This window comes from Pelophylax lessonae (assembly GCF_965119305.1).
Source record: "Pelophylax lessonae genome assembly, chromosome: 1".
Lineage (NCBI taxonomy): Eukaryota > Metazoa > Chordata > Amphibia > Anura > Ranidae > Pelophylax > Pelophylax lessonae.
This window is the reverse complement of record NC_138768.1, coordinates 319,667,249-319,811,427: the sequence shown is the minus strand read 5'-3', so window position 1 is coordinate 319,811,427 and position 144,179 is coordinate 319,667,249. Positions and strand designations below refer to the sequence as shown.

Genomic DNA, 144,179 nt, shown 5'->3' with positions numbered 1-144,179 from the left:
GCGAATCCTGTCTCGAAGAGTCCCTATCTTTTCCTCTGGAAGAGAGATAGTCGCCTTCTCTGTGTCGAACAGAGCGCCCAAGTAGATCAGGGACTGAGTTGGAATCAGGTGACTCTTCTCCTTGTTGAGTAACCAACCAAACTTCTGGAGAGTGGACACGACCTGCTCCAGAACTTAGTGGGCTCACGGTCCCCCGAGGAGACGTTCTTTGTCGTCTTCCTGGAAGACTGTCTGGATCTCCAGTTCCGGTTGAACTCCCGACCAGGTCTATAAGAACGAGCTTCCCTGGCCCGGTCAGGCACAAATTTTCTGGTAGGCTGTCCTTTCTTGACGTTGAACTGGCGCCGATCCTGGGGAAGAAACCCAGACTTACCGCCTGTAGCCCGGGTTATGGCCTCGTCAAGTTTATTCCCGAAAAGGGAGGACCCCTCAAAGGGAATACGGCACCAAACTTGCTTTGATGCCGGATCCGCAACCCAAGGGCGGAGCCAAAGAGCTCTCTTAGCTGTGACCGAGGACAGCATAACTCTTGCCAATAGACGGATCAAGTCTATGGAAGCCTCCCCAAGGAACGACGCGCCCAGCCTAAGCTCCTGGATTGGAGCGCTTCTGGCCACCTCCTCCGAAACCGATCTGACCGATTCGTCTACCACATCAGCCCAAGACTCCATGGCTTTGGATAGAGCAGCCAAAGCCAGGACTGGTTTACAGGCCATACCTGCTGTAAGGTAGATTCTCTTCAAATCAGAGTCCATCCTTCGGTCCAACGGGTCTTTAAATGAGACCGTATCCTCTAAGGGAAGGGTCACGTGCTTGACCAGTCTCATGACTGCTGCGTCAACTAGGGGAGGAGACTCAAGATGTTTCACATCATCCTCTTTGAAGGGGTAAAGTTTAGCCATCTTGGATACTAAGGAATTCTTTCGTTCCACCTTTTTCCACTCCTCCAAGATGATTTCACCCAACTCTCCCAGGAAGGGAAAATTAACACGCTCCTTATTGAGCTGTTTAAAGTACTTCTTCTGCTTGGGAGGGGGAACAGCTGACTCTTCCCAATTTAAGGTCTCTCTGACCGCTTTAACCAGGGAAGGCACCAAGGTATATTCAAAACCCAAGCAGGGATCTTCATCTTCAGAGTCGCTACCCGACAAGAGCATCGACTGATGGCTTGTGTGGGCCGACTCGAAATCTTCCTGTACCTGTAGTGCTACAGGGGAAGGGCTTGGGGAAGCCGTTGCAGTGTCTTGAGAACGACTGACACCCAACTCTGCTAAAGAGTCCTTTACCACTCTCTTGACCAAAGCCTCAATGCGTTGATCGGAAGTATACCTTTCTCCCGCAGCCTGGGAGAAACATCTGTCACAGAAAAGCTTCCTCTCCGGGACACTAGCGCCACAGCCCCTGCAACCTGCTTTGTCAGGTCTCTGTGCGTGGCTGGCTGAAGTGGACGCTTTACGATGATGTGAGCCCGAACGGGACTTTCCAGTAGAGTGCCGGTGGCGAGAGCTTGATCGCCTTTCACTTCTTTGAGAAGAGTGCCTAGTCTCTGAACGAGGAGGGCTGTGAACAAGAGAAAAAAACAGAAAACACAGACAGGAAGCTAGGAACACTTGAGTTCCTACCCCCACCCCCTATAACCCACAACCCCACCAAGAAGCCCCAAATACCTGTTAGGGGCGGGCTGACCACCGGAGGGCAAAGTAGCTTCCATTCTGATGCTGACCTACAAGAATGAGCCGGACAGCATGTCAGAAAAAACCAGCAAAGCGGGGGGGGGGGGGGTTGCTCCCAAACTGGGGCCAGTACTCACCAGGAACCAAGGTTAGCAGGCAGAGCGGCAGCGCACAGCAAAATGACCACAAAAACGAACGATTTTCGTATGTGTAACACCCAGTATCAGCAGTGTGTACAAACACAACACTGCTGACAGCTCTGGGGTTTAAATATGGCGCCTGGTGACGTCATCAGCGATCGCCACCGACGCCAGCTTACTGCGCATGCGCCGTGCTTACACTGCGCATGCGCGAGAACCAAGCCTCGTTCCCGAGGCGCCGCACATGCGCAGTAGCGCGCACCGGAGGCCGGTCAGGAAGTGAATCGCTGACCGGCCCCGGACCACTAGCCACCAGGGAAGGCAGGAGAAAAACCAGGTAAGACATAAAGGCACGAGCAAGCAATAATATAAACAAAATAGCTGCCATGGAGGACTTTGTACTCACGGACCGCAGATCCCCAGGGATGGATGCACACACCGGACTTATCTCATTCTTAGGGTACCGGCCACCCGCAGCAGCTGGGCTTTTTGGCCAAGGCTGCATACATCTTCGCCCCTACTCCATACCCCGCAGCAGCTGGGGCTTATTGGAGAGCTCCATACCCGACTGGTAGAGCCATCCATCACCCGGAATCCATCTTCAGGTAGGATATCAGGTAATCCTTTGGAGGACAAAAAAAGAACACGTGTGCTGAACAGGAGCAAAGATTTATGGGAGTGAGGTCCTATGGGTAGGTTTGGAGGCGGGGCCAAACCCGATACGTATGCTGCCATGGAGTCTGTCAGGAAATTTATTTTTCTTCATACATTTGAGCCAAAATTTATACTGCTACATATCTGTTGTAAAAATAACCCAAATTAGTGTATATTATTTAGTCTGTGTGAAAGTTATTGAGTCTAGAAGCTATGGTACCAATTCCTGAAAATTGATCACACCTGATGTACTGACTGCCTATCTCCTTTCTTGAGGCCCTGAAATGTCAGGACAGTACAAATACCCCCTAAATGACCCCTTTTTGTAAAGTAGACAGTCCAAGGTATTTAGTAAGAGGCATGGTGAGTTTTTTGAAGTTGGAGTTTTTTTCCCCACAATTCTTGGGAAAATGAAGACAATTTTTTTCTTTTTTTTCCCCCACAAAGTTGTCAATTTATCAGCTATTTCTAACACATAGCATGTACACAGCAAAAATGACACCCCAAAATACATTCTGCTACTCTTCCTGAGTATGGTGATACCACATTTGTGAGACTTTTACACAGCGTGGCCAAAAAAAAGAGACTTAACATCCTAGTAGCACCTTCAGGCGTTCTAGGAGCATAAATACACATAACTTTCTGACTACCTATTACACTTTTGAAGGCCCTAGAACACCAAGACAATGGAAATGCCCACAAAATTACCCTATTTTGGAAAACAAACACCCTATTGTGAGTCTTTTGAGTATGTAATTTTTTTCCACAAATTTTTTAAAAATGTGGGAAAAAAACGAAAACCTTTTTTTTTTTTTACACAAAGTTGTCAATTTATAGGATATTTCTAACACATAGCATGTACATATCAAAAATGACACCCCCAAATACATTCTGCTACTCCTCCTGAGTATGGCAACACCACATGTGTGAGACTTTTACACAGCCTGGCCACATAAAGAGACTCAACATCCAAGTAGCACCTTCACGCGTTCTAGGAACATAATTTTCTGACTACCTATCACACTTTTGAAGGCCCTAGAGCACTAAGACAATGGAAATGCCCACAGAATGACCCCATTTTGGAAAGCAAACCCTCCAACGTATATTGTATGAGGCATTATGGGCTTTTGAACATGTCATTTTTTTTTCCCAAATGTGGGAAAAAAATTAAAACCTTTTTTTTTTTTTTTTTTACACAAATTTATAAATTTATAGGATATTTCTAACACATATCATGAAAATAGCAAAAATTACACCCCAAAATACATTCTGCTACTCCTCCTTAGTATAGCGATGCCACATGTATGAGACTTTTACACAGCCTGGCCACATAAAGAGACTCAACATCCAAATAGCACCTTCAGGCATTCTAGGGGCATAAATTACACACATCATTTTCTGACTACCTATCACACTTTTGAGGGCCCTAGAGCACCAAGACAATGGAAACGCCCACAAAATAACCCAATTTTGGAAAGCAAACACTCCAACATATATTCTTTGAGGCATTATGGGTCTTTTGAACATGTCATTTTTTCCACAAGTTTTTGGAAAATGTGGGAAAGAAATGAAAACCTATTTTTTTTTTTTACACAAAGTTGTCAATTTGTAGGATATTCCTTTACACATAGCATGTACACAGCAAAATGACACCCCAAAATACATTCTGCCACTCCTCCTGAGTATGGCAATACCACATGTGTGAGACTTTTTCCCAGCCTAGCCACATAGAGGGGCCCAACATCCAAGGAGCACCATCATGTGTTCTAGGGACATAATTCACACACATAAATTCCTGACAACCTATCACATTGTTGAAGGCCCATAACACATAGCATAATACATACCAAAATACATTCTGCTGAGCAAAGGGTAAACAAAAGATTACCTGTGGTTTTAGCAGTGCAGTGGTCCAGGCAGCAGGCAGGAACGTAGACTGCGACAGTGAAAGGGTCGTCCAGGCAGCAGGCAGGAATACTGTCCATAGTCAGTACAGGCAGAGATATTGACAGCACAGCAAAAGCATTGGTCCAGGTAGCAGGCAGGGATATGGTCAGCAGCAGCAAAAGGATTTTCCATGCAGCAGGCAGGAATACTGTCCATAATTAGTACAGGCAGCAGGCAGAGATATGGTCAGTGCAGCCCAAGTATTGGTCCAGGCAACAGGCACATGTTCCATAAAAAGTCTTGGGTCAGTGCAGGCAGAGATATTATCAGCACAGCCAAAGTATTGGTCCAGGCAGCAGTCAGGACCATCAAATTTAGGGCCTCGGTCGGGAAAGAATGGGGACAGGGGTAGAGGCTCCTCCCACACAAATCACTTGGAAGTCTCTGGACTCCAGACCCTGTTTCGGGATTGAAAATCCCAGAGAAAACCAAAAACTGGTTTTCTTAACTCAGAACACTATTCTGAAGCCCCTCACAAAAGTGAGACCCCTGTGTTACTTTGAATCCCACTACTACAGTAGCATAGCGAAAGATCAGTCTAAGTGGCAGGCAAAAAACATGATCGTAACTGGCCGAGGTCAGTGCAGGTAAAAGGCAGAAATAGACAGTAGGCTAAGGCATAATCGATAAACAGTCCAGGGTCAGTTCACGTGAAAGGCAGAAAGGTGGCGGATAAACAATGCAGATGGCAGGCAGAGGCATAGTCGATATGCAGGCCAGGGGCGATTCACATGGAAGGCAGTGATATGGTTGGTTGAGGCAGCAGGAAAATATTCAGCACAGAATTTGAAAAAGGGGAAATGGCAGTCTGATTGAAATATGGGCTAATAGTTTAGGGCAGTGTGATAGAGTCTGAAGCAATCTCCGATGCATAGGCCAGGTTGGGAGGGAAATTGGGCACAATAAAAACTGGTGTCTTTCTTAATCCCTCTTTTGTTACACATCCAACACTTTTTTTTAGAGTCTTCTTCCGGTTTCTGATGGGATATGGTAAGGGAAATGGCGCTCATGAAGTCTGCTGACACAATCAGAACAAATGCTTTCTGGGGGGGGATCTTTGCTGGTAAATCAGGGCAGTGGCAATACCTTCGATAAACTGGAGGAAGGTGTTTGGTGTTTCTGTAGATTTTTGATAGGTGACATATGCATTGTAAATGGCCAAATGGAAAAAGTAAATTGCAACCTTTTTATACCAAAGGAGGGACTTTCGTGTTGGGAGATAGGGCTGCAGCATTTGATCATTTAAACCCCCCCCCCCATTAACTTATTGTACTCGTGGATACAGCCAGCCTTTCTAATGGGACCGTGTCTTCTTTGAAGTTCCACTGAGGTGTCATCGTGGATGGGGGACATGATGTAAACGTCTTTCCTATCCCTCCACTTCACAGCCAACACTTGTTCCTAAGGCTTGCGGATTCCCCATTTTGTAATTTTGTGGTGACTAGATGCTGCATGAAGCCCTTCCTGTTTTTTCTTGCTGTACTGCAGGCCAAGGTTTTCTTCAGGTACAGGTGGCGGAAAAGGGGCAAACTTGTATAATAATTGTCCATATAAATATGGTACCCCTTTTGCAACAGTGGGAATGCTCCGTCCCAGACAATTTTTCCACTTATTCCCATGTACATTGGGCACTCAGGGGGCTGGAGCTGGGAGTCTCTGCCTTCGTACACACGAAAGGCGTACACATACCCAGTGGTGCTTTCACAGAGCTTGTTTAGTTTTAAGCCGTACCTAGCCCTCTTGCTGGGAATGTACTGCTCAAATCCCAGCCAGCCTGTGAAATGGACCAGTGATTTGTTCACAGAGATGTTCTGGTCAGGGACATAGACTTCGGGAAGCCTCTTAGAAAAGAAATCAATTAGGGGCGAATTTTATAGTTTGTCAAAATTGGCATGATCTCAGGGAGGGCACTGCGAGTTTTCACTGAAATGCAGGAAGCGCATTATAATGTCATAGCGGGACCTGGACATGACTGATGAATAAATTGGCATGTGGTGAATGGGTTTGGTGGATCAATAGGAATGCAACTCATTTTTTTTTGTAAGCCCCATTTTGATTGTAAGGCCAAAAAACAAATTAAGCTCTTCAAATGTTAGGCGTCTCCATTCGAAAGGACGGGCATGATATGAGTTGGGGTTGTTCTCTATGAATTGTTGGGCAAAAATATTTTTTTGGTCCACGATGCCTTGAAGGAACTCGTTAGGGAAAAATAAATTAAAAAAATAAATTAAAGAAAAATTTTTGGCGTTGACCTGCAAACCTGGCTGTGCTGTGAACGGGGGGATTGTAGCTGACCCTGAGCTAGAAGGCAGCCACAATGAGCTTGCTAAGGCATCCGGAAGCTGCGTTTGGGCTCTAATTTGGGGCTGGTGTGAAATTCCAGTGCTTGTACTGGGCCTTTCCTCCTGGGGTCTAGCGCCGTTGGCATTTGCCGATTGGCTATTTGGATGTATGGCGCTGCTGGTGTCTGCCTGGTTTTCAGAGCGTCTTCTTTTAGGACGGACTGCTTCCTCCTCCGATTCGGTCCCTGATGTAAAGCCTTTAAAGGGCTCGGATTCTGAACCGGATTCGGAACTGGAATCGGACAGTGAGAGCTCCCTGCTGCTTTCATCTGTCAGGGTTAGAGATTGATATGCCTCTTCTGCAGTGAAAACTTTTTTGGACTTGGACATGGTGGCTGTATGAAGGGTGACAGGTACTCGGGTACTGATGAGCAGGCGGCAAGTACTTGGGTACTTTGATAGGTAGGCAGCAGGTACTCTGATGAGCAGGTGGAAGGTACTCGGATACTTTAATAGGCAGGCGGCAGGTACTCTGATGAGCAGGTGAAAGGTACTCGGGTACTTTGATAGGCAGGCGGCAGGTACTCTGGTGAGCAGGTGGAAGGTACTCGGGTACTCTAATAGGCAGGTGGCAGATACTCGGGTACTCTGATAGGCAGGTGGCAGGTACTCGGGTACTCTGATGGGCAGGTGACTGGTACTCGGGTACTCTGATGGGTAGGTGACAGGTACTCGGGTACTCTGATGGGCAGGTGACAGGTACTCGGGTACTCTGATGGGCAGGTGACAGGTACTCGAGTACTCTGATAGGCAGGTGACAGGTACTCGGGTGCGCTGATGGGCAGGTGACAGGTACTCGGGTACTCTGATGGGCAGGTGACAGGTACTTGAGTACTCTGGTAGGCAGGTGACAGGTACTCGGGTGCGCTGATGGGCAGGTGATAGGTACTCAGATGGGCAGGTGACAGGTACTTTGATGGGCTCACAGGTACTAGGATCAGCTGGTGACAGGTTCTCTTTATTTAATGGGGCAATCAGGGCACAGTAGAATTCACAGTAAAGGAGTAATTCACTGTTTCCAGATCTCCTCCTCACACTGGATCGGTGTGTGAGGAGGAGAACCTGGTAACAGTGAATTACCCCCATCTTTGTTGACATTTGTGACCGGCGGCCAGGGGCGCGCATTGCAGTGAGAATGAGTGGCTCGCACTGTAATTGGACACAGCCGATCACGTGGTAAAAAGCCAATTTCATTAGCTCTTTATTAGCTCTTTACATTGATCGGGGATGGGCTCTGTCCGAGGGACCAGCCTCATCCCTGATCGCCCCGGGGGCACGCAATAGCGGCGATAACGGGGGGGGGGGGAGGGGCGTCATATGACGGCCGCCCGGATCGACAGAATGTTCCTGCCGGCGTCATTTGGCTATGGGCCGGTAAGGAACTGGTTAAACATCATAAACAGATTGTAAACGTTAAAAACTTTACCAATCAGTTAACAGCTTTCCTTTTTAACCACTTGCCGACTGCCTAACGACGATTTACGTCGGCAATCAGCCCCTCACAGGCAAAGCGACGTAGGTCTACGTCGCTAGCCTGTGAGGCTCTAGGGAGCGAGCGCGCGCCGCCGGAGGCGCGCTCCCGCTCGCTCACGGACCCCCCCCCGCGCGTGTGCCCGGCGGGCACTCGCAATTGTCCGTTACAGCGGGAGAAAGGCAGGCGGCTAATGTAAACACAGTCGCCTGTCATTCTCCCCTGTGTAAGAATGGAGATCATACGGTTCTGCTATGTAGAGCCGCATCCAATCACAGTAAGAAACACGCCCCTAGGGACACACTTAACCCCTCCCTCTAAAAAAAAAGTTAACCCCTTCACTGCCAGTGTCATTTTTACAGTAACAGTGTATATGTATAGCACTGATTACTGTAGTAATGTCACTGGTTCCCCTAAAAGTGTCAAAAATGTCAGTCAAGGGTCCGATCTGTCCGCCGCAATGTCGCAGTCCCGCAAAAAAAATCGCAGATCGCCGCCATTACTCGTTAAAAAAAAACAACAAAAATGACAAAAATCTTTCCCTTAGTTAGTAAACGCAATAACTTTTGCGCAAAACAATCAAAACACTTTTTGCAATTTTTTTTACCAAACATATGTAGCAGAAAACAAATTGGCCTAAAATGTTAAAAAATTTTGATTTTTACATTTTTTGGGGGGAATTTCATATAAAAAAATGTGAAAAATATTGTTATTTTTGCAAAATTGACGCTCTTTTTTTGTTTATAGCGCATGATCAAAAAATCGCACAGGTGATCAAATACCACCAAAAGAAAGCTCTGTTTGTGGGAAAACGAATGTAATCCGTTTAGGTATAGCGTTGCATGACCGCGCAATTGTCCGATAAAGTCACGCAGTGCCAAATCGCAAAATAGGCTCTGGTCAGGAAGGGGGTAAAGTCTTCCGGGGCTTAAGTGGTTAAAGATGAAAATTCAAAGCACAAGCCTATTGGTTACTTACCGTGTCACATATTCCATAGCCTATGTACCGACCCACAAATGACACAAATAATTTCTGCAACACAAGTTTCAGTCCTACAGATGCACACCAACTTAAGGACAAAGGATTAGTCAGCTTTTTTTTTTTTTATTAAAATCTTCTGTTACATAGATTTTTCTCTACACAGAATATAAACATGTTCGAGCCTGCCTTAACCACTAACTACTAGTATGTTACAGCCTCTTAATTTCCAGACTATTTTATAGCTTTTAGTTCTGTGATAGTTTGCTTGACAAATACTCAGTCATACTAAACTGTACCCAAATTAATTTTATATTTGAGACAGATGGAGCCCTTTTTTACTTCAATAAATAAAGGATATATAAAGGAAAAAAAGACAAACCCGTTCCCTTACTTTCCATTATAAATATATCAAATAAATAAACTTTCCTCAAAAAACATAGGTTGAAATATATTCTGCTACATTTCTTTGATAAACAAAACACACCTATGTGTATATTATTTATTCTGTATGAAAGTTAGTCTACAAACCATATATTTGAAATTTGAAAATGACTACTCTTTGGAAAGTAGACCCCCTAAGGTACTGTATGTATTAAGGGGCATTGTGAGTATTTTAAAGATCTAATTTTTTTGCAACAGGTTTTAATGGGTAAATAAATGTATTTTTTTCACAAAGTTGTAATTTTAACAAGTTTACTTTCCACACACAGAATGGTTATACTTAAAATTACACCCCAAACACATTTTGCTACTCTTCCAGATACCATATGTGAGACATATTCATTGCCTAGCCACATATAGGGGCAAATCCAAGGAGTACCTTCAGGCTTTCAAAGGGCATAAATAATGCATGTGATTTCTTGATAGACCCTGAAGTGACAGGACAATAATAGTAACACTAATACTAACTAATCATGGCTGTTATTTACACTTGTGATTGCTGTGATTGGTCACAGCAGTCACATGGTACAGAGTCACTCTATTGGCTCTGTGCCTTTTGCTTGTGTACAGTTTCTATTACCATGGATCTAGTACTGGCACTGTTAGTATTTAGGCACTGGTGTTTGATGACCCACTTCTATCTAGGAGAAAGATATGTGATAAGCACTCTATTATACTGTATGTTTGTCACAATAGAAATTTTATTTATATGTATCTTTGCTTTTATTGGATTTAAAGGATGATGCTAACAGGACATCTGCTGTGTGTTCTTATTGGATAATAAATAAGATTTTTTTAATGAATGTAAACAACAGTCAGTGATTTTCCTTTTTTTTTTTTTTCAGGGGGTGTACCATTATTATAGTCCCAATTTTTGGTAAAGTCATTTCTAGGGTGCTGGTTGTAATAAGATAATGGTACGGGCTATAATCGGTCACTGGTATTGGCTGGCATTGGTGCCAGTTGTAATCAGGCACTAGTGCCAGCAGAGCCGCTGATAGGCGGGGGCCACCAGGCCTGGGCACACAGGGGGGCCCCAACAGGGAATCTGTGTGGTCGGGCAGGGGGACAATTACAAACAGAAGCCCTGTACGGCTCTCTGCAGCAGCTAAAAGCCATTTTCTCCCCCTCCTGTCAGCTTTCTGCTGCTGCTGCAGGGAGAGACACAGACACAGGGCATCATTCCTGTAATTGCTTCTCTAACACCGATCCCCCTCCCTGTTCTACCTGCTTCCCTCCCCCCTCCCTTTGTGCCCCCTTTTCACTGTGACCCCCCGTGCGCGGCAGGCTTCCCTGTCCTGTAATAATAAAAAAAAAGTACAAAAAATAATCATCAAACATTGTAATAAATAATTTTAAAAAATTGTAAAATAAAATAATTGTAAAAATTATTAACATTTAAAAAAAAAATTATACATTTTTTTCTTTAAATGTAAAAAAACAATTAAAAATGGGCTAATTCACACAGTTTCTCTATTATGTTTGTGTCCGCTAATAATGATTTTAGTGTATTTTTAGTGAAAATATTGTCTTGATAAATTTCAGGTGGGGGGTCCTGCCAGGTAGGCTGTATGGGGCCCCGTGATTTCTAACAGCAGCCCTGAGTAACAGCTGTAAACAGGCACTCTTACTGGTTAAATGCAACCATTGTTTACACTTGTAATCTCTATGATTAGTCACAGCAATCACATGGTACAGAGCCAGTCACATTGGCTCTGTATATTTTGCTTGCTGTCTGCACTGTGCAAGCACAGAGAAGAAAGCACAGCTAGCAATTGTTTAGACAATAAAACTGGTGTGATTGGTGTAAAAGTAAAAATAAACCCTTTGATTGATGTCAGTGGGTGCAAAGAAAATCTCCTTGTTGTCAGTTGGGGTCACTATAAACCTCTGTTGTTGATCTCAGCAGACATAAAAATAAATCCTGTTAGTGGACATAAAAATATATGTCATTGCTGGCTGCGGGTGCAGCAACCCCCTCCCTTTATTGATGTTAGTAGGTACAACAGAACCTCCCATAGTAGTGTAAGTGGGTGTCCAAAGCAGGGTTTCTCAACTAGGGCTACTCTAGAGGTTGCTATGGGTTCCTTGAGCAATTTCTACCTCTCAGATAAGTTCCCACTGACACCACTGAACTTTTTACACCCCTGATCTTTTTAGCTATCTGTAAGGGGGTAATTCTTCTCATTGATCACAAGTGTAAGGAGCATTCTTCCCACTGACCATCACACTAATCTATCATGAGTTGTAGATATGGTCATTTTTTTTCCGTGAGACCAGAAATATATTTCAAGGGTTTCTCTGTGTTTCTCTGTGATGAAAAGGTTGGCCCACAACCTTCTATCATTGGTGTTAGAGGGACCCCCATCTCCAAAAAAACCCCACTACTGGTGTCTATGCATGCAGCAAAAGTCCTCACCACTGGAGCCAGTGGGTGCCCCCCCCCCATCATGGGTGTAAGACATTTTACATACCTGAACACTTGAACCCTCCTTTGCTCTCCCAGCGCAGAGTGTTCCAGAACCTGGCACTTTTTTTTACAGATGATTGCAGGCAGTTGTGGACATTTAACCCAGCTGAAACCTTTTATATCTCTCTCATCCCACACTTTAAGTGCAGGGCTGTCAGGTCACCTCTGGCCAGGTGACAACTGCACCCTGTTGGAGGCAGGGGCGCAGCGCAAGGTAGTGAACCCCTAATAGCAGACTGCTGCGGATGAACCGGAACGTGAGCCCAAGATTCCCCAGGGCACGGAGTCTAAGACCCAGCAGGTGTTCACTAGACCCTCTAGTGGTGAGGATGGACTTGGCTGCAGCTGGGCCCAGGTCGCGGCCCCTGGGGTCCCCCAGGTCACGCTCCATAGGGAGAGAAGGGAAGCAGCCACTCAGGACACACAGAATGGGGATGGGTAAGCCAAGGTCGGGGTAACAGGCAGACAAGGGTAGTCAAGGGACAGGCCAAAGGTCAGGGTAACAGGCAAACAGGAATAGTCAGAGACAAGCCAAAGTCGGTACACAGAAGAGTAGTTCAAGCGCACGGCAAACAGGAAACAGGAAACTAACACTGTTGAACAGCAAAGCAGACCTGCAGTGCACTGGTTAATATAGACTTCCTGTGATGACCTGGGTGGGGCAGGAACAGGAAGGAGAGGTGATAAAAAGGAACCAGAAGTGCAGTCTGACCTCTAATACAGACATGATGGGACAGGTAAGCTTTGCCAAACTATTGCAAGTCCATGACAAGGGCACTGGCAGAGCACTAGTTAATAGCCCTTTTTAAACTCTTTATTACAAGTGAGGCAGTGAATCTTTTCATGGTTTAGAGACACAATACACAGTGTCATAGTCAGGGTTTAGGCTCAGAGACCAGTAGCTATAGCAATAGAGAGGCTCCCACTGACCAGCAGGATAGATATACAAGCAGGTCACCCTGGAGGATGACAGGGACTCACCCAAGTTGTGGAATCTAAGCACTAACCAGTGTTCACCAGAGCTCCTGGTGTTGAAGATGGGTTAAGCTGCATGAGTATCAGGTCACAGCCCTTAGGATTGCCTCCCCAGAAGGTGAGCAAGCCAGGGCCCAGTAGCAGATATAGCAGGTACGGACCTAGCAGAAATGTAGTCAGTAAACAAGCAAAGGTTGTTAACAAGTGGTTGCAGGTTGGGATCAAGCAGAAGCGTTGTCGAGGAACAAGCCAAAGGTCATTAATGAGCAGTAACCAAGTTATGGACTTCAGTGGTAGTGATAAGAGCAAGATATTGGCTGGAGAGCGCACAATAATCTGGCAAACAAGAAGTGCAAAGGAACGGCTAAAAGAGGAAGTTCATGAGAGGAGAAAAGGGTTCAAAGTTCAAGGGTAAAAAGGTTCAAGGCATGATAATTCAAGGAATTGTTCTTCAAGCTGCCCAGCATCCCAAGTGGCTCAGCAAGAAGCAATATTTCCATACAGAGCAGAGGTCACAGGTTCAGACCTGGGTTCTGGCACAGTCTGTTAATTCTGCTCTTAACGTGGTTGTAAAGGCAGAAAGTTGTGTGTGCGTTTTCTGCATTAGGGTGAAAAACCTTCTGTGTTCAGTTCCCCTGCGGCTCTCTCTGCTTTCTCTCTTCTCACTGGCTTGGGGGCAGCAATGGGAGCCATTCGCTCCTGTCAATCACAGCCTGTGAGCAGGGAGCAGGGGTGGGGCTGAACCATTCTGTGTGTGTCTATGGACGAAGGCAGCGTGGCCTGGGGTCAAGCCCGCCACCGGCTTGCTATGGAGGCATTTAGAGGGATGGAGGAGCCAGGAGTGCCGGTGGGGGACCTGAGAAGAGAAGGCTCGGGACTGCTCTATGCAAAACCATTGCACAGAGCAGATAAGAATTACATATTCATTTTTTTGGTTTTTTTTTTAAAATCCCTTTACAATCACTTTCAACTGTCACCAGTTAAATATATGTTCTGGAAAGGAACCCTAGGATAGGAGCTAAAATCAAGCTGAAATCCAGGCAGATATTAAAACAAAAAATTCATACCTCCAAATTGGAATTTAAAGGTATCAAATCAGAACATGTACAGTATTTAGATGGACATAAAAAACGTAATTTTTTTTATTGTATCGTTTTATGTACTGTAAATTAAAATCAGAGAAATCTCAAAAATACTAATTAACATTTCTTGTAGAAAAGAAAAATGATATACAAACCATTGTTATTTGCTCAATTCTGTATAGAATGTTGTTTACCATTTGCGCTTTGCTCTGCCTGTTTCATAGGAACTCAGCCTGAGAGTCATCAAGGCACAATCCGGTCATAAAAGCACAAAATGTTCAAGATAATAGGGTTTGGAAGGCATGAAACTTTTATAGTTTAAACCTGGTGTCTATTGAATTTGAGTTGACTGAAGCTTGGAGTAAACTTGTCTTCATAGCTGGTAGTTTTATTGCCCATGGCATAAGCCATAAAAGCTTGATTAAAACAGATTCCATGATCACAATATGGTTATGTAATTTAATTGGAAGCAGTAGGAACAGCGATGCAGTACATCACAACATTCTTAAAACAAAGTAGAATAGCCCAACAAAAGGTATTTGCACATCATTTCCAACCCAAATCTCAAAAACATATTTATTTTTCCCATTTTAGAATTTTGGGCTAACCAATGCAAACCTTTTCTTTTTGCTTTGACCAACTGTGCATCTAGCTCAGAAAGTCAGCCACTGTGTGGGTATAATTATTTTTTTATCTGAACATCTGTAGAATTAAAAAATTGGTCATTCACAAATGTGTAAAAAAAATAAAAAAGAGAGCGACTGCAAAATCCTTCTAGTTTGCTGCATGTCTTTATCTCATTCATACAGACTTGGAAGAGATATGGCAAGAAACACTAAGATATCATTCAGTCATCAAATGTAATGTATCAGCATCTTCTGAATAATTTCACAAGCCTCTTGAGGAATTTGATGGACAACAAAGCAATAGTGCTTAGGCTTGCTTGGTTTGTTTAGGCGTATTTCACTTGTTACCTTGGTGATAGGACCGCTGTTACATTTCAGACTAGCAAAACTCATTTAGGAGATTAAGCTCTACTCCATATTTTAGTAAGTAAATGTTTAACATTACAATGGAAATCTAATAGTTTGCATTTTTATCAAGCAAGCAGCTTAGTTGTACCAATGGCAAAGTAAATATTCCAAACTACGTGCTTTAGCTTGGCCTTATGTATTATCTCAACATTATTCTCTGGGAAGGGAAACTAGCGTGTATATTTAATGGGTACACAAGATGAATTCTTGTTGTACAATAAGGCTGGGTTCACACTTGATTCGCATGTGGCTCACAGCAGGGGTCCGGTGCATCCCTGTACTCCTATTTCAGGGACGAATCAGGCCCTAATTCTTGCCTTAATTCAGACCTGAAAAGGAGCCAAAGACACACAGGACCCCTGTGCAATCTGCTCCGCAGCCGCCCCGGAGATGTGTGAACCGGCTCCATTGAGAGCCAGTCACAGTCTCCTGTCATGCGAATTGGATGCGGGGAAACCCACATCCAATTCGCATAAGTGTGAACCAAGACTTACCATAAAGAAAACCCAGGACAGTTACCATTGATAGCATACTGTATATTTAAAAGATGAAGGTAACAGACCTGGCATCTTCATCTTTGTTTTTCTGAGTCACTCACCTGGAACAAGAATGGAACCAGCTGGACTGGTGAACTGGATAAGCACTTGCATGCACGCATAGCCATTTTTACAGGTGATCCGAACTGGTGTAATATTTTCAGATTTTTTTTTTTCTTCACTTTAACCAGTTTATGACTGACCGCCGCAGATGTACTGCGGCAGGCAGCCGCTCCCAGGCAAAGGCTCAGGAGGCTAGGGGGCGAGCGTGTCAGTGGGGAAGCCGATGCAGCGGGCAGGTGGCTCCAATTGCCGCCTGAGACCTGCGATTGTTCCCCGCTGAGAGAGAAGGACGGGCAGCTGTTATAAACACAGCTGACCGTTCTTCTCCCTGGAACGATCATAGAGCCCATGTGATCCTTCTATATAGGATCACATGTCTCTATGGTAATTTCAGAAGCCACGCCCCCCCCCCAGTTAGAATCACTCCCCTAGGCTCACATTTAACCCCTTCCCTGCCAATGTCATTATTACAGTAACAGTGCATATTTATAGTACTGATTACTGCAGTAATGTCACTGGTCCCCCCAAAAGTGTCAACAATGTCAGTTAGGGGTCCAATCTGTCCGCTGCAATGTCGCAGTCCCGCAAAACATCGCAGATTGCCGCCATTACAAGTTAAAAAAAAAAAACAATAAAAATGACATAAATCTTCCCCTTAGTTAAAATATGTATGTTCAAGTTTCTGCAAATAAAATCCTCAAAGAAATACATCCCTTAACCTGAGCCTGTGTTTTCGGTGCTCATAGAACTGTGTCTGTGGCAAACAGCCTTCGTACCAGCAAGGGAGACCTGAGCATAATCTCAGCGGCCTCTTTGGGGATGAGCGCTAAATAAACAATATAGGTGTCTGTGCAGTGCATCTGTGATGTACTAATCTTGGCTGCAATGCTTAGCGGCTTCAATTTTTTTAAATAACTTTTTTTTTTTATTACATTTTTGCAAAAAGGGGACTGGATCCTGCAATATAATGGATAACTATGGCCTCCTATAATTACATAAATAACCATAAGAAGCTATACATAAAACCAATGTTTTTAAAATAATTACCACATGTTTAAAATTATTTATATCCAGCTGATCTCTGTTACATATACAGTATATTTTAAAAGCACTGAAAAGAGAATTAATTTCCTTTTAATTTAAAATGCTTACTAGGGCTTATACATTTGCAAGGTTTCCTTCAGAGGGTTTATTGTTTTTGAAATCTACCCAGGTATGTTTACAGGGATAGAGATGAATGATAAATGTTCATTCACACTATAAAGCATGCCTTCACATGCTTTAGGTACCTCACTGTGCATTTTTTAAATAATTGTATTGCAGGTCAATGAATCGACAAAGTATCTGGGCTTTTTTTATTTTAGCACAGTGCATTGGTGCGGAAAAGTCATATTAAAAATGAATGGCCCTAAGTGGTATTTGTCAAACACATCACAAGATGGCTGTATCAAATTCCACTGATGTAATGTCAGGACTGCCCTGCTTATAGATAGCCATGGCAGTCAACAGATTCCAACAAGTTCCAACAGAAGCCAAGATTTTGCAATTTGTTTAGTGTCCAATGATTACTTCACAGATACAGTAGTTATAGGGGTGTCCCAAACACCAACCCCCCCACCCCCCTTCTTCACACCAGGATTGCCTCATTGCTGACAGACCCTACATAATGTTCATGCTTGAGTCACTACACTCTACAACAATAGGCAGAATAAAAAGGGCCTCTGTACTTGGATTCCAGGGATATTAGTCACTAACTGTATCAAATCATTTGAGGTAAAGCGTAACTGTACATATATAAATACAAAAAATGTGTGCAGCGCTAAAACAATACCAACAATATAAGATAAACACTATGTGCTGTGCTTTTGAACTGGATTAACCACTTCAGCTCCAGAAGGTTTTACACCCTTAACGACCAGGCCATTTTTTTGCGATTCGGCACTGCGTTACTTTAACGAAAAAATTGTGCGGTTGTGTGACGCTGCACCCAAATACAATTGATGTCTTTTTCCCCCCACAAATAGAGCTTTCTTTTGGTAGTATTTGATCACCTATGCGGTTTTTAGATTTTGGGCTATAAACAAAAAAAGAGCGACAATTTTGATTTTCTTTCTTTCTGCTATAAAACATTCCCAATTACAAGATTTTTAGAAAAATTGAATTTTTTTTTATCAGTTTAGGCCAATTTGTATTCTGCTACCTATTTTTGGTAAAAAAAAATCCCAAAAAGCATATTTTAATTGGTTTGTGCAAAACTTATAGCGTTTACAAACTACGGGATAGATTTTTGGATTTCTTATAATTTTTTTTTATTAGTAATGGCGGTGATCAGGGATTTTTAGCGCGACTGCGACATTGTGGTGGACAGATCGGACCTCTAACTGACATTTTTTACACTTTTTGGGGACCAGTGACATTAATACAGTAATCAGTGCTAAATAATATGCACTGTTACTGTATAAATGACACTGGCAGGGAAGGGCTTAATACTGGGGGATGATCAAAGGGGTTAATGGATGCCTAATAATGCTTACTGACTGTGGGGGGGCCCTGTGACAGGCACAGAGAGATCGGGGTTTCAGCTTAGCTGAAACTCATGATCTCTCTCTGCCTGTGTGACAGAAGACTTATGTAAACAAAGCAGGCGGGTCTTCTGTCAGTTTCTGTGATTATTGTGGGAGGCTGGCGGCGATCGCCGCCACTCCTACTGCTGCCTGACCCCCGATGTGTCTAATCACAGGGGGAGCGTAGTCGCGCGTGCGCTGCCAAGACCGCGTGCACTTAATCATGTAGTACTACTTGATTATGCGCAGCTGAGCCGCCCTGCCGCAGTAAATCTGCACAGGGCGGTCGGCAAGTGGTTAACAGTCGAAATGTGCATGAAAGTCCATAATCCAGACGGAAAATAATGTGTCCATTGTGTATGCAGAGTGTCAAAACACTCACCAGATATAATATCAAAGAATACAGTGAAAGTTGATACACCTCGAGTGAGTTGTGATCTTAAAAATGTGCTCCGTCTCCACCATATGGATGCAGTGCCATCTTAAGAGCATTAAGGGGCCTCGGGCATTGCAGTGCACTGGGGCCCCACCTACATGATCACCCACGAGAATACAAATGCAAATTATCGATAAGGTGATATTTATTGGTACAGCGGTGCCAGGCTAATGACAGCTTCCAAGTTGGGTGGCTGGGTCCAGTGAACACACACACATGGATGGGAGTCAGACCCGACTGTCCTGTGTGCATCTGTTCCCATGGGGCGGACAGACATTCCTACAGTTGTGGGCTCCCCCTCCACCGCCCAAGTGGCCTGACAGAAGGGCAGGGCACTTGCCACCTGCTAAGTTTGGCGATGGGATGCACACAGGAATCTGGACTAATGCTTGACTGGGGCTGGGTCTCTGAGCAGGTGGGGCCCGCCGGCCTAGTTGCCCAGCGTGCCCATTTGGTAAGATGGCCCTGTATGGATGCACTCACCAGAAATCATATATAAATGAGCCTGAACAGCAATCCAAACGAAAGCTGGAAAGCCGGCCTGGCCTGCAGGACCACCCCTTAGGTCGCCGTGTACTGGATATGCTGTATAGATGCTCACCAAACGGAGCCTGTAAATTAAATTTGTAGCTTCCTTTACGTATTATTTAGTTTGTATTTTTTCTTTATCATCTTTGTATTTAAATGTTCTTGACTGCTTTTCAGTGGTGGCTATGTGAAATTGGTTGAGGAAACAGATCTGGGATACATGGAAGATGGCACTCCATGTGCAGAGAGAATGATGGGTCTGGATCACAGATGTCTTCCTATTGATCCTTTCAATTTCAGCTCATGCATGGGCAGCGGAAACAAGATTTGTTCGACAGCAAGCAAGCATGACAAGTTTGACCACAGATTTACAAACTATTCTGTATCTGGTGAGTGTTTTATTATAACTTGTAAACAAAAAAAATGCCGTGTAGGATAGGCCCTTACCCCTGTTAAGGATTAATGAAAAACATTGGGATAGAAAAAGGCGGGGCTTTGCGGGCCAGTGGGAGTAGAAGGATCAGAGCCAAAACCAATTGTAAAATCAGAAAAACATTTTATTGTAGTAAGTAAAAAGCAAGCATGGGTGACCATGCATGTATGATAGCAACAAGATAACACGCAAAATGGTTAAAATCAATTCTAACATCACTGTTTATATAGAAACATATCCCAAAAGGGATTAGAGCGAACAACAAAGCCTGTGTAGGTGGATGATGGGTCTCAAGCTGAATTCGGTCACGGTAGGTCCCCAGCAAGCCGACGCGTTTCGCTTAAGGCTTCCTCAGGGCCTGAGAGACCATAACAGACCGATGTTTCTATGAGTAACATAGATAAATAATTACATTTCAGTTTACATGTTCAATGATATAACATACATCATGCTGCTAAAAGTTTTCACATATAAGTTTTTGACTTAGGTTTTGTACTGACCCTTTTTGAACAGTGACTTGTGTTAGGCGGCAGGGCTATAGCGATGCATAGGCAGTTCGGAAGATAATACCTCCGTGTTCACCACATATACTTTATATAGGTATCAGAAAGAAATTCCTTGCATAAAATCCGACATATTAGGTCCCAGCTGTGTCATCAAGGTCAAAACTGTGAATCAAAGTATCAATAGGTGTATATTTAAATTCACACAGTGGCTGCTAGTGATTTTAATGACGTCTGTGTTATATTCTGTACTATATAACCAACCTGTTGGATATGGCTTCACTTAAGCATCTTGGGGTATAGTCACCCCTCAGCAAATGGGTATCCTCTTCCTGGTTTGTTCATTCATATGTGCGTTCACCCCCAGATCCAATCAATCTAGGGACATAGGCACATATATTAAATATTGTTCGCCATATATCCATAGTTACTATATCTCCAACATCTGAGATTAATCATCAGATGATGGTTCATATTCCAAAGGATCATATCTGGCTGAACAAGGGGAGTAATAGGAAATGCTGTTGATTATATAAGGGGTTGAAATAAGTAATACAGACACTCACCTAGTGTTTATATTGTTACAAATTAAACCAGGCTCAAAGGGCTCTTTTTAATGTGCAGTTTGTGGGAGGGATATCCCCAAACTTGTCCTACAAGATAACACAGTTGACCTAAAATAAGAGAGTATAAATGGGAATTACTACCATAGTAGAGAACCAAAACTTTAAGGGAGCATCTAATATATTGAAAATATTAGAGGCAGGTAGGGGTCCATGTCATGCTTACCTCTCCTCAGACCAAGAAACACTTCAGGCAGATAAATAAGGCCTATATGCACGGCTATCCACTTATATGGACCCGCAGTCCTGGGCTATCCAAGCCCTAAGAGACATAGGTAGATGGGTTAGTTCCAAAGTTACCACTATTTTATCCCACATATACATTTATTTTTGACTAATATTCCTTGGGTAAATTCGCTGAACCCCCAACATCCCCCATCACTTACCTCTGTGTGGTCATATGCTCGCCGTCTGCCTACCTGTTTTATTATAACTTCTTGATTATGGACTTTCATGCACATTTGGACTGTTAATCTAGTTCACAAGCACAGCACATGGTGTTTATCTTATATCGTTGTTATTGTTTCAGACCCCATTCAGACTAGAGCGACTTGTCAGGCGACTTGTCAGCCTGACAAGTCGCGCTCGGTCGCTCGCCATTGATTAGCACAGGACCCGTTCTAATAGGAACGACACAAGTCGCTCCGACTTAGAAAAAGGGTCCTGTACTACTTTGGGGCGACCTGGGAGCGACTTGCATAGACTTCCATTATGTGAAGTCCCTGCAAGTCTGTGCACCGCGACTTCACAGGTCGCCCCTCAAAGTCGGATCGCCTCAGTGTGAACCGACTCTTTAGTTGCATACATTTTTTGTATTTATTGTTTAGAAGGTTAAATATTCCCCTTTCTGTGTTAGAGGCTGAGGCCTTATAGCGCTCACTTAACACAACTTAGCACATGGGACAATGGAGGTGACTTTGGCAATGTAGTTTCCAGCATGAATTGCACTGCATGTTAATCACATCAAAAACACACTTCGAAGATTTAAAAATGCAAAGATATGAATGGATACGTTGTAGACAAAGTTTAAACTTCCCAGGTGTTTCTTTGTCTTTCTGAATAGGTGCAAGTCAGGGGCATAACTACAGGGGTTGCAATTGCAACTGGGCCCCATACTCTAGGGGGCCTGTGCAGCTCCCCTGTACACTTGGATAGGAGGGGTTGCGGGGGGCAGCTTGTACGGAAATCACTGTCCTCCTATTTCCTCCTGTAGCTGCAGGAGGAAAATGGAGGAAATTGGTATCTCTGTATGCTGCCCCCGCCCCTCCTCCTATCCAGTTCACTTGTGTTCTACTGTCTCTGGGCCCCTTTGTGCTACCCTGGTCCCCCCCCCCCCCCACTGTGCTGCCAGCTTCCTCCCTCCCTCTCCTGCCAGCTGCTGCAGGGGATGTGTCACAATAGAGAACCAGGAAGGGGTCAGTAAATATGTAATTTACCAGCTCCTTCCTTTTCTGAATGGACAGAGTCATAGTCAGTGACATTGTAAATAATATAAAATAAAATGATAAAAAATAATACAAAATAAAACACCAAAAAATAAAAACTACTGACACCAGTGGGTGAACTTCCAGGATTGCAAAGATCACACTTGCAACTGGGCCCTGGCATTCCACCACCGTGGGGAGGCCCCAAGATGGCAGGAAGGAGGCTCACTGCAGAACTTGTGAAAGGGTCCCGCTGCGGGACCGTAATAAAGGGCCCCACAATGAGAGTAAAGGGCCTCAGGATCAGTGGGAAGAGCCCCATGCACCGGGGCTCTGAAGGTTCTAGTTACGCATCTGGTGCAAGTTGAGACTTGATATTTAAAAAGTATATAAACCAAACATTTCATATTCCTGATATGTGCCTGCTGTACTTGTATGAAAAAGTATTCTGTTCTCTTTGTATTGCTTCCTTTGGGTGAAATCCCTGGTGTTCCTGCCTGACCCTCTGCATTCTTTTAAAACTGACCACACTAAGCAGGAGAGCACATCATGGTCAGTTTTCTAGCTATGCTGGTCTCCTCCAATAATCATACATGTCTTAAAACTCCCCCCCCCCCCCCGCACAGCCTTTCACTGGGAAGTTTAGTGTGCTGCTGCTTCTTCTTCTCCCCCAGCCCTTATGCAGACGTGAGAATGAAGGATACATATGTGATCACTTACAAAAAGGGGAAAACGTGTTTATTGGCCTTTTATTTCTATTTTAAACTGAATGGGTTGTTTTACAAGGCGATCGTTTACAATCACTTTAACTGTCAGACCAGCTCCCTTTTGTACAGATTTGTGACATGCTGTCTTTTGGATGCTTCCTATGTCTGCAAGTTGGCAAAGCTAATTGCAGGAAAGCAAGCTCTATTCTATTTCTAATTTCCAGTCAGTCTACTTGTCTTCTTCTATTTATTTCAGATACAAATGGTGCTTAGTGGACTTCTTTAGCTAGCCATAGCCGGTGAACCTTTTACAAGAAGGTCCTGCATTTCATAACCTCCGCAACTATAAAAATTCAATATTTCTGTTCAATTATAATTTATTCATAATAGCGAGTGACTCCCACCCTCCATAAGCTTCTTATCCTGCCTTGTGCTACAGCTAATTCTGCACTCTTTTGATTACTGCTTGCAAACAGTGATCACATTCTGGATACTCTGCAAGAAATATACAGCTGTTCACTTTATTCAAACAAGACTGTAATCATGTTTAGTCCAAAATATTAGTTATCAGCTGTGCTTCTTAACTGTAAATGCTGTCATGAGTACAACATTCAGTATACAGTGGTATGTTACTTTCCTAAGAGAACTTCTTTTTACAGAAATATAGAGCTAAGTACCAAGGGACATACAGACGTCTTCTGTAAAGCACTACAAAGGACATTGATGTGCAAAGTTCATTATTCAGCAGCACACAGATTTCTCTTTTACACCATTGAAACCTCTTTTTGTTCAATTATACAGAAGTGTCTGTGAGCCAAGTAATGATGTCTTTTACAGGGCCGTCTTTAACACAGGGCAAAAGGGGCAACTGCCCTGGGCCCAGTCATTGTTGTTTAGCCCAAAGCAGCTGCCCCTTGAACCCCCGCTGTCTGCAAATAGGTAATAAGTGGATTTTGGAGGGCCCAAGTAAATATTTGCCCAGGGTCCAATCAATATTAAAGACGGCCCTGGTCTTATATTATACTGTAATATATTATATTCCCCTATAGTAGTATTACTTTGTGTGGGTACTAAACAGTGACAGTGGGCAAAGAACTGTGTATTGAAATTGTCTAAATTTGTACTTAAAGAGGAAGTAAACCCTCCTCTGACACTTTTCCCTATAGGTAAGCCTATGATAAGGCTTACCTATAGGTACTGTAAATATCTCCTAAACATGTACCGTTTAGGAGATATTTACCTGACATGCATCCAGTGACGTCACTGGCGCATGCGTTTTGAAGGAACGGCCAATCGTGCCGTTCCTTCAGAGCCCCGTGCCGTGACTGTCGGCTCCCGCGCGCGTGCGCAGGAGCGATGTCACCGCGGCTCCGGCCAATCAGATGGCCGGATGCCGCGATCCCGGAAGACGGGCGACTGGACATGTCGCCCGTCATAGAGGTGAGTGAGCGGCACGGCGGGGGCTCGTTTTAAGGTAAGTATTGCATAATGAGCTAGTATGCGATGCATACTAGCTCATTATGTCTTTCTCTTGCAGGGTGGGGAAAAAAAAAAAAAAACAGAGTTTACAACCTCTTTAATGATTACGGGAAAATATGTATGCTTAGCATGACATTTGTTTTCTTACAAAGTAGTTTGCTATTTGTGGTATCTTACCGTATATACTCGAGTATAAGCCGACCCGAGTATAAGCCGAGGCCCCTACTTTTACCACAAAAAGATGGGAAAAATCATTGACTCGAGTATAAGCCTAGGGTGAGAATGCAGGGCAGCGGGCATGGTACAGGAGAATGCAGGGTGACTGGCATGGTGCAGGAGAATGCAGGGTACTGGCATGGTGCAGGAGAATGCAGGTGACTGGCATGGTGCAGGAAAATGCAGGGTGACTGGCATGGTGCAGGAGAATGCAGGGTGACTGGCATGGTGCAGGAGAATGCAGGGTACTGGCATGGTGCAGGAGAATGCAGGGTACTGGCATGGTGCAGAAGAATGCAGGGTGACTGGCATGGTGCAGGAGAATGCAGGGTAACTGGCATGGTGCAGGAGAATGCAGGGTGACTGGCATGGTGCAGGAGAATGCAGGGTACTGGCATGGTACAGGAGAATGCAGGGTACTGGCATGGTGCAGGAGAATGCAGGGTACTGGCATGGTGCAGGAAATGCAGGGTACTGGCATGGTGCAGGAGAATGCAGGGTACTGGCATGGTACAGGAGAATGCAGGGTACTGGCATGGTACAAGAAGATCCGGGGTTGTGGGCATACTACAGGAGATGCAGTGCTGTGGGCATGGTCCAGGTGGACCATGCCCGCAGCACTGCATCCCTTGTAGTTTGCCCGCAGCCCTGCATAATGGCAGGTAGTGAAGCTGTTTCACTTACCTGTTCCAGAGGCGCCTTCATTTTAAAAATGGAGCCACCCGGCGCCGACACGTCATTGCGCACGCCCCACCGCCGCTCGTATAATTTCGGCTATTCCCGGCCTCTCCCGAGCAGGGGCGGCGTGTGCGCGGTGACATGTATGCGACCGGCGGCGCCATTTTTAAAGCTTAAGCCCGTCGGAGCGGCCAGGGACTTTTTTTTTTTCCTTGACTCGAGTATAAGCCGAGGGGGACGTTTTCAGCACTCGGCTTATACTCGAGTATATACGGTAACCACTTGCTGACCGCCAGCAGTACATATACTGCAGCAAGTCAGCTCTGTAAGTCATAACTGTACGTCGTTTCGCAGGACCGCTAGTGGAGGCATGCGCACATGCCGAATGGCTACAGAAGCCAATATGCGGGTCCAGCGGCCGCGGTTGCCACAGGGCACTGGGCACCCGTGATCGCTCCCCGTGTAGACAGAACGGCGGTGTGCCATTGAAAAAGCGCGGCAGACTGCTGTTCTATCAGTTATGAACACAGGAATCCTGTGTTCCAATTATTTAGGAACACAGGTTTCTGTGTTCATGCAGCAAGCCCACCCCCCCCCCCCACAGTTAAAAAGCACCCCCCTAGGGACACATTTAACCCTTTGATTGCCCCTGGTGTTAACCCCTTCCCGGCCAGTGTCAGTACAGTAACCGTGCATATTTTTAGCACTGATTACTGTAGTAATGTCACTGGTCCCCCCAAAAGTGTCAAAAATGTCATTTAGGTGTCCGATCTGTCCTCCGTAATCATACTAAAAATCGCTGATTGCCGCCATTACTTGAAAAAAAAAAAAAAATGACAAATCTTTTCCCTAGTTTGTAGACCCAATAACTTTTGTGCAAACCAATCAATATACGCTTATTGGGATTTTTTTTTTACCAAAAATATGAAGTAGAATATAAATGGGCCTAAAATGATAAAAAAATGATTTTAAATTTTTTTTTTTATTGGGAATGTTATATAGCAGAAAGTAAAAAATATAGTTTTTTTTTTTTTTTTTTTAGAATTGTCACTCTTTTTTTGTTTATAGCGAAAAAAAAAGAAAAAAATTGCAGAGGTGATCAAATACCACTAAAAGAAAGCTCTATTTGTGGGGAAATAAAGGACATCAATTTTATTTGGGTACAGCGTTGCACGACCGCGCAATTGTAAGTTAAAGTAACGCAGTGCCGTATCGCAAAAAATGGCTTGGTCATTAAGGGGGAAAACCTTCCGGTCCAGAAGTGGTTAAAATATATATATTTTTTTAATACATATATTTATTTATGTAGAAAGAAGATGTGTACAATATTGAAAGATATGCATTTTAACATTTTAAAGCAATGTAACAATCATCAGAATAATAAAATTATGTAATTAGTTAACCTGAACTGTCTGTATCTAGTAACCTAAATAGCAGGTGAATGGGGTGAGGGGTATAGATGGGGGAAGGGGAGAAAAAAAAGGGGTGGGGTGGAGGGGGGTCGAGGGAAAAAAAAGGGGGGGGGTAGAATAAGAGTTGAATCTCTTCCATTCAGTGTCCCATTTGGTCTCCCTAATGGGAATTGTTCGCAGAGTGGTTCAAAATAAATTTGTATTGCTCAGATATTGTAAAATTGTGCCAAGAAGACCACTTCTTTATATAAAGGTTCCATGAGTACCTCTTTCAGAATAGATAAGATCTTCGATTCTGTTTATAGCTGCGACCTTAGTCAGCCACATAGCGATTGATGGAGGTCGAATCTGTTTCCAAAGATCGGGTATGCAACTTTTGGCTGCATTAAAAAGGTGGAGCAAAATAGATTGCTTATAAGTCTTCCGTGGTATGAAGTGATGGCATAGAATATAAAAAAGGCTTAAAAATATTAAAATAGTTTTGTGGCTTTGGCTTATACAATGCACTATTTTTTTGCCAGTGTGTTTCCCACAATCTCCAGTCTTTTCCACATATTTCCACTGTGTTGCCCACATTTTTTACATATATACAGGGCTGCTGATAGAAATCGCGGGGCCTCGTACAGGCGGGGGAGGGCGGAGCCTGCTTGAACACCTGCCCCTTGATGCCCAAAGTGCCCTTTTGTCAGGGCAGACATCCCAAGTCTCCCGCGAGGTGCGAGAGTCACCCGCATTTGGGCTGCGACTCCCTGACACCCACAAGTGCCGCACAATGTCCTGGCTGTCAGCTGGCAGCGTTTTCCCGAGTCAGAACAGAGCCGATGCTTCCTGTATAGTTCCATCTCTGTCCTATTACAGGCGAGTGATATCAAATGCACTCCGCCTGTGAGAGGAGAGATACAGGAAGCATCGGCTCTGCAAGCTTCAACCAGCATCACTCCTCGCACTCCAGTGTTAATGTGTCTCAGAGGAGCCAGCATTTCCCGCCAGCAGTAACCACTAGCAGTACCCATGGGCACTACCAGCCAGCAGTACCCGCTAGCAGTAACAGCCAGCAGTACCCACCAGCAGTACCAGCCAGCAGTACCCGCCAGCAGCACCTACCAGCAGTACCAGCCAGCAGTAAATTAAGTGTAAACACTCACGCTAAGGAGAAATTAACCTCAATATAAGGGAATTGCTGCTGCTCCACTTCTACAAAAGAAGAGATTCAAGAACTAAGAATCGCAGATAAACCACAACTCAAGCAGCGCAAAATTCCCTGTACCACTAAAGTGCAACTGTGACATCATAAATACTAAATATAGATATTAAAATAAATATATATACTGTGCATAAAAATTAAGAAATTCATATACAGCCAATAAAGTGCATATGTGCTAACATAATTAAATGTGAATATTAATTACTGTGCTATAAATCACAATTGCTTGTTGTGTTAACTAAATTCTTGTAAGATAAATAATTCACTAATATATAAAGTGCATGAATAGTAAATGTGCAAAAAAATATTAGTTCATCCAGTGCTATTAAAATTAATAGTCCATCAGTGAGTGCCTTAAACTGTGAAAGTAGCAAGGTAAACTATCCAGATCATGCGAATGGTTAGGGATGTTGCTGTGGTGGGAGCCTCTGGACACCTACAGGGTGTGGTAGAAATAAAAAATCACCAGAGGTGGTGGATCCCTGTTTACTTATGAAAGCAAGGGATCAAACAGCGCTTATGGTTTTTCCAGACTCAGGATCCACTGTGCCAAGTGTGTGTCTCAGACGGGACCTCCTATATGTCTCTGGTCATGTGGAAAGAAGCAAGGGACTCCTCATAGTTCAGTATGATGATAAAACTCCAAGTTTATTTAAAAAATTCTCAGCTAAAAAAAATTACAGCTAAAATATTCCCCCAAAGGCATCAAGCAGTTACTTGGGTTGCTGTACATTCATAAAGTGTAAATACCGATCTCTCCAGCCGTGCGCACTGTTCCAATGAGCGGTCTCCCGCTCCCACAATTCAAACAGTCCTGCTCGATCCAGGAAGTGTGTGGCGGCGTGCGTTCCATAGCGGAGTGAGATCGAGGCAGCGTGCGTGTCAGCTTGACGCGTTTCGTCACCACGTTGACGTCTTCGGAAGCTGACGGCACACTACTTCATACAACTATTATACCCTTCCAGCAAGTCTCCTCCTCCATACAACAGCAGAACTGCAATCAGATACACCTCAGGGTCATATTTGGACTATCTGCATGATCCGTATTGGACTCTCTTTTTAACCCATTGATATACAGTATGGGGAAGCTGCTGGCATATACATCGAAATTGACAAAATATATACTATTACTCATTATCAAAAATGATGTGCTAAATTATATATAATGGGGACATTACTAACTGTGTATCAAAAACTATGAACCATGGTAATAACAGAATTTACATCATGTTTCATGTAGCCAATTATAATTAAAATTAAAATGGGAACCTAACTCATAAAAATCCAGGCTGTGCGGACATGGTAGAGGAGATGTAGGGGCTGCGGGCATGGTACAGGAGATGTCAGAGGCTTTGCGGGCATGGTACAGGAGATGCAGAGGCTGCGGTTATGGTACAGGAGATGCAGGTGCTGTGGGCATGATGCAGGAGATATCAGACACTGTGCAGGCATGGTACAGGAGATGCAGAGGCTGCAGGCAGGCATGGTACATGAGATGTCAGAGGCTGTGCGGGCATCGTACAGTAGATGCAGAGGCTGCAGACATGGTACAGGAGATCCAGGGGCTGCCAGCATTGTAACCAAAGAAAGGGCGCACCGACCTAGCGCATTATCCTCAATAAAAGGCTTTATTTGTGTAACATTAAAAAGTGGCTACTCACAGACATAGATGTAAATATAGCATATCGAGCTCATTTGCCCAAGTGTCCGGATAAGTCCAAATAATCATCCATAACCGATGAGATGACGGCTGACGCGTTTCGAGGCTTAGCCTCTTCCTCAGAACCCTGGAGGGGCTGGAGATGCAGAGGCTGTGGGCATGGTACAGGAGAGGCAGAGACTGCGGACATGGTACAGAAGATACAGAGGCTGCGGACATGGTATAGGAGATGCAGAGGCTGCCGACATGGTACAGGAGAGGCAGAAGCTGAGGACATGGTACAGGAGATGCAGAGGCTGTGGGCATAGTATAGGAGATACAGGGGCTGCGGGCATGGTACAGGAGATGTCAGAGGCTGTGCAGGCATGGTACAGGAGATGCAGAGGCTGTGGGCATGGTACAGGAGATGCAGAGGCTGCGGGCATGGTACAGGAGATGTCAGAGGCTGTGTGGGCATAGTACAGGAGATGCAGAGGCTGCTGGCATGGTACAGTAGATGTCAGAGGCTGTGCGGGCATGGTACAGGAGGACATGTCAGAGGCTGCGGGCATGGTACAGGAGATGCAGAGGCTGTATACATGGTACAGGAGATGCAGAGGGAGCAGACATGGTACAGGAGATGCAGAGGCTGCAGACATGGTACAAGAGATGCAGAGGCTGCAGACATGGTACAAGAGATGCAGAGGCTGAGGAGATGGTATAGGAGATGCAGAGGCTGCAGGCATGGTATAGAAGATGCAGGGGCTGCGGGCATGGTACAGGAGATGCAGAGGCTACGAACATGGTACAGGAGATGCAGAGGGAGCGGACATGGTACAAGAGATGCAGAGGCTGCGGGCATGGCACAGGAGATGTCAGAGGCTATGTGGGCATGGTACAGGAGATGCAGAGGCTGTGGGCATGATACAGGAGATGCAGAGGCTGTGGGCATGGTACAGGAGATGCAGGGGCTCCGGGCATGGTACAGGAGATGCCAGAGGCTGTGTAGGCATGGTACAGGAGATACAGAGGCTGCGGGCAAGGTACAGGAGATGTCAGAGGCTGTGTGGGCATGGTAGAGGAGGCCATGTCAGAGGATGTGGGCATGGTACAGGAGATGCAGAGGCTGCGAGCTTGGTACAGGCGATGCAGGGGCTGCGGGCATGGTACAGGAGATGCAGAGGCTGCAGGCATGGTACAGGAGATGCAGGAGCTACGGGCATGGCACAAGAGATGTTAGAGGCTGTGCTGGCATGGTACAGGAGATGCGGAGGCTGTGGGCATGGTACAGGAGATGCAGAAGCTGCATGTACGGGCTTTCCCAAGCGTGTACGGGCTTTCCCAAGCGGCGGCGTCACATGTGCAGTCAACATGCCGGGCCGGCCACAGCCATTTTTTTACAGGTGCCGCTGCCCTTCAAGCAGCCCCAGGGCAGGGGGACTTGCCCGCCTACAGGAAAATTTTCCGGTATCCTAGTAGGCCAGTTTGGCCATGTTTAGAAACCATAATATTTACAGGTTACCTCCTCTGAAAAGGCCTACCATTTTTAAATCAGGGGTATTAGGACTTGATATAGGGATCTTCACACCAAAACTTCATATGACCGTCTCCATCTATTCCTGCTACCAGGTGCCTGGTTTTGGTGCCTGTTGTCCTGTATGCTGCTTTTTCTTCTAGTACTGTAGGTTTGCACATACACTCTATCCACCTTGGGCATTCTTTTAGAAGCCTTTGCTTTAGTTGTTTATTGCTTTGCATTTATAATATATATATATATATATATATATATATATATATATATATATATATATATATTTGAATTGATGCTGGCTGAAGTGCTGATTCTTTATCTGTTAAAAATATTATCAAATCATGCTCCCTTAAACAATGATAAACTGGTTATGGCACCATGTACAATGCATGCTGCACAGACTATGTATACCTTTGCACATTCTTATGCTCACAGGATTATAAATCTCCCCAGGTATTATAATGTGTATAAGGATGCAGCAACTACACCAATAAAATGGAAAGAGAATCTGGCGCCAGTAACTATGAATGACCAATTCATTTCATCAGTCATGATATTTTCGGTTTTGCAAAATATTGTGTGGTCCCACCACATAATATTTTGCCCCCAGGCCAATCCACCCTTTTCTCCACCCACTCTCATATGATCACTGTCTGGTAACTGGACCTGCAAGTTTGTTCATGCTTCTGGCATGGATTCTGTATATTGTAAACACCATAATTTCAGCTTGTAATGACCATGACAGCAGCATGAAAATAAAGACAGAGAAGCTAGTCTATAATCAATCTCCCCAGAAGCAACACAAATATGAAATATAGACATTGAATAGAACAGGCCATCAGGTGCTATTCGGTAATTCTTCTGTACATAAGTAAATACCCAAAATGACTGAATGTAATGTTTTCAAGCTATTGCCCTTTTACTTGCAGATAGTTATAGGATTCTCACATATGTGTTTATGGAGCAGTCCAAGGAACTCCAGTGACAGCTTAATTTTACAATTGAGTGTTTCAAAAGCAATTCATACCATTATAGAAAAATTGGGAGAAATCACATTTTACGTATACACATATTTGGCACTGTTGCTTTTTTATGCTCCTTGCGTTCAGCTACACCTATTCAAAATTATTTGTAGCGGAGTCAAGATGTGTTTTATAATAGTTCATCGAAATTATATACATCAATGATAACTTATAACCAGAATGAGGGTACAATGCCAACTAGATATATGTTGTGTTATCATGCCAAATGCCCTTTCTAATCCACTACAATTATGTGACTACCACATTGTATAATTGGAGGAGAACTCCAGGCCTATAGGTTTTAGCAAAATCTACATTGTAAAGAAAGTTAACTCTCATGAACCATTCAAAAAATACAAGGTTTTCTCTTATTGGACAAGGGGAGAAAAGTGGCAGCGGGGCAGCTTCCGTGTTGGAGAACCACAGTGGGCTGGAAGTATGGCAAGAGCTATACTATTTGGCCTGAATTAAAGTAAATATTAAAGAAATTACATGATTCTCATGTGAGGTAACCTTTTGTTTACACTGTAGATTTTAATTAAAATCTTTAAATAGAGTTCTGTTTTAAAGTTCCAGACAACTTGACTTCCAGACAAAATGTAAATTGCACTGTATTGATGAAGTCTATTTACATTACATTGTTTTAGCAGATTATACTGTCCTGATGACTTTGTAAAAACATTGTCATCATTTTTCTAGTGACACTGGGAATGTATTATTTAATTGCTTCAAAAATATACATGTTGGTGGTAAAGGATACTTCTTTTTTTTTTTTAAGCAACCTATTTAGACATTTGCCAGTGTAGGTGAGTCTGGCAGTGGTAGCACACAAATGAACATTATCATTAAAATCTTTTGATAATAATTGAAAACCTGTGCAGGCAGGTTGATGGTCCATCTACTAAAAACTGTTAAACTCCAAGGACCAGCAGTTGACAGATGGGGAATGCCACTGTAATTTACTATTACTATTAATAATACTATTATACAGTAGGTAGAGACTTACAGCATACATTTCTCATGCAGGGACTTTGTATCATGACCCACTGAACTACAATGCTCTGAAGCATGCACACATCAATCTGCATGGCTGAATACACTTGTTTCCCAAATAACATGTAAAGGAAAATTGGAAGTTGGTAAATACTCATTTGGGTCACTTCTTTATAGCTTTTTGTACATGTACAGTAGAGGATGGGATATAAATGTACAGTATATCTATGTAAGATGTGTTATTCTTTCTCAGATAGGAATTATGCAGCAAAGAGGACACTGTCCTGACAGGATGCTACTATTGTGCATAAAGTTGGGTATGAATGATTTTTTTCGTAAATAAAAAAAAACAACTGATTCCTCAATCCACACAAGCGAGGTGGATAGAGGAATCCCTTCTGCCAGGACATTGTATTCTAAAGAGACTCTGTGCTTTCAGAATACACAGCTGCTAATCAACAAAAGTTTTCCCAATCGAAAAAAGTTGATCTAAAGATTGATGCCTGTTGAACAGGGACAGACACACATGGTCCCTGGTAAACCGGCTGAAATTTGATCCATTTATGGCCAGCTTTAGGCTCCATTCACAGATCTTTACCTCAGGATAGAAAACTATTTTTTTAAGCCATGTGACTGTAATTTTCAAATCTCACTGGACTTTGATAAAAACAACTGTTATCTTTTATGAAAAAAAAAAAATTATTTTCCTAATGTCAGCTTTATCAATTAATAGAGGATTTCAGGAAGGTAAGCAAAGGAGCTGTTGTTTTGCAAAGGCTACATCACAGGACGTGAGATAATAGACAGGGTAAGATACTTCTCACAAACATGACTGGTAGAGATCCAGCATTAGACTCAAATTGGCCAACTTGTTTTGAAGGTGGTTTGTGGAGTCCTGTTTAAAATTATGGGTGGGTTTAGTCATAGTATGCAAAAGATACTAAAATATGCAAAAGATACTAAAAATTCTGCCCATTTTCAAGGATAATAGGCAATCTATTGTCAAAAAAGGACATGGGGAGCTAGATCCTGCCATCGAAGATATCTAACAATGTGACGTCAAGGAGAACATAGGAAAAACACAAATCCTTTAACCACTTTAACACTAGCCACTGTGCTGCTACTGCGGCACAGTGGCTCGTTATCGTCTAGCGACGTAGACCTACGTCGGTAGACTCCTCCCCCTGTAGGCGGCGCTCGCGCGCCGCCGGAGGCGCGCTCCCGCTGTTTTCATTCACAGCGGGAGTCGGGCCAGGGGAGGAGCGGCGGCGATCGCCACTGCTCTGCCCCGATCGTCGGGGAATCCAGTTTGGAGATCCGCCCGCCTGTGTAAACAGAGCGGGCGGATCTCCTAAGTGACAGGGAGTGACAGATTGGAGTGTTCAGCATAGCTGAACATCCGATCTGTCCCTGGCTCACTCAGTCACCTCCCCCCCCCACACGTTGGTAAGCACCAGGCATACATTAACCCCTCCCTCTCCAATAAAATTAACCCCTTCCCTGCCAGTGTCATTTTTTACAGTAACAGTGCATATTTATAGCACTGATTACTGCAGTAATGTCACTGGTACCCCCAAAAGTGTCAAAAATGTCAGTCAAGGGTCCGATCTGTCCGCCGCAATGTCGCAGTCCCGCAAAAAAAAAACGCAGATCGCCGCCATTACTCGTTAAAAAAAAAACACCAAAAATTACATAAATCTTTCCCTTAGTTAGTAAACGCAATAACTTTTGCGCAAACCAATCAAAATACGCTTATTGTGATTTTTTTTATCAAACATGGGTAGCAGAAAACAAATTGGCCAAAAATGTAAAAAAAAAAATGGTTTTTACATCTTTTTTGGGGGGAATTTCATATAAAAAAAGTTAAAAATATTGTTATTTTTTCAAAATAAACGCTCTTTTTTTGTTTATAGCGCAAAAAGTAAAAATCGCACAGGTGATCAAACACCACCAAAAGAAAGCTCTGTTTGTGTGAAAAAAAGGACGTAAATTTTGTTTGGGTACGGCATCGCATGACCGCGCAATTGTCAGTTAAAGTCGCACAGCGCCGAATCGCAAAAAGTGGCCCAGATGTAAGACAGCAAAATGCTCTAGTGGTAAAGTGGTTAAACAATATGCTAGGGAGATGTCTTTAATCTGTATGTGGTGTTACAGAACAGTACAATTGCCTGCCAATTGTATATGCTGGTTAGGCCGGAGTCCTGTTTGAGCCTAGCACAATCATCCTGAAGCTGTCCTGCCCGGTCAAGGATGATATAACACCCAAGGTAGAGAGCCAGGGGAAGAAGTCCTGCTGGAGAGGGAAACTCCTGGCTGTGGATCTCTAAAGACATTGCTGCGGGTGTGTGCCTTATTTTTGCAATACACTGTGGTCCATGTTCTCTTTATGCACTGTAACAGGAGGTGTCTGGAAAACATGTTGCTGGAGGTATTTGAAGCCTTAGCCCTCTTTCTATGAGCCTGGAGCAAATAAAAGATTAGAAAGAGACAAAAGTGACTGGCACCCAATGTTATTTCAATCCACCACTACAGCCACAGCTAAATCTCATATCATCTTTAACATGATATTAATACCTGATTAGTCTATTATTATTTTATTCCATAGCTTACATGAAAACAAGAGCTGAAGATGCAGATATAAAGGTCCTTGTTTGGCCACTTTGTGTTATGGGGTGACAATGCTCTGCCCCTCTTTCCCACAGTCCCCTTTCTGTAAATCACCCCGTCACGTGCTCTCCCAAAGGAAACGGTACACTTCTGTGCTGATGCACATTACCCACGCATATTATACGACAATTAGGCAATATACGTTGTGAAAAAAAACCCATGCAGCCTGTTATCACCGTTGTGCATGTGGGCAGGAGCAAACTGTAAAGAAGCTACAGGACATCAGTAGCATTAAGATGTAGCAAAGGATGAAAAAAGCTAGAAAAAATTCTTAACCTCCAATTCTCTAAGGACCCTTTTACAGGTGGCAAACATTTTGTTGTGATCAGCAGGGGATCTGTGAGTTGATCCCCTGCTAATCAGAGCAGAGCGGGCGGATGAAAGGCTCTGAGGACGTCACCGTAAGTGACGAAACGCGCCAGCTTGGACCGCATAGCGTCATTACGTCACGCAGGTGGAACGCAAGCCGGAAGCCAGCTCACCATTCCGCGACATTGTACTGCTGTTTTACATTATTTTGAACCCGAATATGGGTAATAAACTTTTTGAACTCTAATATTACTACACTATTTGGAGCATTCTTTTTCCTTCCTTACCATACCTGGTTGTTTGCCCCGGAGCCTAAAGGAGCCGTTACCAGCCCATAGGACCACTAAAAAAGGGGAACCCATCTAGCCCAGGGGGCTATTAAGCTCGTATGGTTCTAGTGCCATATGGCATATAGGACCCACTAGATCCAGTAAGTGATCCAATTTATTCATTCACTCGGGACAAGAAATCGCTGACATGGCCAATCAAGCCTGAGCACATGCACCTTTGAATTTTGAAGATTCACTTTCACTAAGGACAATTATTTTTTTTGAGCACAAAGTCACCGTTTACTCTGGACTGTTCAAAAATTCATTTTAATACTGTTGATTATATTATTTTTTCTATAATTTTATATGTCATACACCAAGTCACTTATGCACTTTATACTATTTAACTATTTATTGGGAATTTCTGATAATTTATACGTATATTTATTTATTGATTTCATTTTTATGACATATTTGTTTGATTATCACTGAGATTGGCATGGATATTGTTATCCATTAGTTATTTAGTAGCAAGCGCTGTATTTGGTCTTTTTATAAGACCATTCACCCTTCAGGATGAAATATCTGTCCATGTTCACTCTGCAGATACTGAGCATACATGGACAGGGCCCGCTCTGCTATATCGGCAGCTGGCAACCTAGCTGCCTTCGATCCGCTCCACCTATAAGGAAGGTGATGGATTACTTTCTCGTTTTTTTTAGGGGGCCTGATCCGATCGGAGTGGAGGTAGGAGGGTGTAAACAGACACAAGTCCGTTTATACCCGCTTGTCCATAGGGATGATAGGACCTTCAGATCAGGTTCGCCTGAAAAACTGACAGGTGGATCTGATTGGAACGCCCATCTGAAAGAGGGCATAAGATGTAAACATTTTGTTACATACATGATATTCAGTAGGGGTTTACATCTGCATTTAGAGACATGCCTACAAGTTCTACACTAGTCTATTTTCATGCTGTTTGTCAGCAGCAGAGTTGTATAAAGTACTCAAAACCCATACTTGAGTAAAAGTACAAGTGCTCGATCAAAAAGTGACTTGAGTAGAAGTGGAAGTGCTCGATCAAAAGTGACTTGAGTAGAAGTACTAAAGTATTCAACATTTTTTGTACTTAAGTATTGCAAGTAGTTTTTTTTTTTATTTTGCTACTCAAGTACTGAAAGTAAAAGTACAAGTACTGTGTTATGTAGTTATTAAAGAAAGAAGTCAAAAGTTTGAACATCATATTGTTTTTTATTATTTCAAATGCAGCTTTTATTTATGCATACAGTAGCTTTTATTTTCGTATGCGCTGATAATACACATGTTTTGAGCTTCATGAAACCTGCCATCTACTGTTCTGGCAGTGGTAATTTTTATAATAGTAACAAATAACTATGCAGCACAAAAAAAATAATGGAGTAGAAGTATTGAAATCATTGAAAAAATGTAGTGAAGTAAAAGTGGAAGTAGGAGAAAAAAATTCTACTCCAGGAAAGTACAGATGTTCTGGATGTGTGGGTATCTCTCTATCAGCATGCTGGACTGCAGAAAAGATCAGAAGGGACTCAAACCTGGCTTCATTCCACCCAAAAGTGGGAAATACACTGAAATGTTTTTTAGCAGGAGACTGGTATATATTGTAGGTTCAAAAAACACTATGCACGATGGCAGGTTCTTAAGATTTAAGGAAAGTAGAAAGGAAAAAAACAGAGATAAAGCTTGAATGCAAGCTTAGGAAAATTCTTGTGCTGATTAAGTCTTTTTAAGTTCCTCGTTGATGTTTGTTGTGATCCCTTCCAAATGCTACACAAGAAAACACGAAAACACGAAAAAACAGACATGTGATATAGAACTAGGCTGCCCCCTGGTGAAGAAATGTGATCTTTCTCAGAATGTCAAAGGGTGAGTCGGCTATAATATTTCACTAGATATAATAAAAACTCTCAGTTGATTGGAGGATGGTCAACACCTCATATAAGCAACATTACTTTAGAAGAAAAATACCCTTAATGTTGATAGAGGGAGAGATTTCTTTTTTCTAAAGCCTTAGGGCCAATTCACACCATAAATTGCACAGGAATGTGTTGTGCATTCCTACGTGACTCACAGGCAATGAATAGACTGAAATTGCACTGGAGCACAGCAAAATTTGTGCATGAACTACTTTTTACACACAGCAACCAGATCACATGGTACCATGCAATCGAGTGCAGGCAAACGCACAGCGCTTGGGGTGTCATTAAGTTAACATTGACACCCGCTGCAGATCGCAAATGCAGTGCATTTTAAACACAATGCTGGAAATGAGCAAGGTACAGGGGTATTCCACACCACATTCTGGTGTAAACGGGCCCTAATCGTTTTAATTAGCCATCTGTGTATTTGTAACAGTCTGTGTTACATTTTACATATTAAAAAATATTATAGATGATTAAAAGGAAAAAAAACAATTCAAATATTTTTATTTGTTTAATTTTCTAAAATTCCCAATATGTTTTTAAATCTCTTAACTGTATATTTTGATGTGACCTCTTGTTTTGCATTTTGTATCTCTTGGAACAGAGGCAATTAATCTGGCCAGGGCTTTGGAACAATGGCAGTGACGCCTGCCTTTATAGGCACATGAACTTAATGGCATTCCAGTCTTATTGTGTAGGGTGTAACCACTTAAGCCCCGGAAGGTTTTAACCCCCTTCCTGACCAGGCCCTATTTTGCGATTCGGCACTGCGTGATGTTAACGGACAATTGTGCGGTCGTGCGACGCTGTACCCAAATGAAATTGACGTCCTTTTTTTCATACAAACAGAGCTTTCTCTCAGTGGTATTTGATCACCTGTGCGATTTTTACTTTTTGCGCTATAAACAAAAAATGAGCGACAATTTTGAAAAAATTATATTTTTCAAATTTTTTAATATGAAATTCCCCCCCAAAAAAATGTAAAAATCAAAATGTTTTAATATTTTTGGCCAATTTGTTTTCTGCTACATATGTTTGGTAAAAAAAATCGCAATAAGCGTATTTTGATTGGTTTGCGCAAAAATGATTGCGTTTACTAACTAAGGGAAAGATTTCTGTAATTTTTGGTGTTTTTTTTTTGTTAACGAGTATTGGCGGCGATCTGCGATTTTTTTTTTTGCAGGACTGCGACATTGCGGGGGACAGATCGGACCCTTGACTGACATTTTTGACACTTTTGGTGGTACCAGTGACATTACTACAGTAATCAGTGCTATACATATGCACTGTTACTGTAAAAATGACACTGGCAGGGAAGGGGTTAACTTTATTGGAGAGGCAGGGGTTAAATGTGTCCCTAGGGGGGTGATTTTTACTGTAAAGGCTTTTCGTGTAACCACAGAGATATACGATCCTACATAGCAGGATCGTATGATCTCTGCAGTTACACAAGGGAGAATGACAAGCGGCTTTGTTTACATTAGCCGCCTGCCTTTTTCCCTCTGCACCGGACGACCGCGAGTGACCCGCGGACATCGGGTCCGCCGGTCACACGCGCGGACTTGCTAGGGAACGAGCGGGGGCGGGAGAAGGGAACTCTTAAGATGACAACATATCAAGATATTTTGGACAATTTCATGCTCCCAACTTTGTGGGAACAGTTTGGAGATGGCCGCTTCCTGTTCCAACATGACTGCACACCAGTGCACAAAGCAAGGTCCATAAAGATATGGATTAGCGAGTTTGGGGTGGAGGAACTTGACTGGCCTGCAGAGTCCTGACCTCAACCCGATAGAACACCTTTAGGATGAATTAGAGCGGAGGCTGCGCGCCAGGCCTTCTTGTCCAACATCAGTGCCTGACCTCACAAATTTGTTTCTGCAAGAATTGTAAACATTACCATAGACACACTGCTAAACCTTGAGGACAGCCTTCCCAGAAGAGTTAAGGCTGTTAAAGCTGCAAAGGTAGGCCAACTCAATATTGAACCTTATGGACTAAGACTGGGATACCATTAAAATTATTTTGGTAATAGTGTAGCTTCCTATCTGTAATGTCCCTTGTAAATAGGTCTTCGGCTCTGAATACACAGAGCCTTAAATGCAGGTACCATTTGGTACAGCGTTCAGCCCAGTCCAACCACTGTCTGCCATATACTTTTTTTTTATTTTTTATTTTTTTTGCCTGCCATATACTTTGACAGGTTGCCTGCAGCGGGGCTGGATGCTGCACCTGTCCCTCCCAGGCACACTAAAATCTAGGAAAGGATGTACTGCTCCTAGATAGTACTGTGTACAAGAGGACTAATAAGTAAATGTAATATACCATTGTTTTACATTTTGGCTCAGTTTGATGTACACAAGTTGCCAATTTGACTGCATTTACTACCCAACTAAAGTTTTTCTTTTGCAAAAGGTTTATTGAGAAATACTAGAACGAAATATAGAGGATTGATAAGGATTCTTAAAAATTTGCAGATTAACTTAAAACGACTTAATGCATCTAGTACCGTGGGTTGAAGTGGCCTTGGGGAGACATCACCTCAGACATTCAAATGGATGAGATCTATCAAAATCTTGAGGTTATGGTTAAGATATCCATATCTTAAGAAATTATGTTGATCGTGTCAAAATTAATTGTGTGGAGAAAGCAAAAGTACAGTTTTTAGGTGAAGGCATATCAGGCTTCCTTGAAATGGTGAGTTTTCAAATATTGCCTAAAGGTGGACAGCTTGGTCCTGGAGGCAAGCATGGGTAGAGGTAATGCTGGGGGTAGAGAGTAAGGTAGGTAGTAGTGCCCCTTTTAGAGAGACTACTGGTAATGCTAGTGGGTCGAGTACTGTGCCCTGTATATTCTGGTGTGGGTGGGGCCCTTAGTAGAAGGTTGATGGGAACTGACTACCCCTGACTAGTTACAGGATGTAGGTCTGTAGCCTGAAAAGTAGTAGACCTTCATAGCCTAGACCCAGAGAGAGACTCCATGTGGGGACTCAATGCTGGGGTATTCAAGAAAGAGCATTTGGGAAGATGCACTGTAATTAGGAAAAGGTGAGAATGTGAACCTGTTGTTCCAAGTTTGCTTATGTTATTCTTCGGTAAATAATTGAAAAGCATCCTGTGTGGACATTCTTTATTCAAGAAGGTGGGCATTGGGCCTGAGTGGTGAGAGATAACACACATGGGTGGTGGGAATATTATGAGCTCCGTTTTGGAGAGATTGAATTTGAGGAAGTGTCTGACATGCTGATATATCAGTAAATACATTAGTGATATGTGAGGAGACAGAAGGGGTGATGTTAGGAGCAGATATATGCATTTGGATGTTGTCAGTATAAATGGTATTGGAAGCAGTGGGAGTTTATCAACTGACACATGAAGCAGGTGTAATGGAGACCAGGAGGACCCGAGAACAGAGCCTTGGGGGAGCCCTATGAGAAGATGAAGTAGAGAGGAGGAGATAGAGCTGTAGATAATACTGAAGGCTTTTTAAAATAAGAGAACAACAAAACAGCAATTTTGGAGGCCAAGTCGGTGCAGTTATATTAGGAGGAGTGGGTGGCCAATTGTTTCAAAGGCAGCTGAAAGGTCTAAGAATATGAGTATTGAGAAGTGACCATTGGTTTTAGCAGTTAGTAATTTCAGTTTCTCCGCAGTGTTGCAGGTAAAATCCAGATTGAAAGGAGTTAGGAATGATCAGTGAGATGGTAGATCAGATGATTGTAGACTAAGCTTTCTGGATGTTTGGAGGTAAATGGGAGCAAGTAGATGGGGCTTAAATTGTCGAGGGAAGGCTTTTTGGGGGGGGGGCAGTGCAAGGTTTAGAGGGGTGTAGAAGATGCTGGAAGAAAGGGAGTGATTAGAGATGTGAGAAAGTGATGATTAGAGCAAGGAGGTGACTAAAGTAGTTGTGAGGGAACGGGTCCAGGGGGCAGGTGGGTAGGTGCCATACAAAAGTATGCCAACCTCCCCTGTAATAGAAGAAATGAATGTAATGTTATGTTAGGTGTGGGAGATATCTGGAAAGTTAAAATCTTTACTTGAATTGCATCAGTCTTGTGTGAATAATTGGTGATCTCCTGGGTAGTGAATAAGTTAGTGGGGGATGGCGGTGGGAGCAGAAGTAGAATGTTAAGGGTAGAAAAAAAGCAGATGATGATTGGATGAGGGGGTAATAAGAATGATGATGCGGGTCTGTTTGGCAGCGCAAGGGCAGAAGCTGTAGTTTTGGAGGGCAGATTTATATAGGGTGATGTCTTGCAGGGATTTAGATTTAGATTTACTCCACGGTCCCTTTAGAGACTTCTGGTGTCTTCTGTTTGCCAAGTCTTTTGCGTCCAGGACAAAGCGAGCAGTTGTTGACAGAAGTGGCAAGATCGGGGCAGGAAAAGGGTGAGATTTCATTATAACGGTAGTCTGTTGCAGAGTACAAAAGAGAAGGATTAAAGTGTCAAAGCCATAATTTAACAAAAAAAGAAAGAAAATGAGACGAAGACAAAGGTATGGGTACTCATCAATATGAAGTTGTTTGAAAACTTTGCAACTGTCCAGGTTCTTGAAGGTAGAAGTGGGGGAATTCATGATGCTTAAGCTGCCATATGGGAGGAGCATGATGAGATGGAGTTGCTGTTTTCAAAACCCCTTTCTTGGAAGCACTTGTGCAAATCCACAGGTAGGGATGCTTGAAATTGGCAATTCCGGTGGTAAAGAACAGTTTAAATGGAAAACCCCATCCATATTTAATGTTATGTACTAATTGTAGATAGGGTTTCTGGCTTCTGCACTTAACAATTCTGGAATGGGCTGCATTTACCAGCAAACTGAAGTTCTGCCAGGTAGGTTCTGTTTTCCATGGGGTGCCTGGAGTAAGCAGACTTTGGTGCGGTAGTCAACCCATGTTTTTTATCCAGATATGTACCATGTTTTTCACTGTAGGAAGCACTACTATAGTTAATGCCCGGAAATTATTGCTGAGAGTTCTCCTGTTCTTCTGAAGAGCTGCTTGAATTAATATTGTCCTTTCCTTGTAATGAGTTGCTCACAGTGGTATCCTTTGTAGTTGGTTTTTCTAGTGGTTGATTAGTTTGCCTTTCAGTCTCTTGTCTAGGCAGAACTGCATCAGAAAAAGCTTCTCCTGCCTTTGTGGGGAGACGCACTTCTGAAGTATGGGATGGTTGTGGACTACGTACATTTTTTGTTGGGGCGAAGGAGCTTATATGTGCAGTTTGGCCAGGTTGTGGAGTGATAGGTTTGATGTTTGATCTCTGATATTGACTTGAGCCCGTAACATACATTTCATTATTGTCTCCAATTTGTAGTGCGCCACTGTTGTTACTGATTTGAATATTAAGAGCTGAAAAGACAGATGTATAACGTTTACCATTTACTTTATTTTTTCTATATGGCAGCAGTATAAAATATTAAAAATGTTAATTTTTAAATGCTTACTCTGAGTTGGTGCAGGGTAACTTTTAGGTCTGGTCATGCCAGGATGCTGAGTCCTTGGGTTAATATTGCTATGATGATGAGGTTCTGTCATCCCGTAAACCATGGTATTATAATCACCCAATTGACATGGTCCCTCATTGTCAGTGACTGATATATTAGTAATACTGTCTGAAACGACAAAAGCATAATGCATTTATTTTCCTTTTCAGTATGTCATTGAAGATTTAGATTTTTTGTTATCTGGCCTTTAAGAAAAAAAAAAAAGCCGCAACCGTTTTATTTATTAATTTACATTTCGATTTTTCTTTTCACTCCATCATATCCCAGAGGTTTGAATAGATTACACAAATAGAGATATTTTGTCTAGCATGTATAGGTTCTTATTGTGCAATCTGAACTGCTTAAGAAGCATTGGATTGATAAGGCTCTACTCTCAGTTTGTGTTTTATGTTCAAGAAATCATCTTTTTTTTTAAACTAAATAAAAATGTATTGAAAAGAAGAATTTGGTTTGTTGTAAATAATCTTGGAATCCTTTTATAAAACCAGTAATATTTGCTTGTCCTGCAGGTTCTGCCTCCTTTACAGTCTTACACAAAGCACCTTGTCACAATGCAAGTCTACAATTTGGCCAACTCATTGAAAAGAATGCATTTATATGTGACTGATACCTTTACAGTCGATAAAACTAAAAAAATATTTTGCTTATATTTTGCCTTTATTTTTTTTCTTTGCCCCTCACCAACATGCTAGATACATTATTAAATAAATAAAGTTTTCATTACATTTCTGGGTCTTTGTGCTTCTCTAGGCAATGCAGGCAGACCATGGCTGGTGGGAGGGGTCAGCAGAGAGCTGTACATAACTTCCTAAAAGCTGTACGACACCCTGCCTCAGTAACCTCCATGATTGTAAAAACTGAAGTCCAATCAATGAAAATGGTGGGCTAGGGACAGTAAGGCTCGTCAGAAAGGGGCTTAATTATGTTGGATGTCTTCCAGCCAGGAAATTATGTGGGCTCTGTCTGACCTGCAACAGCTTTCAAATGAACACTGTGAGAAGCTTATTTTTGCACACCCCAAATGTAAATGTACAGTATATTGGAAAAGGCCAATAAATCACTATAAAGAATTGCATAAGAAAAGCTACTTGTAGTCTGCAGAGGTGCATATGATTGCATTGTTGTATTAGAGAAGGTAGCAGCTTTTGTTTTTCTTTTTTTTGTGTGAATTGTGCAATCTGGTGACCTGATATAAAGGTAGTTAAAGACATTTGATTATTGTCATGTTTGGCTTTCTTAAAGCGATTGTAATGTTTTTTATTTATTTAATTATATGGGCCTTTAACCTCCCTGGCGGTATGATTCTTTTGGATTTTAGGTGCTGAAAGCGGTACCATTATTTTGCATGTAATTCTTGTGAATGAGCAGCCCAAACCAACTGTATACATTTATTATATATATATATATATATTAATATATATATATATATATATATATATGTATGTATACATATATTATATATATATATATATATATATATATATATATATATATATATATATATATATATATAATGTATACAGTTGGTTTGGGCTGCTCATTCACAAGAATTACGTATATATATACATACATATATATATATATATATATATATATATATATATATATATATATAGTTACATAAAAAGTAAAACTGCAGGAAAGGGCACTGGGGGGCAATGTAATGTGAATTTTTTTTATTTTGAATGGTATCAGTGTGCTTGGTGTGTTTTTACATTTGAATTTGCCGCCGGTTCCACCCCCCTGCAAACGTCACGTCGCCGGAAAAGGAAGCCGGGGCTCGCAGACGATCGGGAGGAAGTTCCGCCGCTGCATACCGCCCGCATACTTCGCTGGATCCCGGGGGAAAAGGTAAGTAAAACCTCTACCAGGATCCAGCGATCTTCCTAGCGATACCCGAGTGTGGCTCGGGGCTACCGCTTTTGGCTCTAAAATCTAACCCCGAGTCACGCTAGAGAATACCGCTAGAAAGGTTAAGTGGTTTATGCCATAATGTGCTAGTATGCACCACATATTAGCTCATTATGGCAGTCCTACTTGTCATAATGTGCCCTCCAAAGCTACGCTGTCGCCAATTCGCAGGTCCCGTGCGCTTCCATCTTCATTCGGTCTTCTATTTGGGTTCCAGCTGACCGGCTGCTTAACCTCCCTGGCGGTATGATTGTTTCCGATTTTAGGTGCTGAAAGCGGTACCATTATTTTGCATGTAATTCTTAAGGACGAGCAGCCCAAACCAACTATTTACATATAAATTTTTTTTTTTTATTGTGCGTTCTTCTTTATAACATCTCGGGTATGATAAAGTTTGAAACACAAAATCCTAAATTATAATATAATAAATAACTATAAATAAGTAAAGTATGTATATATATATATATGTATGTATATATACACATAGATATATGTGTATATCTAAATATACGTATATATATATATATATATATATATATATATAATTATACATACATAGAAAGTACAGTAAAACTGCAGGAAAGGGCACTGGGGGGCAAACTAATGTGAGTTTATTTTATTTTGTTTTGTGTGTTTTACTATTTGAATTTGCTGCCGGTTCCCCCCCCCCCCCCCCCGTGCGAGCGTGACATCGCAGGAGACGGAAGTCGGGGCTCACAGCATCGAGGCGGAAGATCTGGCTGCTGTATGCAGCAGGGACACATCGCGGGATCCCGGCAACAAGGTAAGTAACCTCTCTTACAGGATCCAGCGATCTCCCTAGCGGTACCCCGAGTGTGGCTCGGGGTTACTGCTAATGGCTCTGAAATTTCACCCCGAGCCACACTTGGGAATACCGCTTAGTAGGTTAAACAGCCAGGCTGCGATGACGTCACTCCCAAGTGTGCGCACCGGAGTCACATCATTGAGGTACAGGTCAGGTGCCGTACATGTCCCCTGAGTTGCACATGAACAGTGTACATGATGCCTGTCAGACGGGAGGAAGCATTTTATGACAGAAGAGACCGATAGGGCCTCTTCTGTCATAAAAACCCTGCCTGGTAGCGAATTTAAAAAAACAGACTTTAATACCACTTTAAAGAGTATACTGCTTCAAATTTCCTTCAGTGGCCACATACATGATTGACTAGTGAGAATCAAAGATCAGATAACCTGATCCTCCCTGAACATTCACACATGTGGCTAGCACGGCAATGAAGAGTGTTTCTGTATATCCTTCAGGAAACTTGCACATATCAGTCCCTCTTATTCTTTTGGTATTACTTTTTTCAATTCTGACAATACTGTTATTATAGCATTATGTTACATTAACATGTGGGCAGCTGTTTGATTCATGTGATCAAAGCACTTACCTGTTGGAGGTGGTGAAGGGACATAAAACTGTAAAAATGAAAAAAGATAAAATAAATTAACTGACAGTCCATTGTTTGACCTTACAAGTAAATTATATTTTAGTTCCTTAATGATTTATATGTTTCAGATAAAGAGCATGGGTGTAAATAAGATCACTCTGTTATAGAATATCCATTTCTACCTGGTCTTTTGGGAATCATTTTAATAAAACACTGGAGCCTATACTAGCTTAATATGTTTAAAATAACATTAGTAGGGGTCTGAGGAATATATATAACTATATAACCAGTTTTGAACACAGAACAAAGAAGTGAACTTACAATATTACATTTTTATTAGCAGGAAACTTTAACGGTTACAGCTCAAGTTTCTTTTGTAAATCTTGCATTTGTATAGTTTCTATTCTTACATAGTTTTTCTCCATACACAAGAGGCATGTCTTCCTGCTCTCCTATCTTTACCATCAAGTTGTATTAAACCCGCAGCGTTTTTTAGCTTAACTTGTTGAGCGCAATAAAAAAACCTCGCCAGGAACTATTTGTTAAAAATCTTGTAGGCAGGTGCATGCCACTTTCTCCACTACAGGTGGCACTCAACCATAGTAGAACTGCAGAGGGAGAGAATGTCAAAAGGAATATGGTTCCTCATGTGTCATTAGGGCAGCAATCCAGTTGATGTGACTCTGGTGGCTATCTTAGGTGTGGCAGAGTCTTTTTAAGACCCTGGCTCCTGGATTTGGTGCGCATTATAGCGTGTGGGTAGTGTAGGGACATGTCACTTGTCTGTCAGGAACAGTATTAGCGGTAGGGAAAGGTTGCAGTCAAGGAGGGAAAGCATAGGGATTTGCAATTCTCTTTGAAACCTACCCACTTGGGTCTGGACTGGCCAGGCTGCATTCTGCCCCTCAAGAGAGATGCTGTCAGCTCGGCTGAGACCTGTTTCGCTATCTACTGTCGTCACCCTTGAGTGTTCTTCGGTCGTGCCTTCTTCCACCGGGCTTGTTGTGAACTGTTGTACTTTCACTTCAATTCAAGTTTTTCAACTATATCTGGGCTGAGTGTGTGCTGCTGCAGGTTGAGGGATGAGGGATCTGTTTAGGCTTAGTTAGAGCCTGGAATTTCACTTTAAAGCATTCTACAGCTCCACTGAGAGCCAGTTAAAGATATTAATGGATTCCTATACAGAGGGGAAAATAATTATTTAATTCCCTGCAGATTTTTAAGTTTGCCCACTAACTAATTTTTATCATGGGTGTATTTTAAATGACAGAGACTGAATAGCAAACAAAAATCCAGAAAAAACACATAAAACAAATGCTATAAATTAAGTTGCAGTTCAGTGAGTAAAATAAGTATTTGATCCCCAAGCAAAACATGACTTAGTACTTGGTGGAGAAACCCTTGTTGGCAAGCACAGAGGTAAGACATTTCTAGTAGTTGGTGGCCAGGTTTGCACACATATCAGGAGGGATTTTGGCCCACTCTTCTTTACAGATCTTCTCTAAATCCTTAATGTTTCATGGATGTCTCTTGGCAACTTGAAGTTTCAGCTCTCTCCATAAATTTTCTATAGGATTAAGGTCTGGAGACTGACTAGGCCACTGCATGACCCTAATGTGAATCTTCTTGAGCCACTCCTTTGTTGCCTTGATGGTATGTTTTGAGTCATTGTCATGCTGGAAGACCCATCCACGACCCCTCTTCAGTGTTCTGGCTGAGGGAAGAAGGTTCTCATCCAAGATTTTACAATACATGGTCCCGTCCATTGGCCCCTCAATGTGGCAAAGTTGGCCTGTACCTTTAGCAGAGAAACAACCTCAAAGCATCATGTTTCCACCTCCTTGCTTGACTGTAGGGATAGTGTTCTTAGGGTCAAAGTCAGCATTTTTCTCCTTCCAAACACGGCAAGTCAAGTTAATGCCAAAGAGCTTAATTTTTGTACTCATCTGACCACAACACTTTCTCCCAACCCTTCTCTGAATCATTAAGATGTTTATTGGCATGACTGTACATGTGCCTACCTGAGGAGGGGGACTCGCTGTGTTTGGAGGAAGAAACATTTTGACTATGACCCTAAGAACACCATCACTACAGTCTAGCACGGAGGTGGAAACATTATGCTTTGGGGCTGTTTCTCTGCTAAAGGTACAGACTGACTTTGCCGCATTGAGGGACCAATGGACAGAACCATGTATTGTAAAATCTTGGATGATGAGAGCCTTCTTCCTCCAGCCAGAACACTGAAGACGGGTCATGGATAGGTATTTCAGCATGACAATGACCCAAAGACTCAAGAAGAAGCACATTAAAGTCATGGATGGGCCTAGCCAGTCTCCAGACCTTAATCCTATAGAAAAACTATATAGGGAGCTGAAACTTCAAATTGCCAAAGGGCAGCCAATAAATCATAAGGATTTAGAGAAGATCTGTAAAAAAAGAGTGGACCAAAATTCCTCCTGAGATGTGTGCAAACCTGGTCACTAACCACAAGAAACGTCTTACCTCAAGGGTTTATAGTACATTCTAAATTGATCTGAATCTGTCTTGAATATGCATTTGTGGGGGGGTCAGTAGTATCTTTACCTGTAATTCAATCAGAAAAAGATTGCCACTAACTTACATTTGGAGGCAAGAAGGAATGTTGAAATTTTGAAGAGGAGAAAGGCTGAGAACCTGCAAGTAAACAAGAGCCCATGGGAAAAAAAAAAAGGTTAAGCACATGCTGTATTAGAAGCCTTAAGATGTAAAGAAAATAATGTGCACATGTTTCATGATTTGTTAAATTAACTGTATCATGTACAGTGTGTTTTATCAAGTAACATTCAGGCTCACAAAATATAAAATTTTTAGTTCTGTCCCCAAAGCTTGCGTTTCTGTGAATGGTCTGTGAAAAGATGACCTGCCATGGAAATGGAGGCCCAAAATCTTACTTCCAGTTTCAATTCTATTATTTAAGGTAGGGGTCGGCAACTGGTCAATTAATTCTAGTCATGTGATGGGTAGATCACGACTCTGATGTTCCAACAGCTCCGGACTTGTCCACCGCCTTTCAGACCTTAGATCAGAGTGGCAAAAGGCATTGCAGAGGTGAGGTAAGTCTTAGGTGTCATATGACACAGCCAAGAGAACACTGCAAGGGTTTCCTTTTCTCTGCTTGACACTGGTGAATCTGAGGTCTGCTGAAGGAACTTTACAGAGGGAGGGGAGGAATTTGTGCTGTGGGTGATTTATCCTTAGGGGTAGATGTTTGTACTGGAATTTTTGCTCTTGGGTGGGAGATGTACATTAGTTACTCCTGATGTTGGCATTGTGTGTTACCTACTACTGACCTCTTCACTTTGCATTACTTACTCCTGAACCCTGTACTGTGCATTGCATACTCCTGACCCCAGCTAGAGTGTCACATACTACTTACCCCTGAATTCTGTGTTACTTGTTCCTGATCCCTGCATTACTTAATGCTAATCCCTTTACTCTGCCTTATATACCATTGCTCTCTTAACTCTGCTTTACTTATTACCGACTCATCAAACTCATCAAACCTTCATTACTTTTTAATGGGGCCTTACGATGTTATCTCCATGAAAAAGTGCATTACCCCCTGGTGATCTTTGATCTCTTACAAATTGTTTAGCTAAATCTCCACCTCTCCAGGATTGCCTCCCCCAGAACTAAGGGGTGGGGTTAATGTACAGACTAAAGTAACTCTATATCTAACTGAATTTCAATGAGCAGCTCAATTTTAAAAAGTAAAAATGCAACTTGACCATAATAATTGTCCATCTTTTTATTTTTAGAATAGCAAACCTAAATGAAGGCTTGACATAAATATGAATAAATGATTTTCAGTAAGCTTATCTACACATGACATTTGTCTCATTATTTCTGCGCTCTAATTACTGAAAATAACAATTGCCTTAGAACCTTTACAGGCATGCAAATATAAATTGTGCTAACAAGAGCACTTCTTGCTTTCCGTATATCAGCCATTTAGAATCACGGTTTAATTTTCATTACAACATTGACAAATTTGCATTAGTTGCTATAGGATACAAACAATACTCAATCGTCTTAGCCATCGTGTCTCAGAAACTGGGGTCACTCACAGAGAGAATTGGGACTTGCGTACCCTAAACAGATTATTGATGCACCTTTTAGTGGGAAACGAGACTGGAGTGAAGTGGGCTGATAGAATATTGGAGGTTAGATATCACCTTCTAAAACTGCTAATGGCCAGGCTGTACAGCATCTTCAGTACTAAGATTCACCAGGGGAGGACTGGACTCAAAGGCATTTGCTACCTGGGCCAGTGTTAAAAGGTATGGGGCTCAGGGGCGTATTATGAAATCAGTGGGCCCGTATGCAAGTGTGCGTAGCGCGACGCAGCAAAATGTGGGTGTGGTTTAAATAGTGCTAAATATTGGGCATGGCTTAAAGGGTGTGTGGTTTATTAGAGTCTGAGATGCATGTACAGGAGAGGAGTGCAGAGTGTATGGAAGTGGGTGTCAGTAGGGCAGTGGACAGTGTCAGTAGAGCAGTGAATGGTGTCAGTAGTTTTTTATTTTTATGTATTTATTTTTTTTACAATTTAATTTGTTTTTCATTTTTTTTTCACAATGCTTTTTGGGGGGAGGGGGTTGGGGAAGTGGACAGTGTCAGTAGGGCAGGGGGATGGTGTCAGTATTTTTTTTTTTTTACAATTTTATTTTTTATAATTTTTTTTTACGTTTTACAATTTAACTTTTTTTTAATACTTATTGATTTTTTATTTTTTTTATTATCAGCCCTGTTGGTGGGCTTTGATGAGATATCAGGGGTCTAAACAGAAGAAGGGAAGCTGGCTGCTGTGGGGATGGGGTGAGGGGGGGCGGAGGAGGAGGACACAGGGGCCGGAGGAAGAGGAGGACACGGGGGGGGGGGTGGAATGAGGAGGACACAGCGGCCAGAGGAGGAGGAGGACACGGGGGCTGGAGGAGGACACAGAGGGCTGCCGGAGGAGGAGGTTACAGGGCTGGAATTGGGGGACAGTCGGGGATGATTGATGCGGTGGTGGGGACAGTTGCTAGCACCGATCTCCCTGCAAGAACTTTAAGCTGACAGCCATGGGAGGAAGAGGAGGAGAAGCTCACCAACTGTCTACTAGGAGATCATCCATGGGTGCAGGGTGGGTCACAGTGGGCCCCAGTCGGAAGCCCATGTGCAGTGAACACCCCGAACACATGGATGATACACCACTGGTTGGGCTGGAGATACTTCACTGTTCAGACACCGATCACAAAAGGGCTTGCACTCATTGACACATGCTGGGCATTATAAGGTTACCTGATTAGACCTTTAATTACAGCACATGTCAGAGAAAAGCACTTCAACAAAAAATGATTTTATGGCCCTGAGATTTTATATGACTAACTGAATGTAGAGCAGCTGATGCTGGAAGGTGTGAACATTCTCCCATTCTTCTTCATTACAGGTTTACTTTAAGAAGAAATGCTGTCTATAAACCTCTGACCACAGTGGTGAGCACATCCCCTTGGGATTTCCTGATTCCAGCAAGTATAGTTAGTTATGTCCAGTTTATTTATTGGCAAATGGAAGAGAAGTGTAAAAAATTTAAAAATACCTTGTGGCCCAGATGGCATTGAAAAACTGGGAGGCGAGAACTGTAAGATAAATATATATAAAATCTTATCATATAGGTTTAATTTCTACAAATACAAGTACATTGTTTTATATACTATTTTTACAGCATTCAAAACTTGCCAATAATAAAAAAAAAAAAAAATTGTAAGCCTTTCTCCCTATTTACACATTTTAATCAAGAACACAAGGAAAGGTAGTTAGGTAGAGCCAATATTTTGTTAACATAACATATGGAGTTTTAGTACAGGCAAAGGGGGTTATTTACTAAAGCGGCATGATCAAAATATGGTGCAGCTCTGTACAGAAGCCAATCAGCTTTCTGGTTTTATTGTGAAAGCTTAATTGAACAAGCTGAAGTCAGAAGCTGATTGGTTACCATGCCAACTGCACCAGATTCTGAGTGAACCATTATTAATAAATCTCCCCAAAAGTGTAATGTGTGCATCATGGTAATGCACATAGTTAAAGTATAAGAAAATCCTCTCCTTGTAAAACAATTCAGTTTACAATAGAAATGAAAGGCAACAGCTTTGTGCATACATAGAAAAAAAACAATATAAATACATTTTTTCACCTTTTTTATAAGTGATAAAATACTCTGTTCTCAGCTGCATAAGGAGCTCAGGGATGAGAAGCAGCAGCACACTGGTCTTCCCAGTGAATGGCTGTGTGTGTGTTTGCGTGTGTGTGTGGGGGGGCAGGGTTGGCTTGTCAGGACAAGTCTAGCTCACAGCACAGCCCGAAAACTGAACATGCTGCGCTCTTATGCTTAGCTTTGTCAGTTATTAATAGGAAAGCAGAGGGACTGGCAAGAACACCAGGGATTTCACACAAAGGATGCAATACAAGGAGAACAGGATACTTTCTCATACAAGTATATAGTGCAGCAGGCTCATATTATGAATATGAAATGTTGGGTTTACATATTCTTAAGGAATTTAGTGCTTCTCTATGGTAGGAGAAGTATATCCCAATAGAAGTGGAATTATAGGCAATTTCTTTCCATTGCTGCCAGCAGCCTGCTGGGAAAAAGTTGACCAAGGCAAGATATGAGGACAATTTGAATAAAGTGAACATGTTGGGGCTGTTCTTTATGTAGGGTCCAGTATATGCCAGTTAGGTCAAAGTTATGGTTACTTTGTTATAGTCATGTTTTATTTATTTGTTTTTGTTTGGATGTAATTGATTGCCCTTACCATATAAGGTCCCCAGTATGCAGGTCCTGAACTGGGCTGTGTAAACTGGCTCTGTACTCTCTGAGGGTTTCTTACATTCCCTGTGAAGGTAAAACAGAATAATACAGTGACTGAAAAAGTTGAAAACACAGATTTGAAAGTTAAAAAAACATCAGTCTCTATGTTTCGGGTTAACATTGTTTTTTATAATTAAGAGGGGGGATGAGACATAGAGGGGGGTTGAGAAAGAGGAGTGGGATGAGAGAGAGGGGAGGGGGATGAGAGAGAGAGAGAGAGGAGGGGGATGAGGCCCCATTCACACTTGGCAATTATGTCCATGATTCCAAATCACGTGGCAATCACTGTAAAATGCACCACATGCATTTACTATAAATACCACCCCAAACACGGTATGATTTTGCCGCTATTGTCGCACGGCAGAATCACTCTGCAATAACCTTTCAAAATCACATGAAGCTTGCCGCCCAAAAAGGCACAGGAGCTTCTTTTGGGCAGCAAACACCCATAAGACAGCCCATTGAAGTGAATGGGCAGTCCTACACATGACACGCAGAATTGTGTGAAAATAAAAAACATATTATACTTACTTGCTTTGTGCAATGGTACTGCACAGCGGGGCCCCGAACCTTCTTTTCTGGGGTCCTCAGCTGGCTCTTTTGGCTCCTCCTCTTCTGTGTGTGCCATCACAGTAGGCTGTTCGTTATGGTGGCACACCCATGAGCTCACTCCTGAGCTAGGCTGTGTATGTCAATAGACACACAGCACAGCTTGGTCCCACTCCCTCCTGAAAAGATTTGATTGACAGCAGCAGGAGCCAATGGCTGTTGCCTCTATATCTTGTGAGCAGTGGTGTATTTTGGGTTTGAGCTGCCCTAGGTAAGACAAAAAATTGGGCGTCCCCCTCCCCTTCTATGTAAATTTGCCCCACCCCTTCCTGTTTAACGGATGTGCCCCCCTCCAAAATATATATAAGGAGAGAGGGTGGTGGGAGAAAGAGAGGGTGTTGGGGGAGAGAGAGAGAGGGTGTTGGGAGAGAGAGAAAGAGAGAGAAAGAGAGGGTGATAGGGGGGAGAGAGAGAGAGAGAGGAGGGGGATGAGAGAGAGGAGGGGGATGAGAGAGAGAGAGGGGGATGAGAGAGAGAGAGGGGGTGAGAGAGAGGGAGAGGGGGGTGAGAGAGAGGGGGTGGGGTGAGAGAGAGGGGGAATAGAGAGAGAGCGCAAGAGGTGAGAGAAAGAGAGGGAGAGAGAGAGGGGGGTGGTGGGAGAGGGGGAGAGAGAGGGGGGTGGTGGGAGAGAGAGAGGGGAGGGGGATGAGAGAGAGAGAGGGGAAGGCGATGAGAGAGAGAGAGGAGAGGGATGAGAGAGAGAGAGAGAGAGGATATGAGAGAGGAGGGGATGAGAGAGAGGAGGGGATGAGAGAGAGAGAGAGGAGGGTGAGAGATAGAGGGAGAGGGGGTGAGAAAGTTGGAGAAGGGGGTAAGAGAGAGGGAGAGGGGGTGAGAGAGAGGGAGAGGGTGAGATAGAGGGAGGGGGGGAGAGAGAGAGGGAGCAGGGGTGAGAGAGAGAGAGAGAGAGAGGGGAGGGGGATGAGAGAGAGGGGAGGGGATAAGGGGAGGGGGATGAGAGAGAGAGGAGGGGATGAGAGAGAGAGAGAGAGAGAGGATATGAGAGAGGGGGATAAAAAAGAGGAGGGGATGAGAGAGAGAGAGGAGGGTGAAAGATAGAGGGAGAGGGGGTGAGAGAGTGAGAGAAGGGGGTAAGAGAGAGGGAGAGGGGGGTGAGAGAGAGGGAGGAGGTGAGATAGAGGGAGGGGGGAGAGAGAGGGGGAGCAGGGGTGAGAGAGAGAGGGGAGGGGGATGAGAGAGATGGGAGGGGGATAAGGGGAGGGGGATGAGAGAGAGAGGAGGTGCATGAGAAATTATACAAGTAAGTATTAAAAAACCAAGTAATCTCTGAAAGGTAATCCTAAACTAAAGGCAAGGATTAAATCACTACAAAAGGAAATCAAATATTTTTTTTTCAATAGTTTGTAACAATCAGAAAGACAGAAAGACATAGACAGTATTAAACCCAAAAGCAAACTTATATTGCTAGCTTAACAATTCTTAGGTGTGGTGGCTGCATTTGTTTTTTAGGCTTTATTTCCTTCATTTTTACCTGGTGATCCTGCCAGTAAATCTGTTATATTTGAACAGAACAAGCTGGCCTGCAAATGTAGCAGTGAGATAGTTGAGACAAACCATTTACCACTGACAGGGGTGCTTACAATGAGATTTTTCTATTTACCGTATATACTTGAGTATAAGCCGACTTTTTTAGCATGTTTTTTTATGCTGAAAAAGTCCCCCTCGGCTTATACTCGAGTCACAGTCTCACTTACCTTTTAAAATGGCGCCGTCCGGCACCAACACATCACCGCGCATGGGCCGTCTGCCTGGGAATAGCCGAAGGTGTACGGGCTTTCCCGAGCATCGCGGCGCATGCGCGGTGACGTGTTGGCGCCGGGTGGCGCCATTTTTAAATGTAAGGCGCCTCATCGACAGGTAAGTGAGACTCCCCGCAGCCCCCGCATTTCCTCATGCAGTATTGCGGGCATGGTACAGGACAGTCTCCTGTACCATGCCCGCAGCACTGCATCTCCTGTACCATGCCTGTATCATCTGTGCCATGCCTGTACCGTCACCTTTGCCATGCCTGTACCATCACCTGTGCCATGCCTGTACCATCAACTGTATCATCTCCGGTGCCATGCCTGTACCATCTCTTGTGCCATGCCTATACCATCTCCTGTGCTATGCCTGTACCATCACCTGTGCCATGCCTGTACCATCTCCTGTATCATGCCTGTACCATCACCTGTGCCATGCCCGTACCATCACCTGTGCCATGCCTGTACCATCAACTGTATCATCTCCTGTGCCATGCCTGTGCCATCTCCTGTACCATCTCCTGTACCATGCCTGTACCATCTCCTGTACCATCTCCTGTACCATGCCCGCAGCCCCTGTTTTGTGTCTCGTGGTGGTTCAGTAGCTGCTGCATTTCCCACCCTAGGCTTATACTCGAGTCAATACGTTTTCCCTCTTTTTTGTGGTAAAATTAGGTGCCTCTGCTTATATTCGGGCCGGCTTTTTCTTGAGTATATACGGTATGTAAAACTTTTATCCCAAAAGGAACCAACACTGTTGCTGTATCTGCTTAAAAACGATTAACTGGAATTGGGCTTCAGTGTGTTAGTGTATCAAAATCTGCTAGTGCATCTAACATTACTCTCCCCCTAGACCATGGGTGTCCAACCTTTTGGCTTCTCTGGGCCACATTGAGTGTAGAGAAATTTTCTCGGACCGCATATAAAATATATACTATTAGTTAAGGTATATAAGTAATAAAACGCCGCCCCCCCCCCCCCAGCACTAATTTAACACAACTAGTGGATGATACTCTGAGGCTGCCTCTGTGGCCGTGCCCCAGACTCGACTTCCTTCCTCCCCAGCAAAAAAAAAAAAATTGTCAGGGGGCAGTGGGCCGCATTTTCTTTATTTTCCTAGCTTTTTTCTATCTCTTTTTTCTATCTCTTTACTTAATATAGGTCCTCTAGTCGGACCCTTTGTCTTGACTTTGGGGTTTCTGCCTAGGTTTTATATGTGGCAATATATCCTAAAGGATATGTTACTAATACATCTGATTTCCCTAAGTATATAATATTTTCAGGGTAAGATAAATAAATCTAATGTTAGATTTCATAGTGGTCACTATGTTTGCTATTGTTCCATTATTATGTCCATAACCTGCCTTGGTGGTTGGGTGGGCTGTTGTAATCCTGCTTGACCCCTCCACCAAACATACAGTGTTACACTGATTATATATTTTGGATTATAACCAAACATATTTCGCAATACAGGTTTTATCATAGTTGACCACTTTGGTGCACTTCCTGGTACCCATTGATGGACTTGCATGGATTCCTGTCTGAACTCCTTACCCTTTAAATATGCCATTGCTGATATCTTCTTGTTTACTGTTTTATGATGAGAGAGCCATTTTGCACTCTCTTGTGTTACATGATAACGCTTTTAGGCCCCTTTCACACTTGTGCACTTGTCCTGCGACTTGGGACTGCAAAGTCGCATGACAAGTCGTACTCCATGAGTTCCAATGAGTACCGTTCATATCTGTGCGACTTCAAGTTGCGGCAACTTCAAAGTAGTCACTACACTATGGCCGACTTTGATGCGTTTTGAGGTCCACAGACCTCAAGATTACATAGGCATTGCTTCAAGTCCAGTCAAAATCACATCAAACTTGCGGCAAAATAGGGCGACTTTTAGGTCGCACAAATGTCAAACGGGCCTTCCTGTTATTTTGAAAACTGAATAAAAAGATTGAAACAGAAAACAGAGAATAAAAAGCTTAAAAAAAGAAAACAAATGCAGCCACCCTGTCTAATGATTGGTAAACTGCAATATATTACATTTTTGCTTTTGAGTTTAATACCACTTTAATATTTGATATTTTACCAATGAAGTATTCAGGTTGAGACTTCAATAAAATGTACCGAATGCACACACACATGTACTGTATATTTAAAAGATGAAAGATTACCTGTCCTGTAAACTGGAGAATTTGTTCTTTGACTAAATCGCTGGATTGAAAAAAAGAAATAGGGTCTATTATTAAATTATTGAGAAATAATTCCTGCAATATATAAAAATCCTCACTTATCCCAAACCTTTACAGTTACTGCAGTCCCCCTAGGCAGATAATGCCTGGTATAGCTATAGCCTGATATAATGGGAAAATGTCTGGTAAATAGGTTAGAATAAAAGATTTTAGATCCCCCATCCTTTTTGCTTTTTCCATAAGAGCAGGCAATAAAGACTTTGTTTTCTTTCTGATTTTAAATTATAGGATTAAATTATAAGATTGAACCAAGTTTGTAGTCCTGTGCATACAGACATCTATACATAAAAGTGGATTGGATTCCAGAGACTTACTATGCACTGAAAATGTGACTGTCCTCTTACCGCTTGCCCTTGTTGGAGTGTTTGTCCTTGATTGGGGTTAAATTGTCCTCTATACTGGCTCTGAGGGTTTCTTTCATTCCCTGTGAAAGAAAAATAGGACAATGTACTGAACAGACAAAACTCAAACTCTCGGGACTCAGGGGTGCCCTGAGCCCATGCAATGTAAATTCTGGTGTAATTCCTTTCTTGGAAAGCCTAGGTACAGTGTACAGCAACATACACATAAATGGCTGTGCCTGGTTGTATTCAAGGTATGTATATACTGGTACATGCGCTCGCTGAACACACAAACAAATCGGGAGCTCGGCGCTCCATGAGCGCCCGATAATGCACTGCGCTTGATTGCTGATGATTGTCCAAAGCATGCACTTGTCCTGTATGCTTTGACCAATCACTGCACAATGTACTGTGAGAGCCATGATTGGCCAAAGGCAGAGTGCCTTTGGCCAATCATGGCTCAGGGGCTAAATCCACACCCCACACTAGATAAGGCTGCTGCTTACACGGCAGTCGTGTATAATGTGTGACAATAGAGATTAGGCTGGTAGTTAGTGGATAGTGTGTTCAGTCAGTGCAGTGTACAGTCATACACCCCTTTTAAAATGTATAGATATGTTGTAGTCCTGGGTCCCCTCTTGGTGCTCCCCAAATTTGGTGTCCCTGTCACCTAAGGCTTGTGAGCAGTGCCATGTCAAGCTGACCAATATCTCCCATAGACGTTAATGTTAAAGACAGAGAGAAGTGCCATGCCAAGCAGACCAATATTTCCCATAGATGGCAATGAGCACAGAAAGCTGAAAATTGGTCTGGACAGGGGGTGAAAGTGCCCTGTATTTAAGTGGTTAAGAGGAACCCTATGACAGAATTATATATATATATAAAAAGAAAATGGCATGGGGTCTCCCCCAAAATCTATACCAGGCCCTTTGGGACTGGTATAGATTTTAAGGGGAACTCCATGCAAAAATTAAAAAAAAAAAAAAAAATGGCATGGGGTCCCCCCCAAAAATCCCAGACTTTTATTCTAGCATGCAGCCTGGTAGGCCAGGAAAGGAAAGGGGGGGGGGGGCTGAGCGAGCGCCCCCGCCCTCCTGTACCATACCAGGCTGCTTGCCCTCAACATAGAGAGGGTGCTTTGGGGTGCCCCCCAGATTCCGGCCCCCCCTCTATGTGAATGGGTATCGGGTACATCGTATCCCTACTCATTCATCAAAAAAGTGTGAAAACGTAAAAACCACAGGAAACAGTTTTTGACAAGTCTTTTATTAAAAAAAAAATAAATAAAAAAAAAATAGCATTCATCGTCAATCACAATGCCAGCCGAACCCGAAAAATAGAAAAAAAATTAAAAACGCTTTGCCTCCTTAGAGGCTACCATGCCTATAAAAGAACTGTCAAAGCTGAAGATCAGGCATATGGCAGGTACTCTTTTGGGAGGTAAAGCGTTTTTTAATTTTTTTCCATTTTTCGGGTTCGGTGGGCGATGGATTTACATCGAGGGACACTATTTTTTTTTTCTTTTTAATAAACTACTTGTCAAAAACTGTTTCCTGTGGTTACTTTTTTACACTTTTTTGGTGAATGAGTATGGGTACGATGTATCCATTTAGCTTGGGGGGGCCTGGGATCTGGGGGCTTCCCTTGTTATAGGGGGCTTACAGATTCCGATAAGCCCCTACCCGCAGACCCCAACAACCATAGCCCAGGGTTGTCAGGAAGAGGCCCTTGTCCCTGTACAACATGGGGGCAAGGTGTTTTGGGGTGGGGGGGGCAATAGGTGGAGTATTAGGCTGCAGTGCCACACTTATTAGCATTGGCAGCCATCAGGCCCGATGTACTAAGTGTGATCGGCAGCCTGCGGTGTGTCCGAATGTCCTCACTTGCCGGTATTATCATACTGGCAGGGAGCAGTGTGACCGCTTTATGAGGGTGCCAGACTGATTTGCCTCCTGAACCCTGCCCTCTGGCTCAACTCGCCCCATAAGACTGGCACTATACTAAAAGTGTAGCGCAAGCTGGTGGAGACCCTTTTCTTGTGGGATTCGAGAGGAGGCTGTTTTTTTTTTCGTGCAGGGAGCAGCTTTTTTGCTGCCTCCCTGCCAAGTGCCGCCCTAGGCCTGGGCCTTGTGGGCCTAGGCCAAAATACAGCACTGACTATTGGTACTACATATTCGTTCATAGGGGATATGGAATTTAGAAAAAAAAAAAAAGGTGAACTTAGCCTTTAAGTTTTTGATGGCCACTGAAGGCCATATTGACACAACACTAAAATGATATAATCCCTGATGTTTAAAAAATCTGTAAGGTTTACATAATAGCGTTCATTCAAAGACACCCATCTTTTTCTTATCCGGATGGAGATGAGGCAGAGAGCATGATGTCACATCTCCACTTCAACCAATCGGAGAGCACTTTGCATTTATTAAGAAAATGCAAAGCTTTCTCTGAATGGTGCCAAGCAGCTGACCTCCTGTGTTCAGTAAGCAGAAGTGCAGCCACTCAGTGCGGAACCCAGAAGCAAGTGGAGATCACTGGAATAGCGGTGCCTATTTCAGTGATTTCCAGCTTCCAGGGATATCAGCCAGGTATGGTAAATATGTAGCCAGGTGCTGGCTAACTTTGCTTGTGTCGTGGGACATTCTGTAACACCAGCTGCATTGAGCCTATTTCCCTCTAGTGCTCAGCCTGGACACTGTGTCATCATTTTCTGAATGCAGAACAAGCAGCGACCACAGCTGAGAGCAGGGGATCGTGGGATATGTGGTCTTAAGGAGCCTGGATTTGCATTGGAGCCAGACTGCTGCAAACTACAAGTTTCAGCCGGCTGAGAGAGAGAGCAGAATGCTGGGTGAGGACATAAAGAGCCTGTTCCTGGGGAAGAGTTTTTCTTTTGGGACCATGGCCTTCAGCTCAGAGAAGGGACCCAGCCGCTCTGGGGGATGTGTTAAGGTGGTGCAGCCTAGGCGGCCTGGAGAGTCTCAAGCAAGTGAGTGAGCAGATCCACTATTGCCAGCTCCATTTCAGCAGAGTGACTGTCAGGGGTCATTCTCATTGTCACAGTTACAGACCCAGCTGAATACCAGCGTCGCCAGTTGCACGGCCAGGCACCCTTCACTGGTTGCAGTTTCTTCAAGAGCCTGTTTTAGGACATCCTATTTCCTTGAGCCTTGGTAGCATCAGGATTGGTGAGCAGGCAGAAGCCCACCTTGTGTACACCCTACTAAGACACTGCATGCGGACACCTTTATCCCATCTCTTTACATTAAAGCTTTTAAAAGGGAACACTTTGCAAATGCTATTTTCAGTTGCTGGTCACCATTGCACAGCGATCCTTCTGAGCCCTTGTTGAGCTAGCTGAAGAAACTTAACATCTGCATCACAAGGACTTCTCCACTCTCCTCTTCTCCCCCCCTCCTCCCCTCTGTGCAAAATATCTGCACATATTAAGAGGAACTCTACTCAGAAATGAATTATTGCATGACTTGTTGTTTATTAATTGTGTCACAAACATTTTGGGCCCATGGCATCAGGATTTTGAGGGAGCAATCTGACATAAAAAGTCATTTTCCCTTTTAGATCTGGGGGTCATAGGTTTTCTCAGGACCTACTGGTAACCACTGTTTTACCTATTGTGATTTTTTTTGCATTGCATACCCTTGGCATATTTACCAAGAGTAAGAGTTTACCACTGAAAGATATCTGCCTAAGTCACTCTTGTTCTTATCTGCTTCAAGAAACTTAAGTAAAATACCTGTTACCTTGCTACAGTCTGGTGTCTGTGTACTTGTTCTATCACTTTGAAATACACTATGTTACCAAAAGTATTGGGACGCCTGCCTTTAAATACACATGGACTTTAACGGCATCCCAGTCTTAGTCGGTAGGGTTCAATATTGAGTTGGCCCACCCTTTGCAGCTATAACAGATTCAACTCTTCTGGGAAGACTTTTCACAAGGTTTAGGAGGGTGTCTATGGGAATGTTTGACCATTCTTCCAGAAGCGCATGGCTTGCAGTCTCTGCTCTAATTCATCCCAAAGGTTTTCTATTGGGTTGATGTCAGTGCTCTCCGCAAATGTACTTCTGGAAGAATGGTCAAACATTCCCAGACACACTCCTAAACCTTGTGGACAGCCTTCCCAGAAGAGTTGAAGCTGGTAGAGCTGCAAAGGGTGGGCCAATTCTATATTGAACCCTACACACTAAGACTGGGATTCCATTAAAGTTCAAGTGCGTGTAAAGCCAGGCGTCCCAATACTTTTGGTAATATAGTGTATGCTCCAACCCAGGGTGTCAGAGGTGTCAGGAGGCTTGCAAGGGCATGGCACCCTTTGGGGTCAGTCATCTTCCAGTGGCTCTTACGGGGGTGGAGCTACATATACATAGTCCCATTTGCCCAAGCTGGACCATTGAAGATATGTACTACATACCCATGCCTGGGATTATTCTTTAATATTTACCAAACTCTGACACATACTGAATAGAAAGGGGACATAAGAGAATTATGGAAGGGTGCTGTTGGTGACATCTTCCCATGAAAACCTTGTTGAATTGCTGCCACTATGTTCCTCTGGCTGCTTCTTCAGTCCCTGACCTGTAGCAAGTACACAGATCAGGAGTTCTGACTTCCCTGACAGTACACTTGTTCCATGTCAGTGACTTAAAATATTGATATCAGAATTATTTTTTTTGGAAGAAATGCAGAAATAGCTGTCCCCATATTTTGTTCATGACAGGATTCCATTTAAAGTTAAATTTTTTTTTAAAATATGGAATTAAAGACCAAGACCAGATGTGGTGCAAGCAACCATACTGCAGCTGCTATATTTGCAGTTAAGGTTGGAGAAAAAACACTAGAAGGTGAATTCACTAAACATTATGCATTCAGTAGTTTCATTTTGGTTTATTGTTAGCTAATTTTATGACAATGTTCTGTTATGTATACTGGTATTTTTAGGTGCAGGATTAATCAGTGCGCTGCTGCATGTATAAATTATATGAAAGGTTACCTGTCCTGTAATTTGAAGTACCTGGTCCATGATTAATGACCTGGATTTAAAAGACAAAGCATTAATCAAGCTACATAATAATTCTATAGTATAATAAAATGTGTTTTAATGGTGTTCAATAGAGTGACTAAAAGTATCTACTGTATCTATTATTGTTATCTGGTTAAATCGAAAAAGGGAAGGGTTACAATCACTGTCCAGATTTTTCTTTGTTGTCTGTGTACCATTTGAGGACATTTCCCTTTACCTTTTGTCCCAGAGATGCAAAATAGGTTAGAGGAAATCTTCCAAAGTGGGGGTAATTCCCCTCTTAGCGGTCCCCAGAATATGTGTCCCCATTGGAAGATTTCCCCTTACTTCTTGTTATGAGAACAACTCTACAATTTTGAATTTCCCCTTACTTTCTTTCTCTGTGATCACAGTACAAATAGAGGGACAAATATCCCCCAAAGTGGACAATGACACTATTTGACAGAGGGTCTAACCCTTCCCCACTCACTAAACAACTAAAAGGGGTTTTGCCTAGCAATACGCTTCAGTTCATCACACTTATAGCATCTAAAATAGCAGGATTCCATTAAGTGTTCTAAGTGCATTTGTATACTGTAGAAAGGAAGTCTGTGCAGCAATGTTCAGGCTTGAGAACACAGATATTTTACCACTTGTGGCCTCAAGAAACATAAGAAGCCCTAGATCAGTGATGGCTAATCTTGACACCCCAGATGTTTTTGGAACTACATTTCCCATGATGCTCATGCATTCTGCAGTGTAGTTGAGCGTTATGGGTAATGTAGTTCCAAAACATCTGGGGTGCCAAGGTTCGCCATCACTGCCCTAGATGATCTACCTATGAAGGGTCCATCGAACATTATACTAATAATTTTGGGTGGAGCAACGCTTTCCTGATCTACCATATGTTATACCAGAGATGTGTTTTTTTACATACATTTGTCCTTGGTTGGTTTGCTGATGGAAAACGCTGGCTAGAACCTCCTCTTAGATGACCAATGGCATGGTTTTTTGAAGGTACAGCCTCTGCAAGGGAAAATTATTTAATCATATTGCTATAATTTGTCAAAAAGGGTTCAGGTGAATTACTGTATAGTTCTTTGGTAAATTACAGTACTGTGTTTGTAATATATACCGTATATGCTGCCGTATAAGACGGCTTTTTAACCTTAAAAAACACCCCCCAAAAATCGGGGTGGGGGTTGTCTTATACGCCGAGTATAAAATGTGAACCTCAGAGAACTCCAGGTTTAGGACTACCAAGCTGGCCCAAAACAAACGTTCCTAATCTGTCAGCCCGCCGGATGTGTGGTAATACTGCATGTACCGTAGCTTTGGCTACATACAGTATACTATGCTGAGCCAATCATGGTGAACGATGTATTCTATTAGTAAATACAAAGCCAGCTCAGATTGGTTGAGTCAGAGGTTGTAACATTATCAGCCTGCCTCTCTGATTCCGCCACTCTGAGCAGGCTTTGTATTCATTAATAGAATACATCACTCACCGTGATTGGCATAGCACAGTATACTGTATATATCCGAAGTTTCGGTACATACAGTAGTACCACACCCCCAGCGGGCTGATAGATTAGGAATGTTCGTTTTGGGCGAGCTTAGTAGTCCTATACCTGGAGTCCTCTTCCTCTTACAGTTCACACTTTATACTCCTGTCTGATTAGTGGGTGTAAATGGCTGCTAGACAAGACCCCATCATGGGGTAGGGGGGTAGTCTTATACGGCGAATATAGCCCAAAACCTATGTTTTAACTTGAATATTAGGGGGTCGTCTTTTATACTCCCAGTCGTCTTATACGCCGGCATATACGGTATATATATATATATATATATATACACAGTATCTTCACATTTTTATAAATATTTTATTATATATTTTCATATTACAACACTGAAAAAATGCCACTTTGCTACAATGTAAAGTAGTGAGTGTACAGCTTGTATAACAGTGTAAATTTGCTGTCTCCTCAAAATAACTCAACACACAGCCATTAATGTCTAAACTTCTGGCAACAAAAGTGAGTACACCCCTAAGTGAAAATGTCAGAATTGGGCCCAATTAGCAATTTTCCCTCCCCAGTGTCATGTGACTTGTTAGTGTTTCAAGGTCTCAGGTGTGATAAATTTGGGGTTATCGCTCTCTCTCTCACTCAGACTGGAAGTTTAACGTGACACCTCATGGCAAATAACTCTCTGAGGATCTGAAAAAAGAATTGTTGCTCTACATAAAGATGGCCTAGGCTAAAAGGAGATTGGCAAGACCCTGAAACTGAGCTGCAGCATGGTGGCCAAGACCATACAGCGGTTTAACAGGACAGGTTCCATTTAGAACAGGCCTCGCTATGGTCAACCAAAGAGGTTGAGTGCACGTGCTCAGCGTCATATCCAGAGGTTGTCTTTGGCAAATAAATGTATGAGTGCTGCCAGCATTGCTGCAGAGGTTGAAGGGGTGGGGGGTCAGCCTGTCAGTGCTCATACCATACGCCGCACACTGCATCAAATTGGTCTGCATGGCTGTCGTCCCAGAAGGAAGCTTCTTCTAAAGATGATGCAAAAGAAAGCCCACAGTTTGCTGAAGACAAGCAGACTAATGACATGGATTACTGGAACCATGTCCTGTGATCTGATGGGACCAAGATAAACTTATTTGGTTCAGATGGTATCAAGCATGTGTGGCGGCAACCAGGTGAGGAGTACAAAGACAAGTGTGTCTTGCCTACTGTCAAGAATGGTGGTGGGAGTTTCATGATCTGGGGCTGCATGAGTGCTGCCGGCACTGGGGAGCTACAGTTCATTGAGGGAACCATGAATGCCAACATGTACTGTGACATACTGAAGTAGAGCACGATCCCCTCCCTTCTCCAGATCTAAACCCTATTGAGCATCTGTGGGGCATTCTCAAACGGAAGGTGGAGGAGTGCAAGGTCTCTCACATCCACCAGCTCCTTAATGTCGTTGTGGAGGAGTGGAAGCAGGGGCGGATCCAGGGGGGGGGGGGGCAACGAGGCAATTACACCCCCCCCCCCGAAAATCTTACTGACTCTTGAGTCTCTCTGTCACAATCAGAATTTAGAATCAACAGCAGGCAAGTAGCGGCGCCGAAAGAGACCCTCTTGCTGATGCACCACCGTGCCGCTGGCCTGGCCTCTACTGCCCACTGCACTGGTTGCTATCGCCTATGCAGTCATGTGACCACAAAGTGTGTCATTGTTTTAAACAAGGTTAGGACTGTATGATACGTTAAAGATAGTTCTGTAAGCAACACCCTATTTTCTGGCAGTGCCCATCCTGAGATTAGACTCTGGATCCGCCCCTCAGTGGAAGAGGACTCCAGTGGCAATCTGTGAAGCTCTGGTGAACTCCATGCCCAAGAGGATTAAGGCAGTGCTAGAAAATATTAGTGGCCACACAAAATATTGACTTTTTGGGCCCAATTCGGACATTATTTACTTAGGGGTTATTCACTTTTGTTGCCAGAGGTTTAGACATTAATGGCTGTGTGTTGAGTTATTTTGAGGGGACAGCAAATTTACACTGTTATACAAGCTGTACACTCACAACTTCACATTGTAGCAAAGTGTAATTTCTTCAGTGTTGTCACATGAAAAGAAAAATATATTTCTCTTACGTCCTCCGACAGTCGCCGCCTCTTCATATTCGTCACATATGGGGTATTAGACTTTGCTCCGAAGGAGTAGCTAGGCAACAGAATATGTTAACATTAAAGCTTTTAACATATCCCACCCTCAAGGGGTGGTCCCCTCAGTCAATACCCTCCTACTTCCTGCAACCATATCTCAGTTTCAATGTCTAGCTTGTCAGGAGTGGCTGGCTCTCTCTGTGCTGGGGCTTTGTGCCCCAGACTCTTTCTTCTTTTTTGATTTTTTGTTTGAGTTTTCTCTCTACCTTTACTTAGCTGTTCTTTTGTCAGCATTAGTTAGTTCTTCGGATGAAGAGGATCATGCGGGCTGGGTCTCGGGCTGATCCCCCTGGTCGCAGGTCGTGGGTCAGTGGCTTCCCAGCCTGCCATCGAGCGTTCAGCCAGGTAACGCTCCTGGCACAGTGAACGACCCATCCCTGTTCGGTGCAGGGATGATTGGTGAGGTGGCTACCTCACTGGACGCTGTGCGGTTTCTTAACCCCCATTCTGTGCGTCTTGCATGCGACTCTCCCTGCCTCATGTGCAGCGGCTTGTTCGCCTGTGCGGGTCCCCCACGCCACTGTGAGGTAAGTGTATCTATGTGGGGACCTGTCTGTCTGGGGGGGTGTCAGTCTGGGACTGTGTAACCTGCCTCTATTCACACTGTTTGTCTCCCTATCTCTCGGCTGCATGCTGTGGGCTGCAAGGGGGGGGGGGAGCTGTGTGACACTGTGTGTGTCAGCTTTGTCAGTGTGAGAAGCTGTGTGCTGTGGGGCATGTTTTGTGGCATGTTTGGGCATTATACAGCGATCGCTGCGGCGATCTGACATGTTTTTTTATACATGGATGACATGTGTGCATTACTGTACTGTGGAGCGGCGGTTTCGGCGCCAAACGGCGCCATTTTGCCTACACTCGCTCCGGCCGCATGTTCTACATGCATGGCGGCCATTTTCTTGTAGCCTCCCATAGGCTTTCATAGAGCGCCCTGGCAGCATCACTTCCTCTTCTCCAGGGACACCGATCGAGGCAGCAGCAGCGGCGAGGGTCTCCTCAGGTTATATCCTTCCTATCCATTGCCTGTGTCAGTTTTATTGTCCCTGTGGGGGTCTCGTTGTGCTTGTGTGTGGTGCGGTGGGCTGCGCTCGCCGCGCTTGTTAAAGGGGCAGTTAACCCTTTATTATCCGGCATTTGTTATAGGGGCAATGGATTCTCAGGAGGGCAAATTTCCTACCGCCTTGGTGGAAAGCCAGGGGACCGCTGTTTCCCCCCCAGGGGGGGATTTAGCCACTATTGTGGCTGGCCTTGCTGCTCAGGTGCAGATGCTGGTGGCTGCTCAATCTACTAAAAGACCCAGAGTTGCTCTTTCCTCTGATTCTGAGGGTGAAGGTGATGGGGCTGTTATGGCGGGGGCCTCCTTATCGGGGTCCCGCTCCTCCCTGGATCTAGTGGGGTCCGAGGTGGAGGCTGATGTTGAAGGGGTTGATAATTCTCCCCCTGGCTCGCCTGAAGTGCTTGCAATCATGGATGAATTGATTGCTTCCATAAAGCAAACGCTGCGTTTGCAGGATGAAGTGTGTCCCCCCGCTGCCTTGGCGGCTTATGGGACGCAGAGAAAACGCAGGACGCCGCAGGTTTTTCCCTGCAATGATGATTTTCAGCGCGCTGTTAAGGAACAATGGCGCAATCTGCGCAAACCTTTTGCTGTACCTAGTAGGTTCAAGCTGCGTTATCCTTTCTCGCCTTCCACTGATGAAAGGTGGTGTGTGCCACCCCCAGTGGATCACGCAATTGCGGTTTTAAACAAATCCACTGCGATTCCTGCAGAGGATTCCCCTGTGTTCCGTGATGCCACGGATAGGAGATTGGAGTCTCTTGCCCGTCATACTTATTCTGTTACGGGTTCTATGCTTAAGGCTCTGTTTGCCTCTCTCATGGCAGCCCAGGCGGTCGCAAGTTGGACGCAGATGCTTAGGCGCGTCCTAGTGGCCGATTCGGCCTCGCCGGCGACCCTGGATATGGTGGATCAAATCCACCAGGGTGTCATGTATCTGTGTGATGCGGACTTGGACCTAGTCCCGTTGGCTGCACGTGTGCACAGCGTGGCGGTGTTGTCTCGCCGCCTGGTTTGGTTGAAATGTTGGTCGGTGGACCAGTCTTCACGTAAGACCTTAGCCAATCTGCCTTATGATGGGTCTCGCCTTTTTGGGGAGTCCTTGGATGTGTTGATTAAGGGGATCACCGGAGGTAAGAGCACTCTCTTGCCCCATTTCCCCAAGGCTAAGGGGGCTTCTGGGAAGAAGCATGCTAATTTTCAGCCCCCTCAGGGGTCCTTTCGTGCCTTTCGGTCGCACTACAAGGGCAAACCGTTCAAAGGTCAAGGCTCTCAGAAGAATCCCTGGTCTGGGAAACAGAAGTCCGGTCAATCCGGTTCCGCAGCCCATAACAGTGCGGCCTGAAGGGGCGCCCTCACCCGGTTTTGGGGTGGGGGGACGCTTGCTCGGTTTTCTTCAGCCCTGGTTGGCCCGCGTGCGGGACAGATGGGTTCAGGAGATCGTTCGATCTGGTTACAAGATCGAGTTTCTCTCTCGGCCGGAGAGCAGATTTTTTCCCTCAAATCTTCAACTGTCTCCGGAGCGTTTACGGGACCTGCACCTGGCGGTGCGGGACCTGAGGGCTCAGGGAGTGGTAGTTCCGGTGCCTCATCGGGACAGATTTCGGGGGTTTTATTCCAATCTGTTCATCGTGCCCAGAAAGGAGGGCAAGGTTCGTCCAATTCTGGACTTGAAGGCTCTGAACCGCTCTGTGCGGGTTCGCAAGTTCCGCATGGAATCCCTGCGGTCGGTGGTGGCTGCCCTGGTTCCGGGGGAATTCATGGCCTCCATCGATTTGAAGGATGCGTATCTTCACATCCCCATTTTCGAGGGTCACCAGAGGTACCTTCGATTTGCCATTGCGGAGGATCACTACCAGTTCGTGGCGTTGCCTTTTGGTCTCGCCTCGGCTCCGCGGGTCTTCACCAAGGTGCTTGCACCGGTTCTGGCCTTATTGAGGGCCCAGGGCATTTCTGTCCTGGGGTATCTGGACGACATTCTGGTTCGGTCTGCGACCAGCCAGGGTCTGGAGAAGGACCTGCCTGTCACGATGCAAACTCTGCAGGAGTTTGGTTGGACGATAAATTTTCCAAAGTCGACACTGAGTCCGTCGGTTCGTCTTCCCTACCTGGGAATGATTCTGGACTCGGTGCAGGCGAAGGTCTTCCTGCCGGAAGACAAACTCAGGACTCTTCAGGAGGAAGTCAGGTCCCTCAGGGACGTTCCGCACTCGTCTCTGCGGACGTGCATGAGATGTCTGGGATTGATGGTCTCGGCCTTCGAGGCGATTCCCTTCGCCCAGTTTCACACGCGGGGTCTCCAAGCGGAGATCCTGTCCATGCGGGACGGGCGACCTCAATCTCTGGATCTTCAAATCTCGTTGAGTCATCGCACCAGGAGAGGCCTTCTGTGGTGGCTCCAGTCCCCGTTGGTATCCGGGGGCAAGTCGTTTCGTCCTATCTCGTGGACGGTAATCACCACGGATGCCAGCCTGTTGGGCTGGGGTGGTGTTCTGGGCGTTCTGTCCGCCCAGGGGACTTGGTCGGAGGGGGAGTCCTCCCTTCCGATCAACATTCTGGAATTGCGTGCGATAAATCTATGTCTTCGTCGCTGGACGGACCGGCTGCAGGGCTGCCCGGTTCGGGTGCAGACGGACAATGCCACGGCGGTGGCCTACATCAACCACCAAGGGGGCACCAGGAGTGCCCGAGCGGCTCGAGAAGTGGCCGACATTCTGTCTTGGGCCGAGACTCATGTCTCGGCGATAACGGCGGTTCACATTCCGGGGGTGGAGAACTGGCAGGCGGACTATCTGAGTCGCCAGACCCTGGATCAGGGGGAATGGTCTCTCCACCCGGCTGTCTTCCAGACGTTGTGCGCGAAGTGGGGTCTTCCAGATGTGGACCTGTTCGCGTCTCGTCTCAACAACAAGGTGAGAAGGTTCGTGGCAAGGACGCGCGACCCTCGGCCAGACGCGTCGGACGCGTTAGTGGCCCCGTGGCATCAGTACAGGCTGATGTACGCGTTTCCACCGATTCAGTTGCTGTCCAGGTTCCTTCGCAGGTTACACTCGGAACGCAGCACGGTGATTCTTGTGGCACCGGACTGGCCTCGCCGGTCCTGGTACGCAGACCTCGTGAATCTGGCGGTCGACGCCCCGTGGCGTCTGCCTCTTCGAGACGATCTCCTGTCTCAAGGACCGATATTCCATCCTGCTTTACAGTCGCTGGCTTTGACGGCCTGGCTGTTGAGACCGAGGTCCTGAAGGAGAAGGGTCTCTCCCCAGAGGTCGTTCATACCTTGATCAACGCGAGGAAGTCTTCCTCGGGGAAGGTTTATTACCGTACTTGGAAGGCCTATTTTGCCTGGTGTGAGTCCAGGGGGTTTTCACCCACACGTACTCGGTTTCCCGAGTGCTGTCCTTCCTTCAAACGGGTGTCGATCAGCGTTTGGCGCTGGCTACGATAAAGGGTCAGGTGTCTGCGCTGGCCGTTCTGTTTCAACGTCCCGTGGCTTCCAACTCCTTGGTTGGCACTTTTGTTCAGGGAGTGCGGCGTCTGGTTCCTCCTAGGAGGGATCCTCTGCCCCCTTGGGACTTGAATCTCGTTCTTTCTGTGTTACAACGTGCTCCTTTTGAACAGATCAGGGAGATCTCGTTCTCTATGTTGTCCAAAAAAGTCGCCTTTTTGGTTGCGATCACTTCGGCTCGCAGGGTGTCGGAGCTGGCGGCTTTGTCCTGCAAGTCTCCGTATCTGGTTGTTCATTTGGATAAGGTGGTCTTGCGACCTAATCCTTCTTTTCTTCCGAAGCGAGTTTCGGAATTCCATCTTAATAAGGATATTGTCTTGCCCTCGCTGTGCGCGAAGCCTAAACATCCAAAGGAGGTGCGATTTACATTCTTTGGATGTTGTTCGGGCGATAAGGGTTTACCTTAAATCGACTGAGTCTTTTCGAAAGACGGACTCCTTGTTTGTTCTTCCAGAGGGTCCTCGGAAGGGCATGGCGGCGTCGGCCTCTACCATCGCCAAATGGATCAGACAGACCATTGAACAGGCCTATGCCTTGCAGGGGAAGGTTCCCCCTGTGCCTGTGAAGGCGCACTCTACTAGATCTCTGAGTACGTCTTGGGCCTGTCGTCATGGGGCTTCTGTAGCCCAGGTGTGTAAGGCGGCGACTTGGTCGACCGTGCACACTTTCACAAAATTCTACAAAGTAGATGTTCAGGCATCGGCGGATGCTTCCTTTGGCCGCAAGGTTCTTAGTGCGGAAATTCCCTAGGGTCCCTTGTTGGGGACCGCTGGCTGTTGGGATAAGTTTTTTATCCCCTGGTTATTTGTCTTCTCCTGGGTTGTTGCTCCTGTTGAGCACCTGTTTTTTCCTGTTGCCCAGCTGGGTTCCTTCCTTTGGTAAGGTTCCTTTCTTTGATGTGGAGACTGCGTTGCCTTTCGGCGCGGATGCGTTTCCCACCCCTCATGTTTGCACTGCTTTGGGACGTCCCCATATGTGACGAATATGAAGAGGCGGCGACTGTCGGAGGACGTAAGAGAAAACGGAATTTTTGTAAAATCTTACCTGTAAAATTCCTTTCTCTGAGTCCTCCGACAGTCGCCGCCCCCGCCCCTCTTTTGGGGTTTGGTTGTATACTCTACTGCTATTCCACTGAAACTGAGATATGGTTGCAGGAAGTAGGAGGGTATTGACTGAGGGGACCACCCCTTGAGGGTGGGATATGTTAAAAGCTTTAATGTTAACATATTCTGTTGCCTAGCTACTCCTTCGGAGCAAAGTCTAATACCCCATATGTGACGAATATGAGGAGGCGGCGACTGTCGGAGGACTCAGAGAAAGGAATTTTACAGGTAAGATTTTACAAAAATTCCGTTATATATATATTTATATATATACAGTATATTTCATCTGCAAGTTCTTTTAAATGTACTTTCCATATCCCCTCCTTACCCAGCTTGGCAGATGGATGCTCTTCAATTTTGATAGCCTGCATTGACCTAATCATATCTGACATATCTTTGGTGTTTGGTGCACTTTGTTGGACATCTGTTCTGCTGCTAGGAGAATCCGTACAATCCTTATATCAAGACATTGAAAACATTTATCAATGAACACTCTCGTGAATGTCATTTAATTCTACTGTGAAGATATACAACTAAGCACCCTAAAAAACATTAGCACATATAAAATTCCTTTATAAGGTGTTTTTATTTTAATTGCAAACTTCTGTTAAGATGCTTTTCAAACTATAAAAAAAAAAAAAATCCTTAAGTATACGTGAGTATAAGTGATCACCTAATCTATGTGCTGAGCATAAGGGGCTTTGGAGTGCTGGGGATGGAGAAACAGCAGCACACTGATCTTCCCAGTGAATGGCTGAAAACTGACCATGCTGAGATGGATGTACACTCATGCCTAGTGTGGTCATTTGAAATAGGAAAGCAGGGGGGCTGGCAGGATCACCAGGTATTTCACACAAAAGAAGCAATACAAACAGAACAGGACACTTTTTAACATACATGATATAACTGACACATTTAGGAATACGAAATCTTGAGGTAACATATTCTTTAAACCTAAGCTGACCACAGACAGCTATTTTTTTCTTCAAATAATTCTGTAGAGCAGGGATGGCCACTGATTGAAATGTGATTAGTCCCTACTGAACTGGAACTGGCAAAATTTTATTCAGTGTATGGCCAGCTTAACACTGAAATGACAAAGGAAAACCAGTGAGGAAAGAACTTGTAACAATGTTGTTTTTTTTTGTACAACCTCTTTTTATTAAAGTAAGAAATGTCAATACCATGAAAGGAAAAAAGGTTACAGCAAATACATTTTGTGTCCATAAATCCAATCGGCAATTCACCACCAATCCACAGCTATAAACAGCAGAAAGAGGCGTACAAATTACAGTTTGGGGACCCAATAGTCATGCAAGAACAATGTCTTCGCTAGGGACGGGCTCTATGTTCGAGTCAAATGTACAGTCAGGTCCATAAATATTGGGACATCGGCACAATTCTAATCTTTTTAGCTCTATACACCACCACAATGGATTTGAAATAAAACAAACAAGATGTACTTTAACTGCAGAATTGCAGCTTTAATTTGAGGGTATTTACTTCCAAATCAGGTGAAAGGTGTAGGAATTACAACAGTTTGTATATGTGCCTTCCACTTTTTAAGGGACCAAAAGTAATGGGACAATTGTCTCTCAGCTGTTCCATGGCCAGGTGTGTGTTATTCCCTCATTATCCCATTTACAAGGAGCAGATAAAAGGTCCAGAGTTAATTTCAAGTGTGCTATTTGCATTTGGAATCTGTTGCTGTCAACTCTCAATATGAGATCCAAAGAGCTGTCACTATCAGTGAAGCAAGCCATCATTAGGCTGAAAAAAAACAAAACAAACCCATCAGAGAGATAGCAAAAACATTAGGTGTGGCCAAATCAACTGTTTGGAACATGCTTAAAAAGAAAAAACGCACCGGTGAGCTCAGCAACACCAAAAGACCCGGAAGAACATGGAAAACAACTGTGGTGGATGACCGAAGAATTCTTTCCCTGGTGAAGAAAACACCCTTCACAACAGTTGGCCAGATCAAGAACACTCTCCAGGAGGTAGGTGTATGTGTGTCAAAGTCACCAATCAAGAGAAGACTTCACCAGAGTGAATACAGAGGGTTCACCACAAGATGTAAACCATTGGTGAGCCTCAAAAACAAGAAGGCCAGATTAGAGTTTGCCAAACAACATCTAAAAAAGTCTTCACAGTTCTGGAACAACATCCTATGGACAGATGAGACCAAGATCAACTTGTACCAGAGTGATGGGAAGAGAAGAGTATGGAGAAGGAAAGGAACTGCTCATGATCCAAAGCATACCACCTCATCAGTGATGCATGGTGGTGGTAGTGTCATGGTATGGGCATGTATGGCTGCCAATGGAACTGGTTCTCTTGTATTTATTGATGATGTGACTGCTGACAAATGCAGCAGGATGAATTCTGAAGTGTTTCGGGCAATATTATCTGCTCATATTCAGCCAAATGCTTCAGAACTCATTGGACGGCACTTCACAGTGCAGATGGACAATGACCCGAAGCATACTGCGAAAGCAACCAAAGAGTTTTTTAAGGGAAAGAAGTGGAATGTTATGCAATGGCCAAGTCAATCACCTGACCTGAATCCGATTGAGCATGCATTTCACTTGCTGAAGACAAGAACAAGCAGGTACCGAAGACAGTTGCAGTAGAGGCCTGGCAGAGCATCACCAGGGATGAAACCCAGCATCTGGTGATGTCTATACATTCCAGACGTCAGGCTGTAATTGACTGCAAAGGATTTGCAACCAAGTATTAAAAAGTGAAAGTTAGATTTATGATTGTTAATCTGTCTTATTACTTTTGGTCCCTTAAAAAGTGGGAGGCACATATACAAACTGTTGTAATTCCTACACTGTTCATCTGATTTGGATGTAAATACCCTCAAATTAAAGCTGAAAGTCTGCAGTTAAAGCATCTTGTTTGTTTCATTTCAAATCCATTGTGGTGGTGTATAGAGCCAAAAAGATTAGAATTGTGTCGATGTCCCAATATTTATGGACCCGACTGTAAGTTCAACTGAAACATGAGCTTGGGTGCTCGGTGGGAAGTTCGTCCGCCGATGAGTGCCTCATAATGCACTGTGCTGTTGCAGTGCATTGATTGCTGATGATTGGTCAAAGCATGCACCTGACCTGTATGTTTTGGCCAATCACAGCACAATGTCCTGTCAGAGCTATGATTGGCCAAAGGCAGGGTCCATTTAGCCAATTATGGCTCAGGGGTGGCAGAAGGGGGTGGTGCCACTGGGTCTCGTAACCTGGTGGCCCAGACCCTTGCCTGTAAAAGAGCTGTCAAAAATGAAGAACGGCATGGGGTGGGGGTAGCCTCAGAAGAGGAGTAAGCATTTTGTTAAAGGGGGCTTCCAGATTCCAATAAGCTCCCCACCCACAGCCCCCCACAACCACAGCCCAGGGTTGTTGGGAAGAGGCCCTTGTCCCTTGCACCCCAAAGCACCCTCCCCATGTTGAGGGCAAGTGGCCTGGTATGGTTCAGGAGGGGGGGGGGGCGCTCACTCGTCCCCCCCTCATCCCGTCCTGCCAGGCTGCATGCTCGGATAAGGGTCTGGTATGGATTTTGAGGGGGACCCCACACTATTTTTTTTCATGTTTTTCTATCTGTATTGCTGGGAGCCAACAATACATTACAGCCCTGAGCAAATTTAAATTACATTTTTTCCTTTAGAAATGTCAGTATTGCTGCAGCTGGCTCCATACATTGTACAGATGCGCTATTTTACAGGCACATTAAGGGGACTCCCCAGATACGATATTTAAAGGAATTTTTCATTTTTATTGTTTCACTTTAAGCATCATTAAAATCACTGCTCCTGTAAAAATGATCGTTTTTAAAAAATTTTTTTGCATTGATACATGTCCCCCAGGGCAGTACCCGGGTCCCCATACACTTTTTATGGCAATGACTTGCATAAAAGCCTATAAAATTAGGACTTTTGATTTTTTATGTTTGTGTCCCATAGACTTTAATAGAGTTTGCATGTTCGCTAGAACTTTTTCCCTGTTCGAGATGTTCTGGTGCGAACCGAACAGGGGGGTGTTTGGCCCATCCCTAGTCTCCGCGCAAGATTAGTAGGTACCGTAGGGCAATTTATTTACAACATAATACAATTCGTATAACATGGTACAAATGATTATTGCCCGGTAGTAAAGCATAAAATGCAGGTCTGGGCACAGTAGAACAGAGAAAAATAGGAGTATAGCAGTAACCATAATTGGGGGAATTAGAGGAGGGGAAAAAAAAAAGGATAACTGTGATCACAGGGTTGAAATCGCTCTGTAGAAAAATAAGACCGTAGAGACATGGAAATAAACAGAAGACCAGAGGTCTATATGGTCAGGTGATATGCAAACTAAGTACCATGCTGGGCATGTATCATCAAGTAGCTGCAATAATATGGCATCATCGAAAGTCAGTAACAGAAGTCGATAAATGGTACAGCGGTCAAGGGGCAGTACACTCTGGGCTATCCAGTTCCATAGAATAGTACATCTGGATTGAATCTTTTTAATAGCTGTTTATGTTGTTTTATGGGGCACCACAAAGAATAGCTAATGCTGCATAATATATAAAGAAGCAATGTTTTTAGGAAGCGCAACTGTAGACCTGGAAGGTACAGTGATTAGAAATGGCTGAAAAAGGACAATCCTTTAATAAAATAAAATAAGTTTAGCTATATCAAAATCAAGATTTTAGGGCAAACACCTATCTTGTTGGCTTCCAAGAAAAAAAAGGAAAAAAAAAAAGGTATCAGAGTGCAGTTTAGTGTTTTGTCGAGCAGCACATCCCATGAAGAGGATTTAAAGAAAAAAAAATAGGCCTACATTATCTATTGGTGCTAACTGATGCTTCATGGTATATCCATGCAGTAAAAAAATACACTTAATTCCCTTGTCTGCATTAAAGGTAGAAGTATGGAAGAAATGCTCACCTCCAATGCTCAAGCATTGGCATGCTGCAGCTGTTCCATGATGACTCTAAGACTGAGAACTGAGCAATCACATTACCTCTAATCAGTCAGCTTTCAGTCTGTACAGGGAGAAGAATTGTGACTGTCAGTCACCGCTCTCCACTCTGCTACTCCAACGCTCACTAAAGTGCCAGGTTGGGAAGAAAGCGGAATAGGTTGGTTCTGACACACGCTTAAAAGTGAAGCCACCTGTTAAGCAGGCAGCTAGGTGAAACCCCAAAATCAGGGCCGTCTTTAATATTGATTGGACCCTGGGCAAACATTTTCTTGGGCCCTCCTGAATCCACTTATCAACTGTGTGCGGCCTCAAGGGCAGCTGCTTTGGGCCCTACAATATTGACTGTGCCCGGGGCAGCTGCCCATTTTGCCCTGTGTTAAAAACAGCCCTGCCCAAAATATTGTCAGGGTCCAGCAACAGCAGACTCTGGGTCACAGGAGAGCAATAGCAAATATGCTCCTGTGACTCTAAGGAGAAGGTTTGCCCACATTTCTCTTTTAAAGGAAAACTTTATTGTCCCAATACCTAGTAACATAGAATAGAAATCAGGATATACTACAGACACAACAAGGTTCCTTGCCATTACTAACTGCTGCAGCCCCACGAAAAACCTTAATTTTTGGGTAGGGTGCCTATAGACACACTCACCCTGCCTTCCACAATGCAGTTCTTTGGGCCAAAGCAACCAATCACAAGGCAAACACGTTGTCACAAGAAGAAAGCGGGAGGGGGGGAAGACATATTTTTAGATTTCAGGTGTATAGTTGTTTGCAAAGGTTTTTCAGGGGGTTGCAGGCAGATGAAGAGGATGTGTAGTGCTAAGGAGATAGGAGCAGGAACAATGCCACACCAATAATATGCAAGCTATAGAAATAAAATAGGGCCACTTTTAAGCCGTTTGACTCAGTATATCATAGTGTATAAAGACTAAATGTATGTGAATCCTGCACCAATATATAAGACAGGCGCATATTGAACATTCCTGAATAATAAAGAAAACTAGATTATCTCACAAACACAAACTATCAGAATATTTAATCTATTATAGATATGTGCTCAGGGCCGTCTTTAACATAGGGCAAAAGGGGCAGCTGCCCAGGGCCCAGCCATTGTTGTGGGGAAAAAGCAACTGCCCCTTGAACCCGCACTGCCCACAAATAGTTGATAAGTGCATTTGGTAGGGCCCAAGAAAATATTTGCCCAGGGTCCAGAGATGTATAGTAACTAAGTAGAACTACTTCACTACTGTACTTAAGTACCGAAAGGCGGTATCTGTACTTTCCTGGAGTAGAATTTTTTTCTCCTACTTCCACTTTTACTTCACTACATTTTTTTCGATGGTTTCAATACTTCTACTCCGATATTTTTTTTTTGTGCTGCATAGTTACTCGTTACTATTATAAAAATTACCACTGCCAGAACAGTAGATGGCAGGTTTCATAAAGCTCAAAACATGTGTATTATCAGCGCATACGAAAATAAATGCTACTGTATGTATAAATAAAAGCTGCATTTGAAATAATAAAAACAATATGATGTTCAAACTTTTGACTTCGTTCTTTAATAACTACATAACACTGTACTTGAACTTTTACTTTCAGTACTTGAGTAGCAATTTTTTTTTCAAAACTACTGGTACTTTTACTTTCAGTACTTGAGTAGCAAAATTTTTTAAAAAACTACTTGCAATACTTAAGTACAAAAAATGTTGAATACTTTAGTACTTCTACTCAAGTCACTTTTTGATCGAGCACTTCCATTTCTACTCAAGTCACTTTTTGATCGAGCACTTGTACTTTTACTCAAGTATGGGTTTTGAGTACTTTATACAACTCAATACTAAAGACAGCCCTGTATGTGCTGCGTATGCTCCTTACTAACAATTTGAACCTAATGAAATACTGCAAATTAATAATGGCTGGGGTGTCATTCCAATTTTACATTTTTCAGTAACAGTTTGTTTAAAATGACCATCATGTTACTCACCATCATGTTTTGTACAGCTTTTACAGCATTTTTAATCTCCCTGTCTTCGTAGTCAGATATAAATTTTCCCCATTGTTCACAGCAATCTGTAGAAAGATAATAATTTTACTCATCCTCTAACTCAAGCTTGACTGCTTTCTTGATTAAAAAGAAACTTTTTATTGGGAAAAAAAAAAAGAAAAAAAAAAAGAAACTTTACTTGCCACGGAAAGAAGGTCTTTGTCGCTTGTCATTATCCCAGCAAAGCTTAGTAAATGCAATGGCCTCTTTTAGATACTTCACAGAGTTTATATTCTCCAAAGATTCAAATCCAGGTCGCTGACCATGAAGTACACACACTCTTATCAATGAAGAACTCTGAACTGCCAAATTGAAGTAAAACATGAAAGTGAATATTTTCAAGTACCATTAGGCCTTATTCTTTACTCAGTGAATCATACCTCACAGTACTCAGGAGAGTTTTTTTTTAAACTATTGGGTTATTTTCCACCTCCAGGTGATTGGACACTGGCAATTAGCAATGCTTGACACCGCGCATCATATCCCTCCCCCACTCCCAGCACTGCCTTAGTTTTTTGCTAATGTGTGTAAGTGATGGACCTGTTGCTCTCTGCTAAGAGAGACTTTTCTGCTTTGATGCTGGATTTTTTTCTTGAACTGACTTTCTCTGTTAAACCTTGGTTCTCCAAAGCAGTGGCAGTTATCTAGATAGGTCCCTGTGGATGTTTATACCCCCTAAGGAAAAGTACCCATAAGCCTGTGATCCGTAAGTTTCATTGGCACTGCATCCTGCATGTTGCTCACTTTTGCAGACTGTTGCATCTGTGGCAGAAGCAAGTCCCTTAAAAATGCTATTGGATATAATTATCCTGGAGAAGGTGAAGATTGAGCCGGTTTTTGGCTTTGCTCCATGTATATTAAGTGCCCCTGTTGTGGAGGACCCCCTGGTGTTGTCACCTTGCTGTTTCAGCGCTGAAGAGATTGAAAGGTGGGCAGTGTTCCCCTGTGTTTCCCCTGCTGTGCATGTGAGTGGCAGGTCTTGGCTGGCTAGCACCACTATAGGGCGATGTAAGCATCCATTGCACAGGGACACATTGATCCCTTTCTTGTGCCTTTTGCTTTGCAGGAATGGTCTGGAGGTTCCACTGCGCAAGTGCAACCCGCCAGACTGTGCTACTGCTCAGGCGCAGCCCAGGAGGATACACTGTGCATGTGTGTCCGAGAGGATGCATTGCACATGTGCGAGCACCATCTTTGAATCGGTTCCCTTTTCAATTAGGACATCAGTTGAGCAGGACACATGTTGCTAGAGCTTCTACACAGCACAGGTCATGACACAACTGGAGACCCAACAGCCTCCAGGTGGTAGGACACTGAGTCTACCTATCTACCTATCCCCTCCTTTTCTTTGTGCTATTGCTAAAGATTGATTATTGTGTCCCCTTATGAGCCTGGCAAGCATGGCATAACTGGCACTAAGGGGTCAGGTCCAAGGGAATAGGCTCTCCTATTTCAGAAGATAGTCTTCAGTTTACAAATTCATTTTTGGGGCAGCAGGCTCTCAGAAAACATTCAGTTTCTTACTAACTCCTTCGGGAGCTCTGTCTTCAGGGACCTTTGTGTCCAAGGAGGAATTCTCAGACACCTTTCCACTGTATCAGAACAGATAGCAGATACCCTTAAAGATTTGACAAGAGATGATCATAAATGGTTCAGATTTCCATTCCCACAGGAGCTGTCTTGTGAATTCCCCGAATTCCCCATACCACCATATCTCAGGCTGAATAAAGAGGAATGGGAGGAAGCAGGGTTCGAGTAAGCATTTTCCTCTGAGAGAGACCAATTCTTTGAAGAGGATTCCCAGGCCTCTCGTGTGTCTCCAGATCAACTGAACATAATGAGCATTCTCACAGAGGTGCTCCATATGAACTTACAGTAAAACTGTCAGTACCAGAACCTTTAAGGCCTAAGGTAGAAGGGTTAGGGTCTTGTAAACCACACAAACTAACCAAGTTGTTTTTGTTACATCCTCATACTGAAGAGGACCTACACAAGGACTGGGCCCATTTGGAGAGGGTATCTGTGCCCCATAAGCTCTTGCCTCACAGTGATTACCTTTTTGTTCCACTTGCCCCTCCTTATTAGATTGGAAGCTCTCAGGAGCAGACCCTCCTAACCCTCTTTTATTGAATTGCATTGTTACTGTACTGTCTTCCCTTATTTTGCAAAGTGCTGTACAAACTGTTGGAGCTATTAAATCCTGTATATTAATATTAATAGTAATAATATTAATAATAATAAAAATAGGAATAATATTGATATTAATCCCAAGAAATAGTCTCTAGCACATGTGTTATCCTTCGCCCTGAGGACTGCGATACGTCAGGTTTCTGCCTTGGCAGTGCTTTTTCCAAGAGCGCTGGCTTCCCATTCCTCGGTCAGACTCTTTGTGCATGGGGGTGGTCACATTGATTCAGCAGTATGCTCTCTAGTAACTTTGTAAGACCTCAATCTTGTGTTGTTGGTCCTTTAGAGGCCACCATCTGAACCTATTCAATATATTTTTTTCCCTCTCCTATCACAAAAGGTTACCTTTGTTGTGGCTGTTACCTCGATTATGAGGGTGTATAAGTGTATGGCTTTTTTCTGAAGGAGCCTTTTTATGTGCTTTACAAAGATAAGGTGGTATTAAGACCACATAATTCCTTCCTACCTATGGTGGTCTTGACTTTTCATTAGAATTGGGACATATTGTTACCTTCCTTTTGTCTGACTCCAAAACATCCTAAGAAGAATGCACTCCACTGCTTGGATGTGGTTAGGGATGTGAGAGTCTAACCCGCAGCCACAGTCTTGAATCATTAATCTGATGCCTTTGGTCATAAAGTCCTACAGGCAGCCCTGTAAGGGCCTTTTCAGTTATTTCTCTTCTTGGTATGTTAAGAGGGATACTACTGTTGGGCATATTAGCTATTGTTGCCTTTGCCCACTCCGTATGTTGTGACGTACTAAAAGAATGGGATTTTAAAGGTCCAAAATCCTTTTTTCTATTAAAGGGACAAAAGGAGGCACCTCCCCAGGTACACTGGAACTAGTAACAAACAAAAGAGAAAACAGGCGCCTCTGAGTTAAGACTGCGATTTAATATGGCAAACAAGTAATAAAAACTTACATCAAGGTAAGTATAAGCAGACAAGATGGGTCCTTCCGGTGTCCATGTGGAGGCTGGGGCTTGGAGTCATCACTGTGGGTCTGTAATCATCTCCTCTCTTCCTCTTCCTGTCCAGCAGGAAGTGGAGGGTGTCACAGCAGTGAGATGGAAGCTTGGACAGCAGGGTGAAACCGCAGTGAGATGGAGGCTTGGGCCGCACGGTCGCCGTGATGCTTGTCCACAGGATCTTCCGGCGTAATGACTGACGCGTTTCCGAGCATGCGCACTGTCTGGAACTAGTACCATCAGAGTCAGAGTGGCACAATAGCCCCACCGTGGTGTAAGTGCATGGTTTCCTACAGGGCTGTGGATAAGGGAGTACCACCGGTATTGCACTTACAGTACATGTAATCCATATACATGATATCGTGCCTGATATTATTTATTGCATGTAAGTTCGATACTTGTTTTTAATATGAATTAAGCAGTCTGCACTATTGGATGTCTGTGATTCTTTCCTTGGTTTATCAGCTATTGAAAACATACCTGTTACCAGCTTCATGCAATGAAGAGGGATTTGAGTTAATACTTACAAAGCGCATATGACTTCACATATTAGTGGGGTCCACAGAATCAGGTAAGCAAATGCCCACATGGGGTGATGAAGGGGACCTGGGGTGGTTTTTCGCACTTCTGAAGATATTGTGGATTGGAGAAAGTTCTTTGTTTTTTTTTGTTTTTTTCCGTTTTTTTCCGTTTCTCATTTAAATGCACAGATATTGTGTGGTCTATTGGATTACTCTGACTATTAATGTTTTTTGTAATGTTTTTTGCACTTTTTTTTGCACCGTTTTTATCATCGATCTTCTTTGGCGTGTTATATACATTGCTTATAGGATTCAAATATGAACTATTTTGTGTGTGTGTATTAGTTTTTTTTTTTGTATTATCATTGCACTTGTTACTTTAGAGTGTTTAGTTGAAAGCGCTTCACTATTATTTTATTAATTCTCAGTTGACAATTTAGTGAATATTGTTCCAAAGTACTTCAAATTTTTATTTGCCTTTAAGAGCCCATTCACACTAGGGCGACTTATGAGGCGACTTGTGTCGCCCCAGGTCGCTTGACATAACAAAAGCCATGTTAATCAATGAGTGCCATCTTAATTGGCACTACTGAAGTCGCTCCGACTTCAGAAAAGGGTCCTGTACTACTTTGAGGCGACCTGTGATCCGACTTGTCCCATATACTTCAATGGGAGTCGCCTCCTTATCTTAATTGAAGCGACATGTGATCCGACTTTCCATAAAAATGGTATTGAACAAGAAAAAAAGAGCATTTTTCTTATAATTTTTATTAGAACATTAATACGGGTCTAAAAAGTGTACCTGTGAAGTTTCAGCTCTGTAGCATGTCCAGAACCCCCAAAAAATTATCATTTTTCTTATAATTTTTATTAGAACATTAATACGGCTTCTCTCCACCTGGCTTTTTTTCTTGCAGGAATTTATCGGGCATTTTTTGAGGCAGGCATGACTTTTTTTTGGATTTAGTGTCTGGGGGGTCTAAAAAGTGTACCTGTGAAGTTTCAGCTCTGTAGCATGTTCAGAACCCCAAACAAATTTGCATTTTTCTTATAATTTTTATTAGAACATTAATACGGCTTCTCTCCACCTGGCTTTTTTTCTTGCAGGCATTTATCGGGCATTTTTTGAGGCAGGCATGACTTTTTTTGGATTTGGTGTCTGGGGGGTCTAAAAAGTGTCCCTGTGAAGTTTCAGCTCTGTAGCATGTCCAGAACCAGAAAAAAAAGCATTTTTCTTATAATTATTAATACAGAAGTGTGGGTTCAGTGGGTTCATTGGGGGTTCTAGACATGCTACAGAGCTGAAACTTCACAGGAACACTTTTTGGACCCCCCAGACACTAAATCCAAAAAAAGTCATGCCTGCCTCAAAAAATGCCCGATAAATGCCTGCAAGAAAAAAAGCCAGGTGGAGAGAAGCCGTATTAATGTTCTAATAAAAATTATAAGAAAAATGCTAATTTTTGTTGGGGTTCTGGACATGCTACAGAGCTGAAACTTCACAGGTACATTTTTTAGACCCCCCCAGACACTAAATCCAAAAAAAGTCATGCCTGCCTCAAAAAATGCCCGATAAATGCCTGCAAGAAAAAAAGCCAGGTGGAGAGAAGCCGTATTAATGTTCTAATAAAAATTATAAGAAAAATGCTAATTTTTTGGGGGTTCTGGACATGCTACAGAGCTGAAACTTCACAGGTACACTTTTTGGACCCCCCAGACACTAAATACAAAAAAAGTCATGCCTGCCTCTAAAAATGCCAGATAAATGCCTGCAAGAAAAAAGGCAAGGTGTACAGAATCCGCCACACTGCTGTATTAATAATTATAAGAAAAATGCTAATTTTTTTGGGGTTCTGGACATGCTACAGAGCTGAAACTTCACGGGTACACTTTTTAGACCCCCCCAGACACTAAAGACATGCCTGCCTCCAAAGACGCCCAAAAAATGCCCGATAAATGCTAGCAAAAAAAAAAAAAAAGGAAAGGGAAATTAGGTCACAACACATCATATTCTGATTGGCCAAATACAAAGTCCTACAAAGTCGTCTCGCGTAAGTCGCACTGAAGTCGCGCTTAAGTCGCGCCAAAGTCGCGCTAAGTCGCGCCAAAGTCGCGCTAAAAGTCGCGCTAGAAGTCGCCCCTTATGAGGCGACTTTAGTGGTCGTGGCAGTGTGAACCGGCTCTTACATTCGATTTTTTAACTGATGTACCAAACAAAAACGACATTCATTGTTAGAAATTCATTAAAGAAAAAAATTTCCCATCACTATCACTGTGGTCAAAAATGAATGTCAATTTGACCTAATTAACAATTGGAAAATCAAATTTTGAACGATGTTCTACTAGTGTATGGTCAGCTTTAGGGACTGGCCTTAAAGCATTGTCTGTCTGTAACTACTGCAGTAGGCACTAATCTTCTTTTTGAAGTTTCTTAGATGCCTAAGATAGAAAATACAGTATCTACATACAGTATAAGAGTGAGGGCTGCAGTGGAAACTTTTTGTAGTTCAGTTGACACCCATATTAACTTTCAAGGAACTTATCCTAGTGGGAATTAAGGTGTCAGAACCAGGCTAACCCAGTCATTTTTTGTTAATTTTCTTTGCTTGCTATACCCAAGCTCTGTTGGAATGACTTTATTTGTAGGCTATATGGGCAATATAATTTCCCCAGAATGTTTGAGTATTCCCCAACACTGTTTGATAGCCATACAAGACCCTCATACAAGTTCAAATGGATACTCTCAGTCTGGGACAGTGACAGTATTGTTTGGAACTTCACCTATAGAGGAACCCTTTTCTACATCCTCCCTTGTTCAGTTATGCCTTGCTTATAGCTGCTGAATATAGGTAAATTGCATACTGAACATATACAGTATAACTGCACAAGACAGTATTTGTAAAACTGCAACAAAATACAAGCAAAGCTTGACAGACTATTCCAAATGATTTTTGTTGTTAAAAGTATTTGGTCTTGTAAGTGGTAGAACAAAAGTTTGCCTGCTGACACTATACTTGTCTTTCCCCCTAGGCTTTTCCACTTTGGTAGCCAAAAGTTGTCCCATATTTAAGATATTAGGCAACATTTCGAAAATACACTGAACCTGTGGCATGATTTACTAATGTGTTGGGGTTATAGTAAGAGGCTGCCACGCTAACACATGTATTTGAGGAAAAGAGAAACAATTGCTACCACCGATACCTTTTAGGGCCAGTTCACACCTGAATCAAACAGGAGCACAGTCCATGTTCCTGTGAAATTCCTGTACGACTCATTTGAATGGGCTAAAATCGCACTGGATCGCACAAAAAGTAGAGCATGCATTACTTTTGAAAAACATACTGCATCAAATTGCATGGTGCTGCTGTACCATGCCATCCGATGCAGGCAAACACATTGCATTTGCAATCTGTGGTTGAGGTGCAGTTAGGAATATTTTGACACCTGCAGTGGATCGCAGTGTGCTTTGAACTCTGGTGTAAAAAAGCCTTTAATAGTTGTTGAAAGTTTGTCTGACTCTGTAGATGACTTTATTCATAGATGACTTCTGTATCTTACACTTCATAAAACAGCTATTATACAGCTGAATGTGAGATAGAATATAGCCCTCTGCTCTTGTAGTGGAATCTATGCTAAAAATCAAACATTTTGGCATGGCAGACCAGAAGACATAAAGCAGTGCCAGTGTGCATGTGCTATATCTTACCCAGATAAGGGTGATCGCCTCTAAGTACCACAGCTGATAAGATGGCAAAACTAAAAGAAAGAAATACGTCATTAATATAAGGTCATGTCAAATGCAAGTAAACATTTTTATTTTATATATTTATAATCCTTTTTTTTTTATTTGTAATTTTTTGGTAAGGAAGCTGCATACATACATGAGCATCTCATAAAATTAGAATATCATCAAAAAGTGAATTTATCTCAGTAGTTCAATTCAAAAAGTGAAAAGTATATTTTATATAGATGTATTACACACAGAGTGATATATTTTGAGCATTTTTTTTCTTTTAAATTTGATAATTATGGCTTACAGCTAGTGAAAACCCAAAATTCAGTATCTCAGAAAATTAGAACATTACATAATCCCAAAAAAAAAAAGGATTTTTAATACAGAAATGTTGGCTGACTGAAAAGTATGTCCATATACAGTATAGTATGCACACAACACTTGGTCGGGGCTCCTTTTTCATAAATTACTGCATTAACCACTTTAGCCTCGGAGGATTTTCCTGCTTAACGTCCAGGCCACTTTTTGCAACTTGGCACTGCGCGACCTTAACTGACAATTGCGCGGTCATGCAACGCTGTACCCAAACGAAATTTGCGTCCTTTTTTTTCCCCACAAACAGAGCTTTCTCCTCTGCGCTTTTCATGTTTTGCGATATTAATAGAAAAATTGACAGTTAAAAAATATCCAATATATTAAATTTTTGTCATATATTTAGGCCAAAATGTATTTAGCTACATGTCTTTGACAAAAAAATTCTCAATGAGCCCACAGATTCTCTATGGGGTTTAGGTACAGGCGAGTTTGCTGGCCAATCAAGCACAGTGATACCATGATCATTAAATCAGGTATTGGTACTTTTGGCCGTGTGGGCAGGTGCCAAGTCCTACTGGAAAATAATATCAGCATCTGCATAAAGCTGGTCAGCACAGCAGAGGGAACCATGAAGTGCACTAAAATTTCCTGGTAAAGGGCTGCCCTGACTTTGGACTTTATAAAACACAGTGGACCAACACCAGCAGATGACATGGCTCCCCAAATCATCGCAGGCTGTGGCAAATTTTGCATTTCATTTGGAAATCAAGGTCCCAGAGTCCGGAGGAAGAGTGGATAGGCAGAAAATTTAAGTTGCATGAGGTCCAGTGTAAAGTTTCCACTGTCCGTGATGATTTAGGGAGTCATGTCATCTTCTGGTGTTGGTCCACTGTGTTTTATCAAGTCCAAAGTCAGCACAGCCCTCTACCAGGAAATTCTAGAGCACTTCATGCTTCCCTTCGCTGACCAGCTTTATGGAGATGCTGATTTAATTTTCCAGCAGGACATGGCACCTGCCCACACTGCCAAAAGTACAAATACCGTGTTTAATGATCATGGTCTCACTGTGCCTGATTGGCCAGCAAGTTTGCCTGACCTAAACTCCATAGAGAATCTGTGGGATATTGTCACGAGGAAGATGAGTGACACCAGACAAAACATTGCAGACGAGCTAAAGGCTGCTATCAAAGCAACCTGGGCTTCCATAACACCTCAACAGTGCCACAGGCTGATTGCCTCCATGCCACACCGCATTGATGCAGTAATTCATGCAAAAGGAGCCCCAACCAAGTATTGAGTGCATACTATACTGTACATGGACATACTTTTCAGTAAACCAACATTTCTGTATTAAAAAAAGTTTTTACTAGCTGTAGGCCATAATCATCAAAATTAAAAGAAAGAAATGCTTGAAATATATCACTCACTCAGTGTGTAACGCATCTATATAAAATATATGAGTTTCACTTTTTAAATTGAATTACTGAAATCAATAAATTTTTTGATAATATTTAAATTTTATGAGATATATTTGTCACTACTTTTATGCAACACGTGGTTTGCAGAAAACAGAATATTACAGAACTTCAGAACATTTTCTACAATAGCAAATGTGTTAGGGTTTCAAAAAATGCATGATTAATACATTTATGTCAGATTTTGAACTGGGCAGGGCTATTAGTGTGTTATTTATAATTTCATTGATATTTCAATCCAAACACCCAATAAAATTGGTTGTCTGTTTCTATTTTGCTTTTATATCTTTTGTTAAAAATATAAAACCTTTTACCTGGTACACCTTGCACTAATCTTTTTTGCAAAAACTGCACGAGAAAAGACATTATAAACGTTTGCAAACTGCCATTCCTGGAGACCAGGCAGAATTTAAAGTGATTGTAAAGCTACATTTACTTTAATTTAAATAACAAACATGTTATACCTACCTGCTCTGTGCACTAGTATTGCACAGAGCGGTCCCAAACAACCCCTTCCATGGTCCCCTGCCAGTGCTGTCCACTCCTCCTTTTGCTACTCGAAGCTGCTTGCTATTGGGGAACTCATGCAGGCTTGCTCCCGACTCAGGCTGTGTGCATCCATAGACATAAAAACCACACATTGGCCCGCCCCAATCCCCTCCTCACAGGATTTGACTGACAGCAGCAGGAGTCAATGGCTCCCGCTGCTCTCAGTAAAGCCCGTAAATGCAGGATTAGAGCAGAATGGGGATGCCAGCAAAGACAGCGATGGATCAGGAGTGATGTCAGGTAAGTGTTTTAGGGGGGGAAGCACAGACAGTGGAAGGTTTTCTTTTACCCAAAAAAACTTTTGCCTTTAGAACCACTTTAACCACTTCCCCCAAATGGACAAACCCGTACGTTGTTGGGGTTCAGTGCTAAAACCGGGATGATATCGGTTGCATTTTTTGATTTTTTGCAGCCAGTGATTCTCTTTTTGGCAGAAGTGAACTGAGTAGCTAATTAGGGGGTCGTGGCTAATTAGGGGGTCCCACCCCCCTCCTGGGCTCTCCGGTCCTATCGTGGAGGCCGAGAGCTGCATAGATATTGGAAAGAGGTCACTGCCACCATTGCCAATGTCTATCAGTTACATATACCTGAGGATCCAAAAATCTGTGTGCTGGTAATCCTGAGTGACCTACAGATAGAGGATGCACCCAGGAAGGCCATAGCGAGAGCATTGTATCAAGCCCGGAAGGTAATACTTCACCATTGGATCTCTGCCGACTCCCCTACCTTGAAGGAATGGTTAGTTCAAATGCGGCATACGTTCTGATTTGAAAAATATATTTTGCAGCACAGAGGCTGCTATGATAAATTCAACAAACAATGGGCACCTTGGTTAGACACACCTGGCCCAGCACCAGTGGACTTGACTATGGACCGGTAGAGGGTAATTACAAATTGGTTTTAGAGGTTACCCTTGGGTAATGGGGTGTGGGGTTATGGGCATATTCATGCAAGTCGTGTATCTGGTAATGGTTATGATTTATTATGTTTCTATGTAATACTTTTATGCTTTTAAATCTGTATGTTGTATTGTATTTTGACTGAGCTGGAGACTGTACTACTGGCACGATTTTTAAATTGTTCATTCAATAAAATTTTATTTGAGGAAAAAAAAAAAACAGGAGTAAAAAAGCAGTTTTGTTAAGCATGTTTCATGAGTTACATATATTTTGAAGCACAGAATAAAAAAGAACATCAATCAAAATTAGAGAACACTTTCAGATACCTCCCAGTTATTGGTGTTAATATGGCACCTTGTGCTAATTCCATACTTTTTCTGACGAACCCTATTTAACTGGCAGCCTAACTTTCCTGTTTTCACTGACTTTGCAAGATGGTGAGTTGTTCTAAAGTGACTAAAACCATCCAGCAGCAGGTTGTCCAGATGAAGGCCAAAGGGATGACCCTTTCAGCCATAGCAAGAGAAGTTTGTCATTCCAAATCTGTGATTTCCAGAATATTGCATCTATACAATATCACAAACTCATTCAAGTCCCCCAAGAAGGCTGGTAGTCCACAAAAGACAAATGCAAGAGAAGACAGGATAATGCAGAGAATCTCAATGGACAATCAGGTTCAACACTGCAGATGCAATTGCTCGCCAGTTCAGCGCTGAACAGAGTAAGGATCTGTCCCGTCATACAGTGTCTCACCATATTAAAAGAATTTTGACTGAAAGCCCATTCTGCAGTGACCAAACCTCTCATTAGCAGAAAGAATCAAAAGGCTAGACTAACCTTTGCTGAGGACAGAGAAGAACTGGTCACTTTATTGATGAAAGCAAGTTTAATTTATTTGAGTCATATTGTAACACTGAGAGATAAGACCTTTAGCATGTGCTGCTGAGGAAATCAATGTGAAAATAGGGGTTGGCGATAAAAGCCACTGCGTTTCATTACCCTGAGCTCTAATCGCGTGTTGCAGTTGAATGTAGTAAAATTGCATTTAGGAGAGGAGATTAAATCACTCCTGGAGGGTTGGAGAGGGAGGAAGGCTTCCATTGTAAAAGATATGTTTCAAATGAGTCATACCTTAAGCTTTCCATCTAAGACCCTGCTGCAATTTGCACAGTTCCCCATATGATTTATTTCCCCAGATCGGGTGGTAGGCTGTAAATCCTGCGACCCCCTGCAGCAGTTTAGCTTTTCATGTAAAAGGTTGTAAGTGGGAAAAGTTTTATGTAGTTTTATGAACAGTCTGGCTTCTAAGTCATTAGGGATGGCATTGGCTCCAGTAAAACTTAGCATAATACAGGTAGCTGATGATAATGGGCCATGGGAGCTACCAGGAGGAACTGAAAACTGGCCGGTAAGATGTTGTAGCTGGGCTGCAATGTAATACAGCCAGGGATTGGAGAGTGCCAGGCCAGCCTTGTCCTTGGGATTTTGAAGTTGTTCCAGTCTAATACGGAGGGGGGGGGGGCATTATTTCATATTATGAATCTGAAGATAGAGTGAACTATTCTGAAGGTTTTTAGGGGAACTACCACTGGTGAGTTGTGCAGGGGATACAGCAGCTGGGGCATCAAGATCATCTTAATCAGATTGATCCTGCCCACTACCGACAGACGCAACTTACTCCAGGTGTTCACCTATCTCTAAACCTGAACAGTAGAGGATTATATTAAGGTTTAGGGTGGCAATAGTCCAATATGTTTGAGGTAACATGAATCCCCAGATATATAAATGATGAGATGGTGGAAATAAACTGCCTGCCCCGATCCGCCATCCAATAACAATAAAGCTGATTTCGTCACATTAATGGGTAGGCCCGAAAAGCAGCCAAACTGTGAAATTGTGTACATGACTGCTTCTAGGGAGGAATCCGTGTCTCCCAAAAAGAACAGCATGCCATCTGCGTACAACATGAGTTTCTCATGTAGTTTGCCATATCTAAATCCAGTGATCGAGGTATTGGCACGGATCAGGGCAGCCAGCGGTTCAGAGGGGGCACCCCTGCCTAGTCCCGTGTCCCAACATGAAAGCAGGGCAGACCCTATCAGCGCACCTGATAGCAGCCTTAGGGGCATGATACAGGAGTTAGACCCATTTAACCAATCTCATCAAATTTACCAAATTTGGCCAATACTGACCACAGATATTGCCACTCTATTCTATTGAACGCTTTATTGGCATCCAGGGACAATAGCGCACGCTGGCCCACATTATCTGCAGGTGTCTGCATATTGAGGAGTAGCCTTCGTAGGTTCAGGACAGTGGATTTATGGGGCAAAAACCCGCTTGGTCAGCATGTATAATGGACAGAATAACCTCATTGAGATTCATGGCAAGTACCTTGGCAAGAATTTTAACAACGCTCTGCAGCAAAGATATCGGCATATAAGACCCTGGATCCAGTGGGTCTTTACCCAGCTTTAAGAGCAGAACGATGTTAACTCTTGACATAGATTCAGGTAAACGTTGGGTTTCATATGCAGTATTAGTCTTGGCAAAATAGATTCCCCACACCTCATGTATACCTCTACCTGTATACCTCTACCAGGATACCGTCGCTCCCCAGGGGCCTTGGACGCACAGAATGAGGCAGCTGCTCTCTGCACCTCATCCAAGGTCAGTGGGGAGTCCAGTTTAGACTGCTGACCAATCGTCAGTGTGGGCAACTCGAAAGTATCTAGATACACAGCCAAGTTCTCCATGGAGTACTGACTCTGTGATTGGTGTAAACTAACATAGCATTGAGTTAGCTCCTTAGCGATAAGTTCAGGGCGGTTCACTATAGGACCATCAGAGTCACGTATGGCACCTATGGCGGGGGAGGACTGGTGAGACCTGGCTATTCTAGCGAGCAGACATCCAGTCTTCTCTCCCTCTTCAAAGAACGCCATTTTAGAAAAAAAAACATTTACGTTCAGTAGCAGAGGATTTCAACCGATCCAGAGAATCCTGGGCCGATATCCCCGCCTCCCTTGCGGAGTCAAGTAAGGTAGAAATATATTGTAGTTCTAACTGTCACACCTGGCCTTCAACCTGTAGCACAAACACAGAAGATGATTTTTTGATTGGGTTTGTTTCTGCTATAAAAATTCCCCTTAGTGTCCCTTGAAGGCCTCCCAGCACATCAGTTCCTCCCTAATACCACCCAGGTGGCAAAGAAACTCTGTATCTGAGCATCTATACACTCCTGAGAGGGAAGTAATTGTAGCCAAAAGGCGTTTAATTTCCATGGGGCTCTAGGAAGTGACGAGGGCAGTTGGGTCCTTATCCAAACCACTAAAGGAGAATGGTCAGACACTCCGCGTGGGAGATATTCCAAGAGAGACACCAAGGGGATACTAGAAGTGTTACCCAGGCAGAGGTCAATCCTGGATAGGGAGCCGTAGGATTTGGAGAAACAAGATAACTGTTTATCCAGAGAATATTTATATCGCCAATGATCAATCCAGCCCAGTTCTGAAATTAATTTACCCAAGGCCGTGGTTCTACACCCAAAAGGCAGGACCACAGGTGAATTCCTATCCAACAGTGGGTCTAGGTAGCAATTATAATCCCCAAGAAGTAACACCAGGATATTCAGTTTGTCAGCCAGCTAAGACAGTAACTCCCTTATCACCACTCCTGAAAAGGGAGGGGTATATATATATATATATATATATATATAAAAGCCAGCACAACAGTAATAGCATACAGTTCACATTGTAAAAAAATAAAATACCCATCAGAGTCCACCTTAGAGCTCAATTCCCGAAAGGCCAGGGCCCTGTGAATCAGGATACTAACCCCGTGTGATTAATTTGTATGTGTGGAATGATAGCTTTCCAGTAGCCATGAGTAGTTAAGGCATGAGTCCAAAGTAAGGTGAGTTTCTTGGAAACATATTATCGCTGGCTGGAATCGCTTTATACAGGAGGAGATCATGGTCCTCTTCAAAGGGTCATGAGCACCCCAGATGTTCCAGGACACTAAAGGAATGTCAGTCATGGTACAGCAACAGTAATATCATATGGGTATAGAAATTCCATCTGGGCATATTCAAATTTACCAGTCCAAATCAGGTCAGGAAGTGGAGTAGAATCACAGTAATAAGAAAACTTCCAGGCTGCCGCTTGGAAGTATGCCAACATTTCTGGAAATCCGACGTAGGGACAGGCATTGAGGTAGTAGCCACCAGACACAATCGGTAAATGGTACCAGATGTAGTTCTGTATCCAGCACTGGAAGTCACATAAACAAGTGTAGTGTTTAATTGAACTGACCCAACCATGGTCATCAGATCCATTTTCGTCAACAGGACGATTCAAAACATGTAACAAAGTGTAAAGGCAGAGAAGCAGCCACCCCTCATTACTTTACTCTGTAGAAAACTCTTTCGTAGATCTAGCTCACAATTTTAGGGCCAAAGAAACGGCCCTCCAAGTGAAAACAGCTGGAAATGTAGATATCTAAAAAGGATGGAAAAGAGGCAGCCACAGATAATCAAATGTGGCAAGTATTAGAGTAGGTTAGCCTTCATCCACGGCCTCTCGTTGATGTTGCAAGCTTTGCTCATTATGATCCAGCCATGAGGCTGCGTCAGGGGCAGATTCGAAGAAATTAGTTTAGCCTCTCGCAGTAACCCCTGAGGAAAGTGGTGGATTTACAACTTGGACAGCCTGATCCCCACGGGATTAAACACTGAAATGAATTTTCAAGTCTTTCTTCAACAATAATCTAAAAACCTGGAACAGCACCTCCCCAGTCCATCCAAATAAATGACTACCCATCCATTGATACCAATTCTGTATAACCCTGACCTTTATTTTGAACCAAAGGGCTATAAATCCCCTCTCCCCCTTCTTCTCAGTCTTCCATCCCTGTTGGCTAGTCACAGGACCATGGCCTATCCCACCCACAATATCCACTCATCTAAAACCACAGCACATACTGACATACTGACAACATCTACATGATTACTACAGACGGGCTGTAAATGTATAGACATAATACTATTACAGTAAAACACTCAGTTCACCTAAGTCGTCCCGTTATATGTTGTCAGTATGCACAGATAATGCCATAAACTCTATGTATGAACTGCATTCCTGGAGCCCCATTTAGATCCTTGCACTACATGATGATTATCTAAACTCTCCCCTGAAAGGAATACCACAGAAATCCAGAAAATCCCATAAATTACACATAACTAATTGAATCACCCATAAAGGGAAAAAGGGACACGCCCCCTCTACGCCCCCAAACGAGGGTTCATATATATATACACACCCTGCAGTCGCTAAACATACAGATAAACTTTATCTGTACATAATGACATAACACTAAGCCATATACGATCGATCAAGTTGACCCTTCGATCACTCATATAGCTACATATATAAAGGAAAAAATCTCTCTAAATGGGACTCCACCTATATTAAACCCAATGAGATAACACTACTTGCAGTAACAGTAAATGTATATCTGATATAGTTATTGCCTTATACCAAAGGATAATCCTATGTTAATGTATATACTCAATAGAGATAGAAGGCTCTGTGACTGTAATGAACCCATACTCTAACCCACGAATTTTCAGATTTATACACCTTGAAAATAATATCGATGTTTTCTAGACCTAATACATGATCGATCTAAATCGGGCAATCAAAACCCCGCAATCTGATCCCAAATCATTTCCTCCAATAATGCCCTTGCAGCAACCGGTGTGAAGAATCGACACCCAGAAACTCCCTTATCACAATCAATCCCAAGTCAGTACAGCTGAGAAGACCTATATAAAAGGGATCAGCCGACTGACTCAACCACGTCCAGACGAAGCTAAGCAACAGGAAGCGAACCGCGTCGACGTCACAGCCCGGCGGCACATCCCCTCATCACTCCTAACAGGCAACGGATCGCCCGGGAGAGCGGAAGCCGAAGGCACCACACACGGAGACCGGCAGCGGAAGGACACGAGCAGTCGCTCCACGGACCATCTACGAGGTACTGGGTACTCCCTAAGCAGGGGTGAAGAAACGGCCGAAGAGCCGTCAGAGCAAGCGAGACACTTTTAAACCGCACTGAACCTCCATATTTTACATGCGGCCAGCGGGAATCGGAAGTATACACCCGACCGTTTCTGGCTCTGCACAAGTAACCTGCATTACCCCATACCCCCATATAATAACACTAGCTACAAGGCTATAACCTAGAGCGACACTTTGTCAATAATAGGGGTGAAGAAACGGTAACCCACCGTCAGTGATCAAGGCACTTACTGTCAGATCTCTGCCTAGTCCCCGTCAAAGAACCATATCTGCCCATGATTGATGCATTATCACACGGCAGCAACTTTAAACAGATACTGTCTCCCCCAAAGCTGCCTCTCAGACTGAGACACCCCCAGCCCTCTCCCCACAAAACCATAGCTAAACCAACAGCACCAAATTGAGTGACCTCACTGGAGCCAACACTCAACATTAACTGTGCAATACAGCCATCAACTCCATTGGCGACTCACTGCCCCCCAAGGAGCCTCTTCAAGAACAATATTACTGCAATTGCAATTGATTGATTATATGACTATATAGATTCTTGATGTTATACCAGTTTGCCGGCCGTTTTTTTGTCACTGTCTGTTAAATGTTATGTATGTCTTGTTTCTTGTCTCAATACTGATTGTACCCACTGACATCTTACTTTGCACGGATGTTATTGCTACACCCCCCTATTTTTTCAAAATAAATGTCTATGTTCACCTAATTAAGAGCCCGCCATGTTATTGCTGACAAATAACCTTCCTTTTTTCTGTGACCTATACAGAACACTTTATTTATATGCTGTTTTGGGTTAAGCCAGCCAAACACACACAGACAACACGGGCACGCACATAGACTCCACTAACAATACTCCTAACAAACTACTTTATATGCCTATACTGGGCGGCAGGCTGGGGCGAAGTGGAGCCGATCAGTGATAGAGGAAAGGATCACCAGAGGGTTATCGCAGGAGCCTAGTGAGATGCATCCTAGTGAGGGGCGTGGCCTGCACATGCCTGTGCAGGCTACGCCCCCCAACTTCAGAAATTTTAGTTGTAATCTTTCTCCATGCTACAGGCAAAAAATCAAGTGTTCAAAAATTGTTCTCTAATTTTGATCTCCAGTGTGTATATATATATATATATATATATATATATATATATATATATATATACATATTTAATCTGTGTTTAACTTCATTCCTAGACTCCTGCTTTATACAGCCATTAAAGAGACACTGCGACTTTGCACCACTTTATACTTGCTGCTCTAGTAGTGATCTGAAACAAACATACAGCTAGGGAAATCAGAAAAGTCTGACTTTCCATCTGTACTTGTTCTAAACCAATAACCTATTCATTATGTAATGATAGGAGGATCAAGGTTTAAGGCCAGGATCCTTCACCTTTTATAAACAATTCAGAAATGTTAGCTCCCATACTTCTTTGCCCACAGATTAACATTGAAGTAAATAAAGGACAGATACTCTGCACGTTTGTTTTTTTAAATGAAAAAATAGGAACTTTGAGTACCTGTAAACATCAGAGGCCTCACTTGGTTTGTAGTCTTTTTGAAATGCTTCAGGAGGCATGTATTCTATAGTTCCCCCATCTGCTTCAACGGAGCTACTTATATATTTGGACAAACCAAAATCTGTAATCTGAAAGAAAAGATCTGTACAATGTTTGACCAGCGCTAGTGAAATGACAAGTACAAAAAGTGCATGCCTAGGGATGCATAACCGTATCACTGTTCAGTTTTTGTTGGGTGGTATGCAGAATAGTTTAGTCAATGGTTTGTTAGAAAAGGATATGGGGGCTGCAGGTTTCAAACAGAGCTAGATGGACTCTCTAACAGACAAGTGGGGTGGGAGAAAAAAACAGTGCCACCTGAGTGTAGATATAAAAGTAATTTATTACAAAAAATTACAATTTAAAAAACTCACACAGAGGAGATTGTGGGTCAACATAGTGGATGGTTCATCTGCATCTGAGGAAGGAGCACGCATGCTCCGAACGAGAGCACCCCCCTGCCACTACCGGATGTGATGCAAAGACACTGGAATGCCACCAGAGACACAGGAAGTGTCAGAATCAACCGGCACATCCCGGCCCAGCGGCTGCTTCAGTCCACTTACCCAACATCCCCACAGTGTTGCAGATGAACCATCCACTATGCTGACCCACAATCTCCTCTGTGTGAGTTTTTAAATTGCTTTTTTGTAATAAATTACTTTTAGATCTACACTGAGGTGACGCTGCTTTTTTCTCCCACCCCACTTGAAAGAAAAGAACTGAATCTTCAAGAACAATTGTTTTCATAGTTCATCAATTGTGAGTACAATCCTATAGTCACCATTACCCCAAGCTTAAAAATGGCTATTTGTGCCCATTTAAATTCAGCAAGAATCGACTATTGACTCTTTCAGCATTGGTTATGTGCTGTTAAAGCAGCCAACTGTTAAGAAAGCCCTTTATATAATATTGCCTATAGCATATTGTGTGCATATCTATTATGTCTCTGAAGGGAACAAACAAATCTCACTGAGTTAAATAGTTAAATGTATCTGATTATACCATAGTGAGTCATTTGCTTTACATTGCGCCTTGCTAAATTAGCCTGTCTTGATATTCCTGACTAATGCTGAAGGCAGAGCCTGAGGCAGGTTAGAACATCTGTAAAGCTTTTAATGCTGTCTGTGTCTTTGCTAAGGATTTATTTTCTTCATTTCTTCTTTCTGTCTGACGCCTGTCACCTGGACAGGAAGTAAGGAAATTTCTCTAGTGGAGACTCCGACAGAAATTAAAACGTAAAGGTGGATCCAAACCTTTACATCTGCAAATTGAGGGGCTCCAGAATTTCTATGCCAAAAGGTAGAAATATTTTTTTCCATTTTCTCCAGGACTGGTAAATCCCAGATTGGGTTCTGGAGCCCACAGACTTCAAAGAGACTTGGCAGGGCAGAAGCCTCTAACAATGGGTCTAGGTTTTACTGGGTACTAGCAGGCTGTCTGTAAAGGTGTGCATATCCTTTATAATCAAGGGTCTGAATGAATTCAGGACTTTACCAAGGAAACAGGAGATCTCCTGGCAAGAGGTCTGGGTTTTGAGCCAGTATAGGAGGGAGCTGCGAGAGAGAGATACAGAATTTGTACACGAGCACAGTGGTGCTGTAAATTGGTCTGCAGGAACAGACACCAGGCCAAAGCTTGAGGCCAGGACAGTGACACTGCAAGAAGAAGCTAGGAGGCTTAATGCAATTTTGCTTTTGTGTTTTGAAGTGTTGGAAACCCCTAAGAGGGTAACACTGTAAGTTACATGTGAACTTTTCCTTGAAATAAAAGTGGGCAACAAGCCCACAAACAGTATTTCCTGATTGGTCTGAATTGACTGGAAAGCACTACACCTTGAACGAAATCCCCAATATATACAGTCAGGTCCATAAATATTGGGACACTGACACAATTCTAATCTTTTTGGCTCTATACACCACCACAATGGATTTGAAATGAAACAAACAAGATGTGCTCTAACTGCAGACTTTCAGCTTTAATTTGAGGGTATTTACATCCAAATCAGGTGAAAGGTGTAGGAATTACAACAGTTTGTATATGTGCCTCCCACTTTTTAAGGGACCAAAAGTATTGGGACAGATTAACAATCATAAATCAAACTTTCACTTTTTAATACTTGGTTGCAAATCCCTTGCAATCAATTACAGCCTGAAGTCTGGAACGCATAGACATCACCAGACGCTGGGTTTCATCCCTGGTGATGCTCTGCCAGGCCTCTACTGCAACTGTCTTCAGTTCCTGCTTGTTCTTGGGGCATTTTCCCTTCAGTTTTGTCTTCAGCAAGTGAAATGCATGCTCAATCGGATTCAGGTCAGGTGATTGACTTGGCCATTGCATAACATTCCACTTCTTTCCCTTAAAAAACTCTTTGGTTGCTTTTGCAGTATGCTTCGGGTCATTGTCCATCTGCACTGTGAAGCGCCGTCCAATGAGTTCTGAAGCATTTGGCTGAATATGAGCAGATAATATTGCCCGAAACACTTCAGAATTCATCCTGCTGCTTTTGTCAGCAGTCACATCATCAATAAATACAAGAGATCCAGTTCCATTGGCAGCCATACATGCCCATGCCATGACACTACCACCACCATGCTTCACTGATGAGGTGGTATGCTTTGGATCATGAGCAGTTCCTTTCCTTCTCCATACTCTTCTCTTCCCATCACTCTGGTACAAGTTGATCTTGGTCTCATCTGTCCATAGGATGTTGTTCCAGAACTGTGAAGGCTTTTTGAGATGTTATTTGGCAAACTCTAATCTGGCCTTCTTGTTTTTGAGGCTCACCAATGGTTTACATCAAGTGGTGAACTCTCTGTATTCACTTTGGTGAAGTCTTCTCTTGATTGTTGACTTTGACACACATACACCTACCTCCTGGAGAGCGTTCTTGATCTGGCCAACTGTTGTGAAGGTTTTTTTCTTCACCAGGGAAAGAATTCTTCGGTCATCCACCACAGTTGTTTTCTGTGGTCTTCCGGGTCTTTTGGTGTTGCTGAGCTCACCGGTGTGTTCTTTCTTTTTAAGGATGTTCCAAACAGTTGATTTGGCCACACCTAATGTTTTTGCTATCTCTCTGATGGGTTTGTTTTGTTTTTTCAGCCTAATGATGGCTTGCTGCACTGATAGTGACAGCTCTTTGGATCTCATATTGAGAGTTGACAGCAACAGATTCCAAATGCAAACAGAACACTTGAAATGAACTCTGGACCTTTTATCTGCTCCTTGTAAATGGGATAATGAGGGAATAACACACACCTGGCTATGGAACAGCTGAGCAGCCAATTGTCCCATTACTTTTGGTCCCTTAAAAAGTGGAAGGCACATATACAAACTGTTGTAATTCCTACACCTTTCACCTGATTTGGATGTAAATACCCTCAAATTAAAGCTGTAAGTCTGCAGTTAAAGCACATCTTGTTTGTTTAATTTTGAATCCATTGTGGTGGTGTATAGAGCCAAAAAGATTAGAATTATGTCGATGTCCCAATATTTATGGACCTGACTGTGTGTATATATATATATATATATATATATATATATATATATATATATATATACAGTCAAAATAAAAATGAAGAGCATTGCAAAAAACAGTCCAATCTAATATCCTACAGTCCAGCATGTAGGCAATCTAAATGCAATGTTAAAAAACACAGAAGGATTTTTCATCCTCCTCTACTAATAGAAAATATCAGATTAAAGATTTAATTACGTGTAGTATACGGGGAGTTGTCTACATGCTGGAATGCAATTGCGGTCTCCAAAATGTTGGGAGGACATCAAGACCGCTAAGTGTTCACATTGGGGAACATGTTAATAATATAAAAAGAGATTAGAATCCCATAGTGTCTCAAAACATTTTAAAAATTGTCATGGTAGGGATCATAGGGACTTGGGATGCTGGGGGATTGAGAGGGTTAATAGACATTGGAGGGGGGGGGGGGTTATTTTCCATCACCGTAGCCAGAGAGAATCTTTTTGGATTTTTGAAACTGAAGTGATGACTCCTGAAGGTTTAAGTCCCGGTTCACACTACCGCGACTTGTCAGGCGACCTGTCAGCCTGACAAGTCACGGTCCATTCTGTGCTACGGGAACCATTCTAATAGGAGCGACTCAAGTCAATTCGACTTAGAAAATAGTTCCTGTACTACTTCAGGGCGACATCGGAGCGACTTGCATTGACTTCCATTATGTGAAGTCCGTGCAAGTTGTGCCGAAGTCGCGGTGCACGCGACTTCACAGGTCGCCCCCGAAGACAGATCGCCATAGTGTGAACCGACACTAAATGTAGATTTTGATTTGAATTGTTTTATTTCTGACAAATAATATCTGGTTTTGTTTGTTTCTTCATTTTGTTTTTATTTTATATAACATTGGTGTAGGTAGTTTATTATTATTGGGTTTTGTTTTTTGCTTTTTTATTATTGTTATTACTCATTGTAAAGGATGGCAGCGTGTGTGTGTGCTCCTTTAAGATTTTAGGTTAGGGAAATCAATTTTTGACCCATACCTATATTAAACTGTGAATCTGGCATATTGAATAAATATTATTTGAAAGTATTAAGCTTTAGGGTGTTTGAGGCAATTTTTGTCTGGCCCCCCACCTATCTTAGGTTTCTTTTTATTAGGCTTGGTCAGTTGTTTGTATTAATCAGCGCTGACAATGGTAAATGAGTGAGTGGGCTTGAATGCTCGTATTCCTTGTGCTGGGATCACCCTGTTCTTCAGCTGTGTACGCACGGCGTTGATTATTGTCATGGCAACATGCTTCTTTTAAGACAGGTCGGGTGATGCCCCATCCCGCTAATGAAGTCCTATTGGCTGTAATGCATATGGGGGGAGGAGCTACGCTTGGCTGACGTCACCCGCTGCCATCCCTTAGACATTACTTTGCTTCATGTCCTAGAGCTGTTTTTAAACATTTTAAATGTGAGTAGTTATTGTTGTGTTTCAATAAAGCCCTGGATTACTTTTAAACAGAGATCTTTCTTTATTCACATGTGCCTGTTTTGATTCTTGGGAGATCGTTGCCAGCTGTACTATTTATCACTAAGGGGACACGCGCTACTGACTCCCTGTTAGCTCAGGAATCCCTTGATTAAGGTGAGCGAGCTTCTCAGTGGTGGAGGAATTGTCACACATATCCTATGTTTCTGGATTTCTGTTTTTCCCAAACTTGGATCTCTCCTGCTGCCGCTTGCGCTTTGTGGTTCATCTTATGATTTTGTGTGGACCCTCTATTTATAATATGTGTATTTTAGATTGGACTGTTTTTGCGCTACACTTCCTTTTTTTTTTTTACATGCATAGGATTCAATATTGAGTTGGACCACCCTTTGAAGCTATAACCGCTTCAAGAAGGCTGTCCATAAGGTTTAGGAGTGTGTCTATGGGAATGTTTGACCATTCTTCCAGAAGTGCATTCGTGAGGTCAGGCACTGATGTTGGATGAGAAAGCCTGGCTCACAGTCTCCGCTCTAATTCATACGAAAGATCTTCTATCTGGTTGAATTCAGGATTCTGTGCAGGCCAGTCAAGTTCCTCCACCCCAAACTCACTCATCCATGTCTTTATGGACCTTGCTTTGTGCACTGGTCCAAATCTTTTGGTGGAGGGGGGGGATTATGGTGTGGGGTTGGGCTTGGCCCCTTAGTGCCAGTGAAGGGAACTCTAAAGGCATCAGCGTACCAAGACATTTTGGACAATTTTATGCTCCCAACTTTGTGGGAACAGTTTGGGGATGACCCCTTCCTGTTCCAACATGACTGCGCTCCAGTGCACAAAGCAAGGTCCATAAAGACATGGATGTGCATATTTGGGGTGGAGGAGCTTGACTGGCCAGCACAGAGTCCTGACCTCAACCCAATAGAACATCTTTGGGAGGAATTGAGTAGAGACTGGGAGCCAGGCCTTCTCGTACGCATCAGTGCCTGACCTCACAAATGCCCTTCTAGAAGAATGGTTAAACGTTCCCGTAGACACACTCCTAAACCATTGACAGCCTTCCCAGAAGAGCTGAAGCTGCTATAGCTGCAAACGTGGGCCAACTCAATATTGAACCCTACGGACTAAGACTGGGATGCCATTAAAGCGTTCCATTAAATTGTGTTTGTAAAGGCAGGTGCCCCAAATACGTTTGGTAATATAGTGTATGTATGTGTATATATATATATATATATATATATATACAATATCTGAGAAGAGTACACCCCTCACATTTTTGTAAGTATTTTATTATATCTTTTCATGTGACAACATTGAAGAAATGACACTTTGCTACAATGTTAAGTAATGAGTGTACAGCTTGTATAACAGTGTAAATTTGATGTCCCATCAAAATACCGCAACACACAGCCATTATTGTCTTAACTGCTAGGAAAAAAAAGTGAGTACACCCCTAAGTGAACATGTCCAAATTGGGCCCAATTAGCCATTTTCCCTCCCCGGTGTCATTTGACTTGTTAGTGTTACAAGGCCTCAGATGTGAATAGGGAGCAGGTGTGTTAAATTTGGTGTTATCACAGTCCCTCTCATAATAGTCACTGGAAGTTCAACACTGTACGTCATTGCAAAAAACTCTCTGAGAATCTGAAAAAAAGAATTGTTGCTCCACATAAAGATGGCCTAGGCTATAAGAAGATTGCCAAGACCCTGAAACTGAGGTACAGCACAGTGGCCAAGACCATACAGCAGTTTAACAGGACAGGTTCCACTCAGAAGAGGCCTTACCATGGTCAACCAAAGAAGTTGAGTGCACACGCTCAGCGTCATATTCAGAGGTTGTCTTTGGGGAAAAAGACATATGAGTGTTGCCAGCATTGCTGCAGTGGTTGAAGGGGTGGGGGGTCAGCCTGTCAATGCTCAGACCATATGCCGCACACTGGTCTCAAATTGATCTGCATGGCTGTCCTCCCAGAAGGAAGCCTCTTCTAAGGGCACTTGCATAAGAAAGCCCGCAAACAGTTTGCTGAAGACAAGCAGAATAAGGACATGGATTACTGGAACCATGTCCTGTGGTCTGATGAGACCAAGATAACCCTATTTGGTTCAGATGGTTTCAAGCTTGTGGGATGGCAACCAGTTGAGGAGTACAAAGACAAGTGTATCTTGCCCACAGTCAAGCATAGTGGTGGGAGTGTCATGGTCTGGGGCAACATGAGTGCTGTCGTCACTGGGGAGCTACAGTTCATTGAGGGAACTATGAATGCCAACATGTACTGTGACATACTGAAGCAGAGCATGATCCCCTCCCTTCAGAGACTGGGCCGCAAGGAAGTATTCCAACATGATAACGACCCTACACACACCTCCAAGACGACCACTGCCTTGCTAAAGAAGCTGAGGGTAAAGGTGATGGACTGGCCAAGCATGTCTCCACACTTAAACCCTATTGAGCATCTGTGGGGCATCCTCAAAAGGAAGGTGGAGGAGCGCAAAGTCTCTAACATCCACCAGCTCCATGATGTCGTCATGGAGGAGTGGGAGAGGGCTCCAGTGGCAACCTGTAAAGCTCTGGTAAACTTCATGCCCAAGAGGGTTAAGGCAGTGCTGGAAATTAATGGTGGCCACACAAAATATTGACACTTTGGGGCCAATTTGGGCATTTTAACTTAGGGGTTTACTCACTTTTGTTGCCAGCATTTTAGACATGAATGGCTGTGTGTTGAGTTATTTTGGGGGGACAGCAAATTTACACTTTTATACAAGCTGTACACTCTCTACTTTACACTCACTTGCATGAAGTCCAGTGTGAAGTTTCCACAGTTTATGATGATTTGGGGAGCCATGTCATCTGCTGGTGTTGGTCCACTGTTTTTATCAAGTCCAAAGTTAGCACAACCCTCTACCCGGAAATTCTAGAGCACTTTATGCTTCCCTCTGCTGACCAGCTTCATGGAGATGCTGATTTCATTTTCCAGCAGGACTTGGCACCTGCCCACACTGCCAAAAGTACCAGTACCTTGTTTAATGATTATGGTATCACTGTGCTTGATTGTCCAGCAAACTCGCCTGACCTAAACCCCATAGAGAATTGTCAAGAGGAAGATGAGAGGCACCAGACCCAACAATGAGATGAGCTGAAAGCCACTATCAAAGAAACCTGGGCTTCCATAGCACCTCAGCAGTGCCATAGGCTAATCGCCTCCATGCCACGCCGCATTGATGCAGTAATTAATGCAAAAGGAGCCCTGACCAAGTATTGAGTGCATACTACCGTATATTGTACATGGACATACTTTTCAGTAAGCCAACATTTCTGTTTTAAAAATCCTTTTTTTTATTGGTCTTATGTAACATTCAAATTTTCTGAGATACTGAATTTTGTGTTTTTATTAGCTGTAAGCCATAATCATCACAATTAAAAGAAATACATGCTTTAAATATATCACTCTGTGTGTAACACATCTATATCAAATATATGAGTTTCACTTTTTGAATTGAATTACTGAAATAAATTACCTTTTTGATGATATTCTAATTTTATGAGATGCACCTGTATACAGTATCTCACAAAAGTGAGTACACCTCTCGCATTTTTGTAAATATTTTATTATATCTTTTCATGCGACAACACTGAAGAAATGACACTTTGCTGCAATGTAAAGTAATGAGTGTACAGCTTGTATAACAGTGTAAATTTGCTGTCCGCTCAACATAACTCAACACGCAGCCATTCATGTATAAACTGCTGCTCCTAGGCTGATGGTGACCCTCAGAGGCATAGAGGGCCTACATACCTCCTTTGGGTGTGGATTGTTAGGCATGGTGGGTAATGAACAAGTAAAGAAACGATGGGCGCCAGTCACTTTTATGCTTGAACAACAGAAGAACTTTATTTCTTCTCAACAGGACAAAAATAAGACCAGGGAGAGAGGGGTAGGGCACAGGACACCCCTAGAAACAATTTAGAAGGCAGACTCCATGTTCACAAATGACAGCAATCAGACAGCGGTACAGGAAACAGACCTTGAGGTTCAGGCTGGCTTGGGAGGAAACTCCTCTCCCCTGAGTCCATTCGCTTATAGTGGTCTGCACTGGCTGGACAGCTGTCTTCTTCATTAAACAGGCAAGTACTCACAAAGGTTGCTGGATCTTTGTGGATGCTCACTTCCATGCAGAACACTGGCTCTCCTCCGCAGAGTCTCAGACATGTGGCTAGGCCCCAGGCTTTAGGCCTACACAGCAGCAGCCTAGAGGCACACACCCACCCCAGAGGGGGTTCGGGTGGCAAGAGAGCAAGCATTGGACTTCCCCCAGATAAATAGCTTCTCCCAGCATGCTTCAGCTGCAATGTAATTGGCTAGGAGACACATACATATTCATAACCTATTTGACTGTATTTATCACTCTAATGTCAAAGGCAACAGTGCCACCTACTGACAGAAGGGAGAACTACAGCCAAACCCGGATTAGAAGGAAATCCAATATACCACAGTGCTATAATCAACCAGGCTAGATATTGCCCAGCAAACTAAATTTACCAGCAACCCTGCTTATGGCAAGGGTACTACATATACAGTATATAGATACCATAACTGAGACCAAAACTGAACTCTTTGACATTAACTCGCCTCGCTGTTTTTGGAGGAAGAAAATGCTGACTATGACCCTAAGAACACCATCCCTACAGTCAAGCACAGGGGTGAAAACATTATGCTTTGGAGCTGTTTCTCTGCTAAAGGTACAGGCCGACTTTGCCGCATTGAGGGGCCAATGGACGGGGCCATTTATTGTAAAATCTTGGATGAGAACCTTCTTCCCTCAGCCAGAACATTGAAGATGGGTCATGGATGGGACTTCCAGCATGGCAATGACCCAAAACATACCACAAGGCAACAAAAGAGTGGTTCAAGAAGAAGCACATTAAGGTCATGGAGTGGCCTAGCCAATCTCCAGACCTTATTCCTATAGAAAATGTATGGAGGAAGCTGAAATTTCGAGTCGCCAAGTAACAGCCAAGAAACCTTAAGGAATAGCAAAAAAAACGTTTTTTTTTTTTTTTTAGACAGAGTGGATGAGGGATTGTTAGAACACCTGTAAGTTTTAATTGCTGTCTGTGCCCCCAGTTAAAGAAATTCACCCTCTCTATATGTCCTGTTTACCATTAATATTGAAAGTGAAAGTAAAAGAAAATCCCAAATGTTTCGGGTTTTCCTCAGAAAAGTAATAGAGGGAAAAAATATTTTTTTCTGGATTTTTGGTTGATATTCTGCCTCCATCATTTAAAATACACCTTTCATAACAATTATAGACCCTTCATTTATTTGTAAGGGGGCAAACTTACAAAATCTGCATGGAATCAAATAATATACTGTATATATAAAATTACAGTAGGTCATATGAGAGCATTTTTTTGTCTGCACTTTTTTTTAAAATGGAGAATACCTCCCTAAACATTTTAATGCAAATCCTATGAGGATCCATTTACACAACTCCTCCGCCGGACTGCCGCAATGTGCGCGGAACTGCGTTAGTGGCCATCTGTTATACAGGATATTGCAACACGTGGTAATGCACTACCATGGGTTGTGGGGCTCTGCACAAGCGAAAATGCTGCAGGTCCTTTGTGGTATGTTGGGTAGCCTATTCAAAAGTTCTAACATACAGTAGCACACATTATTGCACATGTTAAGTGCATCACAAGTTTCGCGTTCAAGAAAATCCCCCCATATGTGAGTGCCTGTAAACACAAGTACCAGTGTTTACATGCATATACCTGCATACAGTGTATTTTGTAATTTAATTCAGTGGTCAGAATCACACAGAAGGTAGGGCACCTGGGCGCCACAAATACAGCTGTATTTTATACTGTATGCCCATATGCCTACATATACATCTGTGTGCGTGAGCCCTTATGCAGACACTAGGTGACACTGCTGTTTGGCAACTAACTATAGTTATGCAAATCTTGTTTTGAGCTGCTGCATGATACCTAAGCTCTGTACTCATTCTGATCTTAATTAAGCTCCCGTTCACACTGGGGCGACCTGTCAGGCGACCTGGTCGCCTGACAGGTCGCCTGGCATAGAGAAGCTGTGGACCCGTTCTAATAGGAGCGACACAAGTCGCTCCGACTTAGAAAAAGGGTCTGGAGCTTCTTTGGGGCGACCTGGAGCGACCTGCATTGACTTCAATGTTATGAAGTCCGTGCCGGCCGCTCCGAGGTCGCGGTGCGAGCAGCGCGCCGCGACCTGTGAGGTCGCCCCGGGAAGTCGGATCGCCCCAGTGTGAACGGGGCCTAATACATTTAGGAGGGATCTTCATTCTTGAAAAAGAAAAAACAAACTGAACTTTTTATTGTGAACATACACAAGGACATTTGCCTAAATGATGAAAACCTCATGACAGTATGATAAAGGGAAATTATTATTATTATTGACTGATATTGATCCAGCAGAAACTATAACACACAGCATGTTTAAAATTATATTATGTGACTGCCCAGGCAAAGTATAGGTGTACTAAACTGACTTGTGTAAATGATAGATCTTACATTTATTTGTACCTTTATATAATTGTATTATTATATGTCTAAGTGATAAGTGCTTCTTAACAAGAGATGAATCTCACCTGTATATGGAGTGCATCGTTTAATAGAACATTTGTTGGCTTGAGGTCCAGGTGCAATAGAGGAGGGTCAAGGCAGTGCAGCCAGTTCATACCTAATGCCACTTCAAGGAGAAAGCGATATTTTAAGGCCCATGGAATCTCTTTAACTTTCTCCATTAGTGAGCCTAAGCAGCCACACTCCATCCAATGCATTACAATACAAGGAGGTGCTTTCATAATCCCAAACATTTGGACTACGTAGTAGTTTTCTGAGGCATGTTTTATCTTCTCAGCCTCAGCAAGTAGAGCCTCAAGATTTACATTCCTGTGAAAGGATAACCGAAAAGCATAATTTACATACAAGCCCCACTAAACACCATGGAAGCTAATTATAAAGCAGCAAATGTAACTTTCACCCAAAAATTTTGGGTGGAGAAACTTCTAGGTCCATGTTTAAATAACTGTGATTGTTTCTCCACCAGAGAATGTTTGGTGAAAGTCACATTTACTGCACAACATTACCTTTTTTTATAATCTAATTGATTAGGCAATTTAAACACAACACAAGAGTGTGTATTTCATCAGGGGGACTGCAGGCATTGATCCCAGGCAAAGAAAATAAAAAAGAAGAAATTACTTCACCCAGCGGAAACACCCAGCAGATAGCACATTCACTAACATTCCTGTGCCTGCTATGTAAAAATGGTATTACCTGGAAGTAATTTCAATTTATTCGTATGCAGTCTCCCTATACTCTAGTTAAAGCTGCCTTATGGCACTTCACATGTTGACCAGAATCCCTGGTCTTGTGCTGAGAGGTGTTCTAGGTGTTCTGTACTCAATAAATGCTCTAAACATCAGTCAGGAGAGGCATTCACCTATCAACCTGCCAAAATAATAATGTATTCTAATAAACATAGAACAAAGCATATCCCTCTATAGCAGTGGTCTTCAAACTGCGAGCTGGGGGCCAGATGTGGCCCTTTGCTTGCTTTTATTCAGCCCATGAGGCATTATTGTCAAAATCTGGCCCAAAGTGTCAATATTTTGTGAGGCCACAATTATTTTCCAGCACTGCCTTAACCCTCTTGGGCATGAAGTTCAGCAGAGCTTCACAAGTTGCCACTGGAGTCCTCTTCCACTCCTCCATGATGATATCACGGAGCTGGTGGATGTTACAGACCTTGCGCTCCTCCACCTTCCATTTGAGGATGCCCCACAGATGCTCAATAAGGTTTAGGTCTAGAGATATGCTTGGCCAGTCCATCACCTTTACCCTCAGCTTCTTTACAAAGGCAGTCTTGGAGGTGTGTTTAAGGTTGTTATCATGTTGGAATACTGCCCGGTGGCCCCGTCTTTGAAGGGAGGGGGATCATGCTCTGCTTCAGTATGTCACAGTACATGTTGGCATTCATGGTTCCCTCAATGAACTGTAGCTCCCCATTGTTTGCAGCACTCATGCAGCCCCAGGCCATGACACTCCCACCATCATGCTTGACTGTAGGCAAGACACACTTGTCTTTGTACTCCTCACCTGGTTGCTGTCACACACGCTTGACACCATCTGAACCAAATACGTTTATCTTGGTCTCATCAGACCACAGGACATGGTTCCAGTAATCCATGTCCTTAGTCTGCTTGTCTTCAGCAAACTGTTTGTGGGCTTTCTTGTGCATCATCTTTAGAAGAGGCTTCCTTCTGGGACAACAGCCATGCAGACCAATTTGATGCAGCGTGCGGCGTATGGTCTGAGCATTGACAGGCTGACCCCCCCACCCCTTCAACCTATGCAGAAATGCTGGCAGCACTCATACCTCTATTTCCCAAAGACAACCTCTGGATTTGACGCTGAGCACGTGCATTCAACCCCTTTGGTTGACCATCGCGAGGCCTTTTCTTAGTGGAACCTGTCCTGTTAAACCACTGTATTGTCTTGGCCGACGTGCTGCAGCTCAGTTTCAGTGTCTTGGCAATCTAGGCCATCTTTATGTAGAGCAAAAATTATATTTTTGTGATCCTCAGAGAGTTCTTTGCCATGAGGTGCCATGTTGAACCTCCAGTTTCGAGTATGAGAGAGGGGAGAGTGACAACACCAAATTTAACACACCTGCTCCTCATTCACACCTGAGAATTTGTAACACTAATGAGTCACATGACACCGAAGAGGGAGAATGGCTATTTGGGCCCAATTTGGACATTTTCACTTAGGGGGGTATTCTCTTTTGTAGCCAGTGGTTTAGAAATGAATGGCTGTGTGTGGAGTTATTTTGAGGGGACAGCAAATTTACACTTTTATACAAGCTGTACACTCACTATTTTACATTGTAGCAAAATGTCATTTCTTCAGTGTTGTCACATGAAAATATATATTAAAATATTTACAAAAACATGAGGGGTCAGGTGTACTCACTTTTGTGAGATACTGTAAAAACTTGGATAGCCCACAGTTTCCTTCAATTAAACTGTGACAAGACTGAAGTCATGCATATTGGCACCCCCCCCATCAATTATGTAAGGTCAGTCCTAATACCTTATCTATAGATGGCAGTGTACGTGAGCTTCAGTCTAAATTGAAAAGTCTAGGGGTGATATTTGATGCTAATTTAACCTTTGATCCACATGCACAAAATGTTGTCAGAATATCTTTTTTTCCACTTGAGAAACATTGCTTGTCTGCGTCCTATGCTATCATACACTGTAGCTGAAATGCTGATCCATTCATTTGTATTTTCCCGACTTGACTACTGCAATGCTCTACTAGCTGGTGTATCTGAATCCACAATAATCTACTACAATATGTACAAAATACTGCAGCCAGAATCTTGATTAGGTCTGGTACAAGTGACCATATTATCCATATCCCGGAGTCCCTGCACTGGCTACCCATCAGGTTTTGCGTAGACTTAAGCCTCGTACACACGCACCGATTGTTGGCCGACCGATCGGCCGTCTTTTGTCCAGTGTTGTTGTGTTGGTTGAAATGTGCTCTAGACTGCACAAAAATGTTGTCGGCCAACAACAACCAACTGCAGAAGTAATGTCATGTTCTGGTTTACTTTTCGTGTGTTTTTCTTCTCTGAGCATGCCCAGTCTTGCTCATCACATTTTTGTCTGCCGAAATCTGTACTGACTGACGAACAATCGGCCGTTCTGGTGACGGCCAACAAAAATTTTATAGCATGCACACCAGATTTTTTCAGCCGAAAAGTCGCAGTCGGTTGTCGGAAGCATCATACTAACAAGCCAACAATCGGCCGATCAGACGTTGGCCGAAAATTCACGGCCAACAATCGGTGCGTGTGTACAAGGCTTTAGATCCTCTTGCTCACCAATAAGGCTCTTAATGGCTTGGCACCCCATTATCTCTCTGAACTTTTATCCACTTACTACCCCCCTTGTAACCTCCGCTACTCAAATTCTTGTCTTCTGTGTGTCCCCCTTACTCACCTACACTTGATGGGGATCCTTCTCCTGCTATGCTCCAAAATGCTGGAATTCACTTCCAAAGAACATGAGAGAGCCATCTTCTCTCAACTCATTCAAATAAAGTCTAAAAACATATTTTTCTTTAGACAAGCTTTCACATAATTGTCCCTTTTTCCTTTATGTTATCCTGTGTATTTCTTGTGTTTTCCTTGTAAAGCGCTTTGAGAAGCTACCTTTAAAGGCACTATATAAAAAAAAAAAAAAGTTTATTACTATTTCTGTTTGCTCTGTCCACTATCTGAATGAGACACTTCTGACAGGTTATACCGACATCAGAAAATCTCTGAAGATGGCACCGCCACTCCTCTAGCACACAGCAGGTGGTTGACAGCCTCAGCTGTTCATGAGTCCCTATGAGACTGTGTATAGGGGTGTGTGTTCATACCCTCCACTCAGGTCTCAGATTACACTCAGCTCCGTGCTGTATGCTGTGACCTTTGTGATGTCAGATCCCTGCCCCCTGCATGCTGAAGCTGAGGGATAACAATTGATCTGTGTGTTTTAGCAGGAAAAAAGAAAAAAGGGGTATACCTTATGTAGGAGGATTTTTTTTTTTCATCTTTGTGTATCACCCGAGGCTTGTCACTTCAGTGGGTATATGTAAGGGTTTAAATCCACTTTAAATGTATATAAGTGTAGACGTGTGTGCAGGGCAGCCATCAGAAATTTTGGGGCCCCTTACACAGCTTTAGGCCTGGGCCCCTCCGGGCCTGACCACCAACATTTTGCAGGGCCTGACCTCTGGCTGTCCCACCGAGTCCTTAAGTGCACCCACTTCTATTTTAACAACTTACAACTTAATATATGAAAATGAATCCAAGCCAGCAAAGAGACATCTCAATCCAGTAAAGGGACAGCCTCATATTTTCAGCAGAGACAGCTCAATCCAGCAAATAGACGTCCCTTCAGCTGCATCAGCTTACTCTGCAGCCGCCCTGTTTTAGCAATTGCTAGTTACTACAATAGCACCAACTCGTTTTCGTTGGTTGGGGCCTGGGCAGCTGGGCCCCTTGGAATGCCCGGGCCCCCTACATGTGTATGGGCTGTCCCCCACCTGATGGCTGCCCTGCGTGTGTGTGTTTAATTTGTCAGAATTGGCCTGGATTGGAATAATTGTCATGATTGCCTTGCATACCTCAAACTATTTTTTCTTTTTAATAGTAAACTAATTGTGAATTGTGCTTTTCCTAAGAATAAAGCCAGCAAATGCACTATCCTAAGTGTTACTTCCAATCAAAAACCAAAGGAAAAGCCAGCGCTTCCCAAACTGCCAGAGTAGTAACTATTCAATAAACCTCTTTACAATCAAATAACTGAAGTATTTTCATTTTGTTCTCAATATTTAATATCTATATTATCTGTTATATTTGTGTTTTATTCCAACAGCGATGTGTGCATCTGCTTGGTTTTGCCTTTTTGGCAATCCACAAATCCAAACCAGTGATCTGCTTTGGACTTGTACCCAATTCCTTTCAGTATCCTCTATTCATTTAGCATGGGTCCTGTGTCCTTATTTGGACTCTACTAAACTCCAAGTAAGGGAACCTACACTGTAATGACATACTGTGTTGTAATAATCCTTGATTGAAGCAAAGGCCAAAGGTCTGCATGCTGTATAATTTAAATTTCAAATGACTTCTTTATTGCTTTACTCATTGGGGTAAAATGGAAATGAGTGCTGAGTATCTGATGACCATGAATGGACTTCACTGATAATCTGGGTTTAGAAGAACCAATTCAGTAATCATTCACAATAAATTATCATTGTGCATTTAAATGAGAAGATACAACATTCAAGCAATGCTTCACCTCAAACTATTTTTCTTTATGGTTGGAATGATCTCTGCCGCTTGCTTAGCTAGAACACTGGTTTCTCTGTTTTTTATACAAGTTGACCTGCATTTCCACATTTCTATACCATACTACCAGGCTGGTTAAGAGGCTTCATACTTGGCCTTCACGCTCTGAGTACAGATAATGCTGTCAAGGAAAGCTATTTTAAGGACATGCATACATTTAGGTAATAGTAAATTTACCTACTGTGCATAAGCTGCATGGTGTATGGACCCTAACCTCAAAGATGGAAAAATCTTTATTCTATCTAGGAAGAATGCATAATATATTTACATTTATTGAGTACCACAAACAGGTCACACCAAAAATAGGTCTTGACAATTTGGATGTGCATTCTCAGCTGGGAGCCTATGAATTTGTATGTAGGAATATAGATGCATCTGTCAATGCAAATATAGGTAAATGAGGTAAAATAAAACCTTGGTTTAAGAAAGAAAAATTAGCTAGTTGCAAAACCATGTGAAAGAAAAAATGCTAGATATATATCACATTAAATCTTTGTTCTCCAAAACATAACATTTAAAAGCTGTGGGTCTCATTTAACTGCGTAAATATATCCAACAATTATAGAACAATCCATCTAGTTTCTTTTCTAACTTTCAATCTGCTTAACTAAAAGTACTATTCTAATGTTATGTAATAAATTAGAACAAATCCTTTCATAAAATAAACATACAGTATGATCTTGTATAGGGAGTCAACCAAATGAAGGATCCTCCAATGATTGGATCAAAATGCAATGGGTCCTTATGGGGTATGTTGAATTACAAAGATTACTTCATACAAAATATTGAAAGACGTGTCATATGTCCTTTGGATCTTCATGAGTATTTAGAGGTTCTGGTAAATGTAGTTATTTGTCATTTTTATACTCACTGAGGGTACTGGAGAAGTCAGTACCTGGGATGTATATACACATTGTCTAACAAACATGCAGCTGACATCATTTGTGTATCAACATGTATAGATAAGAAGCTCCTGTCACTTTTTATTATTAGATATACGGGTTCATTTATTGGTTTCAAGTGCAATTTGATCCAATCATTACAGGATCCTTCATGTGACTGATGGCTATTACAGGATCTTATGTTTATGATAAGATTTGATCGAATAGAGTATATAGCAATAGACTGGCCCTTGTTTACTTTAGAAGATAGAAAGTCTGCAGTGATAAAAGATGGAATACGTTATCATTTCTGTTACATCCATGCAGCTAAATGGTGGCCATATTTTTTAAATGTAATCATTTTTTAAAAATAAAGACTTGTCTTTATTTATATTCAGCAGTGTACAGTTTTATTACTAGCAATCCATTGAGTCTGGTAGATTGTTAAGTATTACTAGTTATGTAGCAGTCACAAGTAGAGAGCTTTTTTAAAATTGTATGGTAGTAATTTGGTATATTAGATTTTTAAAGAGAAACTTTTTTTCTACTACAATTTTACTACAAAAACCCCGCAAAACACTAGTACAAACAGCAAAAATGTAAACACAGAGCCCAAGATTTTAAAGGAAGACTGGAGACATTAACTACATAATAAATCATTCTGTACAGCAAAGGAACTGTCGAAAAACACTACATACATAAAGTAACAATGCTGTCCTGTGCATATAATATACCTGCTATAATGATGCTCAGGACAGTTGTAACAGAATGTCTCCAACTTACAAGCCAACCTCAGTGCACTGTTTAATTGGGCAACTATGTGGCAAATTAGGTTTAATGTTGATAAATGTAAAGTTATGTATTTGGGGGCTAAGAATTTTCATGCATCATACTAGGGGGAGTACAACTAGGGCAGTCAATGTTGAGGAAGGATCTGGGTGTTCTGGTAGATCATAAGCTTAATAATAGCATGCAATGCCAAGCTACGGTTTCCAAAGCAAGCATTTCTTGTATGAAGAGAGGCATGGACTTCAGAGAGAGAGAGAGAGAGAGATCATTAGTAAGACCTCACCTGGAATATGCAGTTCAGTTTTGGGCACCAAATCACAGAAAGGGAACTGGAGAAAGTGCAGAGAAGGGCAACCAAACAGATAAGAGGTATGGAGGAGCTCAGCTATGAGAAAAGATTAGAGGAACTGAATTTATTCTCTCTTGAGAAGAGGAGATTAAGGGGGGATATGATAACAATGTATAAATACATAAGGGGTCCATATAGTGAACTTGGTATCACGTAATTAACTTTAAGGTTATCACAGAGGACAAGGCGGCACTCTTTATGTCTGGAGGAAAGGAGATTTAATCTCCAAATACGAAAAGGTTTCTTCACAGTAAGCGCTGTGATGAAAATGTGGAATAGACTCCCTCCAGAGCTGGTTCTGTCCAGCTCAGTAGGCCTGGATTATTTCCCAAATGTGCTTACCATAACTGGATACTAACATTTCTAGGTAAAGCTGATCCAGGGATCATCCAATTGCCTCTTGGAGGATCAGGAGAAGCACATTGGATGATGCTTTGCTTGGGTTTTTTGTCTTCCTCTTGTGGGTATGGGATTGTAAGAATTGCAAAAACAAAAAATTGTTTTGTTTTCCCCTTTTAATTGGTTGAACTAGATGGACTTTGTGTCTTTTTTTGACCAGACTAACTATGCACCTATGTAACATTTGATTTCCCCCCAGCACTGTTACCCTGTTACCACCTCTACCCCATCCCCCTCCGAATTGGGGGGGGGGGGGGGGGTGTAGCTGGGGGACCATTGGAGTAATGTTACTTTGGATTCAAGTCCATGTCTCCCCAAAACACACAGACTTTGGGAACCCAGGCCCAGGATTCATGTTTAGGGGCCTTGCTGCCCCATTATCAATAGTGACTGCTTCAGACTGTGGGACTTATAGCAGATGTTAATATAATCGACAATTGCGACACAAGTCATATTTTAATTGAATGTTATTAAAACCACCTTTCCTTTTTAATCTGCAGCTTTGTAATTTTTCTGTGAACTGCAATATGGCTACCTGGAGGTGTTCTGAGCACAGAATGTGTACAGAACATCCCCAAGATATGTCACTTCCTGCTTGTGTGATTGGCTCACTGATTTTCTTAGAAGTCTGCACGAAGATTTCAGGCATCCCCTGCAACAAAAATGTCATTTTTGGTGAGATACTCCCATTAAGAATCACATCTAAAGGGATGCAGGCCCAGCAGCGTTCCTCATTAGAGCTTTGCAGGTGTAGCACCTAGTTGATAATTAAGAAACCACTCCCATTAGACTCACTTTTGCACCATGGCACAGACAAACATACAGGGATTTCTTCAGAATAACACAAGGTAGGAATCTGCAACAAAGTTTGTCAAAATCCTTGTAATGTACATAGATCACCCAGAGGGGAATGTTTTGTTTCTCCACAAAAGTGGGGCTACCCTTTAAGGTGTTATGTATTACTCTGTTAGGTATGCCTCTCCCATTCTTAATTATGTTAATTATATTCCTGTATACAGTTGCCTTTGCATACAACATGATCAGCCTCATCTGATTATGTACTATATCAATTCTGTGTGAGTTTTCAATAAACAGTTCCAGTTCTCATACAAGCTATTGTCAGCTAGTCTTATATGGTCCACTATAATATCTGGTTCATATGTCAAGACTGGAGGAAGCTGTATACTGACGGAAGCACATAAGCAAGGTGCTGAATGGTTCCGTCACAACCCATTTAAAGTGCAGCACTTTACACAACAAAGTCATCACACAGAGATTTAGTAAAACTGGCACAATAGGATTATGTCAAGCACACAAAAAAGTATAGGTGTGTGGCAGCCAGTTATGTCTATGTTTGTTGCAGTATTTCAAAGGTTTTACGGATGTTTCACTTGGTGGTTTTGTTTGGTTGGGGCGATGGCTCCATTGAGTCCTATGTGTTCTCTGGTACTGTTTTCACAAATTCCAGTCCTTGAGAACCTCCACCAGGTTATACAGTATTTTCATACATTACATTACAACATTGTCAAGATCACAGTGTAAAAAGCAATAACCCTAATGATTTTACTTTTAAAACTAACCAGTCAGCCTAAAAACTGTAGAGGTGATACTTACTCCTTAAGTTTTTTCACTGCTACATGTATCATGAGTTCCTTGTGCTTCACTTTGAAAACATCTCCAAAGTACCCCTGACCAATAAGATTCCATGTTGAATGTGGCTCAAGTGACTCAGGGGATACCTCTTTAATTTTGCTCATTTCTTATAGATTCAGTCCATTATATCTAAAAAAGCAAAAGGCATAATGTGATCTGAAAACTTGAATGAACATAAATATATTTTCTGCACTTTCTGGAAAAGTGTGTTGAAGAGTTAGTGACCTTTAAAAAATACAATGAATGGTTTGCTGGGTATCTAGTATGTGGAAAGTGGAAATCTACCCCTATATACTGTTTAGAAATTAGGAGGACTATATGATATCAGAGTGACGACATTAACATATATTATCCTGTATGTGGATTAAACAATATTATAGCAAGAAGGATCTATCTATAAAGCAGAAATATAGGCAAAACATTTTTTTTACATTTTGAACAGAGCAAGGGAGTGTTATAACCCCTGTCAGATTTTTTTCTTCTCTGTCTGGGTCCCATTGCGGAGATTTCCCTTAATTTCCTGTCCAATAGCCAAACAGGAAGTTAGGGGAAATCCCCGCAAATGAAAGGAAATTCCTTGGAGACCTCAGGGCACCAGAACTAGCACCTTCATTGAAAGATTTTCCCTCTGTTACTTTTCTGGGGACATCCCAAAATCTGGGATTTTCTTTTACTTTTAATAATAATGGTAAACGGGACAAATAGAGAGAGTGAATCTCACTAATGGGGCACAGACAGCAATCAAAGCGTTCTAATCCCTCTCCACTCTATCCAAAACTAAAAAAAAAACATGTTGCCTTTAGTTATACTTTAAAGCAGTAGTAAAGGGCCAGCAAATTATTTAATAATTTTTTTTTAACCTGCAAGGCAAAGTTATAATGTGCTAGTATGCATCACATACAGGCACATTATGTGAAACTAACATTAGAACAAAGCACTTCCAGCAGCGAGCTGTCACCACTGACAGGGCTTGCATCTTTACCTGTCTTCCTGTCAGGTTCGCGGTCTCCGGCTTTGTGAGTGGCCAGAGCCTTGATGACATCACTGCCGCGTGCGGCATAGGACTCTGAAGGAACGGCCCGAGTGGTTGTTCATTCAATGCGCAGTAAATATCTCCTAAATGGTGCACGTTTAGGTTTACCTATAGATACAATTCATGTATGGGAGTTTACTCCCACTTTAAGCTAAATTCACATCTCAGTATTTTTCGTGTGGGGCATTTGCAGTGTGGTGCAGACAGCTACATTTTAAATATATTACCATTCATCCATATGGATGATTTCGTTTGCTGGAAACTGCACCAAAGATGTATATTATTTTACACGCTGCCCTAAAATGCATATACTGTATATGTAAATATAGTCTAAAGCTCCATCCAAATGTTTGCATTTTAAAACTGCATGTGTTTACCAGCAGACTCACCAAAATCTGGACAGCCTGGTTAGGCAACCCATCCTTGATAAAGGAAAAGGAATTGGCAGCACTCCAGGTTGAGTCAAAATCCAGATTTATTGACTGGACATCCAAATATGACAATCGTGACAAGGTAGACGCGTTTCACACACTGACTGTGTGCTTAATCATTACATTGCATCAATCGTAATGATTAAGCACACAGTCAGTGTGTGAAACGCGTCTACCTTGTCACGATTGTCATATTTGGATGTCCAGTCAATAAATCTGGATTTTGACTCAACCTGGAGTGCTGCCAATTCCTTTTCCTTTATCAAGTTTTCACGGAGGCGAGCCGGGGCATGCACCTGTGTGAGTCATCAGGCAATTACACCACCTTGAGCAGTGAGTCCTTGTCTGTTCAACCCATCCTTGATGACACAGATTCACCTCAAGGCAACACACTTATAAGTATGAACTCATAGCCCAGAACTTACTGATAATACCCCATACTACTGCATATTATGAAATTCTCACTCTTATCAATGTACATATTTTAACAATGCTTTTTTGACCATATACTTATTGCTTCTATGCATTCTTTGATATTGGTAAACTCTGCTGCATAGAGGTACTCAACAGTAGAGCTAAAGTCATCTGCACAGAAGACTTATAAATCATGTGTAGCCGGGAGTGGACTACCATTATCTGACTGACACTGCAGACTTATTCTCTGCTCTCTCAGACTGTCTCTGTGCTCCCTTAGTGTTGGTCTTGGATTTCATGCATCATACTCCTGAGACTGGAAGAATAGCATTGTGGGAACTGTAGTATACTGGAAGGATATTACTGCCTTGCTGAACTGTTTATGAACTACATCTCTCAGCAGGCCATTTGTTCCAGGGGAGAATTGTGGGAGAGACTATAAAGGGATCTGCTGACCGAGCCCTTGCTCTCTTGCTTCCCAGGATCTATCGTATGTGCATCGGTCCCTGGCAGAGAGAGAGGATTGCGACCTACTGCGCGCCATCCAGCTGTCTGCAAATTCAGCCCAGGCCAGATGACACTCGTTACATCGCGGACATCCCTGCAGCATCGCTGATCGAGTTGGAAACAACAGGACTTACTAGAAAAGCAGAGCACAGCCATCTCAGTGTCTCTTAGTTTGGAGAGTTGCCTTTGCCCGTTCTCTCAGAACTCATAAGAGGTACATCAGGATTGGTGAGAGAGCATCTGCTCAAAGTCTAGCTATCAGTTGCTACAGTTTCTCTTTAACACTGAGCACACACACTCTACACTTGGATTAGTTAGTGAATCCTCATTAATCAGAACCAGCTATCTTGCATTGCCTGTTTCACACTGTGCTACACTGGGGAATCATTTGTTCTTTTGCACTCCAACTGCCGGTGAAGATACTAGCAAGGCCTTGCATTCTGAACATTGCTATCTCATTGCTTTTTAGGGGGACACGTTACCAGTATCTAGATTACCTCATCTCTCGTTAGGATACAGGTACTATAGGCCGGCTCGGGTTCCCCTTTAGCAGTAGTATTTCTCATAGCAATTTCTAGCCTCTTGAGAGTCTGATTCTTTCACTCACTGTAAGATACTGTGTATATTAGTGTATTTACTTGTTACTATAATTGGTTATTAACTTTTTTTTGTGTTATATCAACTGAGCCTTGGCTGTTTATCCAGGGCCTAGTTGATTAATCCTTCCTTTAAGCCTTTTTTTTGAGTAAAGCAAACCTAAAGAGTTAAAACGGATCTGCATTGTGTCAGTGTGTCATTTAAAGGTATACACAACATGTCTGAACCTAGAGTGTCAGGAGGGCTGGACGGTTTACAGGGTCAAAGCGGCACAGAAGAACATACAACTACAAGCAACCCCCGAGGGGGCAGTGCTACACATGATACTTAGTTAATCCAACGCTTTAATAAAGTGCAGGGCAAATAAGCAGCAACAAACTAAAACGCAAACGTGCCTTTTCAAGCATACTCAAAATATTTACTTTTTCTTTGGAGGATATTGCACTTTAACTTGTTGCCTATTTGCTTTGCACTTTATTAGATGGTTTTATGGCCTGGGTCTCATGGTTTATAAGTCCTCTGCAGATGAATTTTGCTCTACTAAGCCAATGCTTGCCTAGTCATGCCATTAGGCCTATTTGCATGAGGTATTTAATAAAAAGTGTAATAGAGTGTGCTTCAAAGTATGATATACTACCCACAACTTATATTGAATGACTTTTGCCTATCCCTACCCCACTGATGCTGGATGTGTGGATGAGAATCTTTACCAGAAAACACTTTATTTTGATAAAAAAAGTTTTTTGGAAAATGTTGCATGTTCTTTTAATGCACATGTTAATATGCAAATGCATATTTATTATGTAGTTTATTGCATTGTGTCTACTTTGCTGCAAAATAAAGAAAGATGCTGAGGTTTAGGACAGATTCTATGGTTTAAGATAGATATATACCAACATTGGTCTACAGCTTACAATGACATCAAAGTCAATTGCATTCAATTGGGATGAGTACTCTAAAGCTGGCCATACACTGACTGAGATTTGGCTGATTCAGCAGGGACCAACTTGGTTCAACACAAGTCAATCGCTTGAGCAAGTTCTGCCAAAAGAGCACTTTGGAAAACTTTTCTTGATCAGTGGTTGCAGTGTATTCTGACAGCTTCGGCAGCCTCTTTTTGATGCATTCACTAACACAGGCATAACCTGCCCTCTTGAAACTTTTCAATCAGTAAATCACAGTGACATTTTGTTTAGTTTCTGCTCACCTGAGTCCATTTAAGCATTTAAAGTGATTGCAAAGGTAAACTAAAAAAAAAAGAATTAAAGGAATAAACTTACCTGATCTGTGCAATGGAACTGCACAGAGTTCGCGAACCTCCTCTTCTTGGGTCCACTGCTGGCACTCCCTCCTCTCTTTCCAGTGCCCGCCACAATTTGTTCAAGGCTAGCCTGGTCCTCTTCTGGTAGTGCCAATAACACTCAACGGGCATCAACCTCCAAGGAGTTGATAGCCAGCTCTGAGATCAGCCTGACAGGAACCTGATTCAAACACACATCACTCCCCAGTCCCTCCTCCTATTCAGCCAGGGAGATATTGGTTAAACTTAGGTACTAGGGCCAAGGCTGCTCCTAATGGTGCCATGATGGTTCCAGCTTCTCAACCTGCACCTTCTGCAAAAACAGACCTATCCTTCTGTGGGTAGGTGTAGCGTGATGCGACAGGCAGAAAACACTCAGAGTCCAGGTGCAAAAACAGAATGCATTGTAACAGAAGTTCAGCAATACATTACAGGCCTGGCGGGAAGGCAACCCAACCAGGAACACTCACAAGATTTAACAGCGATGTGAACCAGGAACACTCACAAGATTTAACAGCGATGTGACAGAAGATGGTAGTCTGAGGGATGGTAGTCTTCAGTCTGCCTTCAGGAGCGGAGTACAGCCTAGCTGGACCGTACCCAAACAGGGAGGTTTCCAGGAAGGATGGCGTGTCCCTGCGCTTTCCCTACTCCTATTCAAACTTTTCCCTAATGCTAAGCACTCTCCCTGACAGACGGGTGACCCACTTCTACGGTAGCCACTCGCAAAATGCGTGCCAGGATCTAGGGTCTTAAATATGCTCTGCCTGACCCAAGATGGCCACCAAAGTCACATGGGGTGTCAGCATCAATTGGATGCTGCCTCTTTGTGACCAAGGAAACCATAGAGGTACTAGGTTCCTCTTGACTTCCTCCTCCACCTGCATTGATGCTGTGATTGAGCGCCACCTGCAGTGGAGAAAATAGATTGCAACTGACTACAGTCAATCCACCTAATTTGTGGATACAGTTTTACTAAACCAGTGTAGTGTAGTAAAACTGTATTCACTTTAACCATGATTAGGCTTTCAAAGTGAAAAATGTTCTTCTTTATTAAATCAATCCCAGTGTGCTTGTTGCATCATATACTGTATGAATATGTGTGTGGAAACACAAGAGAGCATGTATAACATATACAGTATAGGCTTGCATTGAGAACTCCTGAAAATATTGGTTGTCTGGTTGTGATGGTGGTCCAAAGACTTCAGTATTTCTGAAACCTTGACCTGGAAGGAATATAAAGTTCAAGAGTTCTGACTTCAATTCCAAGTACTGAGGTCGGAGACAAACAGCCCGTTGGAAATTTTGGAAGAAGGTCAGAAATGACAAGCACCATATTCATTACACATACCCTATACAGTATTTCCTAGAATAAGAGGTCACTATACAGATAGACTACTCAGTGTCCTAGTAAAGAGCATGATATGTATCTAAGAGATGAAAAACCGTGGTCAAGCTTTATGTAGATTGCTAGAAGCACCTACATTATAGCTTTGTTTGCATAAAGGGGCAGTTAAAGGAAAAGTAAACCCTCTTATCCTTTTCAGCTAAAGAAGCTGCCATCTTAGCCTCTGTTTGATCTCCAACTGTCATGGTGCTACACATTTAATCAGTTATGACACCAGCCATTTGATGGTTTGACATTTTGATTCAGAGCACAAGCAAATGTCACAGTTAGCATTCTGGACATGCTAGGAAAGTAACTGTTTTTTGAAAGCGTTAAATTAATGGGTGTAGTTCCACTTTAATAACAGTCACATACATTTTAAATATGTAAGAGTTCCATACACTTACCATAACTGAAGATGAAAAAGTTCCTGTCTACACCTTGATTGATACTGTATCCAGGCCCAGCCTGTCACAGGTAGGGTTCCATTTCAACTGAGCAAGACTCTCCAGATGATTGCAGGTGCGTACCTGAGGATGGAGAAGCAGCAGAGGGTACTTATTGTGGAGCATTCCAGGTCAGACAACTGCAGAGTGTGCAAGAGACTTCATAGAGGCACATGTGTCAAGGGGGTGCTCAGAGTGCACCAGGAGTACCTGGATGACACAAGATGCTCAGGGGTCATTACAGTCATAGGGCACGTAAGCATAGTAGTAAGAGTTGCTATGTTTTGTTGCTGTAATGGTAATTCTCTGGGTCATCCCCTCCTGTATTGATTCAGCACTTTCCATGCCCCATACTGTGGTGATATAATGTAGGTTGAACTGTGGGAGTGCAGATGAGGAGTGAATTTAGGATAAGTTGGATACAACTGTGTATTGTACTGTGCATGTTTTTCCCTATTGGCGGGTTATCCTGAGTGGGCTCTGGACTTGTATTGAATTCCAGGCACAAAAACGTTTGTTCAAATATATTCCTGAATAGCCACAAATTATATATATATATCCACTTTGTAAACCCAGATTTTACCTTGTTAGGTAGCACTAACCTCACTGAGCTGCTGTTCGTAGCTTGTCCAGACAGCAAAACTATGGGAGGAACTCAGCAGGCCCCATCCACTACAGGCTGCCTTCAGAAAATAACAGGAGGGGGGTATGAACAAGACCAGTCATCCTGCATAAGAAGAGAAATCAGCCGTGACTGGTCTTTTTTACAGGAAGCTCCTGCACAGAGACAAAGTTTTATATTGGATTACCACACAGATCTGGAAGAAATACACAAAGCACACCAGAATTCAAGTAAGAATACACATAGCTGATGTATTTTCCTTATTCTGGAATTCAGCCTTAAATACTTGTCAGTTAAGTGGTAGTTTCAGTTTGGTAATTTTTTATTTTACGCAGCCTCCCTCTTTTGGTACAAGAGATATGAATTGCACTATTTGCGATATTTTGAAAAGTAGTAACATTTATTCTACATTGCCTCATTGTTGTGTGGTGGAAATGGATCAAGAAGGGCCCTATGGGAATTTAGGGGAGGAGGAAGGGGGTGCAATCAGCTTGTGATGGGGGCAGTGATTGCTGAGTGATGGAGGGTCCCAATGGTGGGGTGGTCTGGTATACAATTCCTTGGGCGACTGGGTTACTGTAATCTGGTCCTCAGCCATGGCATGGGGCTAGTCCTAGGGACCCAATAACAGAATTGCAAGGCATTGTGAGCAAGGTACATTAGGTCCATGCTATATGGCAAAATGTGCAAGGACCTGTTTGTATCAATAAGAATTGGTAGGAAGACCTGTGTCCTTCACCCTCCTGAAATGTCAACATATCAGAGCTGAATCACTGCTATGCAACACTGCTTGGGCCTGCATTAAAGGTGAATTCCAGGTATTGATATTTTATGCATAGTTACATTGTTTTCCTGAAGGAATGCAAATGTTTTTTCAGTTGGACTTGGTGGAGAGTGAGACGTCAATGCTCTGCCTCTCCACCTCATCCAATTAGAGAACACTTTGCATTTGTTTAATGGTGCAGGTGCAGAGCAGCTGACCCTCTGAGTTTGACATGAAGAAGACTGGCCGCTCAGCATGGGACCCGGGAAGCAATTGGAGATCACTGAAGTAGCGGTGTCCACTTCTGTGATTTCCAGCTTTCAGGGGGCTCACCCAGGTATGGTTTATACATAGTAATATCGGTCCAAGCTGCACCGATGTAACTATGTAAAAATACACAATACCTGGAATCAATCTTTAACCTTCCTAGTGGTATTTCAGAGTGTGGCTCTGGGTTAATTTTCAGTACCAAAAGCGTTAACCCCGAACCACAGTCGGGATTACCCCAGAATGATACTCACCTTCCCCTGCGATCCCCCGCCATCCTCCCCAACCTTCCTGCAGCATTCCTCTCACTCTGTGCTCGGTCGATGCCAGCACCTTCTTTCGGTTCCCTTTCCTGCGAGCGCCGCGTCGTAGGGGGGTGGAACCGGCGGGAGATTAAAAAAATAAATAAAATGACATGATACAGTGTAATCTGTTTTGAATTACAACTTTGTGTCATGCCAATTCACCTAGAGGCTTTTCCAGTGCCCTGCCTGTACTTTTTGCAGTACTTTGTGCCTGGAAAATTGATAACGTGCATGGCGTCCAAAAAGCGTTCTTTTGCTCAAAAACGCTTTTGGACGAACTGGAAAACAGCAATGGTGTATCGGATTTATTTGAAGAACTGAGCGATAGCGATTCGTGGTAAAATTCATCATCAGTTACTAAAAGTGACAACAGCAACGATTCTGTGACTGAGCTCAGCGATGTGCGGATTTGGTGCTCTATTGACTGCGATATGGATCAGGCAGCGCCCCCGAGTACAGATTCTCCCTCATAATGAAATATCTCCACTTCGAAAACAATGAAGAATTTTATGAAATTTATTATTATATTATAATTTATGACTTCGTGTTTCAAAATTTATCATACCCGGGATGTCTACTAGACTCTTTTTTGGACAGATTTAAGTGAGTTATTCTTAAGAATTACAGGCCTAAAATATAAAACATATTTCCATGCAAAACAATGTACCACTTTTAGCACAGAAATTTTGACATAATCAGACCACCAGGGAGGTTAAGAAAGATTTGAGGATTCAATTGTAAGACCCCTGACTAGCCATGATGACCTTGGTTCGCCAGAAGATGTGCACAGGTTCACTGGGATCACTCAATCACACAGAATGCTCAGGGGGTCACGTGAATCAAGGGGTGCACTTGGGTCACCAGCTGATACAGAATGTTCAGAAGTCAATGAAGTCATGGGGCACATGGGATGAGTATGACATATCCTCTGGTATGTCTCCTTGAGTTGAAAATAGGGAATAAAACCATAGCCCTCAACTGTCCCCGATTTCAAGTCCCTCTTTTCTCCTCATTTGTCCCTCATTTTGGTCTGTTCTATATAGTTGTAATTAAAATGCTATACTTATCTATCAAAAAAGTGTTTTACAGTGCTAAACCTTTAATTTAATTTCTAAATTGCTGCATTTTTAAATTCCGAAAGCCAATAGAAAGGAATAGAAGTGGCAAATAAAGATGGGCCGAACAGGAGAACAGCGAACTCTATTGAAATCCATGGAAGCCAAACATGAAAAATCAAAAGTACCCATTTTGAAGGCTTATATGCAGATGATTGGCTATAAAAGGGGTAGGGGGGTCCTGGTACTGCCCTAGGGGGACATACATCAATGCATTTATTTTTAAAAACAATCGTTTTTTTCAGGAGCAGTGATTTTATTGATGCCTAAAGTGAAACAACAAAAATTAAAAATGTCTTTAAATATAGTGCCTGGGTGGTCCCCTTAATCTGCCTGCAAAGTGGCGCATCTGTAGCATGTATAGAACATGCTGCAGTAAAAACAGATCTTTTTCTATCAAATACTTACCCTAATTTTCCCTTTCTGACGGACTCCATTTAAGCATATGTATAGGTTTAGCCCCGCCTCCTCTCCTACCCTATGCTGCCATAGAGTCCATGAGGAAAGGAAAAATACAATAAGTATTTGATAGGAAGTTTTCTGTTTTCCTGAAAGACTTCATGGCATCATCAATTTGGGAAATATCTAGCCATACCCACCGGCGTGGGCAATTGTTAGACGAAAGAAAAGGTTTAATTTGCATCGTCAACAGACAGGATTCGTAAAATTAACAGAAGATAAAGAGGCTGGATCAACACAGTAATAAGCCATAAAGGTGTCAACCAAAGATCGTGAGGCTGCTCTGCAAATCACTTCCAGGGCGACATGCCGAGAGGCCACCCATGATATAGAAACACTTCTAGTTGAGTGAGCAGTCACCGCCTCCGGAGGTGCCAAGCCATCAGCTTTATAGGCCCGCTGAATTGACTGAACACTCCACACTGCAGTGGACCTGCATGAGGCACGCATACCCTTGTTCTTTCCATGGAAGAGAACAAACAGATGGTCAGACCTACGGAAGGGAGCTGTGGCCTTTAGATGCAGCTTCAGGGTTTCTCCCACATCTAGCAGCTGAAGGCTGAAGCTTCCAGAAGACCTGAACATTGGCAGGACAATATCCTGGTTCTTGTGAAAGACAGATGTTACTTGGGTTTAAAACCCAGCATATGAATTAGCACCACACGGTCTGGGAATAATGTTATAAATGGTTCTTTACACCCCAAAGAACCCATTTAGGAGACCCTTTTTGCTGACGTGATGGCCACCCAGAAGACAGCTTTAAGAAGGAGTTCTTTGATAGAGGGTTGCTCTGCATGCTTCATCCCAGTTTCTGAGAGAAAGTCCAGGACGAGGGGAAGGTCCCACTTGGGGAATCTTGGTTTCTTCTAAAGCCAAAGCCTTGCTGTTCCTCTTAAGAACTGTTGAACAAGAGGGTGACTGGCCCAAAACACCCCAGTGAAAGCTGATATTGTGGATACTTGTACCCGAAGGGGGCTGACTGATAAGGCCAGGTCTATGCCTGACTGTAGGAAACCCAGGATATCCTGGATTTTTGGATTGCTGCATGAGCCCGAAGAGGTGGATATTTGGTCTGTAAACCTGGAATATATCCTTTTATAGACCTTAATGCTTGCTCTCCTGGCGTTCATCAGTGTAGGGATGGCTTCACTTGGACAGCCTAGGGCCTCCTGCCTTCCCCTCTCAAAAACCAGACCATCAGGTGCAGATGAGCCAGGCAAGGATATAGGGCAGCTCCCTGTGACAGAAGGTCTGGTCTAGGGGCAGAGGAACTGGATCCCGAAAGCTGAGCTGTGCCAAAAGGGGGAACCATGGCCAGTTCAGCCAGTATGGAATTATTGCCACTACTTCTGCTTCTTCTGACCCGAGTCTCAACAGGAACTGGAGGATGACTGGAAACAGGGAAAAGCATAGGCCTTGCAAAACCTCCACCGATCCACCAGGGCATCTACCCCTAAGGCTTGGGGATAATGACACTGTTGCCACTGTTGGGCTCCAATAGCTGTTCTCTGTTCCGGGACAGTAAAAGCAGGTCATCTAAGTAATGGTGCAGATGAATACCTCTTGTCCAGATTAGGGCTAAAACAGCCAATAAGACTTTTGAAAATACATGAGGCGCTGTCGAAAGCCCAAACAGGGGACAGGTAAAATGGTGGAATCTCTCTAAATCTTCCGCTATAGGGACATGGAAGTAAGCGTCCTTCAGATCTATAGACACGAGCCAGTTGCCTGGCTGGACCGCTTGACGGATTGTGAACAGTGTCGCCATTTTGAATTTCTCTTTCTTGATGAAAGAGGTCTATGACAGGTCCAAGAGCCATTCTTTTTCAGGACCATGAAAAGGGACGAGTATATACTCCGAAATCTTTCGCTGGCTCTCTGGCTGGAACTGGCACTGAAGCACCTTGTGCCACCAGTGAATTTTCACAAGACAGGAGAATATGCCTTTTCTATTCGGAGCGTGTTAAGGCTCTTGTAAGAAACCTGAGCAAGAGGACACTGCCAAATGCCCAAGTGTGTCCTGATGTCAAGCATCCTGGATTGAGGCTGCTCAGACATGCCAAAAATGGAGCAAGCTTTTCCCCCGACTTGGTCCACCTGAGCAGGCCCAACATCAAAAAGACTTAGTGGCCTCTCGGCCACCTGTGGATGCTCTTTTTGATGACTTCTGGACTGAAGCCTGGTTTCTCCTCCAGGTCTTCCTGAACTCCCGGCCAAGTTTCTATAGGTGAGCATCCCTCGAACACTCAGAGCCATCGGTCACACAAATAATAGTGCTGTTAAATTTGTTGCCGAAAAGAGAGCAACCCTGGAAGGGGGTCCTACACCACACCTGTTTAAAGGCAGGGGCAGCTAGCCAAGGGTGAAGCCATAATGCACATTTGGCCGTGACCGAAGAGAGCATGACCCGTGCCACCAGGGGGATTATGTAGATAGAAACCTCCCCCAGAAATGCTGATACCAGCCTCAGCTTTTGAATGACCAAACTCCTTGCCAGACGCTTCTCAGAGCTGCATCCACATTATCAGTCTATTGCTTTGGACACGGCTGCGAGGGCCAGGGCTGGTTTGTAGACCATACCTGCCATTACAAAGAATTGCTTGGGATCAGTATTGATTCACCGGTCTTTGAAGGACACGGCATCTTCCATCGGGAGAGTGACATGCTTCACCAATCTCTTCAAGACTGCGTCCACTAGAGGAGCCAACTCCAGATGTTTCACTTCCGCACTCTTGAGCGGATACATCTTTGCCAATTTGGTTAGCAAGAAGTTCTTCCTCTCAACCTTGCCCCATTCATCTAAGATGATCTCTCCAAGTTCACTCAGGAATGTGATATTTAAGCGTTCTTTTATGAGGTGTTTGAAGTATTTCCTCTATTTAAAGGGGGACTTCACTGGCTCCTCCCATCTCAAAGCTCCCTTGACCACCTTCACCAGCGGTGGTACCAGGGAAAAATCAATGCCCGCTCAGGGATTGTCTACTTCTGCTTTGCTGTCTGAGGTTTCAACTGAAGGGTGGCTTGGCTTTGAGGGATCCAGGCACATCGTGGTTATCCCTAGAAGGGGGGCACACCACACCAGCAGAAGGGATGTGAGGTGCAGCCAGTATCCATTTCCTTAAAGGATTCTTGGGCCACCCGTCTAACTAACGATTCCAACTGCTGGTTTCCACCCTCTCTCTCTCTCCCACGGCCAGGGTATAGCATGGTTCACAGGGTGATTTGCATTCTGGGACCTGGGACCCACATCCCCAGGAAGCTTTCCTCTCGGACCAGCTAGAGGGGCGGTTAGGGCGGTGCCCTGATGCAATTTGGAATCTCCTCTGTGGCACCTGGATCCGGACGGCACATATGGCATCTAGATCTTGAAGAGGAATGAGGTTTTTGTGACCCAGGAGGGTCTCTATTTTCACGTGCCATGTGTTGCCGTTCAGACCCAGAAGGGCTGAAAAGGAAGGGTTAAAAGCTCCTGGTCAGAAGACCCAAACCAGACAGGAATATATGGGGTTAACCAACCAGTCTTACCTGCTGCGTAAGGGTTGACCACAGGGGGATGGTGGCACATCCATTGCAAATAATACAGCACAGACACAGGAACTGGAAAGTAACCAGCAAAGCAAAAGGGGAGAGAGAGAGCCATACATTAGCCTGCAGCATAGGGGACCTGGAGCCTAAGCACTCACCTCAGCTACAAGCCACAATGCTTGGGGAAGCTGCTGAACAAGCCCGCAATACACAGGCACAAGCATATGCACAGGTTTTCAGCTTTGACAGCTGTTTAAATTTGCCACCTGCTGATTATGTCACCACGCTCCGCAGTGTGCCTGCGCCCGGGCCATTGCCACCTAACAGCGCTTGTGCGCATGCGCGACCACTGCCATTTTGTTGGCACCGCGCACGCGCAAAGCAGGCCGTGATCTCACACACGGCTCCCGCTTACGCAGATGGGCATCCGACATGACTAAAGCAGCGGTCTGAGAAGACACTAGAGCAAGGGAAGCAAGGGAAATATACATCACAAAGTGTGGCCCCCCACGACCAGACCTGGAACCAGGAAGCTGCTGCTGTGCACATTGAGGGTGTTTTTTGTCCTCTCGCTAATAGCTGGGACATTTGGCTAGACTGACGCTTGTCTGCCAATGGCGAGGCTTTAAGCGCTTCATGGCACCGCATTCATCGACCACGTTCATCCCCCTAGAAGCTGGGGTCTGCTGGACTCCTGAGAGACACCATATGATTCCATGACATTGCACGCACACCACCAGGCCTGGGTCACAGACATCTTCAATTATGGTAAGCCTCCACCTTAATCCTAGGAGGAGGACAAAAAAGGAATCCGGCTTCTAGCACTGAGAAAAAATTATGGGAGTAGGATCCTATAGGGTAGGAGAAGAGGCTGGCCTAAACCCATATGTATTCTGTCATGGAGTCTTTCAAGAAAATTACATTTCCAAAAAAAAATAAACTAGTCAAATCACATTTAAATTGACTCACGGTTGCAAATGCCTGTACCCGGCTATTTAAAAAAAAACAAATAAGGAAAAAAAACGGCATGGTGTTTTTTTAATTTCGGACACTTTTTTGGTGAATGGATAAGGGTACTATGTACCGCATACTCATTCACATGGGGGGAGGGGGAGAGTTGGATTTTGGGACCCCTTTGTTAAAGGGGGCTTCCAGGTTCTGATGAACCCCCCACCCACTGACCTCCACCACCACAACCCAGGCTTGTGGACCCTTGTCCTCATCAACAAAGCACCCCCCCTGTAAAGGGCATGTTGCCTGATATGGTCGAGGAGGGGGGGCACTCGCGTCTCCCCCCCTTTTCTGTCCTGCCAGGCTGCATGCTCGGATGAGGGTCTGGTATGGATTTTGGGGGGGCCCCACGCTATTCTTTATTTAAATTTTAACGTGGGATTTCTCATATCCAAATCCATACCAGACCCAAAGGGAGAGACCAGTGATGCCCAGTGCATCCAGTGGGTGAAGTTTGGGAATTGAAAAAAAAAAAACAATTATACTCACCTAGGTGGATGCAGCATTGATCTGATGCTGCCCCTGTCCCCTCCCACCTCTAAGACCAAGAACTGAGTGGTTAAAGTGGAGTTCCACCCTAATTTAATACTTACCTCCATCTTCTCGCTCCGGGTCACCTGAAAAAGAAATGGATAATCGCATATTTTTTTTTTTTTTTTACTTACCTCGTAGCGAAGAAAATATACTTACCTTGCTTCCTTATTCCTCCTTCCTCGGCCGCGGCCCGTCGTCACTTCCTGGCTCTGCAATGATTCCTGGGAGCTGAACGTCATCACTCCCAGGAATCATTGCGCCTGCCCCGGCCCCGACGTCAGTTCCGGGTCGCGCGCGTCATCCCCTTCTAAACAGCTTCTGGGCATGCCCAGAAGCTGTGGAGGGATGACGCGCGTGCACCGGAAGTGACGGCGGGGCCGGCGCAGGGCATCGTGGGACCGAAGAAGGCGGAAGAAGACGCCGAAGGGGATCTCGCTGGCTTCAAGCTGCCCACATCTGAGATGGCAGCGCTGGACAAGACGTTTTCAAGGTAAGTATTTGTCCTAACAGGTAAGTGCAACCCGGGACAGATCAGAGACTAGCCATTGTGGAATTCACTAGCCCTGACTGTCCCGGGGGTTTTTAAAAAAAAAAAAAAAATCCAGGGTGGAACTCCGCTTCAAAGACCGCTGATCGCTTAGTTCTTTCTCTACAGTAAGCAGAGAGCTGGTCACTATCAGTCACTGGCTCTTTGCTCTGCCCCTCCAGTGCTCACTGGAGGGCCAGCATGTGGAGGGTGAGGGAGCAGCTGGATCAGGTTCTCAGCAGCTCACTGAGAGGCTGAGCCAACTGCCAGTCCAGGATCTGGGTAGATTCCGACATTAAAGTTGGGATCGACCCAGAGCCTGGACTGGCTGAGTGACGTAAGCCAACAGTGCAGAACTAAGTGCACTCCTATGACCTACAGGAGAAGTAGGGCCAAAAGAGCTTTGACACAACTTCTCCTTAAGTGTAGTTTTTTTTAAATACAAGCAGTGTAAGTACCTAACTTTGACTTGGTAAGTACCTGAGGGTACTAGCGGAAAAAGAAGCAGTAAGAGGAGCCAACTAGCTGTGGCGAAATGCAAGGAGAATGCTGATAGTTGGAGAGAGATGAGTGACAGAAGACGAAACTCATCCATTTCCTGCTTTTCCTGTCGCTGTTTCATACTGGGAGTGGGGAGTAGACCTGTAAGCCTTACCAAACTGCAGAAGAGAAAAATCTTGTGTCCCTTACTCCCAGATAAGGCTGTGTTGTTTAGCAGAGATGTGTAAATTTCAGGACTGGATGAACAAAAAAAAAAAAGCAAATCCTTTCGCATCTAAGGGATCATGCACACCGGCGTAAATAAAGTTGCAATTTTATTAGTACAACGTGTTTTTTTTCTTTTGCAGAACTATTGTACTATCGTTTTCTATGGGCTTATGCGCTTGGTGCATAAAGATCAATAAAACTGAGCTGTTTAAATCCATAAAATCTGAATAGAAAAATCTGCTCTTGAGTTCAGTAATTTACAAGTATATGCATGTAAATGTGTATGCAGGTATATACTTACATGTGTATGTGTGCAAAAAAATTAAATAAATAAATTTAAGTTTATACTTGCACGTTATGTGCCTGTACGTATGTGACTCATGTGCTTTACAGACCATACCTGCATGTTTTTAGGGAGGATCCTTCTGGTAGCAAAATCCTGCGTTTACATTCAGTGATTTTTCTACAGCCCTGTGCATAGAGCCTAAGGGCCAGTTCAACCCATGCTCACACATGAATCGCACAGGAACGCGCTAATCCTTATTCCTGTGCTGTTCAGATTCCCCCTGATGCTTGGCTGCAGAGAAAGGGACTGGGGAATCTCTGTCCTTAGCCCCTTTTTCTATCGCAAAGTGAGACATCAGGCGTCTGTTTAGACCCCTGATATTTCACCAAAGCCCCCCAATGGGGCGCCTAAAAATTTGCAAAAAATAAAAAGTTATCATAAAAAGAAAAGGTAGTATTAAAGCAATAATAAATAAATATAAAAAAAACTACTGACACCAACCTTTGCCCTACTGACATTGTCTACTGCTCTAGTGACTGTCCATTGCCGTCCCACTATATATATATATATAAACACACACACATGTGTGTTTGAGCTTTGGGGTGCACAATCCAATGCAATAGGCTGCACACACCTATGGCGATTCACATGCTGTGCGTTTTCAGCCCATTCATTTTAAACGGGCTAAAATCGCACCACACAAAAGTAGTGCATGCACTACTATTTAGAACGCACTGCAACGGATTGCATGGTACAAAAGTACCTAGTGACACCAACCTCTGCCCTACTGACATCACACTGCTCTAGTGACTATCCATTAAAAAAAAAATAAAAAAATAAAATATATATATATATATATATATATATATATATATATATATATACATACACACACGCATGTGTGTTTGAGCTTTGGGGTGCACTCCCCAATGCAATAGGCTGCACACACCTATGGCGATTCACATGCTGTGCGTTTTCAGCCCATTCATTTTAAACGGGCTAAAATCGCACCACACAAAAGTAGTGCATGCACTACTTTTTAGAATGCACTGCAACGGATTGCATGGTACAAAAGTACCTACTGACACCAACCTCTGCCCTACTGACATCACACTGCTCTAGTGACTATCCATTAAAAAAAAAAAATATGTATATATATATATAAATATATATATATATATATATATATATATATATATATATATATATATATATACATATACACAAACACGCACACACGCACACACACACACGCATGTGTGTTTGAGCTTTGGGGTGCACTCCCCAATGAAATAGGCTGCACACACCTATGGCGATGCACATGCAGTGCGTTTTCAGCCCATTCATTTTGAATGGGCTAAAATCGCACCACACAGAAGTAGTGCATGCTCTACTTTTTAAAACACACTGTAACTGGATCGCCATGCGATCCAATGCGGGCAAATGTGGGCAAAAGCATTGCATTTACCTCCTAAATTTGCGATCTTTTGTTAACCTTCCATTGACACATGTTGCAGATCGCAAATGGAGAGCATTTTGCATGCATTCCGAATCACACAGGAATGCACAGCATGTTCCTGTGCGATTCATGTGTGGGCTTTGTGTGTACCAGCCCTAAAACAGCTTTCATATGTGCATTTAATCTGTACATTTAGCTGTTCGCCTGGAGCTGAAATCCAGGGGGTGGGATTGTATTTGATATGCAGCGTTTGAATAGCTGCTTTTCCTTATGGGAATAAAAAAGCATATGTACAATATATTATCCGTATTCAGAGTTCTATTAAAGTAACATTGTTAGCAGTGACATTTATCATGTACAGGTGATTACCTTGTCTTGCTGACTGAAAACTTTAGACCATGATACAGCCACGGTGACAAAGAGTGACATGCTGACTAACAGGAAGTCATGTATCTCAGAGTTTCTTTCATTTAGTTTTGTGCTCCAAAGCTGAAATTCTCAGGTGCTAAAAGTTAGAATGACTCCCCTCTCACCAATTATCTTTAGATCTTCCCACCACCCCTGAGCTATAATGGTATTAGTGGGGCTCACTCACCTAGTCGCCTGTGTGACATACATGTACGTACTGTACAGGGACGTCTTACAACAGTGACGCAATCATTACTCCTCCTAAAGAGGGTGTCACTATGGAAGGGGAAGTCTTACTCCAGCATGAGAGTCTGCAGAAGAGTTTGCTGCTTATTTTCATTCATACAGTCACTAGTTATGTACAAAACTGTCTTGAGGGGAACATTCAAACAAACCCCTAACTGATACTGACATCCAACTGCCACTTCTTACCTTAAGCAAGAAAACACTTTGTACATTTTTGTTGATTTTGATGTGTTAACTTAAATAAAGACCACATTGCTTATGGAAGATCCTACAATGAAAAGATTTCTTTTATTTTGTGCTTTTTATGAGGTTTTATGAAATGATGTTTTATTTCCTAGAAGGTGGTCTTGCCTAATTGCTTTTTCTTATTTTGCTATGCTTGCTGACTTGTTTGTTTGTTTTTGGTGGCTTTTAAAAGCAGAAAAATGCATTCAGGAAGTGTCAAACGAAGTCGGTAAAAGCATATGCTCGGTGAGAAAGGGGTGAAATACTGACTTTTTATACTGCATTTACTCTGTTGTAAACATTAACAATTTCTCTACCTTATGCCTGCAGCTTATCGCACAGGTTAAAATCTGCATTTTTTTTGCTAGAAATAATTTTAAACCACCAAACAGTTCTTTCTACTTTTTCCAAAAGTATATACCCTGGAGAATAAAATAGTGCATTTTTGCCAACTGTCCCTTTTTTTCAGGGACAGTCCCTGCAAATAGGAGCCTGTCCCAGGTAATTTATATTGTCCCTGGAAGCGCCTGTTAATCAGGCTGCCCGTAAATGTTAGGCAGAAGTAGTGCAACTGAATGGGAGCATTATCCCAACTCTGCTACTGTGGCCTTAAGTTTGAAATTCCCTTTTTAATTTCCTGTAATTCTTTTTATATTGGAGTAGACTCTATAATCTGATAAGTAGGCCAGATTAATTATGCAGAGTGGGGCGGAGCTTGGGGAAAGTGGGTGTGGTAATTGATAGCTGTGCTGCAAAGTGTCCCTGGAAATTTTTTTTAAATGTTGGCAACTATGATAGTGGTAGGTCTTTTTTTATGTTGCACGATATCCATGCAGCTATTTATTCATATGTATTTAATAATTTTTTTTTTTATAATTTATTTCATGTTTTTAAGATTAACGTTTTATTGGAAGATTTGGCACAATGACACTAATAACAGCAATGCAAGACATTTGAACATTATACCATAACCAAGATAATATATGCAATAGCTGAGAATATTATCGACAAGGCATAACACTCAACATGAAAATGGCTCAGAGAAAAAGATTATACAGAGACTACGAACTCCCCACAGCTGCAAGCTCCATTGACTTCTTGGCTGGCTATATTTCTTAAGTATTTATTTTAATTTATATTTTCTAGAAAAAAAAATACACTACAATGAATTGTTCCTTTTTTTTTTTAATCAGAAAGAAAGACTTTATTGAGAAAAAGTTCAAACATTTCCAGAGCAAGAAAATCCCATTACACTTTAGTACTGAAGCAGATTAAAAACCGGTAAACAGTTTCTTAGATTACCAAATTCAAAACAAGTACAAGTACAGTGTGAACTGGATAGTATAGCTCAGCAATGCAGAGCTATCTATGACTACCCACTCCACCACCAGTAATCATTCTACCAATGACTAGATCTAAAGGGCAAAACCCAGGTGTGTTTTTCAAACTTGTGAGGGCATTCCCTAAGCTGGTAAATAAGGTGTTCCTTCATAAATGTATCTCCAACATTGGGCATCCACTCTTTATTCGTAGTGGGTGTTTCCAACTTCCAACAAAGCATAATAAGCTTATAGGCTAGGAACAATGCCCTAGAGATAGCTTCTCTAATCAGCTCTTGCACAGGAAGGATGTCTAACATACCCAGTATGCATTGCTTAAGATCAACTTAAACTGAAGCTTGGAACAACCTGTTCCACCAACCCCGTCCAGTATATGTGTAATTTGGGCCAGCTCTAAAGAAAATGTATTATGTCCCCATGATCCCTGCGACATCTGCCACACCTTAAATGATCCAACATCCCCATTTTAAATAATTTTGCGGAAGTACAGTGGGCCTGCATAAGTATGGGAAAGTCAATGCGTAACACTGGGAAAACATTTTTGAACAGCTTGTAAGGCCACCTTCCACTGGTCTCCCTCTAAAGATCCTTCATCTCTCTCCTAATACCACATTAGATGGGAAATCTTTAAGAAAAGCCATCAGCAATTGGGCATAACATCAGGAAATAAAGCCCTTGAAGGTTTTTAATACCATGCATAAAGGTAAAAATTGTTGCAGAGTGAGATCACTGGGTGCAGCGGAGTCCATTCAGATCAGACATTGTGGAGTAAACAGGAACTGGCTTCTTTATTGGAACATAACCACAGATAACCTTCTCATGGTGAGAAAACACAGACAAGAAGAGATAACCAACAAGTTCAGTACAGTGTACAGGAAATGACAACACATCATAGAGAATGCATAGCATATCACTAATCATTAGCGACATCTAGTGTCCTATTTATGAACTGCAATAGACTAAGCTTAAAGTTGTTGTATCTCCAACAAAAATTGGGGTAGAGGATAGCATCCAGTCGATCGATGAGCCCTGGGCCTGTACTCCATACTGGAGCTGCAAGTAAAGGAAATACATGTGCTGAGAGAGTGAGAATTTGGAGAACACAAATGAGAAGGAAATGGGTAAGCCACCAGAAAAGATATGACGTAAATGAGTGACCCTATAGGACATCTATTTAGCTCCATATTTTATATTAGCCAATTCCCTATATGTTTTTGTATGCCAAATAGGACTATAGGAGGTACAGCCTGTCACCTGTTGTCTCTGTCTGGCTTTATTCCACGTCTTTTGTAACAGAATATAAGTCAGGAATAGATATTGGATTTCCTAAACAGCAGAGATTCCAGGCCTGAAGACCTATCCCGAGCTTTAGTCTTATACAGAAGAATTTTAGTGGTTGAATCAGTACAGGGCACCTCAGGGTTGGAGAACTGAGACCAAGGAGCAGTCAAGTAGTACAACCACAGGTTAGGTTGAGCTACCCCACCATCGTCCTTAGGATGCTGTAATAGTTCTAGCCTGAGCCTGGGAGGATGTGCATACCACAACAAGGCCCGAAAAATGGAATTGACGATCCAGAAGATTTTAAGAGAAACAAATAATAACACATTCAGAACATCCCTGGGGAAAGGAGGAGGGATGTAAATTTCGGCCAATATAAAATGAGCCATGTGTAATCTACAATACAGAAATACAAAGCTGCCCTCACTATCAGTGCATGAATCAAATTCTTGAAAGTTCAGTGAGTGGTGTATCAGTACACCGCACCCCTAGAATATGTAGAGTGAGTGGAGTGATACCCTGCCCAGGAGTACCACAGAAAGCCAAGAGAGTCCTCTGTCAAGTGAGTCTCCTGGAGACCACAAATTGCCAGTTGATATTTACAGCAAGAGGTTGCAATCATAGTTCTCTTTAAGGGCCGGTTCACATTCCTGCGAGTGTGCCGATCGCATGTAATTCGGAGCATCATTACATGCGATCGGAGGTGCGGATGCGAATTCAGCCATACACTTTGTATGGCTGAATTCGCACTGTATCCGCACCAAACATGCACATGACCCTTTTTTCCAGCCGCATCAGGATCGGATCGCACAGTAGTTCACACTTGTGCGATCCGATCCTGTGCAAACTGTCAGATCGCACTGTGATATGCCATCAGACTGGGGGTGTAGTTAACATTTCATTGACACCCCCTGCGTATCGCATATGGCAGTGTGAACTGCCAGGGGTGCGCTTGCGATGCGGGAACAGGCTGCGAATTTGCAGCCTTCCCGCATCGCACAAGTGTGAACCGGGACTAAGGGGTTGTTAAATTCCCTGATATTCCAAGAGATAATAGGTATATCCTTCATGGTGGTTGCAAAATGTGTACTGTCCTTGGAGATCTGTTAGTGGACAGTGACCAGCATTATTGAGGCAATTAGCTCTATCTCCAGGTAGTTGCGTGAGGGGAGCATGGAGTTTTGGTCTGTTTTAAATGGCTCTTGCAAAGGGTCTTTGAAACAAATACCAAGCAGGAGAACACAGCATTACCGACTGCTCTGGAAGGAAGGACTTTAACAGAAAACAAGTGTCAAGCACAACTGTGCTTCAAGGAATATATAAAAACACGGACAGAAATGTGGGACTTTAAATGAGGTTAACTAGACATGAAAGTTTATTAAATAAATACATAAACATATAAAATATTGTTACAAAATGGGGTCTGAAAATGTATATATATAAAATAAGTAAATATATGGAGAGAATCCATCTTGAGATAAATATAAATTGAAATATATATATTCAGACAAGTAAGCTCAGAAAAAGTGCCAGAGAAAAGAAAACACAGAGATGACAGTACAAATAGGAGATACCGAATAATAGTGCATAAAAAAGGAGTGCACATGGAATCTGAAGTGAATCGGAAGAGGAAAAGAAAGACTGGAAGGTAAAAAAGGAAGAAGGACAACCCCTAAAAGAAAAAGGGGGGTGCCAGAAAGAGAGTGCTAAGATGAGGTTGAAGATTGATGCATAGGTGAGTAACCACATAAAAGCATGCGCTTGTAAAGAGCGATCAGAAAACATACCTGATAGGTGAGAGCAATGAATAGGGGTGAGAAAAATAAAGAGTTCAAATGAAGATAATACTGATCCAATCCAAGCTGCATGTTCCAAAGTTCAGGAATGAGTCCACGCCAGTGCCATGCTGACGTCAGTATATATAGACGGCCACTGAACCTTCCACATCCGATCATTCAGACGGGACGTGGGTAGGAACGGGCCGCCCATGGCGTCGGGTGGAATGGAAGGGTTGCCCTGGTAACATGACGCCGCAGGGCGCCATGCACCATGCATACCAAACATGGCGCCGATAGAAGGCGTGACACCCCTTCCCCAGCCCGGATGCCGAAGCCGAGACAGGCAAGGGGGGGAGGTGGCCGGCCAACCATCGCAGGGGGTGTCCTTCCTTCTTCCTTTTTTACCTTCCAGTCTTTCTTTTCCTCTTCCGATTCACTTCGGATTCCATATGCACTCCTTTTTTATGCACTATTATTCGGTATCTCCTATTTGTACTGTCATCCAGGTGTTTTCTTTTCTCTGGCACTTTTTCTGAGCTTACTTGTCTGAATATATATATTTCAATTTATATTTATCTCAAGATGGATTCTCTCCATATATTTACTTATTTTTTATTTATTATTTTATATATTATTTTATTATTATTTTATATATTTACTTATTTTATTTTAAGGGGGCGAAAGTATTCGGCCCCCTTAAACTTTTCGACCTTTTGCCACATTTCAAGCTTCAAACATAAAGATATATAACTGTAATTTTTTGTGAAGAATCAACAACAAGTGGGACACAGTCATGAAGTGGAACGAAATTTATTGGATATTTCAAACTTTGTTAACAAATAAAAAACTGAAAAATTGGGCGTGCAAAATGATTCAGCCCCTTTACTTTCAGTGCAGCAAACTCTCTCCAGAAGTTCAGTGAGGATCTCTGAATGATCCAATGTTGACCTAAATGACTAATGATGATAAATAGAATCCACCTGTGTGTAATCAAGTCTCCGTATAAATGCACCTGCACTGTGATAGTCTCAGAGGTCCGTTTAAAGCGCAGAGAGCATCATGAAGAACAAGGAACACACCAGGCAGGTCCGAGATACTGTTGTGGAGAAGTTTAAAGCCGGATTTGGATACAAAAAGATTTCCCAAGCTTTAAACATCCCAAGGAGCACTGTGCAAGCGATAATATTGAAATGGAAGGAGTATCAGACCACTGCAAATCTACGAAGACCTGGCCATTCCTCTAAACTTTCAGCTCATACAAGGAGAAGACTGATCAGAGATGCAGCCAAGAGGCCCATGATCACTCTGAATGAACTGCAGAGATCTACAGCTGAGGTGGGAGACTCTGTCCATAGGACAACAATCAGTCGTATACTGCACAAATCTGGCCTTTATGTGTGGCAAGAAGAAAGCCATTTCTTAAAGATATCCATAAAAAGT

At 43.0% G+C, this 144,179-nt stretch overlaps 1 protein-coding gene across 1 annotated transcript; it reads right to left on the bottom strand.

Moving 5' to 3' along the window:
- Nucleotides 1-43,363: 43,363 nt before the first annotated feature.
- Nucleotides 43,364-138,098, bottom strand: RIPK3 (receptor interacting serine/threonine kinase 3). Its single transcript, XM_082244632.1, has 17 exons — nt 138,057-138,098; nt 125,843-125,965; nt 119,728-119,895; nt 110,372-110,675; nt 98,757-98,884; nt 87,889-87,938; nt 80,651-80,806; nt 80,445-80,530; nt 73,820-73,946; nt 65,046-65,134; nt 64,100-64,139; nt 59,092-59,171; nt 58,670-58,709; nt 54,068-54,147; nt 47,232-47,259; nt 43,849-44,016; nt 43,364-43,753 (listed from the first exon to the last, which is right to left on the bottom strand). The coding sequence occupies exons 3-17, from the start codon at nt 119,868-119,870 to the stop codon at nt 43,365-43,367; spliced, it is 1,908 nt and encodes a 635-aa protein (XP_082100758.1). The 5' UTR covers nt 119,871-119,895; nt 125,843-125,965; nt 138,057-138,098; the 3' UTR covers nt 43,364.
- Nucleotides 138,099-144,179: the final 6,081 nt, after the last annotated feature.

What these genes read in the sequence shown, in the direction of transcription:
- RIPK3 (XM_082244632.1), bottom strand. Translation starts at nt 119,870, where the DNA reads ATGAGCAAAATTAAAGAGGTATCCCCTGAGTCACTTGAGCCACATTCA. An exon ending in ACGATGCACTCCATATACAG is followed by an intron (nt 98,885 to 110,371) that starts GTGAGATTCATC and finishes CTTTTCTTTCAG; the next exon opens with ATTACAGATTTTGGTTTGTC. An exon ending in CACTCCAACAAGGGCAAGCG is followed by an intron (nt 58,710 to 59,091) that starts GTAAGAGGACAG and finishes TTTTCAATCCAG; the next exon opens with CGATTTAGTCAAAGAACAAA.